Source organism: Salvelinus sp. IW2-2015, linkage group LG15, assembly GCF_002910315.2.
Source record: "Salvelinus sp. IW2-2015 linkage group LG15, ASM291031v2, whole genome shotgun sequence".
NCBI classification, from domain to species: domain Eukaryota; kingdom Metazoa; phylum Chordata; class Actinopteri; order Salmoniformes; family Salmonidae; genus Salvelinus; species Salvelinus sp. IW2-2015.
The window spans coordinates 13,349,274-13,492,061 of NC_036855.1; the positions used below are offsets into that span (position 1 = coordinate 13,349,274).

The 142,788-nt window shown below is 40.4% G+C and overlaps 11 protein-coding genes across 17 annotated transcripts in view; 6 read left to right on the forward strand and 5 right to left on the reverse strand.

Moving 5' to 3' along the window:
- The first annotated feature begins 5,437 nt into the window (after positions 1-5,437).
- On the forward strand, positions 5,438-21,152 carry scarb2a (scavenger receptor class B, member 2a). Its single transcript, XM_024002193.2, has 13 exons — positions 5,438-5,945; positions 12,069-12,226; positions 12,588-12,735; positions 13,247-13,441; positions 14,359-14,450; positions 14,802-14,921; positions 15,319-15,497; positions 18,217-18,335; positions 18,557-18,630; positions 18,726-18,777; positions 18,990-19,142; positions 20,258-20,305; positions 20,620-21,152. Exons 1-13 carry the CDS (start codon positions 5,823-5,825, stop codon positions 20,755-20,757), a joined length of 1,599 nt encoding a protein of 532 aa, XP_023857961.1. The 5' UTR covers positions 5,438-5,822; the 3' UTR covers positions 20,758-21,152.
- Positions 21,153-34,220: 13,068 nt separating this feature from the next.
- ppef2a (protein phosphatase with EF-hand domain 2a) lies at positions 34,221-56,186 on the reverse strand. The gene is made up of 17 exons (XM_024001463.2): positions 56,129-56,186; positions 52,736-52,744; positions 52,219-52,346; positions 51,568-51,622; positions 51,287-51,462; positions 51,064-51,178; positions 50,850-50,896; positions 50,538-50,704; positions 50,402-50,438; positions 45,004-45,153; positions 44,415-44,771; positions 43,196-43,381; positions 42,435-42,577; positions 42,226-42,332; positions 37,675-37,841; positions 37,327-37,414; positions 34,221-36,878 (listed from the first exon to the last, which is right to left on the reverse strand). Exons 1-17 carry the CDS (start codon positions 56,181-56,183, stop codon positions 36,625-36,627), a joined length of 2,241 nt encoding a protein of 746 aa, XP_023857231.2. The 5' UTR covers positions 56,184-56,186; the 3' UTR covers positions 34,221-36,624.
- A 4,095-nt stretch (positions 56,187-60,281) lies between these two features.
- On the forward strand, positions 60,282-63,003 carry LOC111974536 (uncharacterized). Its single transcript, XM_024002295.2, has 4 exons — positions 60,282-60,539; positions 61,302-61,468; positions 62,524-62,604; positions 62,690-63,003. Exons 1-4 carry the CDS (start codon positions 60,385-60,387, stop codon positions 62,941-62,943), a joined length of 657 nt encoding a protein of 218 aa, XP_023858063.1. The 5' UTR covers positions 60,282-60,384; the 3' UTR covers positions 62,944-63,003.
- A 7,648-nt stretch (positions 63,004-70,651) lies between these two features.
- Positions 70,652-79,880, reverse strand: LOC111974533 (N-acylethanolamine-hydrolyzing acid amidase). The gene is made up of 11 exons (XM_024002291.2): positions 79,120-79,880; positions 78,543-78,707; positions 78,233-78,356; positions 77,957-78,047; positions 77,789-77,874; positions 77,495-77,667; positions 74,070-74,132; positions 73,916-73,982; positions 72,726-72,754; positions 72,284-72,353; positions 70,652-71,027 (listed from the first exon to the last, which is right to left on the reverse strand). Exons 1-11 carry the CDS (start codon positions 79,284-79,286, stop codon positions 71,007-71,009), a joined length of 1,056 nt encoding a protein of 351 aa, XP_023858059.1. The 5' UTR covers positions 79,287-79,880; the 3' UTR covers positions 70,652-71,006.
- A 488-nt stretch (positions 79,881-80,368) lies between these two features.
- On the forward strand, positions 80,369-90,140 carry LOC111974534 (flavin reductase (NADPH)). Of its 3 annotated transcripts, none has more exons than XM_024002293.2 (5): positions 80,369-80,473; positions 82,417-82,572; positions 82,740-82,941; positions 83,213-83,377; positions 87,611-90,140. In XM_024002293.2, exons 1-5 carry the CDS (start codon positions 80,441-80,443, stop codon positions 87,772-87,774), a joined length of 720 nt encoding a protein of 239 aa, XP_023858061.1. In that variant the 5' UTR covers positions 80,369-80,440; the 3' UTR covers positions 87,775-90,140. The 3 variants fall into 3 exon arrangements, with proteins under 3 accessions (XP_023858061.1, XP_023858060.1, XP_023858062.1); XM_024002292.2 differs by lacking the exon at positions 80,369-80,473 and adding an exon at positions 80,533-80,634; XM_024002294.2 differs by lacking the exon at positions 80,369-80,473 and adding an exon at positions 82,260-82,288.
- Positions 90,141-90,522: 382 nt separating this feature from the next.
- LOC111974516 (long-chain-fatty-acid--CoA ligase ACSBG2) lies at positions 90,523-103,871 on the reverse strand. 4 transcript variants are annotated; one of them, XM_024002257.2, is made up of 16 exons: positions 103,721-103,871; positions 102,926-103,041; positions 101,647-101,721; positions 101,214-101,482; positions 100,321-100,625; positions 99,707-99,795; positions 99,385-99,505; positions 99,050-99,130; positions 98,537-98,686; positions 96,138-96,305; positions 95,775-95,956; positions 95,295-95,528; positions 94,873-95,090; positions 93,074-93,213; positions 92,618-92,861; positions 90,523-92,111 (listed from the first exon to the last, which is right to left on the reverse strand). In XM_024002257.2, the coding sequence occupies exons 3-16, from the start codon at positions 101,709-101,711 to the stop codon at positions 92,026-92,028; spliced, it is 2,352 nt and encodes a 783-aa protein (XP_023858025.1). In that variant the 5' UTR covers positions 101,712-101,721; positions 102,926-103,041; positions 103,721-103,871; the 3' UTR covers positions 90,523-92,025. The 4 variants fall into 4 exon arrangements, with proteins under 4 accessions (XP_023858025.1, XP_070303044.1, XP_023858024.1 ...); XM_070446943.1 differs by having other exon boundaries at positions 100,321-100,592; positions 103,721-103,869; XM_024002256.2 differs by lacking the exon at positions 102,926-103,041 and having other exon boundaries at positions 103,721-103,870.
- A 1,718-nt stretch (positions 103,872-105,589) lies between these two features.
- On the reverse strand, positions 105,590-107,187 carry hint2 (histidine triad nucleotide binding protein 2). Its single transcript, XM_024001813.2, has 5 exons — positions 107,036-107,187; positions 106,582-106,722; positions 106,320-106,424; positions 106,073-106,145; positions 105,590-105,958 (listed from the first exon to the last, which is right to left on the reverse strand). The coding sequence occupies exons 1-5, from the start codon at positions 107,120-107,122 to the stop codon at positions 105,867-105,869; spliced, it is 498 nt and encodes a 165-aa protein (XP_023857581.1). The 5' UTR covers positions 107,123-107,187; the 3' UTR covers positions 105,590-105,866.
- Positions 107,188-107,690: 503 nt separating this feature from the next.
- Positions 107,691-110,353, forward strand: mrps30 (mitochondrial ribosomal protein S30). The gene is made up of 5 exons (XM_024001812.2): positions 107,691-108,325; positions 108,504-108,649; positions 108,809-108,914; positions 109,529-109,705; positions 109,896-110,353. The coding sequence occupies exons 1-5, from the start codon at positions 107,728-107,730 to the stop codon at positions 110,156-110,158; spliced, it is 1,290 nt and encodes a 429-aa protein (XP_023857580.1). The 5' UTR covers positions 107,691-107,727; the 3' UTR covers positions 110,159-110,353.
- A 9,047-nt stretch (positions 110,354-119,400) lies between these two features.
- On the forward strand, positions 119,401-124,540 carry LOC111974686 (complexin-4-like). Its single transcript, XM_024002611.2, has 3 exons — positions 119,401-119,688; positions 121,821-121,908; positions 123,798-124,540. The coding sequence occupies exons 1-3, from the start codon at positions 119,624-119,626 to the stop codon at positions 124,023-124,025; spliced, it is 381 nt and encodes a 126-aa protein (XP_023858379.1). The 5' UTR covers positions 119,401-119,623; the 3' UTR covers positions 124,026-124,540.
- Positions 124,541-124,588: 48 nt separating this feature from the next.
- malt1 (MALT paracaspase 1) lies at positions 124,589-131,968 on the reverse strand. 2 transcript variants are annotated; one of them, XM_024002609.2, is made up of 17 exons: positions 131,579-131,968; positions 131,044-131,210; positions 130,719-130,840; positions 130,072-130,219; positions 129,601-129,785; positions 129,291-129,387; positions 129,085-129,132; positions 128,503-128,526; positions 128,278-128,322; positions 127,895-128,098; positions 127,500-127,677; positions 127,271-127,342; positions 127,034-127,161; positions 126,595-126,744; positions 126,326-126,483; positions 125,800-125,925; positions 124,589-125,520 (listed from the first exon to the last, which is right to left on the reverse strand). In XM_024002609.2, the coding sequence occupies exons 1-17, from the start codon at positions 131,725-131,727 to the stop codon at positions 125,071-125,073; spliced, it is 2,451 nt and encodes an 816-aa protein (XP_023858377.1). In that variant the 5' UTR covers positions 131,728-131,968; the 3' UTR covers positions 124,589-125,070. The 2 variants fall into 2 exon arrangements, with proteins under 2 accessions (XP_023858377.1, XP_023858378.1); XM_024002610.2 differs by lacking the exon at positions 129,085-129,132.
- A 2,085-nt stretch (positions 131,969-134,053) lies between these two features.
- Positions 134,054-142,788, forward strand: part of prlrb (prolactin receptor b) — a 22,811-nt gene continuing 14,076 nt past the window's right edge. The window contains 4 exon segments of the mRNA XM_070446945.1: positions 134,054-134,255; positions 136,131-136,226; positions 141,028-141,160; positions 141,609-141,778. Coding sequence (XP_070303046.1) covers positions 136,166-136,226; positions 141,028-141,160; positions 141,609-141,778 — 364 coding nt within the window. The 5' untranslated portion in view covers positions 134,054-134,255; positions 136,131-136,165.

Genomic DNA, 142,788 nt, shown 5'->3' on the forward strand with positions numbered 1-142,788 from the left:
ACAAACAGGCAGTACCAGGGTGCACTGCGATTAGCCTCCATGAACTCTTCCCTTATGTTAAGCTCTGTTTGCTGAAAGTATTAATATTATTCAAATTGTGTTGATTTAAGGAGGGCATTTTGGAGGGCATTCATAATGTGTTTGGTGAATTGGAGGTCCATCAAGGAATTCTCTCCTCTTGTCTAAGAGTTAGATGATGAGAAAGATCTAAGAGTTAGATGACGAGACATGTCAAATGTTTTGGAAGTTGGGCTTGACTGGGCCTGAAGTGCACACAGATTTGTGCATGATTCAGAATGTGCTGCAAGCCAGGGAGTGATGCAAAGTGACCATAGTAATGTTCATGTTGTTGTTTTCTTCTGCTTTACATTGACAGTTCATTTACTATTCAAATACATGGGGTTTTATTAAGTAGTTGCTCTTTAACGGCTTTAGGTCAGTGAATGATCTAGTAAAGAATGTTATCCCCGACCAATTGGATCAGTTTACATCTACTGTAAAGAACTGTAATAGATGAGCGATTCTAGGAACATAATCTAGGAAGTTATTTAGAGCTGGGTTGAATCCTCTCTGTAAACTCACTCAAAATGAAAGTTCTACTATCTTAGGTCAGACAAGCTGCAACTAGACTTACAACATGTCCACCACTCACCACTGGGCATAGGCAGCCAAGCACTGAATTCAGAGTGCTTGTTGACTGAACAATACACAAATCTGCTTGTCCTTTAAGTGTGCTTACATGTGAAAGGCAAATACACATTGGCTCTTTGACTGAATCCATTTAGCACTATTTCAGGGAATGCAAAACTGCTGCATTTACAGAAATTATGGGACATTGTCATTTAATTGCATTTGACAATTCATGTTTTGTCCGACAAATGCCTCAGGTCCTGCCTCCAAAGTGCAAACCAAGCGCTATGGTTACAGTTTCTTGCTTATAGGACAGGAACGTGTGAGAAAACAATGAATGATCTGTTGGGACATCAGATACTCAGATGGGTTAGAAGAAAAAGTATTTACCCTCTAAATAAAAGTATCCCTGTTCTGGGATGCATGAATGGTTGCCTTATTCGCACACTGGACCCTTTTAGAATGCACCAAGGATATATCCCTTGCACCCAAAAGTTTTTGTTCACATATTGTTCACAAATATCAATGTGTAGCTCTTCAAAGTAAACCATCTTAGGTGCAACTACCAAACAAACCAGTCTTCGCTTCACTGACCAAACTAAAAAAGAGTATTACAAATGTTGACCTGTTTTTTTCTCTCTTTTTGTCTTTTTCTTTTTGGCCAGAAACAATGTTGCTGCATTACTTGACTGTTAACCTTCCCCCCTGATGATTTGCTTCAGCATTTTTCACTTCTCTTGTTTGAACAGATGCCGCCCCCCTCCAGCATGACCCGTCCCCCGGGATTGTTATAGTACTTAGTACACTGAAGTAACACGCAATTATATTCATGTTAGAGCACACCCAAGTAAGTTCCCTTTCCAGATAGCGACATCAAACGATATGATGGTCTCATCTTTTAGGCTGGGTTTCTGTACAGCACTTTGAGATATCAGCTGATGTAAGAAGGGCTGTATAAATGAAGTTGATTTGATTTGATTTGATGTATAACATTTCCTATGGTTTATAAACCATGGGCCTCTTTTGTTTGATTCCAGTGAATGGCATGCAAAAGGTTGTCTGAGGTAAACGTGTTGTTGCATGAACGCACTGAACAGCTCACTCCGTAGCCTCCATTACTGTCCAAACAGCATTTTTTGCAGGATATCAAATCAAATTTTATTTGTCACATGCTTCATAAACAACAGGTGTAGACTAATAGTGAAATGCTTACTGACAGGCCCTTCCCAACAATGCAGAGAGAAAGAAATACAGAAATAATAGAAAATGAATCTATTGGCCAACCAAACTACAATTAAGCGATGGTGATAGTCAGTGGGAAACAGATTACATTTTAGATGCCGGTAAAGCATCCCCTTGGATTTGATTCAGCAGTCACGATCCTAGGCCTACTTGTGAAACGTATATTCATTTGGTGCTGGATTAAACCTCAAGTTAAAGTAGAGGCTAACTGTTTTGTAAACAAGCGATTTCAGGGCTGATCTATAGCAGATATGCACAGCATTATCTCTGCTCGCTGGTCACCATAGCTGCACCCACCCGTAGCACATGTTCCAGCAGGTATATCTCACTGGTCACCCCAAAAGCCAATTCCTCCTTTGGCCGCCTCTCCTTCCAGTTCTCTGCTGCCAATGACCGGAACGAACTACAAAAATCTCTGAAACTGGAAACACTTATCTCCCTCACAAGCTTTAAGCACCAGCTGTCAGAGCAGCTCACAGATCACTGCACCTGTACATAGCCCATCTATAAATAGCCCAAACAACTACCTCTTCCCCTACTGTATTTATTTATTTATAAATACAGCAAAACCCCAGTATTTCTACTTTGCACACTCATCTACTGTCAAATCTACCATTCCAGTGTTTTAATTGCTATATTGTATATACTTCACCACCATGGCCTATTTATTGCCTTTACCTCCCTTATCTCACCTCATTTGCTCACATTGTATATAGACTTATTTTTCTACTGTATTATTGACTGTATGTTTGTTTTACTCCATGTGTAACTCTGTGTTGTTATATGTGTTGAACTGCTTTGCTTTATCTTGGCCAGGTCGCAGTTGTAAATGAGAACTTGTTCTCAACTTGCCTACCTGGTTAAATAATGGTGAAATAAAAAATAAAATTAAAATAAATATTTGCCTAATTTTCCAAGTCAGAACACAACAGACATTTCCCTATGCCTTTTATCTGACCACTAATTCACCCCACAGAAGTTACGTGTAAATACATGTCATTGAGTCAAGCAGAAGGATGGTTGCTCTCAATGTGCTCTAAATGCAGCTTTAAAGTATCCCATTACACCCAACCGTTCATCTCAAGTTGTGAATGCCACAGCATCCAAAAGGCAAAAATGTCCTTTGAAAATAGGTCCTGAAAAGGTCCTGAAACCCCCTTAATGGTAGCAATGAGCTTGAGCATGAAACAGGAAGACGGCTCATCCGGACATCTAGTTGAAACATGGCGTGATCTGTCTCTGAAGGTTAACTTGTATGACTGTGAAACAAATTAAACTAAAAACTTTATAACTGTCCCCTGGCAATTGTATGTTTACAAAAGACTGGTTCTCAGCTGTGTCAAGGCCCCATGCAGCAAGCATGTAGTCTCATCCTCTATTTACCTGCCACTGATATCACAATTAGGCTATAAAATCTATTCATGAATTTTCCTATTCTAACAAACATCTTCTGTTTTGTGTGCAGAACTCTATAGCTTGCTGTAAATAGCCTCTGGTCTAGAATGGCCTATACTGAAACGGTCCAGTGTGCACATTGATAGAACTCTGTATCTTCCTGGTGCCATAAGAATGCTGCACACCCTTAATATACCCACACATATTTTACATCAGGGTTGGGCAACTTTGAGGGGGGTGGGGCCGCAGTGGATCTGTGTACCCACATCCATACCCACACATGAAGTCTTTTGGGGGTTCTAAGCCCCCAAAAATAGATTTTTTTGTCTTTGGAAATTGACCTGTGGGCGCGGGCCACCAGTTGCCCATCCCTGTTTTAGATCCTCTGTGTTCTTATAAAAACATGTTTTGACTTGCCTTATTTAATTTACTGAATTAATTTAAATAATAGACACTATACAGTATAGACATATTGTATATGTATCGTGGGGCAATTCATAAAGCTGCTTGAGGACCTTATTACTGATGAATGTGTTTGTTTTTTATGACCATGTTTTTCTTTCTGCTTGCTTTTTGCATTTATATTGATGTGTGTATTTTCTGTAATTTATGTAATTCAGAGCTCATCTGTAAAATAGACCTTGGTCTCAGTATGACTCCCTGATAAAATAAAGGTTAAATAAAAAATGTATAAAGTTTTGTCATTTTGTCATTAGTGTTTTTACTAAGCATTGCAATAGTAGCCTATTATTGTGCAAATGGAGGAAATGTAACAACATATAAAAAGAAGGGAAAAACAGAACTATTTGCTGAAATTATAAATTATTTCAAGTATTATGTCTGTACTTATTTGTTATTTTCTCTATTTCCCTCGACCTTGGCTGGACTGGGTAGTCGGGGGACCTTGGCAGGACTGGGTAGTAGGGGAGATTTCCAGTTAGCTCTGTGAGTACATTTGATGCAGTGCAAGCGAATCACCCTGACAGTCCCCCTTTAAACGAGCCCCGCCCCAAAATCAGTCGATCAAATTCTGCATCACGCTCAACCTCGTCCGTCCAATCATAACCCACCAGGGGTGGTCTTAGGATGGTGGTCCGGGAAGCTGTTAGCCAATCAAGTTTACTGCTCAGTGAACAAAAGCTTCACGTCAACTATCGTTGGTTCTCTGAATAACACATTATTCATGTTCATGCTGGTTATTTAAGGGAGACCTGATGGTGATGATGATGAGACAAGATAGCGGTATTTCATGTTGAGAAGTAACGGTCCATGACTCCCAAACATGTATGAAGGCAGAATCATGTGTACATTCATTTAGCTAACTCACCACATCAGATCCACTGTGCTTTTTAATGTTTTATAGTTATCCAATAGTATACGGCACCCTGCTAAGAATAAGTGGCAGTGGTATAGCAGGGCTAGGCTACACGCCCCACTCTCCTCAGTCTAGAAAGTTACTTACTAACTAGTAGCAATCATAGTGTGACATCACATGTGAACGAGCATGCGTTGCTAATTCATTCACAAGCTCTTTGTCAGACGTTGTTAGTTTCACGTTACTACACTGCTATCTCTTCACAAACAAAAATTCCAAAATTCTATACCAAAATTACACATATTTTTGATTGAATTTAACTATCTTATTAAAACAATAACACTAGTGAATAACAAACAACAAGAATATCATTTTCCTGAATCATTATAGTAAGATTTTTTCAGAGTGATTACAATTGCACTAAAATTGTTAATTTTTTTATTATTTCATTGATATTTTTTCTATGCTTGAGTTTTTTACTGTTAATACCTGCGTTCTGTTTTGTATGACGTAACAATGTAAATTGTTGATCTGTATATAAATAAAAACAAATAAATACACTGCTATCTCTTGAAAGAATATTACTTGCAAAGTTACACATGAAAGTGAATTTGTCTCAAATTACGTCAGAACCTCAAGTTTACTTTCAAATCTTTGCTTGGTTGAATGTATCCTAATATAAAACAGCGCTATGAAGGTAGATCAAATCAAGGGCAAATCGTAGTTATTTAGTTTGTGCTGTCTTATGTTTATGGTGCTAAAAAGTAAAACAGTGACCTCAGCCACAGAAAGCAAGCTACATTTTAACACACCCACCGCTCAGCAGACACCAAAACGAACCTCTTCGCATGACCGAGTTCATTTGAATTTGGTGAGGGAGGGAGTGGAGGTCTGGCGCCCGTCCTCAGCACTGTTATTTCTCCCGCTGCCTTCGAACAACACAGTCGATTCTCATTAGGAAAACGGCTGTATGGAGAGAAGAACATTGTTCTATGACAGCACTAAGGAAACTACCAGCATTTCTTATTTTCGAAGACAGTTTGCAAGTAGATGCATATCATCGAGCAATTTTGAAATTCGTATAGTGATGTTCGCTGTAGTGTAAGAGGCAAAGTGAGAAGTAGCGGCTACCTTTTGAGTAAAATAAACCCTAAATGATCAGAACCTACAGTATTATTGTTAGTGTCATTTGGTAAGTAATTTCACATTTGCCAAATTAGTTTGACAGTTGGCTGGAATCATGACTCGGAGATCCTGTGTAATTTACGCTACTGGAATTGTCTGCGCCCACCTACTGATAGTGGGGATTGCCTTGGTGGTGGCTCAAGTCTTTCAAACAATGATTCACAACCGGCTAAAAAAGGTGAGTTGCAACTTTTTCCCACTTCAAACATGCATTTGATAGTTTTATAGTCTGGTGGCTTTAATGTGTTAGTTGTATTTGCACTGAACAGCAGACGGYGAGTCACATTTCCCATCCCTTGTTATTAGGTGACGTTCGATAGATAACGTCAAAGCATTTGTTTACTCAATCCGCATCTCCGGTCATTCGCCCACCCAACATGGGTCAATGCAGCATGCGTTCCAAGGTCGACAATTTACAAATGCTGCATGCTTTACCACCAACCAGTGATGTTTTTTGTGGTACGAAAGCAACATTGTATAATTCATAAATCCGCAATATTGATTCAACCCTCTTGAACAGCTCTGCAAGGCGTTCAGCATTTAAACTCAATGTATAGCCTGATTGAATCTCACCGGCTGATTTACAATGCCAGGTATGTTCCTGTCACAGCGCGTGGCGGTAACAGCATCATCACCATGGATTGGTGCACTGTAGGCGAGCCGTCTGTTTTATTCCAACAATAAAATAAAGCCCACTCACTTCATTTGCTTTATTATACATAATGGTTGACAGGTGAGTTGAAATACAAGTGTACTGCTGCATCTTTATTTGCGGGGTATTCGTCTCCTTTACCTGTCTGTCACAATATCATTTATTTGGGAATGGGATTTAAAATTATAAGAGCTTTCCTCGTGGTTTATTGGGTTTATCAGTAAGGGGTTGGAATCTCGTCAGAGAAGGGTCTGGGGAGGTGCGTGCGCATGGATGGGGGAAGGGAGAGAGACCATGAAGGCTGAGTCCCGCTCCCTCATTTCACTCTTCATCCTTCTTGCTTAGCAGGTTGAACATCTCGCATCTGAACGGCTCTCTTAAAGTGCCATGCCCACCTCAGCAAGTCATAGGATATAGTTAATTAATAATTAATTTGGGTCTGGGTTTATTTGGGATATGGTGTCACCCTAGACCTAGAATACAGAACATCATGAAATGAAACAAATATTGTTGATGATGTTGTCAATCGGCCTACCTGTATTTTAAGTTCAATAAAGAGCAGGAGTCTTATGTGGACATATTGCCGGTGACTGAAAAGATAATAGATAAATTAAGAATGAATGTCCATCCACAACTGTACCACTTCTATATCTAAAACGGCTCTTAGAACGACTTTCCTGGATCTTAAAACAACAGTGAGCATTCATCTGTTTCATTGTTTCAGCCTTGGCCTGATCTAGGTCTAGAGGACTGCTGTGCCTGGAAAACAACCCTCTGTCCCCTGCCAAAAAAGTTGACAATAATTTAAACATATGACATATGTTAACTTTCATTCAAACAGTTTGTCATCCTCTAGACTGGAAAACAGCCCCAAAACATGACACTGAATAACATTTATTATGGTCTTGAGAAAGGTTATCAAACCACAACTCCCACAGATGTTTCAGGTCAGGTTTTCATTTATTTTTGAGTGAACCTGATGGTTATGTTTTAATGTCCTTACCACTCTTCATGTGACCCATCCCCAACCACCAGCTACAAAAATAGTGAGTTTTTTAGATTTTAGATAAGATTGATAAACCTTCAACCCTTTGTCCCTGCTTGCCTGTGCTTGTGAGATCAAGGTTTGAAGCATTTCAAAGAGCGAAATTATGTAAACATGACATCTATGGAAGCCTTTGAGAGACTTTTTTCAAGGGTGTTAAACACAGGAATTCTTCTAATCTAGGCCTTGACTTTACCAACAGTTAGTGTTGCACAGAAACGGTCACTCTTGGGAATTGTATCTGTTTGAGAGGGACACCATTTGATTTATAAAAACAAAACAGACATCACTGATTGTGAAACTTGGTACCATACTGCTGAAGATGAGTCTGAATCGCATGTTGGTGGTGGTTTTCTCACACTCACCTTTCGTGTATGTAGTCAGTGTTTGGCTTTAAAACTAGAATCCATAGTTGCTACATCCATTTGGACTAATATATAACCTACCAATTGATTCCTGAAGAATATACAGTGCATTCGGAAAGTATTCAGACTATCAGGTTTTCCACATTTTGTTACCTTACAGCCTTATTCTAAAATGTATTAAATAAAATGTCCTCATCAATCTACACACGTGTCGAGGCACAGATCTGGTGAAGGCTACCAAAAAATGTCTGCAGCATTGAAGGTCCCCAAAAACAGTGGCCTCCAACAGTTTGGAACCACCAAGACTCTTCCTAGAGCTGGCCGGGGGAGAAGGTCACCTTGGTCACCTCCATGACCGAGACGGGCCTTGGTCAGGGAGGTGACCAAGAACCCAATGGTCACTCTGACAGAGCTCCAGAGTTCCTCTGTGGAGATGGGAGAACCTTCCAGAAGGACAACCATCTCTGCAGCACTCAACCAATCAGGCCTTTATGGTAGAGTGGCCAGACGGAAGCCACTCCTCAGTAAAAGGCACATGACAGCCCGCTTGGAGTTTGCCAAAAGGCACCTTAAAGACTCTGACCGTGAGAAACAAAATTCTCTGGTCTAATGAAACAAAGATTTAACTCTTTGGCCTGAATGCCAAGCGTCACGTCTGGAGGAAACCTGGCCTCATTCCTACGGTGAAGCATGGTGGTGGTAGCATCATGCTGTGGGGATGTTTTTCAGTGGCATGGACTGGGAGACTAGTCAGGATTGAGGGAATATGAACTGAGCAAAGTGCAGTGAGATCCTTGATGAAAACCTGCTCCAGAGCGCTCAGCACCTCAGACTGGGGCAAAGGTTCAGATACCAACAGGACAACGACCCTAGGCACACAGCCAAGACAACACAGGAGTGGCTTCGGGACAAGTCTCTGAATGTCCTTGAGTGGCCCAGCCAGAACCTGGACTTGAACCCAATCGAACATCTCTGGACAGCTTAAAATAGCTGTGCAGTGATGCTCCCAATCTAACCTGACAGAGCTTGAGAGGATCTACAGAGAGAATGGGAGAAACTCCCAAATACAGGTGTGCCAAGCTTGTAGCGTCATACCCAAGAATACTCGTGGCTGTAATTGCTGCCAAAGGTTCTTCAACAAAATACTGAGTAAAGGGTCTGAATACTTATGTAAATGTGACTTTCAGTTTCTTATTTCTAATACGTTTGCATACAATTCTCAACCTGTTTTTGCGTTGTCATTATGGGGTATTGTGTGCAGAATGAGGGGGGGGGAAATTTAATCCATTTTAGAATAAGGCTGTGACGTACAAAAGAACGTACTGTAACTTATAAGTGCCTCGTGATTTTAGTTCAACTGTCATACCCTATCAACCCAAAATATAAGCTTATTTTAATCTGTTTTTTCTAAACAAACACTGTACACCCTCAACACATGGGTAAAAGTATCATTGTAATGCCATGGATGGTCAGTCCTTGCATCCATAGCTCTGTCCATGATTTTGAGTATGGTTACATTTCTACAGGCCCATCCCTCAGCTTTTTACAAAAACAGGCGGAGTGACTGCTTTAATTGTTTCAACTGTGGATTCTAACTTTAAATGCATCCTATACAACACGCATGATTGGAATAGCTGGCTTGGTATGGCTTGACTTTTCACAACTTTCAGGTGACTCAAATGATCCAGTAAAAATGAAGGGAAATGGCTTCTCGGCATCAAATATGCTATTTTGTTATATATTTCAGGAGTTCTCAGTGATATCTTTATTCCATGCGAAGAGATATTTGACTCCACAGCCTTCATACTTTACTGTACAGCATGAAATGGGCTATTAAATGAGTTGATTCATATGTCTTGTGCTGGAAACAGCCTATTTCACTGGCTCAATATGCCCATTCCAGTTATGTTGTTGAAAACTGACTAGAGTCTAAGTGAAGCAACAGGCTTCTGTTTTCCCCCAGAGGAGCATGCCCCCAGTTCAATGCTCTAGCTAGTGAGTGGTGACCTTCTGCCCAGTTGTGTTGTGTAGTGTGTTTGTCAGAATGTGTGTATGAGGCAAAATTATTGTCTGATCATTTAGGACTCCGTAGGGAGTATGTACCCGGTTTCCCCTATATTCATTTAGTAGCGGTGGCCCACCGCTGCTTAATTCTTGCCACCAAATATGATAAAATATATAATTCTTCCGAGATGCACTTTTAAATGGATAGTCCATTGGCCCAATGACTGGAAAACACTGAAAAATCAAGTCTGAACGGGAAACGAGTTTGTGCATCCGTGTTGAGCCACACCTTAAAAGCGACAACTGAGCTTCTCTGAGACCTCAAGATGAGAGAGTGAGCGGTGTGAATGGTAAAGGCCTTTCTCATGTACACCTCACTTTACTCAAGGGACAGAGAAAGCAATCAGTAACCCCTTATGTAAAGGACAGGGGGGGGGGGCATTTCTCACTTGAAGTTAGAAATACCCTCCTTGAATGGTAAAAAAAAAGTTTGTTACAGATTTCTCTATATAGTGGGCATACATTACTTACCAGTATCTTATGGATCAACCAACATTCTCTTTTTAGATTTGACAACCATGTTTCATCACGCTTCATTCTTTCAAAGTGTTGAATGTCACTGCGTCTGTTTTAATTACAGTTGAATTACTCAGGTCTCAGAGCATTTCGTGTTATTTTGTACCTAAATCCGAGACACTCCATTTAGTATGAAATGTTACATTTCGTATGGTATGTATTAACTTGTGGATGTCCATCATCCATTTCTTATGATATTTTAGAAATTACCATTTGTATGATATCTTCCGAATTTCAATACTTATAATATGTTATGAATTTGCAAAACGTGAGATATGTTACAAATTCCATTTTCTTGTGGCTGTTAGCTTGGTGGCTAACGTTAGCTAGGCTAGGGCTTAGGGTTAGAGGGAAGGGTTAGCTAACATGCTAAGTAGTTGCAAAGTAGATCAAAAAAGTAGTAAGTAGTTGAGAAGTTGTTAATTAGCTAAAATGCTAAAGTTGTCCGTGATGAGATTCGACATTTCAGTTATATGCCCACCCACCCATCCTCCTTTCGTTTTTGTCTTAAGTAACCTTACCAAACGTTTTATATATATATAACACCCATATATAAACACCCATATATATATAGGTGTTTACTATGTTGCGTCTAGTCGGAGACCAGACCGGGTTGAAACTGTAATGTGGGCTAATGTTAAACATGATTGAATGCATGATTGGGTAGGCTGTCATTGTAAATAAGAATTTGTTCTTAACTGACTTGCCTAGGTAAATAAAAAAGTTTACACTAATGGTGTTTAAAATGCTGTGTAATTGTGGTGGAATTTACTGGGGCCGGGATGAAACCACTATTGCAATATTTTTTTCCCATGGCAAAAATAAAAACAAGAAGCAGACAACTCTTTGGTCCTTCAAAAACCTTCTGTATGTAAAATATTGTGTTCTATAGTTGGATAATAAATGCATGTGACTGGATGATAACATAATTATGTTTGTTTGTAATATTAGGGTTGTTTTCCTAAGAAAGTTAAACCCATTTTGTTTCCTTGCCACGATACTAATGAGTATTGCGATACTGGTATCCTCCCAGCTCTAGAATTTACCTGTAAACTTTTTTTTATCTGATTATTGTCGCATTTCGAAAACAGGACAAATTTAGTCCCACATGGATTACTGTGGTCTGAGAGACTTATCTGAACACATTTAACCACTTTCCTCTATTCATATGATGACCAATAGGACAGTGTTACTACTCCGTATTGTTTATTCAAACTGTCATGCTGCCAATTTGGTGAGTGGTCATTTAAGGAAAAATGCAAACATCCCTTGATCAGCCTGCTGGGGTTCGCCCAAACCTCCTCCTTTGCTGTGTTCACTCAGGTTTTCTTCTTGTTCTGACAGTTATTCACCAATGAAGGCGTTTTCCCCCTTCCCCTGGGGTTTTGGTGTGCTGGCATTGCGTCTTCGCTACATTATTTGCTGTGTCTGCTCTCTCCTGGTATAACCTGAAAGGGTTGTTGATGGGTGGTGCAGCCGAAATCAAAAATTAAATAGCTTTTGAAAGCCAAAATATATTTAGTTTAGAGATTAATAGGGTTACTGTTTCAAATAGCTTTTTAGGCCAGCGCTCCTTCTATCCCTCAAATGTACACTTGGAGAGATCATTGTTGTTTTGGACTGTCTTTAAATAACTTTCTCTTACAATATTTTTTTTAGGAATTGACTTTAACAGAGGCAAGCCAAGTATTTGAGTCATGGAAGAACCCGCCGCCTCCAGTCTACATGGAGTATTACTTCTTCAACGTGACCAATCCAGAAGTGTTCTTAGCAGGGGGAAAGGCAGTGGTCACCCAGATTGGACCATACACTTACAGGTGGGTTGACAACACACTCACTGCTGTCCTTTGAAATTAGGAGGCCTCACTTCACACAGGGCTGAATCTTATCTTGAGATCCAGAATCATGACTTTGACTTAAGTGGAAATCATGTATCGATGCCAATGGAAGGTTTTTGCATGTGCTCAAGTTAAGATTCGGCTTACAATGTATTTGTTTTATTAGCTGTACGTTTGATCATGGGAAGCTGGTGATTCAGGTCTTGGGAAAGTCATATTGAATGAAAGCGGTTCCATGCTGCTGAACCTGCTGGTGGACTTGTTTGAACTTGTCTTTCATCCCCATGTGAACATCTGTGTGGACCGATTTAATCCTCATATCCACATCTTTCCATAACAGGGAATACAGACCCAGGGAAAATGTGACTTTCCTTGAAAATGGAACCAAGGTTTATGCCCTGAATCCCAAAAGCTTTGTCTTCGTCCCAGAGAAGTCCAGAGGTAATCCAGAGGTCGACATTCTGAGGACAGTCAACATCCCAGCTGTGGTGAGTTAGTATGTGTCTCTCTCGGCCTCTGCTTGTTACCTCTACATTTGGTATACTTGTACAGTCTTCGCTTATGCACTGTATCTTAGCTGCCATGGACACGTTGTATCTGCAATATAGTGTGTTATAAACTGTGGTGCAACATGAGGGTGTGAATTATTCCACAAGTGTATCCTCTTCTGTTTTGGTTAAGTTTAACCTTTCAAGAGTCCCAGTATAACCACTTCTAACCCTGTATTGACATTCCTTTACTGCATCATTCCAGTAGACTTTCCAAGCATTATGCTAAATACTGTATTATGACATCTTGGTGACTTGTGCATACCAACTTTTTACTTTATAGCAGACACTGTCATGGACATAATCCAATTTCCATTAATGAGAACCAGACCAGAGTCTAGACAGCAACAAAAGCTATAGACTTAGAAACGTTGTTTATAATTTTGTTACTAGTGGTATGATAGAATGTGAGCTCTAACCCCTTCTCTCTCTGTTTCTTCTCCCTCTACAGGCGGTGATGAGTGAGCTGAACTCCTACTCCTTCCTGCTGCGTACCTTGGTCTCCATGTATATGAAGTCCATCGGTGTGGAGATCTTCATGACCCGCACCGTCCACGAGGTGCTGTGGGGCTTCAAGGACCCTCTGCTCACCAAAATCCACAGCATTAAGCCAGAGGTGGATGAGATGTTTGGGCTGATGTGGAAGGTAGGCACTGTTTGTGTTTAGTAAAAACTTGAAATATGCTTAATCAGGTTACACTTCTGAATACAGTCATTCACTAAAGTTATAACCTTAGCTAATGGCCGGTCTTGAAATTTGTGATTTAACCGAAGGTTGTGAAATTGCACTAGAACTCCTTTAGTCATTGAACCAGTAGGTGGTTGGTAGGRCCTGGGAGGAGGTCTCTGTTGGTAGGGCCTGGGAGGAGGTCTCTGTTGGTAGGGCCTGGGAGGAGGTCTCTGTTGGTAGGGCCTGGGAGGAGGTCTCGGTTGATAGGGCCTGGGAAGAGGTCTCGTGGAGTCATCACGTGATGAGTGAAAATGACAAAATGCTGATGAAGCTGCTTACTTACCCTTTTTCTGGGAGACTCGTGTCTACTTTGGAGACACACATCTGCTATTCCACCTCACGCAATAACAATGCGAATAGTTTTCTCAGGTTCCACAAACCAGATAATGGTGCATTATTTGGAAATCCCCTGAAAGAACTAGACGTTGGGTAGAATTTTACCTAAATTGTAAAATCTCAACTGTCAAAGCATTTGTGTCAACCGTTTTGGTCAACTACAGTCTTTTACCGCTGCCTATAAAATTATAATATGAGAAGGAAAAACAGAACGGGATAGGCAGGCTACAGTAACGCAGTGGCATTTTTTTCCCTCTATAGCACAATATCCCCCGTCAGTACAGTTCCAACAACGACAACCAGACACTTTAAACACTGAAATTCCTTCCCAAATGACCGTTTTAACAGCATTGGAGGAAGGTGTTCTTATTTTTCCTCTGCTTATCAAGAGTCCATGTGGCTGTTTCTAATTCTGTACCTGTCCTCCTGGATGTTGGATATCTTCCTTTTGATATGACAGTCTAACTGAACTATTTTCTTTCTCTCTCTCCTCCTAGAAAAATGGAACTCATGAAGGAGAGTTTGTGTTCCTGACTGGAGAACGTGACTACATGGAATATGGCAGAATAGACACATGGAACGGGTTGACGTAAGGACCTTTATTTCCCTCTGTTTTCCACCTTCATGTTGTTGTAGTTAATGGTTATCAAAAAACATTTCTCATGTCAGCCCTGCGACATTGGGTTTACTCATTTAACGGGAATGAATTGGGATCTGTCCAAATCAAGTATTCAAAGTCCAAGGATCAACACATTTGCTCCCTGTCATGACAGAGCAGATTGCAAATTCGTATATTTAAATATCAGAAATAGAAAACCGCTTCCAGGCATTTGAAATGAAATCAGTATTTGGCCCCGCCATGTTGTTTTATAATAACCTTGTGTAAACGAAAGCTTCTTCTTGATGTCTAACATATCCCGTACCTTTCCCCTATAAACAGTGAAATGTCATGGTGGTCCTCTAACCAGAGCAACATGATCAACGGGACGGACGGCAGTGTTTTCCACCCTCTGTTGTCTAGGAAAGAGCTGCTGTACATCTTTGCAGCTGACCTCTGCAGGTACGTCAGTCATATCTCCAAATCTGTATTGTCTGTAGTTTTATTATTTGTTTACAGTCAAAGCAGCCAGTACAGAGAGGGATGGTGGTTTAGGTGACAGCCAAGAATTATCGAGAAACGACTGACTCGTATTCGTAACGGACTGGTAAACCACTGTAGAAGACGCCACACCCTGGCCATGGTAAACAGGTGTGAGTTGGGCATGTTCCTACCAAAATCTCATATTTACCCAATGTTCCACACAGTAGGTGACACATTTGTTAACACAGACCTCACAATCTCCTCTGCAAAATGACATGTGTAGAACTGAATTCCAAATTCTTGCCTTAAGTTTTGTGAGCTGAGAAACTCCTACACAGCTTATGTGTCCTTATTCTTACCTGCCTCTGGGGTTTAGGTCTATCCATCTGGGTTATGTTGAGGACGTGGACGTAAAGGGCATCCCAGCCTACCGTTTCGCCCCGCCCCACGATGTCCTGCAGAGTCCTGAGGAGAACCCCACTAACGCCGGCTTCTGTGTGCCAGCTGGGGACTGCCTCGGCACCGGGGTGCTAAAAGTTAGTGTTTGCAGAGAAGGTAAGAGATGGTTCATTACTGTCACAACCCTGGTTGGCATAACATTATATGTGCCCCACATACCCACTGTTTGTTTTGACTATCACTTGTATCACTAGCCACTTTAAACAATGCCACTTAATATAATGTATATGTATATACTGTACTCTATAATCTACTGCATCTTGCCATCTTTATATAATACATGTATCACTAGCCACTTTAAACTATGCCACTTTTATGTTTACATACCCTACATTACTCATATGTGTATATACTGTACTCAATACCATCTACTGCATCTTGCCTATGCTGTTCTGTACCATCACTCATTCATATATCTTTATGTACATATTCTTTATCCCTTTACACTTGTGTGTGTATAAGGTAGTAGTTGTGGAATTGTTAGGTTAGATTACTCGTTGGTTATTACTAGAGGTCGACCGATTATGATTTTTCAACGCCGATACCGATTATTGGAGGACAAAAAAAAGCCGATACCGATTAATCGGCCGATTAAAAAAAAWWAATAMTAATAATAATAATATGTATTTATATATATATATATCATACACACACACACATTTTTGTAATAATGACAATTGCAACAATACTGGATGAACAATGAACACTTATTTTAACTTAATATAATACATAAATAAAATCAATTTAGTCTCAAATAACATGAGAACATATGTTAAAACGAACCACCAGCTTTCATGGGTCTTCAATATTCCCAGTTAAGAAGTTTTGGGTTGTTGTGCAGAAAGCAGAGCTTGTCTGCATGGTCGCCTGTCAGTCTGCTCCTCCGCGAAACACAGACCTTATTTGAAGTAGATCAAGACATCTCTATGGAAGACATGAACGGTAAAATAACGAAGGAACCACTTTCAAGTTCAGCCGCAAGTTATTACAGGAATTCTAACGCATCGACTATTTCTCTCTAAACCATATACCTTTGACTAATCCGGAAACTATCACCTCGAAAACAAAACGTTTATTCCGTTCCGTATTTTATCTAACGGGTGGCATCCATGAGTCTAAATATTCCTGTTACATTGCACAACCTTCAATGTTATGTCATAATTACGTAAAATTCTGGCAAATTAGTTCACAAAGAGCCAGGCGGCCCAAACTGTTGCATATACCCTGACTCTGCGTGCAATGAACGCAAGAGAAATTACACAATTTCACCTGGTTAATATTGCCTGCTAACCTGGATTTCTTTTAGATAAATATGCAGGTTTAAAAATATATACTTGTGTATTGATTTTAAGAAAGGCATTGATGTTTATGGTTAAGTACACATTGGAGCAATGACAGTCATTGATTGATTGTTTTTTATAAGATAAGTTCAATGCTAGCTAGCAATTTACCTTAGCTTACTGCATTCGTGTAACAGGCAGGCTCCTCGTGGAGTGCAATGTAATCAGGTGTTAGAGCATTGGACTAGTTAACTGTAAGGGTGCAAGATTGGATCCCCCGAGCTGACAAGGTTAAAAATCTGTCTAGGCCGTCATTGAAAATAAGAATGTGTTCTTAACTGACTTGCCTAGTTAAATAAAGATTAAAAAAAATAAAATAAAAATCGGCAAATCGGCACCCAAAAATACCGATTTCCGATTGTTATGAATCGGCCCCGATTTAATCGGTCGACCTCTAGTTATTACTCCATTGTCGGAACTAGAAGCACAAGCATTTCGCTACACTCGCATTAACATCTGCTAACCATGTGTATGTGACAAATAAAATTTGATTTGACTAACCCCATAACCTAGTTTTTTGACCGATTAAAAAAAAATATATATATATAATCATAATAACCCAATCAATCTAGTTCTAGCTGCAATCCAAGCTCCAATAGATATCAGAAATGTCCATGTTTGAGTATCCAGATTTCATAGTAGTGTAGATGGTGAATGATTAACTCTGGATGAGGGCTATAAAACACTTGAATTTGAGGATACGGTTAATCTCCAAAGGCTTTCCCCTCATAAAACAATCACATGGCATATAAATGCACTACGTTAACCCTTAAGTCTCGCGAGGGAAGTAGATATGTTTTTAAGAGACATCCGCTTTCGTAGTGTGGTGCCGAGAAAGTTCAACAATCGGGGCAAAGTTATTCCTCAGTGTTCGCAATGCTGAAATGATGGTTCTATTGATTTGAGGCTGTTCTAGCCGCGTCCTCTCGGGGCTGCAAAGTGAATAGGACCCTTTATTAATTCCTTGTGGGGGTTTGAATTCCATTTGTCAGATATAGCAGTTTGAATAGTTTTCATATTCCTTAGTGAGGGTTATTGGCTCCCACACTGGAACACATTACATGGTGTCTCTATGAGTAGGACCTTGTGGAACTTCATAATTGTCATTCTGACCTCCAAAGGAATCGTTTTGTCTTGGGTTGTAAAAACCGTCCATAATTTCACTGTATCAGAACATGTCCAGTACAGGCCACCTTTCCAATGGCAAGGAAGGAACTTGACACATATTTTTGCTATTTGTTCTGTTATCTCCATGCCTGGGTAATAATACCAGATAGCACACGTTATCAATCTCTCAATTTTGTTCTTGATGTTTCCCTTTTAGAGCCCCAATATTAAAACATTGGACTTTGTTTTGCCTAATCCTCTCTTATGGCAGTCCAGGATAAGGACATGGGCTATTTGATCATATAGGTTGCTTGTGGTGTTTTCTCTTAAATCATGTTTCTTTCCTATCTCCTTCCTCTTGTCCATAGGTGCACCTATCGTGGTGTCGTTCCCCCACTTTTATCAGGCAGATGACAAGTACATTAATGCTGTTGATGGACTGCACCCCAACAAGGAGGAGCATGAGACTTACCTTGACCTTAACCCGGTATGAACAAACATTTGATATACCATATATAGTGATGAGGCCAATATGCAGGATCAGTTATGGGGCCTATACACTTACATACTCTCATTGTGAGTTTACTGTATTTAATAGCTCTATTACATGTTGTATGTGTTAATGCAGTACCAGTGGAATATAAACATTTGCTTCCTCCATGTTGGAAAGGGCAAGTTCTAACTGAATAAGTTTATTTTGTTTTTTAGACCACTGGGGTTCCCATCCGTGCTTGCAAGAGAGCCCAGCTCAATATAATTTTAAACAGAGTTCCAGGCTTCCCGTAAGTATAGCAATCTGAACAGTTTGCCACACTGACCCTTCTCATCCCTCATACGAATTGAGTGAAAAAGCCTCACTTCATTTTCTCTTCCACAGCAAAACCAAACATCTAAACGAGATCATTTTTCCCATCATGTTTGTCAATGAGGTAAGACTTATCTCCTCCCTTTCTCTCTCTCCAATTTATTTTGTGAAATTCAGTCAGCCTCACGTGCAGCCAAGACATATCAAATGAATTTGCATTAGACAAAAATCCAGATATTTAGCTAGAGAGAACCCTCTAGTCTATTATTAAGATCAGTTAATAACAACATAGTAAAGACAGGTTAATAACCTTAGTGACCCCCCCGGTTCCCCCAGACGGCCACTATTGACGATGACTCTGCTGCCCAGATGAGAACTCTGCTGCTCATCGTGACCCTGGTGTCCAACTTCCCTCTGCTCATCGTGGGCATGGGAGCCATCCTGCTCATTGTCCTAGTCGTCCTGGTCTGCAGGTCTCGCCAGAAGAAGGTAAGACCTGTCCTCTACTCCTGCACTTATTACCAGGAGATCCCAATCTATTTTTTTGGTAGCAATAATATTCATACGCTTCTCTAAAATAGTGTAAATTATGCAAGACACTCACAATATGTCAGTTGTTGTCCAGGAGGTTCTAAGTGATTAGAATTGAATGGTGCTTTGACACAACAAAGGTTTTATGTTAGCTTTGACTGTGCTCTTGCATGTTTGATCTGTTTTATATACAATTTATTCTTCTATATTATTATATATTAATCAGTGGTCTGGTGTCTGAGTTCTCCATCTCCTTGCATGTTAAGTTAACACCGTGCATGAGGAACCTCACATAGTCAACATGTGCTGCCTTCTGTAATCTCTGTATGAAATGATAGTGCTGCTGGCCTTTCTAACAATTTYAAATAACTGAGGTCAAAACAGGAAGTATAGATCTTAATTTAGCAGTCCCCGTTGGCAGATAGACAGTCACAATGATGACCGTGTATAGTCTACACTACCGTACAGGCCAAAGAGTGCTCTGAACTCTAGTAACAATAGTTCTGTAGGATAGCCAGGGTACTTTCAACACTTATCTGTGTTTGTCTAGGTTAGTCCCTCTGACCACATTTGCACGACCCCATTCCCCACCCATCAGTTGTGACTCGGATAGATAACCCCCATCTTAGTAGAAGTTCACATGTCATAGCTTGGAATATCAAAAAGCTATAATCGTTAATTCAAACAATAACAAAGCTGTGTTTTGGTAAAAAGCTGAGGAATGGGTCTGGAGAAATGTAACCACTGACAGAACCACCAGACATGGATGCATGGACTGATCATTGACAATATAAAATAGAGTTTTAACCATGTTTTGAGGCTTCAGTGTTTACATTTACATCGCTTACAAACATTGGAGTAAAACAAGCTTGTATTTTGGGTTCTGATGGGGTATGACAGTTGAAATAAGCATATGAGTCATAAGTTATATTTTCCAAAATCAATGAGTTTATATCATTAATTTATAAGACCAAAGATGAATGTATCAACTAAGGATTCCAGCTTTGAAGAACTGTATAGTTACCGTGCTATGATTAACATTTTCTGTAACCCTTTTTTCCTTTCTGTTTTAGAATGAAGTAAAACGTATTGATTTTACTGAAGCTTTTCATTCTTTTACTGTAAGTCTTCATTTGCCTCATTTGTCATTTTCGTTCAGTTATTAGCAATTCTTGTTAACTTTAATTTCTAATATCTTTAGGTATAATATATACATGTATTTTACATTCCTGCTTCATAGTGGTATTTCTTCATTAACTTGAAAGTATTTTGAGATTGTTGGTTTTGTACAGTGACAAACTAATTGCGGATAATCATTCATTAATTATATACCATTGCAATATATTTCCGATTTAGTTGTAAATATATAAAATGTTTGTTGTTTTCATGGTTGAAACCTGCTTTGTCGTTTACAAAATGTCCTCTCCCTCTTCAGACGGCAAAAGATGAAACGGCCTACACTCAAGTCAGCGACAAACCAGAGGTTGAACCATCAGAAAACAACTATACCAACCAGCCAATGAGGAACGGCTCCTACATCGCCATGTCTCCCGTGGAGGCTCAGAAGTGTTGATGCAGGCTGCATTGTGTGGCTGGGCAGGCGGAGCAGCCTGGGCGTGGTATTATAACCAAGGCAGGGTTTTGCAGTGCGGCCAGGGGTTTTCACTTTTGGGCAACAACCCCAATAAATGTCCATGTCAATCAAGCTGCTGCTCTTCTCAATGACGCTCTTGACTATCCTGCTGAGCATGGTCTTTCTGCCTGCCATAGTGCAAAACAACAACTCTTGTCGTCTACTACTACTACTACTACTACTACTACTACTGTCACTTCTGTCTCTGTTCTGTTGGGCTCAGTGCTGGGTTCATGAAGGAACACATGGACAGCCAAGACAAAGCTTTTTTGAGTATTTTCGGCAAGGGAATAAGTATCAAATTAGGCAGTATATTCTAACTAATTAATAACAACCACTGAGCAGTCACTATCATCCTTCCACTGACTGATGGGTAGTATTCACCTGATTTAATGAAGACTAGAGGGTTCTGAAACATTTCTTTGTATCAGTGTTTGTGAGGTCACCTCAAACAGCCACCAGATTAAAACATCTGGTATTCTTCCCTCCCTGTAACTGAGTATTCACTGACTCAGAATATAAGTGGTTTTGCTAGTAAAACTGTACTTAGCATATCCTTTTCGAAGAAAAAAGAAATGGACTATTTATAATATATTTTCTTTTCCTGGGATGAATCCGTCAGTGCTCACACCCAAGTTGTTATCAAATAGAATTTGTGACAGTTTGTGTGTGCATGTCTTAACATGCAGTGTCCTGTTTTGATTGGACTATGGGAGACTATTTTTCTTGACGCAGGCTCAGTGTAGTATGACAACTGAGAAACTAGACATTTAGATTTCTTTCCCTTCACCTTTTTCCCCAACACTAGTTTGAGACAGAATTTTTTTAAACCTTAGACATTTCCTCAGATAAGGCATTAGTAAATAGCTGCTTTCCCATTAAGGATGATTAATAGCCAAAGTAGAAAAGGCCTAAACTTTCATCTCATATTGAAATTGTAAGAAAAAAAACCTACCCATAAAACTTACAAGGGAAACTTGAACCTACTTTCTGCCTTACAATTTTCAGTGTTTCTTTGTTGATATGGTAAAAAGCTGGATATCTTAATAGTTGTACATATGCAATGGGGAAATGTCTGGCTACCTCTGACCTAATCCAGCAAGTAGTCACAGGTGTGCCGAAGACACAATTTTTTAAACTTCAGTGTCGACCCACTTTGTGTGTCTGCATCAATACTTGGAGAAAGCACAATTTGGATTGATAGTACAGTCCTCATAACAAGGTGACCAGGTTTTCACATAAAGACGAAACACTGTTAGAAACACCGACTAGTGCGCCGTAAAGAAAACACAGGTGAATTGTAGAATAAACAATCGGGCCCTGCACACCGCTTCTGCTGTGCATGTTATGTCAGAGTCAACTGGCTAGCCAAGGAGCTGTAGCTATTCAGACGAACATGGCACTTGAATCACTCTTTGTCTGATGTTTTGATATGTTTTTCTGGCCATCGTTGGTCACTAGTCTCTGTGTCGTGTCAAGCCTTTTGGCAGTTGCTTCTGGAAAAAACGAACTAAGGCCATAATACTGTCAACTTGAAAATTCCTGCACTTTCCCAAAAAAAGAGAACATGCCCTGTATTTTTTGGGGATGTTACATAAAATGCAAGGGTCCTTCTGTGTATTTCAGTAGTTTGCCCCAGGGTTGTTTTTCAATGTGGTTCCTGAGGTGTTATTCTAGATGGACACTTTGCCTTTGTTACTTGCTTTTCAGTACATTTAATATTATTTTTTATTTGTATCTATTATTGCTGCTATTAATTGCCATAACCTATGGACTTGTATTTTTTCTATGGATGAGCCATGCTCATATTCTGTTTTAAGGTTGTTCCAACAGAAACCAGTATCAACTTCTGAATTGCTATGTCTGGTCTCTGTGAAGCAACTCTTTAAATATTGAATATTTGAGCAGGATACAATGCCCAAAGCTTGCTGTCATTTACTGTGATTAGCACATAACTATAGATAGCAACACATTGTAACATGAGGAATTGTCCATATTGGGAAAGTTTTGATATTTGTAATACTTGTTTCTGTGGGTGATGATAGGGTTTGTTCAACTGGAAACTCTGGAGTTCTAGATGGGATGCCCTTGTAAACAAATGTAATAGTTTTTTTTTTACTATTTAAAAAAAAAAAATCAAGCATGAGTTTGGTTGTGCAATTAAGGACGTCTGTCAGACATGGCTTTGGGCATATACTCTGAAACTTTGGTCCTGGATATATTATATGTCAAGGACCAATAAACAGTAGGCCTTTTCAGCTCAATCTATATACAAGCAATCATGGCCTTGTGCATGTATTGCTTACTTGTTTAATCATCACAGTATATCTTACCATCCTTATTGACTTGAATCTATAAGACCTTAAACCTGAACTGTGTGTGCGCGCGTGCGCACACACACACATACATACACATACATACACCTGAGMCAATACTTACCACTGTCTGACTGACTAGTCCCATTCACCTTTTGTACCCAATCATTCAAGTCCATTCGCTCCCCTGTGCTTGACCAAAGATAACCTACATAGATCTGTTTCAGCTCGTGTTTACTCTCCTCAGAGATAACGGTTGTGCCGCCACCACCGTCTGCCTACCTTCTACACGATGGCTGCGTCTGGAATTGCACCCTATATCTTATACAGTGCATTACTTTTGACCAGGGCCCACAGGCTCTGGTCAAAGGTAGTGCGCCCTGGTCAAAAGTAGTGCACTGTATAGGGAATAAGTTGCTGTTTCAGATGCATTACAAGTGCAGTGTATTTACAACAGTGTTTGAGTCATGTGCTTCTCCCATCAAGGCCAAAACATGTGGTTTTTACAATTTGATAAGGATTATTAATATCAAGCGAACTTCAAAGGGTTAAAATGCATCTCTAATGTGAAGGGGAAAAAACTGAGTTATGTATTGACGCAGCAATACAATGTTATGTAAAATTTTTTATAAATGTTTTTTAATCTGACACAATATTTATGTATCCATATGTTCACTGTTATATTTGTCCCGAGTGTATGTTTTTTGTGGTCCTGTTTCATTTCTAAGTACAGTTTATTTTTTAATATTCAACGGGGGTTATCGCACACATGTTCAGTTTGTATCATGACATGTTTGTCTCACAGAAAAATACATATTGTAAAGATGGTTCATAATGTGAGATATTGATCCATCAGTGAGGGTTGCGAAGTCCCCAAATGTTCTGAGAGAATTCCTTGATGGTTGTGAATGTGTGTGTGTATAGGATAATAAGCTAATGTAGACCTATTTTTGTGGAGCTAATGCACAGTTTTGTCAAACTGGAGTGATTAATTGGAAGGCTGACTATCTGTGTACATGTGTAGGGAGATTGCCTTGGTGCCAGAACAGGAACAAGGGAAGTGTACTATCAATCTAACCCATAGATGAATGAAGCCCTCCTTCAGGGAAGAAGAACGCTGGTGCCATACATCCTTTTATTTCATACATTTACTTTCAAGTTACCGATTTTTGTTTTTAAGCAGTGTAGCAACTGTATAATGTTCACATGTCATTGCATGTAAGTTTCTCAGTCACCGACTAACAGACATTTCATGTTACTTCTGAGATTTATATTTTTTTGCTGCTGAAAATGACAATCGTCATGTTGGGTGCAAAACTATTTCAAAAGTAATCCATAACTTTTAGTTAATTTACACTGCACAAATGTTAATACAATGCTTTTGTAAACATTTTTAGTGTATTTGTACAAATAAATACATTTAAATACAATGAATACAGTTGATGACTTAATTTTTTCAGTCTTGCTTGCTTTTAATACACTACTGATATACTAAAGTTTTACTTTTTAATACATTGAGACCGTAGTAGTTAAACATATTTTTTCTGCTTGTGGTATTTGTTGGTGCCTTCACACACTACATGACCAAAAGTATGTGGACACCTGCCTGTCGAACCTCTCATTCCAAAATCATGACCATTAATATGGAGTTGGTCCCCCCCTTTGCTGTAATAACAGCCTCCACTCTTCTATGAAGGAGTTCCTCTAGATGTTGGATCAGTGCTGCGGTGACTTGCTTCCTTCCATTCAGCCACAAGCATTAGTGAGGTCGGGCACTGATGTTGGGCAAGTCAAGTTCTTCCACGCCGATCTCGACAAGCCATTTCTGTATGGACCTTGTTTTGTGCACAGGGTATTTGTCATGCTGAAACAGGAAAGGGCCTTCCCCAAACTGTTGCCACAAAGTAGGAAACACAGAATCATCTAGAATGTCATTGTATGCTGTAGCATTAAAATGTCCCTTAACTGGAACTAAGGTGCCTAAGCCGAACCATGAAAAACAGCCCTAGACCATTATTTCTCCTCCACCAAACTTTACAGATTATTATTGTAAAATAGATTGTGTCTGTAAAATGTACAAGTATGTAAAAGCTGAAAGTAGAAACCTAAGTGTTGTTCATTAGTTTACTCCAATTAGGGGAGGGGTGGTAGGGTTAGTGGAATGTGTGTGTGTATATATATATATATATTTGCTAAAAAATCTATGGGGGATTGGAAATGATGCAGACAATTACATTGATGGAAGCTATAATCTATTTGCAATATTAAAGCTGATCTACCCCATAAAAAAAAAAAAAAATTTACTGTTGACACTGCATTGGGGAAGGTAGCGTTCTCCTGGCATCCGCCAAATCTAGATTCGTCCGTCGGACTGCCAGATGGTGAAGCGTGATTCATCACTCCAGGGAAAGCGTTTCCACTGCTCCAGAGTCCAATGGCTTTACACCACTCCAGCTGACGCTTGGCATTGCACRTGGTGATCTTAGGGTTGTGTGTGGCTGCTCGGCCATGGAAACTAATTTCATGAAGCTCCAAACAAACAGTTATTGTGCTGACGTTGCTTCCAGAGACAGTTTGTTACTCGGTAGTGAGTGATGCAACCGAGGACAGATGATTTTTACGCTCTTCAGCACTCTGTGGTCCTGTTCTGTGAGCTTGTGTGGTCTACCACTTTGCGGCTGAGCCGTTGTTGCTCCTAGGCGTTTCCACTTCACAATAATAGCACTTACAGTTGACAGGAGCAGCTCTATTAGGGCCAAAGTTTGACGAACTGATTTGTTGGAAAGGTGGCATCCTACAGTGTGACGGTGCCAGGTTGACAGTCACAGCTCTTCAGTAAGGCCATTCTACTGACACTGTTTGTTTATGGAGATTGCATGGCTGTGTGCTTGATTTTATATACCTTTCAGCAACAGGTGTGGCTGAAATAGCCGAATCCACTGTTGTAGGGGTGTCCACATACTTTTGTAAATATACAGTGCCTCCAGAAAGTATTCAGACCCCTTGACTTTAAAAAAAAAAATTACAGCCTTATTCTAAAATGTATTGTTTCCCCCCCCCCTCAATCTACACACAATACCCCATAATGACAAAGCAAAAACTGTTTTTTAAAAACATTTTGCTAATTTATTAAACATGAAAAACAGAAATATGAAATGTACATACATATTCAGACCCTTTACTCAATAGTATGTTGAAGCACCTTTTGCAGCTATAACAGCATCGAGTCTTCTTGGGTATGACGCTACAAGCTTGGCACACCTGTATTTGGGGGGATTTCTCCCATTCTTCTCTGCAGATCCTCCCAAGCTCTGTCAGGTTGGATGGGGAGCGTTGCTGCACAGCTATTTTCGGGTCTCTCCAGAGATATTCGATCGGGTTCAAGTCCGGGCTCTGGCTGGGCCACTCAAGGACATTCAGAGACTTGTCCCGAAGCCACTCCTGCGTTGTCTTGGCTGTGTGCTTAGGGTCATTGTCCTGTTGGAAGGTGAACCTTCGCCACAGACTGAGGTCCTGAGCGCTCTGGAGCAGGTTTTCATCAAGGATCTCTCTGCACTTTGCTCTGTTCATCTTTGCCTCAATCCTGACTAGTCTCCCAGTCCCCGCTGAAAAACATCCCCACAGCATGATGCTGCCACCACCATACTTCACCGTAGGAGGTGGTGACGCTTGGCATTCAGGCCGAAGAGTTCAATCTTGGTTTCATCAGACCAGAGAATCTTGTTTCTCATGGTCTGAGGCATTCAGGCCGAAGAGTTCAATCTTGGTTTCATCAGACCAGAGAATCTTGTTTCTCATGGTCTGAGAGTCTTTAGGTGCCTTTTGGCAAACTCCAAGCGGGCTGTCATGTGCCTTTTACTGAGAAGGGGTTTCCGTCTGGCAACTCTATCATAAAGACCTGATTGGTRGAGTGCTGCAGAGATGGTTGTCCTTCTGGAAGGTTCTCCCATCTCCACAGAGGAACTGTGGAGCTCTGTCAGAGTGACCATCGGGTTCTTGGTCACCTCCCTGACCAAGACCCTTCTCCACCGATTGCTCAGTTTGGCCGGGCGGCCAGTTCTAGAATGAGTCTTAGTGGTTCCAAACTTCTTCCATTAAGAATGATGCAAGCCATTGTGTTCTTGGGGACCTTCAATGCCGCAGAAATGTTTTGGTACCCTTCCCCAGATCTGTGCCTCGACACAATCTTGTCTTGGAGCTCTATAGACAATTCCTTCGACCTCATGGCTGGGTTTTTGCTCTGACATGCACTGTCAACTGTGGGACCTTATATAGACAGGTGTATGCCTTTCCAAATCATGTCCAATCAATTGAATTCACCACAGGTGGACTCTAATCAAGTTGTAGAAACATCTCAAGGATGATCAATGGAAACAGGATGCACCTGAGCTCAATTTCGAGTCTCATAGCAAAGGGTCTGAATACTTAGGTAAATAGTGTATCTCTTGTTTTTTACACATTTGCAAACATTTCTTAAAAACCTGTTTTCGCTTTGAAAGGTATCTGAATACTTTCCAAATGCACTGTAAAGTGTAGTATGTTAGAATATATGCATTTCGTTTTTGAGAACTGAGGGAAATCACTTTGGGAGTTTGGTTTTGAGTTCTATGAGTTTTGTGAAAAAAAACATGACTCACATTTTAACAAGCTTGGTCAGAAAAGGCAACAGAACCATGACACAGCAGATCTGAATAGTCATGACTGCCCTAAGATCATTTAGACTACTATACAGATAATTTAGACTACAATATAGATCATTTAGACTACTATACAAAGGCGTATTTGTTTGTGTTGGCCAGATTCACTGATCAGGTTTCATAGTCTGTGGTTCCTCTTGTCATCAAATAGATGGCATGTTCCTCCAGATCGCATGTGAAATGCTGTAACGTACCATTCAGGATGAGAGCTTTGTGCAGCTTAACTATACAATAAATGGTCAGAAACTTCAACTTTAACTGAACAAAATACTCATGTTTTCCTCCTTAGCAATACCCCTAGAGATGATCTCATCTTAACCATCAAGCTTAGGCCTACTTATAACTTTTGGGCTAGCCTCGGAGTTCCAGCCCTAGCTTCTGTTCCAACAGCAGGTTTTTAACTTGGTTTAGAAGAGGCCAAAGTAAATAGTATCCCAGATCTCCTAGGGTGACCAGTAACAATGCATGTCCCCTGATACGCTCTCAGCCTGTCTTTGCAGTCATTAGTCACCAATGTGTGATGTGGGGGTTGTGACTGAGAGGAGGGCCGGAGGGCAGTCTGTGGCGGTCATTCACCTTATTGGCCAGCTAGCAACCACCCCACAGGCCCTATATGGCTCCTGGGAAACTAAGGAACACAGTAGTTTCAAAACATTGAAAACCTCGCCTTGCAGATAATAGCGGTGTTTGTCCCTCTTCTAACATGACCTCAGGCTCAGAATTCCTATAAGCCATTCTATTTGTCCAATATATGTTTGAAATGGACACTTGTGGCATGGTTCTCCATATCTTCTACCATAGTTGTTTTGAAATAAAAATAAAATAAAATGTATTGATCACATACACATCTTTAGCAGATGTTATTGCGAGTGTAGCGAAATGCTTGTGTTCCTAGCTCCAACAGTGCATGTTTGAGGCATGTTTGGGCACTGTCTGCAATGTGTGGGTGTAACCAGATCGGGTTCTCTCTCTGGTCCTTTTATTCTTTCTGTTGAGACATGACTTAATGGTCATTCATTTCAAAATCCTTTAGAAAATGTGTTCGCTGATGCTTATGATAATTGTTTGTGCAGTCTAGGTCACAGAAGGGTAAGCCAATAAAGTACTGCTTCAAGCCACTGGTTTGTTCAACTAATATTTCCATGTCATAAAAGGTGTGGTTCTTCCTTGTGGTTCACACTTTTATATTTATTGAGCTTCGTTTTTTTTTGTGGATCGGCAACAGAGCAATTACGTTCTCAATCAATTCTGAAAATCCAATAAAATGCTTTTTTACCTTCAGAAATAACATCACGAATGGATGGTCTTCCTCTCCATAAAACAATATTGATTCATCAAGAAAAGCTCATGCAGGAAGAGTTTAGGGTAAATGGAACACTTCTACCCATGGCTGTATCATAGTCTTGACAGGTGAAAGAGCTGTGGCTGAAATGAATAATTTTTCAACTATCAGTAAAAACCATTAGGGAAAGAGATAGCAATAGAATACTGAGACAGCCTTATATCAGATTGGATATATGCAAGTGAACAACAAATGGTGTTTGTGCGCCATCTGGTGGTTAATAATAAAGAGATCAGTGTTCACGTCCTAATTTTTTTAAACGGCATTGAGCTGCTTCCACAATGTATTTTATGATAAATCCAAGGCTAATACCAATGTTTTCCTTCGGATGTTTCATACATGTTTTATTTTACTGTATTGGTATATGATATCTAATATCTGCCACTAATGCACTCCAGTAATTGTATTCTGTTGTAACTCAAAAAAGAAACTTATGGTTGCTTCAAACTAACTTTTGTAATGACTTCCATTATTACGTTACCAAGTTAGCTATCATGTGATCAAGATTGTATTTGTGAAACACACCTACGCAGGAACGTACATCGCACACACACACGTTCTACCTGACATTCTTGGATTAATTACCCATAGGTAAACATGCTTAGTTTGCATGTTTGGTGAAAAATATTAATCAAAAGTAATATCCTTTATGTTTATCCAATGTATTCCAGATGTTACCTTTGTTGGGTCCTAAATTCTAGCTGCTGATAAATCAGCTATTAGCTTCTGGGTGACCCCTGTCTGAGGTTATGTGTCACCATTCGGGCTGCAAAGCTACCGGTAATTTATGAACGTTACCGGAATCTTCAGTAATTTAGGTAATTAACAGAAAATCAATGTCAATCTATCGTAAATGTGGTCATTTATATTTGAAGAACTTCATTTTTTTCATTGATATATAGTATTCATTTTGTGTTCTGGGTGCATATCGTACATAAATTGCTAGTAGATAGACCATATGGTTCAAGAAAAAATTACCTAATTAATAAATTAAAAAAGCATTTAAAAAACGCATCTAATAAACAATGGCATTATTTTCAACTATTGACTTTTTTCACTAGTTTGACACCAAAACATTGACAGCAAATACACATTGATAAATAAAAGTATCTAAAAAAGTATCTGAAAAATAATATAAAGGATATTTCATGCTGAAACCMCTCATATTAAACACCAATGATATTCAATTTTATGGTTTATATTTAGAATAATGATTTACAGCTTTGTCATTCCATTTATTTTTTAGCATCTTATTTTATAATTTTGTATATTTATATGTGATAAGGCCACACAGAGGGCCAGAGATAATTACAGACACCTGTGCTAATCTGAAGTACCCACAAGGGCCACTAGATGTCTTGTGATAGATTACATAAAATCCTTGAAAGATACCAAAAATCTGGTAGTTTAGTGGTAAACTTAGAAAGTTTCCAGTAATATACCCTCCCTTTGCAACACTAGTCACCACTCTAGGTGACCGTCCTGAGGCGAAGGTCGATAGCTGTAACCCAGCTATAGGCACGCTTAAGTATGTCTAATATACAGTATACTCTGACCCAGTGTAGATAACCTTGACTAATGTTTTGACCAGGAGCTGGTTAACACTTGGAGAACAAACAGATAAGAAACAGTATTTATGCCTGCCTGCCCTTGAGGAGGTTCGCAGATTGCTACGAATCTCTCAGAGGAACGTGTCTGACTCCCCATATGCATTTGTCTGTCTATTGTTTGTCTATTAAACCTTAAATATAGAAGTCGTTTGCCATATCTTTGGGATCAGCATTTTTCACACCTTGAGCAAACCAATTATTCCTGACTTCTTTAAATATGTTCAATAACATTACAGCATCAACAGCAACTTAATTAAAAGTAATACTCAAAAGTGAACAAAACATCTGGCAAGTCATAGCTTGCCCAAAAATTGCTAGTTTAAAAAAAAAAAAAATAGTGAGGGAATTATGGGGCTTAGTAAAGAATTGGTCCAAGACAGGCAAAAAAAGAGCTGGTGAGGTAATTGGTGCCATTTCCTCTTCTATAGTGGTGCTTATACAGTAAACCAGAATGTGCCACTGAGCTTGAGGTCTGCTCTTTTGAGAAAGGACCAGTGGCGATTTTAACATGTAAATCTTGGTGGGGAAAAAATTGGGATGCATGCCAGCAAAGCCACAACACAACACTAAACAATACATTGATTGCACTATAACAGTGACAAACAGTGCCCACAAACTGTTAGGGCCTACATAAAGCTGTCCCAACAGCAGAGCTTTCTTTTCAGCACCATGGAGTGAATCCTTACCACTGCTACACCTAGCCGTGTCTGGCAGCGAAACAGTTCATTCAGACTCATTTACTGCCTTTAAAAAAAACATAGATGTTAAGGCTGACTTGCAAATGTGGTTTCAACTGACAATTGAGATGTATAAAGTATTGCATAAGGGGACGACAAGCGGATAAGAGGCAATTCGTAATTTAGATTAAGACGTTAATGAGCGAGCTAGGACGGACGTAGTCAATATAAATATTTGTTCAGCACTTTTTAAATGTACAGTGACATAATTCAGAACTTGGGCCGTTCTTACAGTATCCTTCCTGTACACAAAGTCAGAACCAAAGGATAAATAAAGGGTGCATTTAAGCAGACAATGAAAGCTCTTTCAATATTTGATGATTACATTTCTCTAAAACAGGCTATAGGGTACATGTGCACCACCAAGTCAGAACAGTGGGCTAAGTTATGAGGGGAAAAGGGACCAAATTATTAGGGTGAGGCACATGGGCTACTAACAGTTTACTACACAACATTCACTTAGTATTACATTCTTAGCTACAGTATACATACAGTGGGGCAAAAAAAGTATTTAGTCAGCCACCAATTGTGCAAGTTCTCCCACTTAAAGAAAAAAGAAAAGAAAAAAGAATCCAGAAAATCACATTGTAGGATTTTTTATGAATTTATTTGCAAATTATGGTGGAAAATAAGTATTTGGTCAATAACAAAAGCTTTATCCTCAATACTTTTTATATTACCTTTGTTGGCATGACAGAGTCAAACGTTTCTGTAAGTCTTCACAAGGTTTTCACACACTGTTGCTGGTATTTTGGCCCATTCCTCCATGCAGATCTCCTCTAGAGCAGTGATGTTTGGGGCTGTGCTGGGCAACACGGACTTTCAACTCCCTCCAAAGATTTCTATGGGTTGAGATCTGGAGACTGGCTAGGCCACTCCAGGACCTTGAAATGCTTCTTACGAAGCCACTCCGTGCCCGGGCTTGTGTGTTTGGGATCATTGTCATGCTGAAAGACCCAGCCCCGTTTCATCTTCAATGCCTTGCTGATGGAAGGAGGTTTTCACTCAAAATCTCACGATACATGGCCCCATTCATTCTTTCCTTTACACGGATCAGTCGTCCTGGCCCTTTGCAGAAAAACAGCCCCAACGCATGATGTTTCCACCCCCATGCTTCACAGTAGGTATGGTGTTCTTTGGATGCAACTCAGCATCTTGTCCTCCAAACACGACGAGTTGAGTTTTTACCAAAAGGTTATATTTTGGTTTCATCTGACCATATGACATTCTCCCAATCGTCTTCTGGATCATCCAAATGCTCTCTAGCAAACTTCAGACGGGCCTGGACATGTACTGGCTTAAGCAGGGGGACACGTCTCGCACTGCAGGATTTGAGTCCCTGGCGGCGTAGTGTGTTACTGATGGTAGGCTTTGTTACTTTGGTCCCAGCTCTCTGCAGGTCATTCACTAGGTCCCCCGTGTGGTTCTGGGATTTTTGCTCACCGTTCTTGTGATCATTTTGACCCCACGGGGTGAGATCTTGCATGGATCCCCAGATCGAGGGAGATTATCAGTGGTCTTGTATGTCTTTCCTTTCCTAATAATTGCTCCCACAGTTGATTTCTTCAAACCAAGCTGCTTACCTATTGCAGATTCAGTCTTCCCAGCCTGGTGCAGGTCTACAATTTGTTTCTGGTGTCCTTTGACAGCTCTTTGGTCTTGGCCATGTGAGTTGGAGTGTGACTGTTTGAGGTTGTGGACAGGTGTCTTTTATACTGATAACAAGTTCAAACAGGTGCCATTAATACAGGTAACGGATGGAGGACAGAGGAGCCTCTTAAAGAAGAAGTACAGGTCTGTGAGAGCCAGAAATCTTGCTTGTTTGTAGGTGACCAAATACTTATTTTCCACCATAATTTGCAAATAAATTCATAAAAAATCCTACAATGTGATTTTCTGGAGAAAAAAAATCTGATTTTGTTCTGTCATAGTTGAAGTGTACCTATGATGAAAATTACAGGCCTCTCTCATCTTTTTAAGTGGGAGAACTTGCACAATTGGTGGCTGACTAAATACTTTTTTGCCCCACTGTATATTCCTGGCATATTGCATAATTTATGCAGCAGCATACAATACATTTTTGAACTCACCATGTTGTGCTGTGCTCACTTGAACAGGAAGGTGGCACGGCTGTCCTTTTTTGTCATCAAAGTCTGGCATTCTCAGGATGTATGGTGCTTTCAAGACAACTGGGAACAAGGTTGAATCATGATGTCAGTGATCTTCAGGTCGGAGCTCTAGAAAGAGGCCCGAGTTCCCTACTTGGAATTCCAAGTTGGATGACCGTTCAAAACTTAATTTCCCAGTCGGAGCTCGTTTTTTTCAGAGCTCCCAGTTGTCTTGAACTCACGGACATCTGACATTTCCCAGTTCTGAGTTTCCAGTTGTTTTGAATGCGGCAGAAGTCATGCTGGATTGACAGCATGGCCAATGTATTCAAACCTTTCTGGCCCATGGCATGTGAATGTCTATCCTTTTAAACTTGGAAAAGAGACCCTTAAACCCAGACTTGAACCACACACCCACTCCACTGAATAGCCGGCTAGGGATTGCTCTGCGACTCTTGCAGTTAGACACTGATTCCTTCCACACCACTCAATGTTGAATTAGCGATTTCCAACTTGTTGTGTAATGTTTATGTCCAATGTTTTTGTCCAATACTCAATAAAGCAAAAAAGAGACCATGTTTGTATGTGGCTTTATTAACTCAATTATATATTTTTGTTACATTGTTTGCGAACTGTGTCACATATTAATTCCAAAATAACATGCAAAACAGGCAACAACAAAATATAGACAGTACAGGTCAATGGTTTGGACACACCTACTCATTCAAGGGTTTTTCTTTATTTTTACTATTTTCTACATTGTAGAATAATAGTGAAGACATCAAAACTATGAAATAACACATATGGAATCATGTAGTAACCAAAATATATTTTATATTTGAGATTCTTCAAAGTAGCCACCCTTTGCCTTGACAACAGCTTTACAAACTCTTGGCATTCTCTCAAGCAGCTTCATGAGATAGTCACCTGGAATGCATGTCAATTAACAGGTGTGCCTTGTTAAAAGTTCATTTGTGGAATTTCTTTCCTTCTTAATGCGTTTCAGTCAATCAGTTGTGTTGTGACAAGGTAGGGGTGGTATACAGAAGATAGCCCTATTTGGTAAAAGGCCAAGTCCATATTATGGCAGGAACAGCTCAAATAAGAAAAGAGAAATGACTTGAAGTCATGAAAGTCAGCCAATGAGGAAAATTTCAAGAACTTTGAAAGTTTCTTCATTTGCAGTTGCAAAAACCATCAAGTGCTATGTTGAGCTGGCTCTCATGAGGACCGGCACTGGAAAGGAAGACCCAAAGTTACCTCTGCTGCAGAGGATAAGTTCATTAGAGTTAACTGCACCTCAGATTGCAGCTCAAATAAATGCTTCACAGAGTTCAAGTAACAGACACATTTCAACATCAACTGTTCAGAGGAGACTGCATGAATCAGGCCTTCATGGTCAAATTGCTGCAAAGTAACCACTACTAAAGGACACCAAGAAGAAGAAGAGACTTGCTTGGGCCAAGACACACGAGCAATAGACATTAGACCGGTGGAAATCTGTCCTTTGGTCTGATGAGTAGGTAAATGGACGATCTCCTTATGTGTGGTTCCCACCGTGAAGCATGGAGGAGGAGGTGTGATGGTGTGGGGGTGCTTTGCTGATGACACTGTCAGTGATTTATTTAGAATTTAAGGCACACTTAACCAGCATGGCTACCACAGAATTCTGCAGCAATACGCCATCCCATCTGGTTTGCGCTTAGTGGGACTTTAATTTGTTTTCAACAGGACAATGACCCAACACACCTCCAGGCTGTGTAAGGGCTATCTGACCAAGAAGGAGAGTGATGGAGTACTGCATCAGATGACCTGGCCTCCACAATCACCCGACCTCAACCCAACTGAGATGGTTTGGGATGAGTTGGACCACAGAGTGAAGGAAAATCAGCCAACAAGTGCTCAGCATATGTGGGAACTCCTTCAAGACTGCATTCCAGGTGAATCTGGATGAGAGAATACCAAGCGTGTGCAAAGCTGTCATCAAGGCAAAGGGTGGCTACTTTTTGAAGAATCTAAAATATATTTAATATTTTGATTTGTTTAACCCTTTATTGGTTACTACATGATTCTGTATGTGTTATTTCATAGTTTTGATGTCTTCACTATTATTTTACAATGTAGAAAATAGTCAAAAAATAAAGAAAAACCTTGGAATGAGTAGTTGTGTCCAATCTTTTGACTGGTACTGTATATATATATATATATAACACTCTGCCCCACCTGCCCTGAATGACGGGTCGCCACTGGAAAGGACCAATGTCCCCATGGAGATATATAACCTTACTGCCACATCCAGTGAACAGGTGGACAGGTTGGCAATGACACGATTCAATCAGTACATTAATAAAAGTTTCACTAAAATGATGGAATGCTTTCCCTATTCTATCACTAAGGCACCAATAACAGTCCGGATCTATTTACATGAATCTGGCAAAAATATCATGTTTTTCATATTTGAAAGTTTCAAATTATGTGCAAGTCACTCCGCTTGGAAGGACATAAACTGTGACAACGTTGTGTATATTTATTGTTGGCCTCTGCATCTGCATACATACTGAATTAATCCAAAACTACATCACTCTGTGGTGTCTTCTTGAATTTCAAACTATGACGAAAATAAATTCCAGCCATCCTCTCTAATCACCAAGGAGATTGTCTGCTATCCACCTTCTAGCCTAATCGACACTGCTGTAACACTCCATAGTCTCAGTGTCTCAATGTGCGTCAATGATCAAAGCAGCTTGTTGTCTTGTTTGTTTGTGCGCTACCTCCATAGCCCCTGAGGTAATAAACAAGCAGTCTCTTACATTCTCTCTCTCCATACAGACCTTCTCCCACTAGTAGTAGTTTGTTGGTCTTGGGTGGAGAGTGTCTTGAGTGGATAGTGTCTGCTTTTTTTTTTTACTTACTCAAACTACTACATACTTGTTGGGCGCACCCTCCAGTCCCACTAATCCCTCATATATTGGGTTCCCCCTCCAGTCCCACTAATCCCTCATATATTGGGGTCCCCCTCCAGTTTGGTCAGGTCAGTGGTGGTCCCCATAAACATGCTCTTTCCCCTCTCCAGACGGCTTTTCTTGTCTGTCAGCCGGAAGGCCTCCATGAACTCATCGATGTCAATGTTGCCGTCCTGGTTGGTGTCTATGGTGACGGACAGGTCCGAGATAGCCTCGTCAGTGATCTCCATCTTTAAGAAGGCACTCAGCAGCTTCCACGTCTGACGGAAGTCCTCCATTGTGATGAACCCTGGAGGGAGGCGGGAGGAGGGGGAGAGAGAGTGGAGGGAGAGGCAGGAGAGAATGGTAGAGAGGAGAGGGAGGAGAGAGGGGAAGGAAAGATGGAGGAGAGGGGAAGGGAGGAGAGATGGAGAGCCAGTGGGATGAGGGGAGAGATAAGTAGCAGGGCTGGTGTCAGTTGGCTGGATGTGATACCAGAAGACCAGTGGGTTAATCCTAAAATAAGCCACCACCTACTGCTGACGTTAGCTTTAACACCCCACAGACAGACTACAGGGAGGTTGGCCTCAATAAGTACGACATGTGTCTGAGTGTACTTACATATGTACGTATGCAAACTACGCACCCCAAACAAATAACACAGGTAACCGATAGTTGACGTCATGTCTTGTGCGATCAAAACATTCACCTGAAGAAACAACACATGGAATGAAGGCAGAGTAAAGGAGTATTGTTACCTGAGTTGTCTAAATCCACTATTCTGAAGATGGTCTCCAAGGTGGCGCGATGGCGGTACAGGGTCTCCAGCAAACCCTGATCGATGTGCTGCATAGGCAATCAAGGGGAGAGTTGTCTGTGAACACTCTATGGAACGACACCAATTATTTTCTATGGCATCAGGTTTTGAAATAAGAGGTGTGTCATGACATAACAACTGTGTTCCCACAGAATGCTATATAACCATGAATGCTTGGATAAGACAAACAAACACAATTAGCCTGTAGGGACAGAAGTATGTACATCCACAAGGATTTGATCAGTATTGTCAATATGGAAGTTAAATGACAGATGTAACATGCCATTACCTCCATTTGTGGCTCTTTTATGGAGAGTTCCTGGAACCACTCCTGGTAGTCTAACATGCCCCCCGGGGTCTTGCAGGTGGCCAGCTGAAAGCGCAGCATCCTCCAGGGTAGGCCTAGACGGAGCACACTCTCTACCGCCGTAGCCCAGTCATTCAGAGACACCTGCCCTGTGTTGGAGATAGGGAGGAGGGGACTACTTAACATATATATATCTATATTATACACACACATACATATATACATACATATATATATAAAATATATACATATATATATATATATATACATACATATATACAGTGGGGAGAACAAGTATTTGATACACTGCCGATTTTGCAGGTTTTCCTACTTACAAAGCATGTAGAGTCTGTAATTTTTATCATAGGTACACTTCAACTGTGAGAGACGGAATCTAAAACAAAAAATCCAGAAAATCACATTGTATGATTTTTAAGTAATTCATTTGCATTTTATTGCATGACATAAGTATTTGATCACCTACCAACCAGTAAGAATTCCGGCTCTCACAGACCTGTTCGTTTTTCTTTAAGAAGCCCTCCTGTTCTCCACTCATTACCTGTATTAACTGCACCTGTTTGAACTCGTTACCTGTATAAAAGACACCTGTCCACACACTCAATCAAACAGACTCCAACCTCTCCACAATGGCCAAGACCAGAGAGCTGTGTAAGGACATCAGGGATCAAATTGTAGACCTGCACAGCTGGGATGGGCTACAGGCAATAGGCAAGCAGCTTGGTGAGAAGGCAACAACTGTTGGCGCAATTATTAGAAAATGGAAGAAAGTTCAAGATGACGGTCATCACCCTCGGTCTGGGGTCCATGCAAGATCTCACCTCGTGGGGCATCAATGATCATGAGGAAGGTGAGGGATCAGCCAGAACTACACGGCAGGACCTGGTCAATTGACCTGAAGAGAGCTGGGACCACAGTCTCAAGAAAACCAATAGTAACACACTACGCCGTCATGGATTAAAATCCTGCAGTGCACGCAAGGTCCCTCTGCTCAAGCCAGCGCATGTCCAGGACCGTCTGAAGTTTGCCAATGACCATCGGGATTATCCAGAGGAGGAATGGGAGAAGGTCATGTGTCTGATGAGACAAAATAGAGTTTTTTTGGTCTAAACTCCACTCGCCGTGTTTGGAGGGAAGAAGAGATGAGTACAACCCCAAGAACACCATCCCAACCGTGAAGCATGGAGGTGGAAACATCATTCTTTGGGGATGCTTTTCTGCAAAGGGGACAGGACGACTGCACCGTATTGAGGGAGGATGGATGGGGCCATGTATCGCGAGATCTTGGCCAACAACTCCTCCCCTAAGTAAGAGCATTGAAGATGGGTCATGGCTGGGTCTTCCAGCATGACAACGACCCGAAACACACAGCCAGGGCAACTAAGGAGTGGCTCCGTAAGAAGCATCTCAAGGTTCTGGAGTGGCCTAGCCAGTCTCCAGACCTGAACCCAATAGAAATTCTTTGGAGGGACTGAAAGTCCGTATTGCCCAGCGACAGCCCCGAAACCTGAAGGATCTGGAGAAGGTCTGTATGGAGGAGGAGTGGGCCAAAATCCCTGCTGCAGTGTGTACAAACCTGGTCAAGAACTACAGGAAACGTATGATCTCTGTAATTGCAAACAAGGTTTCTGTACCAAATATTAAGTTTCTGCTTTTCTGATGTATCAAATATTATGTCATGCAATAAAATGCTAATTAATTACTTAAAAATCATACAATGTGATTTTCTGGATTTTTTGTTTAGATTCCGTCTCTCACAGTTGAAGTGTACCTATGATAAAAATTACAGACCTCTACATGCTTTTTAAGTAGAAAACCTGCAAAATCGGCAGTGTATCAAATACTTGTTCTCCCCACTGTATATATACACATACTATATATCATACACATATATACATATACATACACATAAATATATACACACATATATATACATACACACACACACACACACATATATATAGTTGAAGTCACAAGTTTACATACACCTGAGCAAATACATGTGAACTCAGTTTTCACAATTCCTGACATTTTAATCCAAGTAAAATTGTCTTAGGTCAGTTAGGATCACCACTTTATTTTAAGAATGTGAAATGTCAGAATAATAGTAGAGAGAATGATTTATTTCAGCTTTTATTTCTTTCATCACAATCCCAGTGAGCCAGAAGTTTACATACACCAATTAGTATTTGGTAGCATTGCCTTTAAATTGTTTAACTTGGGTCAACATGTTGGGTACGCCTTCCACAAGCTTCCCACAATAAATTGGGTGAATTTTGGCCCTTCTCCCTGACAGAGCTGGTGTAACAGAATCAAGTTTGTAGGCCTCCTTGCTCGCAGATGCTTTTTCAGTTCTCACACATTTTCTATGGGATTGAGGTCAGGGCTTTGTGATGGCCACTCCAATACCTTGACTTTGTTGTCCTTAAGCCATTTTGCCACCAACTTTGGAAGTATGGCTTGGGTCATTGTCCATTTGGGAGACCCATTTGCGACCAAGCTTTAACTTCCTGACTGATTGTCTTGAGATGTTGCTTCAATATAATCCACTTAATTGTCCTCCTCATGATGCAATCAATTTTGTGAAGTGAACCAGTCCCTCCTGCATTATAGCACCCCCACAACATGATGCTCCACCCTGTGCTTCACGGTTGGGATGTTGTTCTTCGGCTGCAAGCCCTCCCCTTTTTCCTCCAAACATAACGATGGTCATTTATGGCCAAACAGTTATATTTTTGTTTCATCAGACCCTCTGGACATTTCTCTAAAAAGTACGATCTTTGTCCCCATATGCAGTTTGCAAACCGTAGTCTGGCTTTTTTTATGGAGTTTTGGAGCAGTATCTTCTTCCTTGCTGAGCGGCCTTTCAGGTTATGTCGATAATAGACTACTGTGGATATAGATACTTTTGTACCGGTTTCCTCCAGCATCTTCACAAGGTCCTTTGCTGTTGTTTTGGGATTGATTTTCACTTTTCGCACCAAAGTACATCCATCTCTAGGAGACAGAACGCGTCTCCTTCCTGTGCAGTATGACGGCTGCGTGATCCATGTGTTTATACTTGCGTACTATTGTTTGTACAGATGAACATGGTGTTTGGAAATTTCTCCCAAGGATGAACCAGACTTGTCGAGGTCTACAATTTTCTTTCTGAGGTCTTGGCTGATTTCCCCATGATGTCAAGCAAAGAGGCACTGAGTTTGAAGGTAGGTCTTGAAATCATCCAAGGTACACCTCCAATTGACTCAAATGATGTCAATTAACCTATCAGAAGCTTCTAAAGCCATTACATAATTTTCTTGAATTTCCGAAGCTGTTTAAAGGCACAGTCAACTTAGTGTATGTAAACTTCTGAACTTCTGGAATTGTGATACAGTGAATTATAAGTGAAAATCTGTCTGTAAACAATTGTTGGAAAAATGACTTGTGTCATGCACAAAGTAGATGTCCTAACCGACTTGCCAAAAGTATAGTTTGTTAACAAGAAAATTTGTGGAGTGGTTGAAAAACAAGTTTTAATGAACTCCAACCTAAGTGTATGTAACTTACGACTTCAACTATATATATATATATATATATATATACAGTACCATTCAAAGTTTGGACACCCTCACACCTCATTCAAGGGTTTTTCTTTATTTTTACTATTTCTACACTGTAGAATAATAGTGAAGACATCAGGACTGGGAAAAAATACATATGGAATCATGTGGTAACCATTCTTCAAAGTAGCCACCCTTTCCTTGAATGACAGCTTTGCACACTCTTGGCATTCTCTCAACCAGCTTCATGAGGTAGTCACCTGGAATGCATTTCAATTAACAGGTGTGCCTTGTTAATTTGTGGAATTTCCTTCCAAAATTTTGATTTGTTTAAAAAATTTTGGGGTTACTACATGTGTTTTTCACAGTTCTGATGTCTTCACTATTATTCTATAATGTAGAAAATGGTACAAATAAAATAACTCAAATAAAATATATTTTGATTTGTTTAACACTTTATTGGTTACTAAATGATTCCGTATATGTTAAATAGAAAATGTAGAAAATAGTACAAATAAAGAAAAACCCTTGAATGAGTAGGTGTGTCCAAACTTTTGACTGGTACTGTATATATATAATTACATTGTTGCATCCTTTTGGATTCTTTTTTTTCTACCACCCCCCGCCCTGGTTGGAGAACTCGTTTTCGTTCTCTCTGTCTCTCCCTGTCTCTCTCTCTATATATATATATAGAGAGGGAGAGAGAGAGACAACGAGAACGAATTCTCCAACCAGGGCAGGGGGTGGTAGAAAAAAAAAATCCAAAAGGATGCAAGTAATATTATTTGATTTAAATTKTATCTGCTAATTTCATAGCTGATCTATTCCCCCCCAAAAAACAACCACAAAATAAGATATTATATCTCATGAAATATGAGTATAAACAATTAAAGGATGTAAATTGTATTAAATCACATAAATCTTAATCCTTTGGGGGAATATTTGATCATGGCTATGTCAATTGATACGACACCTGTTTTGTCTTTGTCAAACTCTTGGAAGGCACTGACAAGGTCAGACTTGTGTGCAAACAGCTGTTCCCGCAGGACCTTGAGGGCTGAATGTTCCACCTTCCCCACACTGTAGTCCAGACAGGGAGAGCAGATCAAACTCTGTCCACGTCAATTTAACAATCTTAATTTTATTAATCTAAATAATTTTCCATTGTCTGTTGTAGCTTACTTTTTCCTGAGGGTGAGTTCTCGAGTCATACTGCTAGCCTGGTACTGAATCAAATAAGGCACTAGGTCTGGTCCCAATTTCACGTAGGCCCCTCTGTTGCTGCCCACTTCATAGTAGTTGGAGGCAGAGAACAGGGTGAGGACCTGTTGTACAAATTGTAAACAATACAGAATTACCAAACAGTGAAAAGCAATGTTTAAGTTTCCAGAAACCTCTCGTACTGCACTTTCATAGCACACAAATGTAGGCTGACTAAAGCAAGTGAGCAGCTTTACAACCCTTGCTTGACTTGGGCAGGAGCTCACCGGAGCTGATTACCGGCACCTGTTACTCTTATAGAATATTAGCTCAAAAGTATGGTGGAGCAACTGCTCCCCTCTGCCAAGTGAGAAAATACTTTAGTGTAGGCCTATGTCACGACAGGGCAGTGGGCATAGTGGGCATAAATGGGACTTAGCATTCAAAATATGCCATTACCAAGGCCAGGAGTTGTTCCTGGCCACATGAGCTGACTAGGACAAACTTGTGGCCCTAGTTATAGCGTATAATGAGGGTCTAGAGTGTTTTATGATCAGGTCACGTCTCAGAGTATTGCTGATCTGACATCAGATTTGCCGTTTAGATCATAATGAATATGATTATATGGACAGGGGGAAGTGTAATATATCCACACTCCTACTCTGAGACACTGTTTGGATACAGGCCCTAGTCTTACCCATCCTACGTAATCCCTTAGACACCTTTAGCCTGACTGTTCTCACCCTGCGGTTGTGGCAAAACTCGTAGCCATCCTGCTTGCACTCGTGGGAGCGGATGATGAGCTGCATGTTGTGTCTGTCCAGGAAGTCCTGGGTGACGTCTGGCCCCCAGTAGCAGCCTCCTCCCCGCACCTCGTTGGGTATGCAGCCGTTCTGAGACATGGGGTCACTCCACAGTAGGTCCAGAATCTAGTCATATAAATAATACATTGTAAAATTATTAGCATTTTTGTCAGACCCAAGGACTTTACAATAGGCTATCATAAGGAAAACAAAAAGGACAGTAAACAAATGACTGGTGTAGGGCTATAAGTAGATATAGAGGTGAGAAGACCATGGCTGTATCTCAAATGACACTCTATTCCCTAAACAGTACACTACTTTAAGCTAGCGCTTATATTATATCAGAGTATATACTACATACTGCTGACAATCATTCACCATTTAGGAGACAGATTTTCCTTAAAATACTGTGATGGATTCAGTTGAATGACTATTGTACTGTAAGACACATTAACCTTCACCATTGAGTTAAAGGGAAGAGAACAAAACGTAGTTGGCTCCTCTTGTAAAATGAGGGTTTGCCCTGAAACGTGGCAAAGTGACAAATTGGAAAACAAGATTGTTATTCAGGTTGACGGATTAACGGTCCTCTGTTTTACAGTCTGTCTACCAGTGACTAAGTAAGTGACTGTAGGCAGGTTGGCATTTACTGTCATGAGTCTTGCCCTGTAGGCAGCTCTGCAGAGTGGTGACTAACTGGCACAGCCATAAAGTCATAAAACCTGATTTTAAACATAACCCTAACATTAACCCTAACCTTAACCACACTGTAAACCCTAATGCCTTAAACTAAGCTTTTTGTTTTAATTAATTTGTATGATATAGACAATTTTGCAGCTGGTCCATCTAGCGCCTGCGGCACTCCAGGACCAGGGTTGCCTACCTTTGATCTAGTGGAAACCTCTCAGTTCTGGCTCAAGGGAAAGAATCATGACAATAAATGTCAATCTGCGACATACACAAACAGAGCATAGAGCACTCCTAGTGCTGAGGTGGTGTTGAACAACCAATCATGAGTAACTGACCGAGTATCGAACCTGTACAGAGCTAAAGGCTAAAGTMGTCAGGTCTCAGACAAGGTTACTGTTACTCATCACACAGCACAGTTCACCAAACCACCTCTCTAGTCTACAACACATCCCCAGCCGGAATTCCTCACCTGTTTCCACTCCTCTACGGTAGTGTCTGCTGTGTCGGTGGATTCCTGCGACGCCGAGGAGACGGCCAGGTTGTTGAGGTCCCCCTGACTGTGGCTGAACCCGCCCTTGATGAAGCCGGATTGCCTCCGCCGCACCTCTATCTCCTCGTCAACGGTCCGGGGGACCCTGCCGGAAAAGTCCTGGAGTGAGCGGCGCTGGAAGCCATCCCGGGGTCCGAAGGAGTTGGCCTTGATCAGGGAGACCCGGCGCTGGTTGTTCTTGGTGCCTGACAGGTCGTCTTCCATATCCAAGTCCACAGAGGACTGACTCACTGGGTATTGTGTCCTCTTCTTAGGAGGCCTCAGGGCTGACACGTACTGGGAGACGTCAGAGAAATAGAGATAGAGAAACGTGGAGGGAGAGAGAACACAAAGGCATTATTTCAATTATATGAAATAATTTATTAACATTTACATCTGTCCTCTTTGTCAGTCCGTGGAAATCGACCGTTTTCCCTTTTCTTMATGTGTTTGTACAGTGTATGTTCCACATTATTTTTGATTGATTGATTGATAGAAACTACACTTGTCTAGAGAAAGTCTCACTTACTTTGTGTCTGTCCACTCTGGCTATGAGGCAGAGGTCCGTGGTGTTGGAGATGCCCCCATGCAGGATCAACACTTTCTGATCGATGACTGTTGCCAGGGGCAACCAGCTGAAGATCTTCTGAAGCAGCTTTAGGATCCTCTTGCCGTGCATCTGAGGACAAGGGAAATGAACTACAATTATAATTAATCACTGCATTGTTGAATAGATGAGAGGAGTGTGACATTTTGTCCCTATATGTGCCAGCAAAGTTGGGAATTGTGTTTTAAAAAATGTATGTCAAACTGATCTGGCTTTTAAACCAGTGTAAACAAATAATCACTTTAGCTGTACTGTTTTGATGCATGTTTAGAATCTGGGTAAAGATCCAAGAGTGCATTGCTGCGTGGGCATAAGTACAGTAAAGCCACTGATCATCCTGACTCACTGTAACCTGTAACCGGCACATTGAGAGAACACTGATGACCTTAAGTCATCTTGTTAAGCAACCTCTTAATCCTTTTACTGGACGTTACGCAGAGGAGTCAGTGAGTGACCCACATTGAATGTAGAAATACACCCCTTTTAAATTTCTGAGCAATGAGCAAGCCAAGTGCAGTTTATAGTTGTGATTCCAAGTTATCAAAGTATTAAATAAAGATACTAGCAAAGAGATTTTCCTCATGTTTTATAAGTAGGATAAAGAGGATTTAATGTCATATGGTCAACAAACTATTCAGAACATCCTGCACGTATTTCCAGTCCTACATGAGACTGACATCAGTTCTCTGTCACCTGGAGCTGCATGGCAAATGGTTCAGGAACACAAGGATAGGACAATGCCCAAAGACTGGTCAGCCCTTTCTCCTCTGGGGGGCCAAAATGAACAGTTTTTTTTTTCTACCACCCCCTGCCCTGGTTGGAGAATTCGTTCTCGTTGTCTCTCTCTCTCCCTCTCTCTCTCTCTCTCTCTCTCTTTCTCTATCTCTCTCTCTCTATATATATATAGAGAGAGAGAGACAGGGAGAGACAGAGAGAACGAAAACGAGTTCTCCAACCAGGGCGGGGGGTGGTAGAAAAAAAAGAATCCAAAAGGATGCAACTAATGTATATATATATATATACAGTACCAGTCAAAAGTTTGGACACACCTACTCATTCAAGGGTTTTTCTTTATTTGTACTATTTTCTACATTTTCTATTTAACATATACGGAATCATTTAGTAACCAATAAAGTGTTAAACAAATCAAAATATATTTTATATTTGAGATTATTTTATTTGTACCATTTTCTACATTATAGAATAATAGTGAAGACATCAGAACTGTGAAAAACACATGTAGTAACCCCAAAAWWTKTTAAACAAATCAAAATATTTGGAAGGAAATTCCACAAATTAACAAGGCACACCTGTTAATTGAAATGCATTCCAGGTGACTACCTCATGAAGCTGGTTGAGAGAATGCCAAGAGTGTGCAAAGCTGTCATCAAGGMAAAGGGTGGCTACTTTGAAGAATGGTTACCACATGATTCCATATGTATTTTTTCACAGTCCTGATGTCTTCACTATTATTCTACAGTGTAGAAAATAGTAAAAATAAAGAAAAACCCTTGAATGAGGTGTGAGGTGTGTCCAAACTTTTGACTGGTACTGTRTATATATATATATATAGTTGAAGYCGTAAGTTTACATACACTTAGGTTGGAGTCATTAAAACTTGTTTTTCAACCACTCCACAAATTTCTTGTTAACAAACTATACTTTTGGCAAGTCGGTTAGGACATCTACTTTGTGCATGACACAAGTCATTTTTCCAACAATTGTTTACAGACAGATTATTTCACTTATATATCACAATTCCAGAAGTTCAGAAGTTTACATACACTAAGTTGACTGTGCCTTTAAACAACTTGGAAAATTACAGAAAATGATATCATGGATTTTGAAGCTTCTGATAGGCTAATTGACATCATTTGAGTGAATTGTAGTTGGTGTACCTGTGGATGTATTTCAAGACCTACCTTCGAACTCAGTGCCTCTTTGCTTGACATCGTGGGAAAATCAAAAGAAATCAGCCAAGACTTCAGAAAAAAATTGTAGACCACAAGTCTGGTTCATCCTTGGGAGAAATTTTCAAACGCCTGAAGGTACCACGTTCATCTGTACAAACAATTGTACGCCAGTATAAACACCATGGGACCACGCAGCCGTCATACCGCTCAGGAAGGAGATGCGTTCTGTCTCCTAGAGATGAACGTACTTTGGTGCGAAAAGTGCAAATCAATCGCAGAACAACAGCAACGGACCTTGTGAAGATGCTGGAGGAAACAGGTACAAAAGTATCTATATCCACAGTAAAACGAGTCCTATATCGACATAACCTGAAAGGCCGCTCAGCAAGGAGAAGACACTGCTCCGAAACTGCCATAAAAAAGCCAGACTACAGTTTGCAACTGCACATGGGGACAAAGATCGTACTTTTTGGAGAAATGTCCTCTGGTCTGATGAAACAAAAATAGAGCTGTTTGGCCATAATGACCATCGTTATGTTTGGAGGAAAAAGGGGGAGGCTTGCAAGCCGAAGAACAACATCCCAACCGTGAAGCACAGGGGTGGCAGCATCATGTTGTGGGGGTGCTTTGCTGCAGGAGGGACTGGTGCACTTCACAAGATTGATGCCATCATGAGGAAGGACAGTTAAGTGGATATATTGAAGCAACATCTCAAGACATCAGTCAGGAAGTTAAAGCTAGGTCGCAAATGGTTCTTCCAAATGGACAATGACCCCAAGCATACTTCCAAAGTTGTGGCAAAATGGCTTAAGGACAACAAAGTCAAGGTATTGGAGTGGCCATCACAAAGCCCTGACCTCAATCCTACAGAAAATTTGTGGGCAGAACTGAAAAAGCGTCTGCRAGCAAGGAGGCCTACAAACCTTACTCAGTTACACCAGYTCTGTCAGGAGGAATGGGCCAAAATCCACCCAACTTATTGTGGGAAGCTTGTGTAAGGCTACCCGAAACGTTTGACCCAAGTTAAACAATTTAAAGGCAATGCTGCCAAATACTAATTGAGTGTATGTAAACTTCTGACCCACTGGAAATGTGATGAAAGAAATACTACTATTACTAATCTCTCTACTATTATTCTGACATTTCATATTCTTAAAATAAAGTAGTGATCCTAACTGGCCTAAGAGAGTTAATCATTTTTACTAGGATTAAATGTCAGGAATTGTGAAAAACTGAGTTTAAATGTATTTGGCTAAGGTGTAGGTAAACTTCCGTCTTCAACTGTGTCTCTCTGGTACAGTATCCAGAACATTGAATATTGAATGGTATCCATGTATAGTTTCTATCTGAAACTTGTTCACTGACGACACCTCTGATGCTATCTATATACAGTACCAGTCAAAAGTTGGACACAACTACTCATTCAAGGKYTKTTTTTTTTTTAAGCTATTTTTTACATTGTAGAATAATAGTGAAGACATCAACACTATGAAATTACACATATGGAATCATGTAGTAACCAAAAAAGTGTTAAACAAATCAAAATATATTTTAGACTTTAGATTCTTCTATGTAGCCACCCTTTGCCTTGATGACAGCTTTGCAAACTCTTGGCATTCTCTCAACCAGCTTCATGAGGAATGCTTTTCCAACAGTCTTGAAGGAGTTCYCACATATGCTGAGCACTTGTTGGCTGCTTTTCCTTCACTCTTTGATCCAACTTATCCCAAACCATCTCAATTGGGTTAAGGTCCTGGTGATTGTAGAGACCAGGTCATCTGATGCAGCACTCTATCACTCTCCTTCTTGGTCAAATAGACCTTACACAGCCTGGAAATGTGTTTTGGGTCATTGTCCTGCTGTTTAAGTGTGCCTTGAATTCTAAATAAATCACTGACAGTGTCACCAGCACAGCACCCCCACACCATCACAACTCCTCCTCCACGCTTCACGGTGGGAACCACACATGCAGAGATCATCTGTTCACTTACTCTGCGTCTATAAAGACATGGCGGTTGGAACCAAAAATCTAAAATCTGGACTCATCAGACCAAAGGACAAATGTCCACTGGTCTAATGTCCATTGCTCGTGTTTGTTGGCTCAAGCAAGTCTCTTTTTCTTATTGGTGTCCTCTAGTTGTGTTTTTTTGTTGTTGCAGAAATTCGACCATGAAGGCCTGATTCACACAGTCTCCTCTGAACAGTTGAGGTTGAGATGTGTCTGTTACTTGAAATCTGTGAAGCATTTATTTGGCCTGCAATCTGAGGTGCAGTTAACTCTAATGAACTTATCCTTTGCAGCAGAGGTAACTCTGGGTCTTCCTCTCCTGTGGCGGACCTCATGAGAGCCAGTTTCATCATAGCGCTTGATGGTTTTTGCGACTACACTTGAAGAAAGGTTCAAAGTTCTTGAAATGTTCCATATTGACTKACATTCATGTCTTCAAGTAATGATGGACTGTGGTTTCTCTATGCTGATTTGAGCTGTTCTGGACTATGTCTTTTAACAAATAGGGCTATCTTCTGTATACCACCCCTACCTTGTCACAACACAATTGATTGGCTGAAACTCATATTTTTATTTATTTAACCTTTATTTTACTAGACAAGTCAGTTAAGAACAAATTCTTATTTACAATATATGTTCCTTTATTATTTTCTCCTAACCCTACCACCCCTCCCCTAATTACTTCCAGCTTATACATACTATATACATTTTATAGACACAATGTATTTTACAATAGTTATCTTTTGTTTGTTTTTAATCCCATCCTTCAAATACCATCAACCCCTCCCATCTATTTCTGAAGCCCATCCAGTTCTATTTTGCCATATATTTTTAACTGTGCTGTTTCACAAAGTTCTGAACCTATATACAATTTACAGACACAGTATATTTCCCATTAGTTATCTTGTTTTTAATCCCACCCTTCAGCTCCACTCAACCTCTCCCATCTATCTCTTAACACCATTCATTTATTTTTATTTTTTATTAGCCATATATTTTTCAACTGTGTTATGTTTCACAAAAGTTCTGAACCTTTCTATTCTCATAGTTGCTACTGATTGCAAATTAAAGATAACAAGTATTATTATACTATTGAATCCATAATACTTGATTGTGCATGGTTCAACTGTAGTCTCTTGCATATTGCTAATTATACTTATGGAGTCAGATAAACATTTTAATAGGCTAATTGCTTAGTCTTATTACGAGTCGCATGTGAGGTATTTATAATATCGTATGCACTGTATTATATTATATATTATTATAATATATATAATATATTATATGTATTATATGCACATGTCAAATATTACTGCCCACTACAAGTTCATCTTGTGTTAGTCAACACTTCACCAGGTTGTGTTCTTTATTTATTTAACTTTTCTAAAATGAAACCTACCTTGTATTTCCCCAACACCTCCTTGGTGAAGCCATACCTAAACAAACGACAAAGAGATACCAGAGTTGAAAATATAGGATTTTTAAAATTATTAAATAGATTGAATTCGTACATGATCAGTGTTTTGACTGTATACCTCAAGTTGACAATATGGTCTTCATGGTTTCCCCTGTTGAGGTGAACATCGTTTGGATACACGAGCAGGAAGGCAAAAAGGATGAGGAGAATCTCAATGGAATCTTTGCCTCGATCAACAAAGTCTCCATTGAAAACATATGGCCGCTCCAATGATGGCATGCCATTCTACAGGGGAAACAATAAACACAACAGACTATGAATATCTTACATGTATATCTTCATATCTATTATGGGGGAAAGTTTCAACAAAAATAATGATTTAATTTCATATGTATTTAGCTGATAAATTGTAGCAGATGACACACAGTACCTTGTAAAATATCAACAGCAGGTCTTCAAGCTGCCCATGTAAATCACCTTGGATTAAACAATGCTGTATCAATACACTGATATAACTATTACAGTTTATCATTTGCTAATATTTGTATCATTTAAGGTATATAAAACAACATTTGAAAAGGGTTGCTCTCCTCAATGAGGTGAATCGAGACAACAACAAAAAACTGTGGTGATTTATTACTCACCACAAACTGTGATTTCTTTGCTGTGACAGGTGGAGATTCGACTGATGTTCGGCAGCTTTCGGAGTAACTTCCATGTTTCCAGGAGAAGTTGGAGAACGTACCGAGAGTGGAGCTGCTACTGGGAGAAACAGTTGTGTAGTGAAGGGGATTTGTGATAAAGCTAAAGCACTATAGTTAGGAACAGAGAATCAATTTAATTCTAACGGTACATAAATGCACCTACTCTTTTATTCCTGAAGGCCTCTACCATGGCAGCCACTTGTTCCACAGTAAGAGGGAAGATAAGACGGGGACCTGAGTAGATCTCTGGCACCTCAATATTCTTATAGCAGAAGTGCCTCTCCCACTCTGTATCGCGGCACACTTCATTTTCTCGGAATATGTGGGAGATTAAGTTGCCTGTAGTGGAGAAACCACAGGTATAATATGACAACGTTCGTGAACCAGAAATAAGGGTCCCAATYGTATACAAAAACCACAACAGAAGGGCAGAGAAAGTCTTACGTTCAGTGCTAGTTGGGTTGAAGTTGTCCATGAGGTAGCCAAGGAAATTGTAAAGCTGCATAGAGAAGAGAGAGATAGACATTTTCTTTAGCAAAGTTTCACAAAGTATTCTATAAGTAGCTATTCACCAGGGGAACTGTATGATTGTGTTGAATTACTATGTATTAAACCTTTCCTCAGACAAAGTAAATACTAATATTGCACTTTATGGATGATTTATTTGTAAATGAAAGTGTATTAGCCTGCAATATTGCATTTTCTCTTAAAAAACATCTTTATGTTAATCAATATTTTACTTTCTTATTTATTCTACTTTCATTTGCTATGTCCTTCGAAGCACAGGAGGATACTAATTGAAGGTTACACCTTAATTGGGGAGGACGGGCTCGTGGTAATGGCTGGAGCAGAATCAAATACATCAAACACATGGTTTGACRCCATTCCATTTGTTCCGTTCCAGCCATTATTATGAGCCATCCTCTCCTCAGCAGCCTCCACTGCTTCGAAGGTAGTGTACCAATTCATGGTGAACAGCTGGGGGGAGGGGCATGAACCAGCTACCATGTAGTTGCAGGGCAAGTGCACTACCAACTGTGCCATAAAGTCTCTGGCAGTTGTACACTAATATACAGGGTGACTACAGTGTCTCACTTTGATCTGGGCCTGCTCCCCAGAGTATTCTATAGACTGGAAGATGTTCCAGGTGTATCTGCGTCTCATCTCCATACGAGCCACATACTGACGGTACCAGCGCTGGATCAACACAGCTGCCTTCATCGCTGTTGGACAGAATAGAGAGAGACCGTTCAGTGCTAGACCTAGACCCACGAACATGCCTGTGTATGCTCATGCATTATGTGGTTGTATGTCTCTGGGTGGGTCACAACAGTAGAGTATTAGATATATAATCACAACAGTATTATAACAAGGACAGATCATTGACTGCCATGATTTATCAATGCCAGGTCTGGCCATTGTGTAACAAATACCTGGACCGATTCTGGTCCCAGTCCACCCTTGCTAATGGGACACAACAACATACTGTCCAACAAAAGCCAGACCACTACAGCCTTGACCTTTGACCCAGACTGATCCTGCAGTAAACATTCCACCTGTTTCCTGTTACAAGTAAACAACATCAACATAGAAGGGAAGCATGTGGGCTTACATGTGATGGCTTCATGTAGCGTTGCAGATACAGAAAAATAAGAGAAAATGCATTAAATTATTTCACACACATACAAACAGGTTAGGATTTGAGGTAAAGGAGGTAAAGTCACCATTATTCTGTGTATACTGCAAATTGGTCTACATTTTCTAGAGGGCAATGCTTTATCTTTGTAGAAATTGCTTGAACATTGCTAAAATAAAAAAAGAGCACACACATCCTCTAAAGGCTCCTACACATCTATCCAACTACAGCCAACCCAACCGGCTATAGATCATCATCAATATTTAGTTGGCTGTAATTGGATAATTGTGTTGGAGTCTTTATAAAGCATGGAGAAATGGATACATTATCAATGTTTCTCAACCTCCAGTCCGTGGACCGGCACTGTTCCCTGAAATGGTTACCAGACAGAAATTTAGTCAGCTCTCATTAAAGTGATGCTCCAAAGCATTTGTATAATATCAGCCAGTAGTTTTGAAAGTAATGCTCACGAGCCAAAATGGGTCCCCCCAAATTTTGCTAAATTGTGTAGTACATCATCCATTTCGTATGATATGTTACGAAATGTTTTTGCAATTCTTATGATATGTTAAGAATTGCAATTCCTACAATATGTTACTAATTTGTAAGGGGCCGCTTCAGACTTAGGAAATGTAGGCCTTTCCCATGCACTTCTCAGTATTTGGTTTTCAGACTTACCTTATTCAGTCAGGTAGAGCACTCTGCAGGTGTGGTTACCTTGCACGATCGAAATAAATGTAATTCAAATGCTGAAAACCCTCCCACTTGCTGGCCAACAGATTTTCTCGCAGAGTTTTTATTCAATAAGGTTTCCAGTACATTTATCTTGAGCCATCCTTTTAAATACGGTGTCCCTTTTAGTTTGAATTTTGTCAACAGAYTCACTAGAATATATGGAGAGAACGGGTTCAGAATATCAGGAATCAMTGAAAGAAAGTCATCTAAATATATGCACATTCGTCTCCATTTCACCACCAATTGGTAGATTAATAAATACTCTGATCTTGTAGATTATTTAAGGTTAGGAAAGTATTTTTGTATCAGAAAAAAATGGTTTGGAGAGCCTTTATGCACAAAATATATTGATTAATCAAAAATAAAGTTTGGTTTGATTTATCCTGAAAGTTGCCTTAGTCAGTTCTTCAACCCATGGTAATGTTGGAAGATAAGTCTACATAGAATTATAATAGGGAAAATAGTGTATAATAGTAGGCTATACCCTTGTCTATTGCCTGCACTAACCATCGGCTTCAAATGGTTACAGTTTGGTCTGCGTTCTGCTCCATAACAATTTAATTAGCCTACATGTTTTTTTTGTCCACCTCACTAATATGTCCGACCTCAAACCTTGTTATCAACTGTAGCTAATGATCCTCAGCAACAACCACATGGCCGTGACGACATTTACAGAGGAAGCAAATGAAAGTAAACAAAACAAAGTATGAAATRAAAATGTAAGCTATACCAACTAAAGGGAACTTACAGTAAATTGACAGTTGAATATGTGTGGTTATTAGGCCTACTGACGGTCGATACTGATAGTGGCTAATATTTATCACGATAGAAATATGAAATAGAGAAAGTCAAGATAGCCTATAAGTAAGACATTCGAGAGTATCCATCCCTGCAAGTTAAAAGGCTGTACAATTTTAATTCTGCATAATGGCACAGCATATTAACTTTAATGTGGGAAAGTTGATATGTTGCTTCAGTTTGCTGCTATATGAGTGGTTTCACATTTGTCTCCAGCGTCTATAAGATAAAAATATGTCTAAAACAATTGTCATTTATATTTACAATTCCCTTATCCAAACGGWTTACTCATTTACCTAGCTCATATCAATAGCTCTTATCAAGTTGTAACCGGTAGGTTCGTTAGACCTTATTCATGGAATCCTCACATGTAAAGGTGKTGGAATTATTAGGGAATTAAGTCAAGGTCAGAATACGGGGTATCTGTAAACACACATCCGCCACACCTTCATTTATTCAATCTCCACCCAAAACGAATAGCAGGTGAATAGCATAATATTCTCATGCTTAAATTCAATGTCAGAATACGCATACAGAGAAAAGTGTATAAAAGGGAATTGCGTTCTATTTATGCTGCTTAAAGCGGCAATCAGCAGTTGAAACAATAACAAAGCGAAGTCCCCGCCCCTATTTTGKTAAAAGCTGAGGGATGGGGCTGGAGAAATGTAACCACTCTCAAATACATAGACAGAGCTATGGATACAAGGACTAACAATCCATGATATCAAAATGATAGTTTTAACCATGTTTTGCGGTTACATAGTGTTTGTTTACATTTACTTTATTACAAACATTGGAGTAAAACAAGCTTATATTTTCTGATGGGGTACTACAGTTGAACTAAGCTCATGAGGCATTAAAATGTTATATTCTTCAAGAATCAATGGATACATACTGTATAACTAATTTATAAGTAAAAAAATAACTAATTATGTASCAACTGCCCCTTTAATTCGGGCAATCCCAGACTGCATCTTAATAAATTTGATGTAAACCGTCCTCAGATTAGGAGGAACCATATGGTTCCTGGGACAAAAAGACTGATAGATATGGCACTGGACTCTGAGTTTACCTGTGACGATTGCAACTTCCATTATTTTATGGAAGAGAAATAGAGGGGTGTATGGTTAGAATATCTATCTTACCGAAGTTGATAAACAGAATAGAACATTTTTGAATAATTTACAGGAAATCATTATCAGTGGATGCTTTTTTCTATCCTTCCTGATGTATTGTGGTTATGATACATTTCATATGTCAACACCAATGACATTTTAGCAGCTGATCTTATTCAGTCTGACTTACAGGAACAATTAGGGTTAAGTCTTGCTCAAGGGTATATCAACAGATTTTTCACCTACTCAGCTCAGGGATTCGAACTAGCAACCTTTCAGTTAGTGGCCAAACACTCTTAACCGCTAAGCTACCTGCTAGCCTATGACACAAGTAAGATGTAAACATGATTCATGCTTGTAGAACAGTGGTATTCAAACTTTTTCAGTGGGGACCCCACTTTTTCCGCCCGAATTTCTAGGGACCSCMTTTTTTCCCCAATAATTTCTCATGACCCCATCCCACTCAATTCTAATTAAACAAAATAAAACAAATAATTACATGAACTCAATCTCTTTTATTTTTTCAAATGATCTTTCTCAAAAACGTTTGTATATTGTCCCATACAATAATCTGTACTCCTTATTTCTTGTATTTTAATTAGATTTTTTTAAACATTTTTGCGACCCCACTGCAGTATCCCCGCGACCCCGACTTTGAATACCACTGTTGTAGAACATAAAGGCCAGTGATCAAGACTCTCAACTGTCAGGTTAGGCCTACCTTTTCCCCCCTTTTTTGTATGGAACTGGTTCGACTTTGCGACGCCACATCCCATGGTTATTCCTGTCAGGCAAACATGTTAAGAATCACAATTTATAGAAACTGGGCCATGTCACACTGCCAAACACTGAAAGACCAAAATAGATCCTACCCAGACAAACATGTCCACTACACAGAAACCAATGAGAGCACGGTGATGGGTGATAATGTTCCCTGAGACAACGTTTTAATCTTGTTATCTTCTGGCTCACCTCGGGCCTCATTGATTGACCTCAATCCTACAGTAGAGACTATGTATGTAATTCTATGACTTCTATGTAATTACATGACTTCTATGAAATTAGATGTTGAAACAGTTTTACATTACCCTTTGGCAAGTTTGGTAAGGCCTATAAAATGTATTGTGACTTTTAGTTTCTGAAATGTATGTATATACCAGTGGCTATCATGTAACAAACCATTATGGGAAATACTGTTGTTTCTATGACATTGTGAGTGTTGATTTCTGTGTTTCAAAAGCTGATTGTGTTTCTGAAATGGAAAGTCAGCGTTGTTTTTAAAGGACTAGCGGGTTTAATGTACATAAGATCAAAGAAAAACAGACAAATTAAAAGTCTATCACATAACATCTGACAATCACAATCTCTGATTGAGCTGACAAGAGGTACATTATGGAATTAATGTTGAATTAATTACATCTGTTATCAAACATCTTACTTCCCATAATAATTTGAGATATTCATTTTATTCTGCTTCTGCTTCTTCTTTTTCTTCTCTTCCACTTTTTTCATTCAGGAAACACTAAAATGGTAAGAGACCATCTTAAAGGACCAATCTGCGGTTAGAACAATAACGAAGCGGCCACACCGCCACTGTTTCGATAAAACAAGCATATATCTTGGGTTCTGATGGGGTATGACAGTTGAACTAAGCTCATTAAGCATTTATAACTTATATTCTTGAAGAATCAATGAGTATGTAGTATCGCAGATTGCCCCTTTAACATAGCCATATGAAAATGTAAATGCTTTTATCAAAGAAAAACAACTTACCTGGTCACCGGCGCTACTCTGTCAACAAGTTCCCAAGTATTTTGGCCATGAATGGTTGGTCTCAGTATGTATTCTTGGAGCATTTGCACCTTTGCATTTCTCTTCAATCCACACACATCAAGTCAAGGTTTGAGATCATACATACTAGTGAGGTGGACAATAATATTTTCCACTTAATTCTTATACTTCACTACTGACATCATGTGCTGCTATTCCATATGGCAGCWCTCTTGTTGCTCTCTTGTACTCTGGTGTGGCTTGTTTGGCATTATGGCTTAATCAAGGCAACAAGCCTCGAGTGGATTAGGCTGGCTAATGACTTGATGCGGCTAGAGTAGACTCTTCTTTATATAGAAGGACGGCATACTGTACCTGTTAAAGGGCAACGTGTGTTGTTTGGGGACGTACCATGACTTCATCGTTGATTACAGCTGTCTGTATCGACGTGATTGCTAGGTATGAGGTTTGTGTGTTTGTTTGAGGGGATCTCACTTGGTTTCTAAATACAGAGTGACAAAGACTTAATGTAAACTAAATATGGACTTATTAGCCAGCCCTATTGTTTATGATTTTGTTGTCATGGAGGACTGATTAGGCTCATTGATTCGTGTAGAAAAATGAATACTGCGCTCATGGAATGGCATGCTTTGAGCACTACTGAAAAGTGCTATTTACATGTGAAAAGTGAATGCCGTATGCTGCATTTGCTATAGGCCTATTGTTTACATTTTTGTGATTTATTTAGAATTYAAGGCACACTTAACCAGCATGGCTACCACAGCATTCTGCAGCAATATGCCATTCCATCTGGTTTGCGCTTAGTGGGACTATCACTTGTTTTTTAACAGGACAATGGCCCACCACACCTCCAGGCTGTGTAAGGGCTATTTGACCAAGAAGGTGGGTAATGGAGTCCTGCATCAGATGACCTGGCCTCCACAATCACTCGACCTCAACCCAATTGAGATGGTTTGGGATGAGTTGGACCACAGAGTGAAGGAAAAGCAGCCAACAAGTGCTCAGCATATGTGGGAACTCCTTCAAAACTGTTGGAAAAGGATTCCAGGTGAAGCTGGTTGAGAGAATGCCAAAAGTATGCAAAGCTGTCATCAAGGCAAAGGGTGGCTACTTTTTCAAGAATCTAGAATATAAAATATATTATATATATAAAATACACTTTTTTGGTTACTACATGATTCCGTATGTGTTATTCAAAGTTTTGATATATTCACTATTATTCTACAATGTAGAAAATAGTAAAAATAAACACAAACCCTTGAATGAGTAGGTGTGTCCAAACTTTAGACTGGTACTACTGTACGTAAATGTGTATTTCATTCATTTTTMWTWTTTTTWATAAATTTGATAAAAAAACGGTTTTTGTTTTGTCATTATGGGGTGTTGTATGTAGATTGAAGAGGAAAAAAACKATTTAATCCATTTCAGAATAAGGCTGTAACGTAACAAAATGTGGGGAAAAACTCAAAGGGTCTGAATACTTTACGAATGCACTGTACGTTGTAAATTTTCATTCATAGCCTAGGTTGTAATAACCTCATGATGGGTATAGTGAAAATTCTAGTATCATGTAGTAGCTTAAACTTATCGATATTACGTTGAACTGGGTGAAGGGAATATGAATGACAGTCATCCAATATGCTGTAATAGAAATAAGGCCATCCTCATAAAAAACATTACAGTCCTCCCTCATCTTAAACGATCCGACCGCCACTGATTCACAGACAGTGCTGACGTCATCTCGCGTGGACTTAGAGTTTGTTGTCATCTTACTGCAAGTCTTTTTCAGGACATCCACCCCTCCCTGGTAGAACTGAAAACTGTTGGTCAGGTATTGGACCTCTCTAGTCAGATCATCCATTATTTTGTTAGTTGAGACCACCAGTATTTGGAGAAAGCTGTTGAACCAATTTTTCTGTTGCTGTTACGATTGTTTGTAAACATATTATTGTTGATTTAAAAGATCACGCACCTGTGATAGTGAAACACTGTCCTCTCCATTACTCCAACCTTATTTAACTTTGGGCAGCGTGATGGTTTGAGCCAGGTTGAGCCAAAGTGTAGACATGGAGCTAGGGTTAGGGTTATGGCTATTGTTAGGGTTGAAGCCAGGATTGGACATGGAGCTAGTTAGGTTATGGCTATTGTTAGGGGTGAGCAGGATGTAGACATAGAGCTGAGGGTTAGTGTTAGGGTTATTGGTTAGGGTTGAGCCAGGATGTGGACATGGAGCTAGGGTTAGGGTTATGGCTATTGTTAGGGTTGAGCCAGGATGGACATGAGTAGGGTTATGTTAGGTTTGTTAGGTTGACAGGATGTGGACATGGAGCTAGGGTTAGTATTAGGTATGGTTATTGTTAGGGTTGACCAAGGTGTGGACATGATGTTAGTTAGTGTATGGCTATTGTTAGGGTTGAGCCAGGGTGTAGAAATGAATTGTGTGGAGAGACATGGCAGATGACAATGAGCATGGCTCAACTGTACAGTATTTGTGTTCGATATATTCCATATCATACTTTTTTTCTGTGGTTTTGTTATCTTGAAGCACCTCATTCCTACATCAAGAGTGTTATGAACAGTTCAATGTTTACTCCCAAAACACCTGCTGGCTTATCATCTTGGAGGAAACTGCTACATAGACTCGGTAGTACACCCCATGGCCAATAAAAACAAGTCAAAGAAAAACAAAGTGTTTTTCTCTCTCTCTCTCTTTATGTGTGTCTGTGAGTATGTTGTGTGTGTGTGTGTGTGTGTGTGTGTGTGTGTGTGTGTGTGTGTGTGTGTGTGTGTGTGTGTGTGTGTGTGGTGTGTGTGGGTGGGTGGTGTGGGTGGGTGGGTGGGTGCGTGCATGTGTGTGTATCTCTCTCTCCCCTCATGGCATCTCACACTAGAAGGACAGTGAAATCTCTCTCCAGAGGTGCAAGTAATTCTGGCAACTGTTGTGTGAAATACGATTCTATAGTAGTATGCTACAATGATGTCTTCCCCATGTATCTAAACAGGACGAAGAGCGAGAGAGGATGACCACATCACAGGCACCTCCACAATCCAACTACACAATTAATGATCATCAGACCATCGAGCATCACTTCACGCAAACACATCTCAAAGCAGTCAACAGACCCTTTTCCTCTCAGAATAGGACTACAAGAACCACACCAACGATTTKATTGGATTCTAACTTGGATGTCAATCTGTCTGCAGAGAAAGATGATTATCTTGCGATATCTGATGGTTGTGCTCTCTAGCTGGCCCCTGGGAGAAACTTTTATTCTGAAATCCTCAGGGCAGAAACCCAAAGCAACGCCAACAGACTTTGCTCCAGTCATCACTCTGAACAGGTGAGACACACCTGGAGTAGATACTCTCAAGGAAGTCATAATCAAAGATATGATTGAAGAATATTATGATAGATGTTCTTTCTTAGCAGGCTGTTGGGCAAATGTTGCATTCCATTTTTTGGGGGTCATTTGCTATTGAGAGTATGATAATTACAATTATGCAGGCAATACATTATGGAACATCACTATGCGTTATCAGTCAATGTGACCTTAAAATTCACAGTGAATGCATGTTATGCTTTTCATTGATGAAATGATCTACATCGTTGATGACATCAATCAGTTTTGGGAGTTATTAGGTTAAAGTATAACCTACTTTATAACCTATTCCGATTATGTTATAGTTAGACATAAGTTAATTTAAATAAATGTGTGTTTCCATTGCAATGTACTTTAAAACTGACATGCTAATGTAATCAGTAAAAGCGGGTGTTTTGATCAGAGAAAATAACAGTGTTATTGCAACTTTAGACACCATACATTTACCCATTCTAAAGACATATCAATGTCATCCTGTTCTCTGAACACACTGTGATGTCAATAAGCCTGTTGTATAATCATGTCTTTATTATGGTTTCAATGTCAGACTATGTCTTAGATAAATATATGCATATTGCATCATAATTGTGGAAGGCATGAGGGAAGATTGTTGCCTTTTTTTCTTGGCTGAAGGAAATGCATTTTATTGAGATGTTGATTGTCAAGTAGGCTACTGTATGAAAAAATCTGGGGAGTAATGGTCCCCTTATTGACTTGTTGCAGTTGCCAAGGGGAACCCCTGTCTGACATCAAACAGTTCCTTCTGAGGGGTCTGAACCTGCAGAGAGAGCCTCAGATGGAGGGGACTGGACTGGCCTCACTCAGGGAGCAGTGGATGGCTGCGTTCACAACCCAACGCAGTGACTCTCAGACAGCACTGGACAGCAATGGTAAAGCTGTGTAATGTAACTCAGAAGAGCATCACTGATAGTGAACACTTTTATTACATTAGATAATAGTCTGAGATTCCCACCATTTGTTTGAGTCACTTATTACACAGATTTGTTGAAGTCTGACATTATTCTTGTTCGTTCAATTAGTAATTGAATTACATTTTGCAGTAGCTTGGTGGTAGTTGAACTAAATTCAAATCTTGGTAGTGTTTTCACTAGTTCATTACTTGTTTGCCATGTAGTGGTGTAGCTCAGTTTATTTTTTAAGGAACTCAGTCCGGCTTTCAACTTACTCTTGAACGTTGTAATAGTAGTCAGTCATTATATACCTTAGAGAGCTATTCATAACTTGTCAGAAATGTACAGATCAACTAGCCCATTTCAGCTAATGTTTTTTAGCAAAGGTTTTTTTTGCCCATAGATTTTGTTGTAATGGGTGAGTCACTGAAATAATCCATGAATACACATTAGACATGGCAAAATATATAGAATTGCAAGAAAATTTGCTTTAAAACTGCAACATTTTCTCGGCCACCCCTCCCCATGGCAAAATGTATAGAATTGCAGGAAATGAACTTTAAACCTGCAAAATGTTCTCTCCGCCAACAAGAGGGGTGTGAACAGTGCTTGTGCCAATAGAAATAGACTACTGGAACTACACACAATTTTTTTTGCAAAAAGAACAAAAAATATGGGTAAAGTAGGCAAGATTTCCTTTCTTTTTCGGCATCAGACCTTCCTAATTTTCACTTGAAACATTGTTTTTGTGTTTAATAGGCTAAATCACACATTATGTTAACATCTGACTCCCGAGTAAACTGTTCTTGCAATTTGTTGTCTATGAAATTTTAGACTTAGATATAATAATTTTTCACRAAGTAGTTTGGATGTAGTGATCTACTTTTCGAAGTAACTTTAGTTAAGTAAACTATATGTTTCTTAGCGGTAGCTTTAGTTTAGCTTAACTAATTCCAGTGTGAAGTAATTGGTAGCTTGGTAAACTATATTTTCAGAGTAACTTTCCCAACAATGACTGTTATTCTCTATTTCAGCATGGAACTCCCAGCAAGAGTTCTCTGGAAATACAACAGGGTCACACTGCTGTCAACTGGTCTCTAAGATCTACATACAAGGTTTGACAAACACTCAAAAACCTTGCCAGTATGGTTTCCCATATGTGAAGTGACATGTGGTGTGTTGTCTGTCTGTCTCTGCTAGACCTGGGCTGGCAGAACTGGATCATCTACCCAGAGAGGTTTACCTTCACCCAGTGTGCAGCCTGCACCACACAGCTGAACCCTGCAGGCCAACAGTGTGGAGCGCACCTTCCCTCACAGGACTCCTCTCCAGAGGCAATGCATGTGCACCTTGCACCACAACTTAAAAGAACATTGAAGCTACAATATAAAACATTGAAACTACACAAAGATAGATTACAGGTGTCACACTGCAAATGCATCACTAAGAAGTAATGAGAAGAATTGGCATGTGATTTTCAAGTTTTTAGTCAAACACACATTTTGCAAACACAATGCACATGTGCTGTTATTCCATCTGACTTCCATTGAAGTGTCTATTAGTGCTTTGTCTGTACAAGGGATCAAATAGAATGTCTTGTGGATCTCAGTACAAGGTCACAGGTTTAAAGGTTAGTTCCTTGATGATCTGATTGGTTCTCAAACTAGTTCAACCAGGAAATGGTAGACTCAAACTGACAGAGCAGATATCTTATCAGCCAAATATGATTTAAGGGTAAAATTCAGACACTATGTGCCCTTACCTCTTTCTACCCTCTGAACAAATCTGCCACTGGACAGATCATACCTGATTACTTAATTGTCTTTCAGTTCAGATGATCAATCTCTCTAGGAAGCTAAGAAACATAACTATATTAAAATACTGTAGCTTTTTAAACTGTTATCCGATGGCTACTTACAGTACAGTGACCTTTCCTTTTTTAGCTTTCTTGCTGCAAACCTGCATCCCAACACCTGGTGCCAGTGCTCTACCTAGATGAATTCAACACAYTGATCATCTCCTCTGTGTATCTGACCCGGGACTGCAGCTGCACACCAGCCATCAACCCCAATCGCCGTACTTAATAGACCTGTCCATTCTCCAACTGTTTTATACTATAGTATAGAGCTCTCTAAATAAGATCCATACTCTACATTTTATATAATGTACATGGTCATGTTCCCATACTCACATGAACCCCATCGCCTTACTAACTAAACATACAGTTGAAGTCGGAAGTTTACATACACTTAGGTTGGAGTCATTAAAACTCGTTTTTCAACCACTCCACAAATTTCTTGTTAATAATCTATAGTTTTGGCAAGTCGGTTAGGACATCTACTTTGTGCATGACACAAGTAATTTTTYCAACAATTGTTTACAGATTATTTCACTTATAATTCACTGTATCACAATTCCAATGGGTCAGAAGTTTACATACACTAAATTGACTGTGCCTTTAAACAGCTTGGCAAATTCCAGAAAATGATGTCATGGCTTTAGAAGCTTCTGATAGGCTAATTTTCATCATTTGAGTCAATTGGAGGTGTACCTGTGGATGTATTTCAAGGCTTCCCTTCAAACTCAGTGCCTCTTTGCTTGATATCATGGGAAAATCAAAATGAAACAGCCAAGACCTCAGAAAAATTATTGTAGATCTCCACAAGTCTGGTTCATCCTTGGGAACAATTTCCAAACGCCTGAAGGTTTTTATTTTTTTAAGAATTTTTTATTTCACCTTTATTTAACCAGGTAGGCCAGTTGAGAACAAGTTCTCATTTACAACTGCGACCTGGCCAAGATAAAGCAAAGCAGTGTGACACAAACAACAACACAGAGTTACACATGGAATAAACAAACGTACAGTCAATAACACAAAAGAGAAATATATATACAGTGTGTGCAAATGAGGTAAGATTAGGGAGGTAAGGCAATAAATAGGCTGTAGTGGCGAAGTAATTACAATTTAGCAATAAACACTGGAGAGATAGATGTGCAGAAGATGAATGTGCAAGTAGAGATACTGAGGTGCAAAGGAGCAACACAAAAAAAACAATATGGGGATGAGGTAGTTGGATGGGCTATTTACATATGTGCATTGTACAGGTGCAATGATCTGTAAGCTGCTCTGACAGCTGATGCTTAAAGTTAGTGAGGGAGATATGAGTCTCCAGCTTCAGTGATTTTGGAATTCGTTCCAGTCATTGGCAGCAGAGAACTGGAAGGAAAGGCGGCCAAAGAGGAATTGGCTTTGGGGGTGACCAGTGAAATATACCTGCTGGAGTGCGTGCTACGGGTGGGTGCTGCTATGGTGACCAGTGAGCTGAGATAAGGCGGGGCTTTACCTAGCAAAGACTTATAGATGACCTGGAGCCAGTGGGTTTGGCAATGAATATGAAGCGAGGGCCAGCCAACAAGAGCATACAGGTCGCAGTGGTGGGTAGTATATGGGGCTTTGGTGACAAAACGTATGGCACTGTGATAGACTGCATCCAATTTGCTGAGTAGAGTGTTGGAGGCTATTTTGTAAATGACATCGCTGAAGTCAAGGATTGGTATGATAATCAGTTTTACCAGGGTATGTTTGGCAGCATGAGTGAAGGATGCTTTGTTGCGAAATAGGTACCACGTTCATCTGTACAAACAATAGTACGCAGGTATAAACACCATAGGACCACGCAGCCGTCATACCGCTCAGGAAGGAGACGCATTCTGTCTCCTAGAGATGGATGTACTTTGGTGCAAAAAGTGCAAATAAATCCCAGAACAACAGCAAAGGACCTTGTGAAGATGCTGGAGGAAACAGGTACAAAAGTATCTATATCCACAGTAAAACGAGTCCTATATCGACATAACCTGAAAGGCCGCTCAGCAAGGAAGAAGACACTGCTCCAAAACCGCCATAAAAAAAGCCAGACTACGCTTTGCAACTGCACATGGGGACAAAGATCGTACTTTTTGGAGAAATGTCCTCTGGTCTGATGAAACAAAAATATAACTGTTTGGCCATAATGACCATCGTTATGTTTGGAGGAAAAAGGGGGAGGCTTGCAAGCCGAAGAACAACATCCCAACCGTGAAGCACAGGGKTGGCAGCATCATGTTGTGGGGGTGCTATAATGCAGGAGGGACTGGTKCACTTCACAAAATTGATGGCATCATGAGGAAGGACAATTAAGTGGATATATTGAAGCAACATCTCAAGACATCAGTCAGGAAGTTAAAGCTTGGTCGCAAATGGGTCTCCCAAATGGACATAGACCCCAAACATATTTCCAAAGCTGTGGCAAAATGGCTTAAGGACAACAAAGTCAAGGTATTGGAGTGGCCATCACAAAGCCCTGACCTCAATCCCATAGAAAATTTGAGGGCAGAACTGAAAAAGCATCTGCGAGCAAGGAGGCCTACAAACATGACTCTGTTAAACCAGCTCTGTCAGGAAGAATGGGCCAAAATTCACCAAACTTATTGTGGGAAGCTTGTGGAAGGCTACCCGAAACGTTTGACCCAAGTTAAAGAATTTAAAGGCAATGCTAACAAATACTAATTGAGTGTATGTAAACTTCTGACCCACTGGGAATGTGATGAAAGAAATAAAAAATGAAATAAATCATTCTCTCTACTATTATTCTGACATTTCACATTCTTAAAATAAAGTGGTGATCCTAACTGACCTAAGACAGGGAAAGGATTAAATGTCAGGAATTGTGAAAAACTTAGTTTAAATGTATTTGGCTGTGTACGTAAACTTCCGTCTTCAACTGTATATCCATTCTAAATGTTCTATACTATGGTATACTATGGTGTATTGTTCTGTAAATAAGACCTATTTGTATGGTCACGCTCACATCCCTGATGTTGCAGATCAAAACATTGGGTTTTGGGACACAACTGAGACACACCTGAGAGTCAGTGATTAGACATGTTAGTAGTTCCATTACCTCTGGTCTGACCTGTGTTGTATTTCTCAGGGCATGCTGCACTCATTATTGTGGTGTAAACAGTACTTCTGGGAAACAAGGGACAATGTTTTAATATAAGACACACCCATCTACCCACAGAAAGTTATATGAAACATACAAATCACAGTTAGTGCATGTATGGGTAAGATGGAAACCTACTTAAATACCAGTGTGACATGAAAACATGAAAAGCTTCCAAACGGGGACAATTCTACTCAAATCTTCAGTGACAATATACTACAGCCATTTTTTCAGACAGTTTCATAACAGAGGCCTATTAACTTTATTGCTGTGGTAAGGCAAAGGGAAGTGAAAGCAATGTTTGTTGCACAAGAACCCTCCCTCCTGCTGCTCACACACTGAGTGATTCACATTGGGGAATGCCACAGAGAGAAATGAGGACATAATAAACAAACTTCTTCCTTACCTGTTACATACCTTCAAGTTTCAATGTCACATACACAAGTACAGTGAAATGCCTTGCAAACTCAAAACCCAACAATGCAATAATCAATAACAATGTAATACTAGAAAAAAAAACACACGACAAATAAGAAGAAATATGAAGAACACAATAAGTAAGTAAGTATACTATTACAGGGTCAGTTCCAATACCATATTTACAATTTGGATACTGGATTGATGGAGATAGATATGTATAGGGGTAAGGTGACTATGCATCAGGATATAAGATAAACAGAGTAGCAGCAGCTTGTATGTGAGTGGGTGTGCGTGTGTGTGGAGTCAGTATAAATGTATGTGCATATTATGTGTGTGAGTGAGTTTGTAGGGCCCAGCGAGTGTGTAGGGCACAGTGAGTATGTAGGGCACAGTGAGTGTGTAGGGCACAGTGAGTATGTAGGGCACAGTGAGTGTGTAGGGCCCAGTGAGTGTGTAGGGCCCAGTGAGTGTGTAGGGCCCAGTGAGTGTGTAGGGCCCAGTGAGTGTGTAGGGCCATGAAGTATGTAGGGTACAGTGAGTGTGTAGGGCCCAGTGAGTATGTAGGGTACAGTGAGTGTGCATATAGACAGGACCTGGGAGACAAAATTACTGATATAAGATGTATAAATGGTATAAACCATTTATGAAAAATAAAGTTATATTTCTGGATTTTCTATGAGAATAACTTGTAGTCAAATATAGTCAATGATACAGTATAACATTGTCAAATGTAATACTATCGAAACAAATATTCACCAAACACATACAGGCATCTACTTGCCTTATACATTGTATCCATATTGATATTATCTTGACCAGTAGCATTTAATTCCTTGTTGGCTGCATCTCTGGATGTCATCAAGCCATCCATTCACATGAAATCAATTAAAATGTAATTATGGAGTCATGTAAAGTGAGCATTATGCTTACCTGCGATGATCCTTTGCAGGAGGCAGCAGCCAGTGATCGAAGTTGGTCTCTACTCTGAACCACCTATAGTAGGAAAGGTCACTGTACTGTAAGTAGCCATCAGATATCAGTTTAAAAAGCTACAGTATTTTAATATAGTTATGTTCCTTAGCAAGGTTGCTTCCTAGCGAGATTGATCATCTGAACTGAAAGACTATAGGAAAACAATTAAGTAATCAAGTATTATCTGTCCAGTAGCAGATTTGTTCAGAGGGTAGAAAGAGGTAAGAAAACAAATAATAAAAGAAAGTGCAAAAGCTGTGTTGTAGTAAAAAAGAAGACATAGGGTAGTCACATAGTGTCTCCATTTTACCAAAAAAAGTCTGTTTGAGTCTACCATTTCCTGGGTGAACTAGTTTGAGATCCAATCAGATCATCAAGGAACTAACCTTTAAACCTGTTACCTTTTACTGAGATCAACAAGACATTATATTTAATCCCTTGTACAGACAAAGCACCAATAGATGTTTCCATGGAAGTCAGATGGAATAACAGCACATGTGTGTTTTGCAAAATGTGCGTTTGACTAAAAACTTGAAAATCACATGCCAACTCTTCTCATTACTGCTTAGTAATGCGTTTGCAGTGTGGCACCTGCAATTTGTCTTTGTGTAGTTTCAATGTTTTATAGTGTAGCTTAAACATTCTTTTAAGTTGTGGTTGCGGTGCAAGGGGCATTACCTCTAGAGGGGAGTCCTGTGAGGGAAGGTGCACTCCACACCGTTGGCCTGTGTGTTCCACCAGTCTGTCCACTTCACCCCCATCCTTGCTGACCTCCATTGGCTACCTGTCCCTCAAAGAATTGACTTTCAAATTCTCTTCCTTGTCTACAAAGCCCTAAATTACATTGGGCCTGCCTACCTGTCAGATCTACTCCCCACTTACAAACCTCCACGCACCCTACGGTCAAGCCAAGCAAAACTGCGTCATGCATGGGGACCGTGCCTTTTCCTGCCATGCATCACACCTTTGGAACTCCAAGACATCTCAGGGCTGTTTAGACTGTTGCGGTTTTTAAAGACTCCTCTTTATCGGCTGGTCTACCCTTCCTCCTAGACTTTGTTGCTTTTATGGTATGGTTATATATATTTGCTTTGTTTAAAAAAAAATGTTTCTTCTATTTTAACTTTTATTTTATGCACTTTTTGGTTATTCTTGTATATTGAAAAGGGCTTTACAAATGTAATTTATTATTATAATAATATTATCATCAGATATTGGGCTTTTAAAATAAGATACAAAAACATATTGGGGTGTTTACTCTTGGATGTGTAAATTAAGTGCAGTGTCCTTTCCTTTTTTAGGTTTCCTGCTGCAAACCTGCATCCCAACACCTGGTGCCAGTGCTCTACCTGGAGGAATTCAACACACTGATCATCTCCTCTGTGTATCTGACCCGGGACTGCAGCTGCACACCAGCCATCAACCCCCATCGCCGTCTTACTAGACCTGTCCATTCTCCAACTGTTTTCTACATTAGATTCTACATTCTGTACATGGTCATGTTCCCATGAACCCCATCACCCTACTAACTAAACATATGTCCATTCTCAATGTTTTATATTATGTATGGTCATGCTCACATCACTGATGTTTCAGATCAAAACATTGGGTTTTGAGGTGCTACTTTGAATGTCCCTTGTTGCTCATCTAGTTTTGGGATTTCTTTCAAGCTTTAATCACATTATTGTTCATGGAATAAACCTACTGTATTGTATAGTTGTTAGGGCTGACATGCAACGCATCATTGTGGTTTTTGTCAAAACAGCTTCTTTACGTTTAGTAAAAAGTGTTTGATCCTGTGAAAGGTTCTATCATTCATGTACCTTATCAGGTCTGAAAGATGTATTTAAAAATATTATACTTTGTACCTTACAAAAATATTTTCTGGCTTTGCTATGTTGTTACGTACGCCTCTTGAAGGAGGGAACGCAACCCCCTACTACACTCAACTCCCCGTGGAGTGAAAGAGGTATGGGATTGCAGGTAAGGATGACAGAGGCAGAGAATATGACCATTTACTGGGAATTTATTTCCTTAACACGGTAATGTGGGGAAAAGGGGCTGGACGGAACCAAAGCAAAGAAAGTTAAAGAGTTCTCTCTCCTACCTTACCTGCCTACCCACCTAACTTTAACGCCACCTGGCGCGCTAACCAAAATACAGAGGGTTGTCTGCCCAGGTCTTACATAGTGTGCATAGACAGAGTAACGTTACATACTACGGGTATATGTATGCCCGCAGGCCTCTTGCCTAAGCACTTCCAAGGTGCCTTCCCCTTCCCCCCTGGGAACAAATGAAATAACTAATAACTTTAAAGTGAACAATTTCAATAATCACAAAGTCCTTTTGGCCTACACATACCTCAGCAAGACCGGCTACAAAATCCTTCACAAAAACGTATACAGACCAACAACGAAACAGGACATACAAATAAGCTCTCTCCTAACAAAGGAACACTGGCTTTTATCCAGCTGCAGGAGGATAATTGCAGTATCTCCTGACGAGAGGGCGGGACCAGAGCTCCAATCCGCAATGGGGCCGACCAATCAGCTGCCTGGGGGAATCAAAGAAGCCATTTTCTGAAATACACACATACATACACACAAACCCACAACACAGAAACTGGGGGACGTAACACGTGTTTTAACATTCTTCTCTAAATAAGGAATATTTCACATGCAGGCACCAGAGACATTGTTTCTGTATTATTTCTAAAATTCAAAATGTTTGTATTACTGATGTATTAATTTTGTGGCAGTAACAGTAGCTCTCTGCTAGGTCAACAATGTAGAGACATTGAATTTTTATTACAAGTTTTATTATTCATTTTGACAGTGTATGTATCTGTATAAATTCACATAAGGGATTTTATGTTGCATGAATTCATCAAAATTAAATGAGCTTTATTTAAATATAATCATGTTCACCACTCTAAAATACTAGACTCAATGTGTGTGGACATAATCGTAATTAATATTTCCAAAACACATTTTGGGTAAAAAAGAGATTAATTTGAACACATAAAAAAATACATGACAAATAACTCATGGAATAAAAAAAGGAAGGCACTTTTAATGCAGAAAATCTCTCCTCTGCCCTTTCTGGACAACAACATAATCGTGGTTTTGGTCCACGACCCAGCTTTATTCATTGCTATGGCAGCCCTGGAAACACAGGAAACAGAAGGTTAAATCAACAACCACAATGATGCTTTGCATGTCAGACAAATGTTTTGATCTGCAACATCAGTGATGTGAGCATGACCATACATAATGCAGTAGGTCTAATTTACAGAACTTTACACCATAGTATAGAACATTGAGAATGGACATATGCTTAGTTAGTAGGGCAATGGGGTTAATATAATTACATTATATAAAGCATACTGTAAGTAATCAACTATTACTAAGTAACCAACTATATTGTAAGTAAACATTGTGTATTGTATTGGGACTAGGGCTGTCAAACAATTTAAAACAATTGAGTTAAAAATCGCAGAATTTGCTGTGATTAATCACAATTAATCGCAAATTGAGAATTTGCTCAAATTGGAGCTGTAAATTAAGATTTTTTTTTATACAGATAGAATATTAACGTCTTGATTTTATCCAGCGTAACGGTTAGCAAAATCAGGTTAATTTATAAAGCACACTTTCTTTAACCTCGATGAGTATGTTTACATGCACACTGATACAACTGATTATGCAATAGCCATGTAAACACCTTACTCTGCTCATCTTAATCAGTGTAAGGTCAGAATCGAAGTGAGCATAAGCTGATTAAATATTTTTTGGGAAAACTGTCTAATTACTAGGACATCTAAACACCTTAATCTGCATTCCAGCGGTGTATCTGATCTGCACATGTGCTAGCACTAGCCAAGCGAGCCTCCCTCTTTAGCTCAGAAGAGAGTTGGGAACAACTGAATGTATGCGTCTTAAAAGTAGTTTTCACATACAAACTTTATATGTCCATACTCAGAATCAAATATGCTTCTCAAAAATAACATGGTCGCTGTGGTAGAACGTTTACTTTGATTGCCGATTTTCTGCTTTTAAGAGCGTGCCATCAGGTAGCCTGATTTCAGATGTGTACATGCAAACAGGATAATTAGGGAAATCTTTCTTCTTGCAAAGCATGTAAATGTTTTAATTGAATTATTATATTAATCTGACTATCCACATGAATCACATTATTGAGTGCATGTAACCATACTTAACGTCAACTTGTTTTGACATGGCATTGTTTTAGCTGTGTAGAGTAATGTATTTTGGTTGTTTTCAGAGGATTTTCAATGCTTTCCGACAATGCGATTAATCACGATACACTGACATTACAAAAAGTTAACTGATGAACTATGACAGCCCTAATTGGAACACAACTGAGAGCCAATGATTAGACATGTTAGTAGTTTCATTACCTCTGGTCTGACCTCTGTGTTGTATTTCTCAGGGCTGGCTGCACTCATTGTTGTTGTGAAAACAGTAATTCTGAGAAACAAGGAACATATTTTTAATATAAGACACACCCATCTACCCACAGAAAGTTATATGAAACATACAAATCACAGTTAGTGCATGTATAGGTAAGATGGAAACCTACTTAAATACCAGTGTGACATGAAAAGATTCAAAACGGGGACAATTCTACCCAGATCTTCAGTGACAATATACTACAGACATTTTTTCAGACAGTTTCATAACAGAGGCCTATTAACTTTATTGCTGTGGTAAGGCAAAGGGAAGTGAAAGCAACGTTAGTTGCACAAGAACCCTCCCTCCTGCTGCTCACACACTGAGTGATTCACATTGGGGAATGCCACAGAGAGAAATGAGGACAAAATAAACAAACTTCTTCCTTACCTGTTACATACTGGGTTCATTGACAGGACCTGGGAGACAAAATTACTGATTTAAGATGCTTAAACCGTTTATTTAAAAAAAATACAGTTATACAGTGCATTCGGGCGCCTTTTTTTCTTAAAAAATCCCCTACAGAAATACCTTATTTACATAATTATTCAGACCCTTTGCTATGAGACTCAAAAGAGTCCACCTGTGGTAAATTCAATTGAATGGACATGATTTGGAAAGGCACACACCTGTCTATATAAAAAGGTCCCACAGTTGACAGTACGTCAGATGAAAAACAACAAGCTATGAGGTCGAAGGAATTGTCAGAAGGGTACCAAAAAAATGTCTGCAGCATTAAAGGTCCCCAAGAACACAGTGGCCTCCATCATTCTTAAATGGAAGAAGTTTGGAACCACCAAGACTTCCTAGAGCTGGCCGCCCGGCCAAACTGAGCAATCAGGGGAGAAGGGCCTTGGTCAGGGAAGTGACCAAAAACCCGAATGTCACTCTGACAAAGCTCCAGAGTTCCTCTGCGGAGATGGGAGAACCTTCCAGAAGGACAACCATCTCTGCAGCACTCCACCAATCAGAGATCCTTGATGAAAACCTGCTCCAGAGTCTTCAGGACCTCAGACTGGGGCCAAGGTTCACCTTCCAACAGGACAACAACCCTAAGCACACAGCCAACCAGTCTCTGAATGTCCTTGAGTGGCCCAGCCAGAGCCCGGACTTGAACCCGATCTAACATCTCTGGAGAGACCTGAAAATAGCTGTGCAGTGACACTCCCCATACAACCTGACAGGGCTTGAGAGGATCTGTAGAGAATGGGAGAAACTCCCCAAATACAGGTGTGCCAAGCTTGTAGCGTCATACCCAAGAAGACTCGAGGCTGTAATCGCTGCCAAAGGTGCTTCAACAAAGTACTGAGTAAAGGGTCTGAATACTTATGTAAACGTGATATTTCAGTTTTTATATATAATACATTTGCAAACATTTCAAAAAAACAGTTTTGGCTTTGTCATTATTATTCCACAAAATGTGGAAGTCAAGGGGTCTGAATACTTTTCGAATGCACTGTATTTCTGAATTTGCTATTAGGATAACTTGTAGTCAAATATAGTCAATGATACAGTATAACATTGTCAAATGTAATACTATCAAACCAAATATTCACCAATACATACAGCCATCTACTTGCCTTATACATTGTATCCATATTGATATTATTTTGACCAGTTGCATTTAATGCTTTGTTGGCTGCATCTCTGGAAGAAAGATACATAAGCCATCCATTCACATGAAATCAATTAAAATGTAATTATGGAGTCATGTAAAGTGAGCATTATGCTTACCTGCGATGATCCTTTGCAGGAGGCGGCAGCCAGTGATCGAAGTTGGTCTCTACTCTGAACCACCTATAGTAGGAAAGGATACTACACTTCATTTACACATTCAAGAGTAAACACCACGATATGTTTTGGCATCTTATTTTAAAAGCCCAATATCTGCTGATAGTATTATAATACATTACATTTGTTTATTCTTGTATAATGAAAAGCGAAGTATCTAAAAGTGCATAAAATAAAAGTTAATAGAAAGAAAAAAAGAAAATATACATATATACGTATATAACCATATCATAAAAGCAACAAAGTCTAGGAGGAAGGGTAGACCAGCCGATAAAGAGGAGTCTTAAGGCCTGCTTGAAAAGCCCCAACAGTCTGAACAGCCCTGAGATTGTCAGGATGGAGTTCCAAAGACATGGTGCGTGGGAGGAAAAGGCACGGTCCCCAATGGTTCTGCTCTGGGTTCTAGGTGCCCTTCCATTAAGGGCTTTGTAGACCAGGAGGAGAATTTTAAAGTAAATTCTTTGAAGAAGACAGGTAGTCAATGGAGGTCAGCAAGGATGGGGGTGATGTGAGCAGACTTTTTTGTTTGTGTCAGAAACCTTGCAGCACTGAATGAGCTGTAATTTATGAATTGAGTTTGCAGGCAGGCTCCCCAAGTACTGCATTCCCATAATCAATTCTGGAGAAAACGAATGCATGGATAAGCTTTTCTGTGTCAGAAGTGGTGAGAGAGGGTCTTAGGGAGATGTTTTTCAGGTGAAAGAATGACGTTTTACAGTCTAATGTGGGCATTAAAGAAGAGAGCATGGTCGAATATCAAATCCAGGTTGGTGATGACTGAGGAGCGAGGGGGAATGATGTGGCCTTCTATGGCAGGGCGGATGCTGCAGGATTTGGTGATCTGCTGGGGGTTGCTTATCAGCATTGCATCGGTCTTGGTGCTGATGAGTTGGATGAAGTTGTTCTGCAAGGTTGACAAAGCAGATGTGTCAGGCTTGGTTTTAATGTACACCTCTGTGTCATCTGCGTAGCAGTGGAATCGAACACTGTACTGTCTGAAGATCTGACCAAGTGGGAGCATGTAGAGCAGGAAGAAAATGAGTCCTAGCATCGACCCTTGTGGGACACCGCAAGTTATGGTGGACATTGAGGATGACGTACTGCTTGTGGTTAGAGGTGAACCAGTTTAGGGCAGTCCCACAGATGGCAGTGTTCCCTGTGAGGCACTGCAGTAGAATGATGTGATCTACTGTTTCAAAAGCAGCACTGAGGTCCAGAAGAATCAAGATGGTGGGGGATACTGCATCTGCTGCAATGAGCAGGTCATTAACAGCATTCACCAGGGCTGTCTCAGTACTGTGCATGGATCTGAAGCTGGTCTGGAGCACCTCATAAAGCTTGTTAGTGCTAAGGTGTGAGTGAAGTTGAGTTGCCAACATCTTCTCCASGACTTTCTTAAATTTTAAACTCAGACAAACCAGAGATGCTAGTTCTAAGTCCAAAGAAACAAAGAGATCTTCTGTTGGATCTGACAATTAATTTTGATGATTGTACAGTCGTCTCAAATTAAACTGTGAAGGACCTAGGCATTACTCTGGACCCTAATCTCTCTTTTGACGAACATATCAAGACTATTTCAAGGACAGCTTTTTCCATCTACATAACATTGCAAAAATCTGAAACTTTCTGTCCAAAAATGTTGCAGAAAAATGTATCCACGCTTTTGTCACTTCTAGATTAGACTACTACAATTCTCTACTTTCCGGCTACCTGGATAAAGCACTAAATAAAGTTCAGTTAGTGCTAAACATGGCTACTAGAATCTTGACTAGAACCCCAAAATTGTATCATATTACTCCAGTGCTAGCCTCTCTACACTGGCTTCCTGTTAAGGCTTGGGGTGATTTCAAGGTTTTACTCTGAACCTACAAAGCATTACATGGGCTTGCTCCTACCCATCTTTCCGATTTGGTCCTGCCGTACATACCTACACGTACTCTACGGTCACAAGATGCAGGCCTCTTTGTCCCTAGAATTTCAAAGCAAACAGCTGGAGGCAGGGCTTTCTCCTATAGAGCTCCATTTTTATGGAATGGTCTGCCTATCCATGTGAGAGATGCAGACTCTGTCTTGACCTTTAAGTCTTTATTGAAGACTCATCTCTTCAGTAGGTCCTATGATTGAGTGTAGTCTGGCCCAGGGGTGTGAAGGTGAACGGAAAGGCACTGGGCGACGAATCGCCCTTGCTGTCTGCCTGGCCCGTTCCCCTCTCTCCACTGGGATTCTCTGCTTCTAACCCTATTACGGGGGCTGAGTCACTGGCTTACTGGTGCGCTTCCATGCCGTCCCTAGGAGGGGTGCGTCACTTGAGTGGGTTGAGTCAATGACGTGATCTTCCTGTCCAGGTTGGCGCCCCCCTCGGCTTAGTGCTGTGGGGGAGATCTTCGTGGGCTATACTCGGCCTTGTCTCAGGGTAGTAAGTTGGTGGTTTGAAGATATCCCTCTAGTGGTGTGGGGGCTGTGCTTTGGCAAAGTGGTTGGGGTTATATCCTGCCTGGTTGGCCATGTCTGGGGGTATCGTCGGATGGGGCCACAGTGTCTCCCGACCCCTCCTGTCTCAGCCTCCAGTATTTATGCTGCAATACTTTGTGTGTCAGGGGTCTAGGGTCAGTCTGTATATCTGGAGTATTTCTCCTGTCTTATCCGGTGTCCTGTGTGAATTTAAGTATGCTCCCTCTAATTCTCTCACTCTCAGAGGACCTGAGCCCTAGGACCAATCCTCAGGACTACCTGACCTGATGACTCCTTGCTGTCCCCAGTCCACCTGGCCGTGCTGCTGCTCCAGTTTCAACTGTTCTGCCTGCGGCTATGGAACCCTGACCTGTTCACCGGACGTGCTACCTTGTCCCGGACCTGCTATCTCTAACTCTGAATGATCGGGTATGAAAAGCCAACTGACATTTACTCCTGAGGTGCTGACCTGTTGCACCCTCTACAACCACTGTGATTATTATTATTATTAGACCCTACTGGTCATCTATGAACGTTTGAACGTCTTGGCCATGTACTGTTATAATCTCCACCCGGCACAGCCAGAAGAGGACTGGCCACTCCTCAGAGCCTGGTTCCTCTCTAGGTTCCTGCCTTTCTAGGGAGTTTTTCCTATCTACCGTACTTCTACATCTGCATTGCTTGCTGTTTGGGGTTTTATGATGGATTTCTGTATAGCACTTTGTGACATCGGCTGATGTAAAAAGGGCTTTATAAATATATTTTATTGATTGATTGACTTAAGATAAAAATGTGAGGTTGGAAATATGGGTCAGACTCAATGATAACAGTTAGCATAACTCAGCTTTATAAATCTCAGCAGCTCTTAAAACAAACTAATACAATTTGTGTTATGGAAGAGACCCCTCATTTCCTACCCTCCATTTAAGGGTTCCAGAGGCCAGATATCAGCTGGGCCCTTCCTGTCCCTGGTGACCACCACTCCTTCCCCAGGCTTTACTCCGGCAACGATGTAGTACACGCTTGTGATGATTGGGATCTTGGACAGCCGCATCACAGCATCCTGAAAGTCTGCTGCTTCCTCCAACGTCTGAAGAAAAACAAGAAAGGACAAGCCACAATAGTAGGTTAATAGACAAGCCATAATAGTAATTTGTGGTTAGCAAAGTGTTCATTTTTGTGGATGTTGATGGTTAAACTTCCTGACTTACCTCTCTCACCAGCCAGCTGACTGGAGATCTTTTCAGCAGGAAAGCAGAGACCCAGTTCTTCCACCAATTCCACCAGTGGTCGTCACCTGATGATAACACACTGCCTTAAATGACTGACTCACACCTTTATGGATATGTCCTGGACAATAAGATAAAGTGAACCCTTACCACGCTGGTCACCAGAAACTGTGAATTTATTTGGACTCTGTCCGGTCCACAGCCCGACATAGCCAGCAAAAGTCGTACCACGATAAGCCACCTGGAAAGGTTGAGTAATTAGGAGGTGATTTTACTTGACCCTTTTTCAGCCAAACATCACACTCCAGATTTACTTCACAGTGCCCAAACTAAGCTCTCTGGCATTATCGGCTGATTGACACCGTGGCCTTGCAAAAGTGAAACTGCAGATGTAAAGGTTGAGCTGTGTAACCATGTGTAACATACCGTGCCATTTTTGAGAAAGAGAACATTGATGGTGAGATTCCGGAGTATATCATGTGGGTAATCAAGGTTCCTGCCATGATACAAACGTCCACTTGTGTCCTGAGCTACAATACTAGTGCAAAACCTACGGATCCAATAGGAGCGTGTTAAGTCATGAAAAGTGTGGGGGGGGGGTTCTTACAACACATACTTTCATTCTTCTTCTTTGTGCTTCTGACAACAAGAAGCTGTGACTACATTCTTGTTTCAACTGGTTGAATGGCATTTGTATCAGTAGGCCTACATGTAAAGCAGATCAAGTCATACATACGCTGATATTTCATAGGCAAAGTTGAGAAGGATGATATCGGAAAGGCTCCCTCGAAAATATGAGGCCATTCCTCTGATCTCCCCTGCGTATGGAGGAGGTACATACTTCTCCAAGGCCTCCACAATCGGAGTTACCGCATGATGCACCCATTTTGGAATAGTGGCACTGCAACAAAAAAAATATTAAAACGTTTTAGGTGTTAATATTAATCAACACCATGGGCAAGCTTAGGCTACTCACATTGTGTCGGTCAACATACTGTATGCCTGCAGATATTCATACATAATTAAACTGCAAGCACAGATTTTATGCAAACAACATATCATGGCATATTTTCTCATATTTGACATATTGAATGGTAAGTGAAAATAAATGGTTAAGTCTGATCAATGTCCATATACTGAAGTAGACGTAAAACTTCTGCAATTCAGGTTTAGGCTACATAATCAAAAGTCCTGTCCATCATGTGACTTTAAAGCAAAAATCTATATTTTACAGTTTGAGACAAACATTATTAAACCAACTTTTGGAGGCAACTAGAACTTCTGTAAATAGGCATTCCGCCTTATACACTTACTCAATCACTTCAGCAGCTGCTTTCACCAGGTAGTCGACATCAAAAACTTTAAATAGAGACGCCCATCGCACTTCTGGGGGATCATCCAAGCTGACGTTGACCACAGCTGGAGCGAAGTCTGACTCACATGAAACGACCAGACCGAGCAGGAGCAATGTTGACAACATCGTGCCCTTTTCGCGGATATGGCAGTAGCCTAGGAACTTGTGTGTTCCAATTCAAATGGTCGCAACTTTACAGGCAACATCGTTGCAACTTCTCCATAACTTCCTTTGTTTCTCTTTTGGGGTAGCGCCTGTGAGCATGGTTAAAGGGGCAATCTGCGATTGTAACATACATTTTTGGACATTTCAAATAATGATATATAGCAATTGATTCTTGTAGAATATATCTTACAAATGGTTCATGGACTTAGTTAAACTGTGTAACCCCATCAGAATCCAAAATATACACTTGTTTTACTCCTTTGTTTGTAAACAAACTCTGTATAGCTTCAAAACATGGTTACAACTTTTAATGATCTCATGGATGGTCAGTTATTTAATCAATAGCTCTGTCTTTGAATTCCGTGGTTACATTTCTCCAGCCTCAGCCGTTTGCCAAATCTGTGGCGGGTTAACCTTTGTTGTTGTTTAAACTGCAGATTGCCGCTTCAAGGTGAGAGTAGATCGTCTGACAACTGCAGCAGATATGCGGATCCCAAGCCTGGTCTGCTTACAGTACGTGTTTACGTTCTGGAACGTTCAATTCAWCGGAAACGATGCTATACTGCACAACCAGTTGGGGAACGCTGTTAGCATGGCCACTGCCTTTTAAACATTTACATTTAAGTCATTTAGCAGACGCTCTTATCCAGAGCGACTTACAAGTTAAATACGTCACTCATTGCTTAAAGCCACACCCACCAAACCGGAGAAAACGTAGTTCGAAGTCTGTTCAAGAACATACAATAACGTTTGGGGGTAACGTGTCGTTCATTACAAACCGTTCTTCAACGTAGCAAACGTTCAAGCGAACTGAACGCACATCCGGTCTCAGAGCAAAACAGTTTCATTATAAGTTTCTCATAAAAATGCCTTTTTCGTTAAGCCTACAGCAAAACAATGCTTCATAATAAATAAATAATTGTGACTGTGATTAGAAAAAGTAACATTGACTATATCGTGATGTGCTCAATCAAAAGACGAAACAATGTGAAACATTGCAGATCTTGAGCAAGAGTCTTTCTTTTTCCCAACGCAGTTGAGCCAAAACCACGCCCCGTTATTCAGAGAGGCGTTCTACTACGCTCCCATTGGCTAGCTAGCGTTGTCTCACTCACATGCGACCAGCGCAGAGACAGTGGCCTTCCAAGGTAAGGATGGAAACTGGAAAGTGTAAATTAACAATTAGTTGCCAACCGTAATGCAGGCCTATTATTATCATGTTTGGTAACATTTTCCCATGTATTTATTTTAAGAGTTTCAATGAGTTGTAAAAATGTCTCAGAACTCTGCTGAATTCCCTCAATTGAAGGTCAGTTAAGTTTAGCTAGGCTACTTAACGTTACTAGCTCGGTATTTTAATTAGGTATATTATCATGAGTAGTCTATTATCAGGTAAAAGCATATGCTTATTATTCATCATTTCTCAAATATTTATTAGCTAATAATTCAGTCGAATACGCTATGCTACAGCCATTGAATCTGTCTTTGAGCGTTAAGGGACGTTAATGGCTGGCTCTGTCCACAACATTATGTTATTTTATTTTTCAATCTTGAAATACAAGGGCAAACGTTATTAATAAGTGACTGAAATTTCGCGCTACGTGATATTCACTTCCGGACTTGGAGAGCGCTCAAAGCGTTGTAGATCGCTCCTCTGAATAATGGGGCGTGGTTTGGCTTAACTGAGTTGGGGAAAATAATTACACAACACAACTTGGTTGTATGATGCCCTTTAATACATAAGCTTTTACATTACTGTTGGAGCAAACTGATTTTTTGATCGCATTTGTGAGTCAATTACCCTACATGGTTAGCCATGTTGCTATGCATGAACCATTCGGAGTATTGTAGATTGTCCAGGTATAGCCTAACAGTTTACAAACCTTGTGTAATTTGGTCATCACCAAGGGATAGGACATGGGAAATTCAATCAAGTTTGATGCAAAACATGAGTTATGAAATGAAACATGTCATCTGTATATAAGATTATTCCTATGCAGTGTAGCCAGAGTCTGTAGGTTCTTTTCAGTGCATGTGATGCCTATCAGATAAAATAAAATACATCTTCTGGCATTTTCTAATTTCTTGGTTTGATTTTCATAATGCTRCCTTTTATATTCCTTGCGTTAGCTTACTGTCCATTATCATTTCACAGTTGCAGAAATAATCATTTTCAGATGGATACAACACAGACAGTGTGATCAGACCTCGTGCCACACAGTCAAATTTCCCCCTAGATTAATCCTGGTTTAATTCTGTCTACTGAAGGCCCTTACAGGCAAACGCAGGAGGCAGTCTATAAAAGTAATGAACAATCAATTAATGTTTTCTCAGTATTGCCCTTTGAATTTCAACAGTTCATAATCAAAATCCAAGTTCACTTTTCAGATAACTAATCGGGGGTTTTCCTCACTGAAAATGTATCATATTTCATTATAATCAGCTTTGTTATGGCTCTCTATAAGGCTGTTTGTTATGCCCATTATGAAAAGAGATGCAGTTGGCTGTGGTGACATTGGGGTGGGTTGGTTTGTTAGTGGAATAATGAAGGGGTACACACTGCCATCTACTGTGTAAATAGACCTCTTGTAAATGTCCATTCAATGCACACAGGTCATGTCCTTTTTTGGCCTTTCTAGTATGTGTCTGAAACATTTATAATTGAACCATCCAATTAACACGTTATGAATCAAAATCCTAAAGGCTATTATGGGTTAAACGTACCAAACTATGAAAATGTATGCACTCACTACTGTTAAGTCGCTCTGGATAAGAGCGTCTGCTAAATGACTTAAATGCAAATGGACATTTGTTGTAATAGAAGAATAAGAACTAATACATTTTAAGTTGATTATGTTTCAAGCAGTTATGAAAATGTGGGTGTTGCTACACAGTCTATTCACGTGATAAGTCGTGCTACGCCCACTGCACACCCTTGCTTGTAAACTTGTACTGTTGTAAATGTGAGTTCATGATTTTGTAACTTATCATCGTCGGGATTTCTGTTTACAGAAAAGTATCTGTCTATGGTTTGATTGACCCTCTGACTGTGAATGATTATATTTCATACATTATATTTATTTTATTTTAGAGTGTATTTCCGAGTGTCAAGATGAAGATAGCTGTGCTTGGAGCCACTGGACAGACGGGACAGTATCTGGTGAACCAAGCTCTTCAGCAGGGACACGCTGTCACTGCCATTGTCAGGAACCCAGGGAAATTGACAGTGCAACATGAGAAATTAAAGGTAAATAATGTAATATCTTGTCTGAGCACCAATTGTATGTCTTTTTACATTTCCTCTGTAAGGTACGCAGCAGCAATGTTTTTTATAGAGGCTTTATGAAGTGTGAACCTTACACCAGGCCTGAGATAGCCTATACCATAAAACTGCTATTTTCTCTGTTCTGTCAGGTGGTTGAGGGCAATATCTTCTCAGAAGACAGCCTTAAACTTCACTTCCAAGGACAAGATGCAGTTATATCCTGCCTGGGGTTCCCTGCATCCTTTCTCTCCGGAGTCACTGGATACACCTTGTCTATGAGGGCTGCAGTAAATGCCATGAGAGAGGCCAAAGTGAACCGCATTATCACCATGACTTCATGGTACACTGACCGTAAGTAAAGTAAAATATGACTGATTACATTTGAGAACAACTTGAGAATGTGTTCTCAGTCAACTTACCTGGTAACTTACTTACTTAGGCCTCAATCCACCAAGGGATGAATAGAGCCTCTCTAACCTGGTAAAATAAGGGTTAAATAAACAATGCCATGACTGTATTTTGTCAGTGATCATGTTGCCTTTTTAATGTACAAAGTCAGTTGCGTGTTTTTATCATTGTGAAACAGCATTCCCTTATCTTCTTCTCATTTTCATCCCCATAGCTAACTCTGGCACACAGTCATCTTACCTCATCCGCTTCCTGCTGCTGCCAATGATCCGAAGTGTCCTTAGCAATATGTTTGAGATGGAGCACTTTCTGAAGAAGACACAGGATGTTAACTGGACAGTTGTCAGGCCGCCGGGTCTCAAGAATTTACCTGCCACAGGTAAGACAGACGAATAGGGTCTAGTTTAGATACATTTGTATATATATATATATATATAGTGTATGTGGACAACCCTTCAAATTATTCGATTTGGCTATTTCAGCCACACCCGTTGCTGACAGGTGTATAAAATCGAGCACACAGCCATGCAATCTCCATAGACAAACATTGGCAGTAGAATAGCCTTACTGAAGAGCTCGGTGACTTTCAACGTGGCACCGTCATAGCATGCCACCTTTCCAACAAGTCAGTTTGTCAAATTTCTGCCTTGCTAAAGCTGCACCGGTCAACTGTAAGTGCTGTCATTGTGAAGTGGAAAATTCTAGGAGCAACAACAGCTCAGCCGCGAACTGGTTTGCCACACAAGCTCACAGAACGGGACCGCCGAGTGCTGAAGCACATAGCGTGTAAAAATCATCTGTCCTCGGTTGCAACACTCACTACCGAGTTCCAAATTGCCTTTGGAAGCGACGTCAGCACAAAAACTGTTCGTCGGGAGCTTCATGAAATGGGTTTCCATAGCCAAGCAGCCACACACAAGCCTAAGATCACCATGTGCAATGCCAAGCATTGGAAGGAGTGGTGTAAAGCTTCTCTGGAGTGATGAATCATGTTTCACCGTGTGGCAGTCCGATGGCGAATCTGGGTTTGGCGGATGCCAGGAGAACGTTACCTGCCCCAATGCATAGTGCCAACTGTAAAGTTTGGTGGAGGAGGAATAATGGTCTGGGGCTGTTTTCCATGGTTCGGGCTAGGGCCCTTAGTTCCAGTGAAGGGAAATCTTAACGCTACAGCATACAATGGAATTCTAGACGATTCTGTGCTTCCAACTTTGTGGCAACAGTTTGGGGAAGGCCCTTTCCTGTTTCAGCATGACATTGCCCCCATGCACAAAGCGAGGTCCATACAAAAATAGTTTGTCGAGGTCAGTGTGCAAAAACTTGACTGGCCTGCACAGAGCCCTGACCTCAACTCCATCGAACACCTTTAGGATGAATTGGAATGCAGACTGTGAGCCAGACCTAATTGCCCTACATCAGTGCCCGACCTCACTAATGTTCTTGTGGCTGAATGGAAGCAAGTCCCTACAGCAATGTTCCAACATCTAGTGGAAAGCCTTCCCAGAAGAGTGGAGGCTGTTATAGCAGCAACTCCATATTAATGCCCATGATTTTGGAATAAGATGTTCGATGAGCAGGTGTCCACATACACCTGCTCACAATGTAGTGTATACTGTATTCTGGAGCTGGGTTAAAGGCCAAGTGCAGTCAAAAACATGATTTTTCTGTGTTTTATATTTCCACACAATGAGGTTGGAATAATACTGTGAAATTGTGAAAATGATCATAATGCCCTTTCAGTATAAGAGCTGTTTGAAAAGACTGTTGTGGTGGGATGGAGTTTTGGCCTGCCATGTGATATCAGTAGGTAATAAATTAGTAAAATTAGTCAATTGAGTTTTGGCCTGCCTGGTGACTTCAGTAGGCAGTAAATTATTAAATAGACCAATAAGAAAGAGAGTTCCAAACCTCTTTGCCAATATCAGCTAGTTTTCTGTTTTCCCCTCCCCACTCAACACTCTGACAGTCCCAGCAAAATTCTTGCTTGAGAAATTGCTCTTTTTGACCATTTTAATTGAAAAGAATCACAGTAAGGTGCTTAATTGTTACCAAGAAATTATTTGATATTGAGATGAAAACTGTTGCATTGCACCTTTAAAAGATTGTTCTAAAAGACTCCAACATTTTCATTGTTACAGGATTAATTTTGTCATACAGTATGCATGTTTCTAATATATTGACTTACAGTAATCACGTAAGTCATCACGTAAGACTGAACCACTTTCAGGTTCAGCAGTAACCCTCCCTGGCTAGCTTTTTACACTCGTACCCATATACAGGTTGAAAATGGCATTTGTACACTGATAAGATGATAATCTTGTTTATCCTGTACGTGCTGCCCCTCGGGCGCTTCATCAGCTGGCATGGAATCTCATTCCACTGCTATCCTGATGACACTCAGCTGCATATAAAAACTGCTCCAAGTCCCTCTGATGCATGTGCCCATCTGAACACCTGCCTTGAGGAGATAAAGGCATGGGCGATGCAAAACATCCTTCAACTGAACAGCAGCAAAACTGAGGCCCTACCTGTTGGCACCCCCTACCAGGTCCAGCACTCACCAATAACAGACCTCACCATTGTAGGACAGAACATCACTCTCTCCCCCTCAGTTTACAATCTGGATGTAAAGCTTGATAGCTCCCTGAACTTTGACAGCCACATCAAACAACTGTGTAAATCGTCATTCTATCACCTCAAGAACTTTGCCAAACTCCGTCCCACCCTCACTCAGTCTGATGCAGAGAAGCTCGTCCATGCCTTTATTTCCTCAAGGCTGGACTACTGCAACACACTCTTCATCGGGATCCCAGGCAGGAGTCTCCAGAAGCTCCAATACATCCTGAACAGCGCTGCCAGGATCCTGATGAGAGTGCGGAAACACCATCACATCACCCCAATCCTAGCATCTCTGCACTAGCTCCCTGTCTCATTCTGGATTGTATTCAAAACACTCCTGCTGACTTTCCAGTGTATTCACGAAAACTGCTCTCCCTCCATAACCCCTATCAAGCGATAGCTGAGCTGTGCTCTTTAGGGGATCGGGCATTCAGCTCGACTGCCCCCAGCCTCTGGAATGCCCTCCCTGACCACCTGAAGGCACCAGACTCTGGGCTCATTTAAAACAGGACTAAAGACCTTTCTCTTTAGGAAGGCTTTCTGTTGATAGCTGTGCTCCTTGGACAGTTGCCCTGTCTAGTTATGTCCATTATTATTACATTTTTTTACAATTTGTTTTTTATCTTTTATTTTTTGCACTTTGAGACTATTCTATATAATGAAAAGCACTTTACAAAATACATGATTATTATTATTATAAGCACCTAAATTGGAATGCAGTTGCTATGCTGTACATGATGTCAGAGCTGACGGTCTCTGCTTCACAGCGCAGTATTGGTTTTGACTGACAGCGGTTCTGAACTTGAGCACTGTGCACCGCAGAAGTTGCCCCCATCCCTTTTGCAAATGTTTTGTTTTCTGAGTGAAGGAAAATAAATAAAGAGGACTCAATGTATTTTTGAAAAATGAGACATTGAAGATTATAATAAATACCGCTTTGATGTCATAAAAGCAAGCCAATGTGTCAACGTTTATGAGCACTACGCTTGATGTACAGTTACAAGATGACATGGCGTATTACCCTGAATTGTTCTGAACAGAAGGAGCCTATGTTTGTTGTATTGTGAAGAAATTTGGCAGGGAACACGCATCTGAATGCAGTTGTGACTCTATCCTATGCGGACCACCTCTGAATTGCCTCGTGAAAGCCTACTACTGTAAGATCGTATTTTGTAACTTAGCTAGCCGTGTTGGCAATAGAACACACTTTCAAATGATGCCCACCTGACTCAGATTGCGATTTATAATGGACCGTTTCTGGAATGCGTAAACAACAAGAGTAATTGTGTGATGGCGGGGATGCAGAGCTCTGTTCCAAACAAAACAATTACAAGTGTGCTTGCTCTAGTTCCTCAACAGCACAGCTATGGGAGTTCAAAATAGCACCTTATAGTTGAAGACTCTTCTTTGAGTCATAAAAGTACATTGAAATTACACAGGAACTGTGCACACTTTAGAGAGGTGTGTGGCCACTTGGAGACACCAGTTAGACCTCTCACTCAAACCCTTGTCATTGTTTAGTCTTATGTTGCACCTACCCCAAATTACCATGAATATTCTTATGTTACTGAATGTATCCAGAGTATTTTCAGATTTGGTTGATCAACAAATGCGGCACCAAGTACAGTAAATGTAAAATGCACATAAAATCAGCAACGTAATGTTTGGACTCGATGTCTGTCTTGTGTCAGATTAGCTGTTTTGTCCTCATTTTAGGACAATGATTTTCCCATAGTCTCCAAACGTTTCCCTTTTGATTGCTACCATGGTTATGTATAAGCTTTCCATATTTCTTCTGTAAGAAACATTTCAATTTAGATCTATCCATATAGGCCAATTCCCACGAGTGTAAGGGTTTAACTTAGGGTCATAGTTCTGCTACTACCACAAGTCCCTGCACTTTTCTCAGAAGACTTAGTGAAATGGACCTCTTATCCAATCATAATGATGATGCAAACAAATGGGTCTCTATTTACTTAGTTCTTTTCACCAGGTAAAGAGTTCCTTACCCACGAGGGCTACTTTGTTCCTGACTCCAATGGCCTGCCTGTAGGAAGTGCTGTAGGAAGGGGTGATGTGGCTCGTTTCATGCTCTTCCTCCTCAACACCGATGTCTGGTTCAACAAAGCGGTTGCCATCACAACCAAAAATGAATGAAATGCTATCAATGTTCTGTTTGTTTCAGCCTTTAATTGTAATATTGTTTACCATCTGGTGCTATTTTCATTATTGTGAATATTTTATGAAATGTATTTCTGCTGGGTTGAGCAAAATGTGTCAATGTTTTTATTCCATTTATGATATGGAGTTTGTTACCCAATAAAGACAAGCTATATTTTTGTGGCTTGGCATGAAGCAAACATTTAAAATGGTAGAAAAAGTAATTGAAGGTCTAGGGACTCTTTGAAAAAGAAATTACATAATTTTCAAGTATTTTGCACAATTACAGTGCATTCAGGAAGTATTGAGACCCCTTGACTATTTCCACATTTTGTTACGTTACAGCCTTATTCTAAAGTGGATTATATAGTTTTCCCCCTCTGCAATCTACACACAATACCCCATAATGACAAATCAAAAACAGGTTTTTAGACATTTTTGCAAATGTATAATTTTTTAAAACTTAAATATCACATTTACATAGGTATCCAGACCCTTTACTAAGTACTTTGTTAAGGCACCAATTACAGCCTCAAGTCTTCCGGGGTATGACTCTACAAGCTTGGCACACCTGTTTCTCCCATTCTTCTGTGCAGATCCTCTCAAGCTCTGTCAGGTTGGATGGGGAGTGTCACTGCACAGCTATTTTCAGGTCTCTCCAGAGATGTTCGATCGGGTTCAAGACCGGGCTCTGGCTGGGCCACTCAAGGACATTCCGAGACTTGTCCCGAAGCCAATCTTGTGTTGTCTTGGCTGTGTGCTTAGGGTCGTTGTCCTGTTGGAAGGTGAATTTTCACCCAGTCTGAGGTCCTGAGCACTCTGGAGCGGGTCTTCATCAAGAACCTGTCTGTACTTTGCTCCGTTCATCTTTCCCTCGATCCTGACTAGTCTCCCAGTCCCTGCCGCTGAAAAACATCCCCATAGTATGATGCTGCCACCACCATGCTTCACCATACGGGATGGTGCCAGGTTTCCTCCAGACGTGACACTAGGCATTCAGGCAAAATAATTCAATATTGGTTTCATCAGACCAGAGAATCTTGTTTCTCATGGTCTGAGAGTCTTTAGGTGTCTTTTGGCAAACTCCAAGTGGGCTGTCATGTGCCTTTTACTGAGGAGTGGCTTCCGTCTGGCCACTCTACCATAAAGTGCTGATTGGTGGAGTGCTGCAGAGATGGTTGTCCTTCTGGAAGTTCTCCCATCTCCATAGGGGAGCTCTGTCAGAGTGACCTTCGGGTTCTTGCTCACCTCCCTGACCAAGGCCCTTCTACCCCGATTGCTCAGTTTGGCCAGGCGGCCAGCTCTAGGAAGAGTCTTGGTGGTTCCAAACTTCTTCCATTTAAGAATGATTGAGGCCACTGTTCTTGGGAACCTTCAATGCTGCAGACATTTTTTGGTACCCATACCCAGATCTGTGCCTCGACACAATCCTGTCTCGGAGTTCTACAGACAATTCCTTCGACCTCATGTCTTGGTTTTTGCTCTGACATGCACTTTCAACTGTGGGACCTTATATAGATAGGTGTATGCCTTTACAAATCATGTCCAATTAATTGAATTTACCACAAGTGGACTCCAATCAACTGTAGAAACATCTCAAGGATGATCAATGGAAACAGGATGCACCTGAGCTCAATTTCAAGTCTCATAACAGAGGGTCTAAATACTTATATAAATAAGGTATGTTTTTTATATTTAATAATTTAGCTAGAATTTCAAAAAAACTGTTTTTGCTTTGTCAAGGGGATTCTGTGTAGATTGATGAGGGGAAAAATGTATTTTATAAATTTTAGAATAAAGCTGTCTGGGGTCGCAATACTTTCCCGAATGCGCTGTATGTTCATGGTAAATCTGCACTGTGAAGGTGTTGTCAAAAATTATTGTTACCACATGGGGGCATTACCGTATCATAAACTGTCATCATTACCGTGAGGATACAACTTTTTGGACTCACTTGATATGGTGTAAAATAGCATATTTTCCATTTTGTAGTTGTTCATCATTAATGCTAGTCAGATATTATTGATTAATTGAATACTGTAATACGTTAACACATTTTGAACATAATTAACAAATGTTTGCCCAGGTAGGTCAGCATTCTGCGTGTAGGTGTGTAATTGACCAAAGGTTCCTGGTGCAGGTGTGAATATCGGTCAGTAAGGAGCTCACTGTTCTGTCAAAGGATCATTTGATTGACCCATTACATAAAATCATAAATTGTTGGGGAGATTTGGCTTATATTCAACCTCAGAGAGAAGTCAGTTGCCTATCTTGCTGTAAGCCCCTATGGGATTTAACTTTGTGCAATCAGTATGCAGCCATCAGCAACCTTTCCCCACTAATAAATTGTGAAATGACTTTGACCTGTCTTTGATTGACCAATTTGTCTGTTGAAATTCTGTTTGACAATTGGCCARATTCTCTTTGTCCTGCAGTAGCCTTGAAGCCTTGTAAACTAGAAGGACACTGCGCTGAAACCAAACGTGAGAGCAGCAGTCAGTCTGGTTGACCAAGCTAATGGCCTGGAAGGCTTTGAGATGACATTCTTCCCAATCACAACTGACCACTACTGTCTGTCACCCACACTACTGACAGTCCTTGACACTTCTGTGAAGATCTGAAAGGCCTGGATATGTGTAAACAGTATGCCAGAAACCAGATGGAGCTAGTACTGTACCTACTGTATAGGACTCACCTAGTCAATCTTGTTAAATATTTGAGGGGAAATTATAAAGGGGCATGAGGTCAGTTGAACTTGTATTTTATTGAACCTTTATTTAACTAGGCAAGTCAGTTAAGAACAAATTYTTATTTACAATGGCGCCCTACCAAAAGGGAAAAGGCCTCCTGCTTGGGAAGGGGTCTGGGATGAAAAATTAAAAGGTAGGACAAAACACACATCACAACAAGAGAGACACCACAACACTACATAAAGAGAGACCTAAGACAAAAAAGAGAGACCTAAGACAACAACACAGCATGGTAGCAAAACTAGGGATAATTCAATGGTAATTCTAGTATTATAAGAATTTAAAGGACACCTATTTGTGTGGAACCTCCACGCTTATGGCTTCAGTTACCATAATTACAAACTTTACAGTGGGCTCCTGTAGTTTGGTGACATCAGTAGGTTTTGATACAGTACTTCAGGAGGACCAACCACACTGGTACTCAGTGTCACTGTAATACATCACTTTTCCACAACACCTCATGGTGAGGTATGTATCCCAGTTTGTAATACATAGCATTATAAGACCACTGTCCAGGGAGTTCCCCATCAACCGAATAGGCTCTTGCCTAATTTACTCAGGATGGAGGTTTCAATAATTAAGGGGTCACCTGTAAAAGACAAGTAGCAGACATTCGTAGGAAATCTATAAGAACATACAGTACGTATCTAGTTCAGCATGAGCTATCTCAGCAGAACCTCTTGTCAAATGGTTTCTATGACGTCATACAGTAGCTGTCACATCACAGGCACCGTCCTCTGATGAGGAAATTCATAATTGCTGTTCAAATGAAACAACAAAGACGGTGCGTGTGAGATACTACCAACGTGATGTTTTTTGGGGGGGTCCAGAACAGTTTGTTTGCTTTTTGCTTTTATTGATCATGTTCATTTAACACATAAAAATAAACATTTTAATATTGATTATAATGTACATGGGAAATAATTGGCTAAAATAAAATGAAAACATTACAGTATACCATCCAAATATTGATGGAATCACTTGACAAACATTACATTAATGATACAATGATTTTGTTTTGAGGCATTCTCCTTTACTTGAAGTGGGTACAGTATAGCATTGCTAAATTTAGATTCTCCTTGGTATCTCCTTAGATTCTCCTGACACATTTTGAGAGTGGTTTTTGCAAACATGTTCATATATTTAACAAATAATAAACTAAAAAGCCTATGATAGTGATATGATAAACTATTGCCATGGTTGCAATAATAGTTCATTTTTGCAGTGTAGCTTACAAGAAGCACAAAATGCTTTTACAGTTGTGGACACTAGATTTGGCAATGATGATTATAAGGTTTATTTACAAAAAAAGTGCAAATATCAATGCTGTGAAATCTTATGTACATTAAAACAGCTTAAATATTGATATGGAGCAGATACCAATGGAATAATTCTCTAGTTACTGGAAAACGAGACACATTCAAATGTCTACAGATGCATTTAATAGTCCATTAACTACAGTCCTCAAGTGTTCTCTAGTCCATGTTGAGTTCCTCTGTTATTCTTGTGCCATTCCATAAATCTTGTTGATTTTCTCCTGGAACATTTTGACAACAACCCCCCTCTTTAGCTTCATGGTAGGTCCTGGAGAAAAGATAGACAAAACAATGGATATTCAATCAGACTTACTGTGCTCTCAAAAAGACTGTACTCTCTTTCCCGTGCTTCTTCAATCACAACATTTGACCTACTTAACAGCTTGGAAGACAGATTATGCAATGGTATCTACAGGAATGTTGTTTGGTATAAACCAGTCACAAGACTGCCTCGTCAGATACAATACATGATAAACATTACTGGCAAAACACTTACTTCTTTCTCTCTAAGGGTTCTTTGTAAAAGTGTGTCAAATTATGAAAAAGCTCATTATCTACAACCTCACAGACTAGCTTTGGTTTAGTTATCTAGCTTTAGTTTAAACTATATTTATTTTAATCCCACAATGAACAAGAAGCACACAAAATCAACTCACTAAGATGAGGAAGAAAATGCAATCCAATACTATTCACTGCTCTCTTCTGTCACATGCTCAAACAGACAGAACCATCCAATAAAAAACAGCAACTGATTTCTCACACTGACTGACTCACCCAGTTCTCCCCCAGATATAGAGAAATCTCTGTCCAAAATGACCCACTTCTGGACCCTCTGGGCATTGGAGGATGCCTTAGCATTAACACGCTCTATGCCCTCCTGGATGGCCTTGTAAATAGCTGGTTCCTTACTGGCTATGATCTCAGAGGCCTTGGTTGCCGTTATGCCACGCTGATGGCAGAACGCCACAGCCTCTGGGGTCAGCTCGTCCGTCGGCTCGCCATTGTCGTCGACTATACACTATGGAGGGAGAGTGGAGTCAAAGGTTAGGAGTGATCCAGGAGTGGTAGTATTTGCTGAACAGAGCAAACATCAAATAGCCTGGTTCCAGATCTGTTCGTGCTGTATAATTATATTCTAATTGCTTAATAATTCAAAAGCGAGAATTCTAAAGCAAGCCAATGACCATAAGAGTTGGCAATACAAGACACATCTAACGTTGGAGGCCTTACTTTGAGCGTGAGCATCATGGAGAGGAATTTCAGCTTGTCTCCGAGCAACATGGCGTTGCTGATGATGGCGATCTCTGCTTTCACTGCATCCTCAATGGGTACAGGTGGGATGTTCTCTCCTCCTGCTGTTATGATCAGCTCTGCAGGACAAGAGATTTCTTTCTGAGGATATTTAGATCATAGGTCTACACCTATGTTCTACTATCAAGAATGGTCCACCACCCAAAGGACATCCAGCCAACATGGCACAACTGTGAGAAGCATTGGAGTCAACATGTGCCAGCCTTCCTATGGAACGACACCTTGTAGAGTCCATGCCCCAGACGAATTCAGGCTGTTTTGAGGGCAAAAGGGGGTGCTCAATATTGGGAAGGTGTTCCTAATGTTTTGTACACTCAGTGTATATTAAATACTATGGTATTCTCCACAAAAAAAACACTGTGGTAAAGTCCACAGTAAGATTTTTAACTATAGTAATACTACAGTATTTCATTTGCATATACCCAACCCATTCCAATCCCCCATATCCCTACTTGTGCCACCCATGAATGACACACCTACATGCAAAGTATAGACCATATATTGTGTTCCCTASAGGTTATAGAAAAGAGCAGAGGCTTTGAATTATCCATTCAGACTCCAGTAATATTTACCTACCTACCAACAGGTTATGGAAAAATTGCTCAAGGAGAAAGCCCCCACTTCTTTGTCAAAGATAATTAAACAAAAAACATTAAATACTAGTAAATACTACAGTAATATCTGCAAAAACACTACAGTAATTGCTATAGTATTGTAATGAAACAGCAGGGAGCAGGTCTCGAACCCTCGACATTCTAGCCCGAGGTCCGGCGCGCTATCGACTGTGCCGMAAAAGCATGCTCGTGCGGCGGAGTCGATTTCCGCGCTTATATACCCAGGGTCGTTACACTACTCCCTCCTTTCAAAGAGCGCGTCCTCGCGCTAGCTTGCGACTCTACGTCTTACAGGAACGCGCTCACCGGCCAAGCACACGCACTGTCGTGGATGCAAGGTCCGATCACTTCTGACACCAATGTAATGAAACAGGCAGGGAGCAGGTCTCGCCTTCTAGCCCGAGGTCCGGCGCGCTATCGACTGTGCCGCAAAAGCATGCTCGTGCGGAAGAGTCGATTTCCGCGCTTAAATACCCAGGGTCGTTACACTGTATAAAATAGTTTTTACTATATTATTCTATAGTAAATTCTATAGTAAACGTTACTACAGTATACTTCCGCAAAAACAGTACAGTGAATACTATAGTATACTACAGTCATGTCCGCACTTCTATGTCAAAGATAATGAAACAAAAAAACACTATAGTAAATACTACAGTATTATCTGCAAAAAACACTACTGTAATTACTATAGATATCATATACAATACAGTATTCATACTATAAACTTTACTACATTATACAACAGTATACAAAAACACTAGAGTTAATACTATAGTATAGTATAGTGAATATAGGTGTTCTACTATCAAGAATGGTCCACCACCCAAAGGACTTCCACAAAAACACTCAAGTGAATACTATAGTATATAAATATAGTAATACTACAGTATGTAGAGCATAGTATACTATAGTATTTTTTCTTATGGGGAAGTTAACCTAAGGCACAGACTTAGTATCAAGAGAAGGTACACAAAACTTTACTTTGATCAGTGTCTAGGAGCAACTGCATCCTACTCCCATTGACACCCAGCACTGGTAGCCATGTTGTATAATGGCTACTGTATATACATCTACAAAATAAACTATAAATAAGTACTATACCCTTTATCCTCCCTGTGATGAATAGGAAGTTGTCCTTGTCGTGCCTGCCCAGGTCTCCAGAGTGCAGCCAACCCTCCTGGTCCAGGGCCTCCTCAGTCTTCTCTGGCTCATTCAGGTAGCCCATGAACACATGACGCCCCCAGAAACAGATCTCACCATTCCCATCCTCGTCTGGCTTGTCCAACTTGGTCTGGCAGCCAACCACCACCTTTCCACAGCTGAGGACAACATCATGATATCAATTCTTCATATGGTGAGACCGAAAAGCAAGAAGGATTATTAGATGTCACTTCATATCTGATGGCTTATCAGTATCAATTCATTATTTGCTATTATACAATGATAGCTTTGTCAACTACAAATTAATTAATGTAACTGTCATTACAAATGGCAGTTCACACCCTAGTTTTCCAGTTGCTGACCTCATGATCTTGAAGTTATTCCCCCAGGAGATGGTGTGAGGGCCGGTGCTTTCACTCATCCCATACAGCTCATACAGCGGGAGGCTAAGGCTCATGAAGTACTCCAGAGTCTCCTTAGTGATGGGTGCGGCCCCTGTTAAGCAGTTCTTGCAGCGGTCCAGACCCAAGGCCCAGCGAACTTTCTTAAACACCAGGTTGTTTGACAGCATGAAGCCCCAGGGCACCAGGTTCTCACTGTAATCCACAGAAAACACGGAGGAATACCACACATTGTGGAAAATATTATGGCTGGAATTTAATCTAGTTTAAGATGTAAAAATATTAGTTGGGTGTRAGTGAGGATGCATGTTTTTTCTAATGTTATTGATAAGATCATATCGATGGGTGAAACAACAAGAAAATTATTTGATGCACTGAAAATACACATTCTTTCTGAAGTGTGGGTTTAATGAACAACAAGAACCTGACATAAATCCTTACCCATTCATGGCACTGTAGCTGGCTTGCAATCCGATGGATTTGGCCCAGTCAGCCACTCTTTTCTTCATACCAGAGGACTTGGCACCGATGGCTTTCATCTTCTCCTGCATCTTCTCCCACACACGGGGAACTCCCAGGAAACTTGTGGGGCGCACCTCTTTCAGAGTAGTCCCCAAAGAGCCCTAGGAAATCAGAAAGTTAGCAGTTATCAAGTCATATAAAGTTACCCCAGGCCTACCCTCCTCAACCCAGTCAAAACCAAACCACCAAACCTCAATCAATTCTTGCCTTCGTAAACAGCATTTTGAAAGGAAAGCAATGCACAGCATCATTATCTGTAGTACAACACTCAGGGATTCTGACCTTCAGGGCGTCTGGTTCTGCGAAATACGTTGCCCCTGCAAATCTCATGCAGATCCACATGTCGTTGACCTGGGCAGCTACATGGCTCAGGGGCAGGTAGCTCACCACGCACTCCACACCATGTTGCAGACTTGTCATGGCTCCGACCGCATTTGAAGTCCAGGTGATCTGAGGAGAGAGTCAGATGAGACATTCAACTAATATTATTCCAACCTCCTTTACCACAGAGGAAAACTATAAGCCAGATGTTTTGTTTGTCCTTTACTTGCCGTGAACAATACATGGACAAAACTGTGACACTTTCACATACTGAATCGAGTGGACCCAGAGCTCCACTATATAGTACATGTAATGTGTCTGAGGGCGTCACCACATTCTGTGAGGACGAAGGAAGAGCAACCTGGATACTGCCGGTACAGTAAATGTACATGTAAATATAGAGCTTTTTCCTCACTAGTCTATTTACAGTGCATTCGGAAAGTATTCAGACCCCTTTCCTTTTTTCAGATTTTGTTACAGCCTTATTCTAAAATTGATTGAATCGTTTTTTTCTCCCTCATCAATCTACACACAATACCCCATAATGACAAAGCAAAAACATTTTTTTTTTTTTATGTTTGAAAATGTATTAAAAATAAAAAACTGAAATATCACATTTACATAAGTATTCAGACCCTTTGTACTTTGTTGAAACACCTTTGGCAGCGATTACAGCCTCAAGTCTTCTTGGGTATGACGCTACAAGCTTGGCAAACCTGTATTTGGGGAGTTTCTCCCATTCTTCTCTGCAGATCCTTTCAAGTTCTGTTAGGAGGCTGGGGAGCGTTGCTGCACAGCTATTTTCAGGTCTCTCCAGAGATGTTCGATTGGGTTCAAGTCCAGGCTCTGGCTGGACCACCCAAGGACATTCAGATACTTTTTATTTAACCTTTATTTAACTAGGCAAGTCACTTAAGAACAAATTCTTATTTACAATGACGGCCTACCCCGGCCAAACCTTAACCCAGACGACGCCGCCCTATGGGAATCCCAATCACGTTCGGTTGTGATACAGCCTGGAATCGAACCAGGGTCTGTAGTGACACCTCTAGCACTGAGATGCAGTGCCTTAGAGCGCTGCGCCACTCGGGAGCCCCACTTGTCCCGAAGCCACTCCTGCGTTGTCTTGGCTGTGTGCTTAGTGTTTTTGTCCTGTTGGAAGATGAACCTTCATCCCAGTCTGAGGTCCTGCGCGCTCTGGAGCAGGTTTTCATCAAGGATCTCTCTGTAATTTGCTTCGTTCATCTTTCCCTCGATCCTGACTCGTCTCCAAGTCCCTGCCGCTGAAAAACATTCCCCTGCCACCACCATGCTTCCATCTGGCCACTCTACCATAAAGGCCTGATTGGTGGAGTGCTGCAGAGATGGTTGTCCTTCTGGAAGGTTCTCCCATCTCCACAGTGGAACTCTGGAGCTCTGTCAGCGCAACCATCGGGTTCTTGCTCACCTCCCTGACCAAGGCCCTTCTCCCCCGATGGCTCAGTTTGGCTGGGCGGCCAGCTCTAGGAAGAGTCTTGGTGGTTCCAAACTTCTTCCATTTAAGAATGATGGAGGCCACTGTGTTCTTGGGGACCTTCAATGCTGCAGAAAGTTTTTGGTACCCTTCCAAGATCTGTGCCTCAACACAATCCTGACTTGGAGCTCTATAGACAATTCCTTCAACCTCATGGCTTGGTTTTTGCTCTGACATGCACTGTCAACTGTGGGACCATATATAGACAGCTGTGTGCCTTTCCAAATCATGTCCAATCAATTGAATTTACCACAGGTGGACTCCAATGAAGTTGTAGAAACATCTCAAGGATGATCAATGGAAACAAGATGCACCGGAGCTCAATTTCGAGTCTCATAGTAAAGGGTCTGAATACTTATGTAAATGTGATATCAGTTTTTTATTTTTAATACATTTGCAAAAAATTCTAAAAACCTGTTTTCGCTTTGTCATTATGAGTATTATGTGTAGATTGATGAGGGAAAAAAATATTTTATCAATTTTAGAATAAGGCTGTTTTTTTTATTGTTTTATTTCACCTTTATTTAACCAGGTAGGCTAGTTGAGAACAAGTTCTCATTTGCAACTGCGACCTGGCCAAGATAAAGCATAGCAGTGTGAACAGACAACAACACAGAGTTACACATGGAGTAAACAATAAACAAGTCAATAACATAGTAGGAAAAAAAAAAWGGAAAAAAAAGAGAATCTATATACAACGTGTGCAAAAGGCATGAGGAGGTAGGCAATAAATAGGCCATAGGAGCGACTGTAACAAAAGCGACTGTAACAAAAATGTAGAAAATGTCAAGGGGTCTGAATATTTTCCGAATGCACTGTACATCATCATGTCATTGACACTACTCACATTGTCATGGCTTAGCATCACCCCTTTGGGGTTGCCTGTGGTTCCAGAGGTGTAGATGAGCGTACAACACTGGTTAGCCCTCTGACTGTCCACCACAGCATCTAGCCGTTCATCAGACACCTCCTCACCCAGCTTCATAAACTCAGCCCACTGTAGGAGGACAGAGGTTGAGTCAGTAACACCTGATTCACAATATAGGGCCAATCCCAACCGTATTGTGTTGGCTTGGATATTTTCTTTTCACATTGTCCTTTCCTGAAAGGTTCCATCAACTATGGTGGATGCGTAGCCAAGCCAGCCCGGTACAGCTCGATTTGGCTCAGTTTGCTTAGTAATGTGAAGGGATTAAGAGTCTCACAGTTACAGTGTGTGACAGGAAATATTGTGTTCTACAATATTATAGGAAATACTGTGTGCTACTAACATTGCTATATCTGTAATGCAAATCAGGAATGTTTTTTTCCCGGCTGGCTATACAAGATATAGATCTTCTTCATTTCAATAGAAACTTACAGTGTACAGGTTTGGCAACTTCTGTTGAAGTTCATCCTTGTACTGAACAATAGCTTTCAAGTGTGGAAGCTGGTCCTTAATCTGAAAGGTATGAACAAAGTAGGGAATTTATAATTAATCATTTTGGCACAAAAACAATAAATATATAAATAGGTTATGTTCACTCGATCTACTTACAAGTACAATTTAGAGTGCAGTATTGGATAAATGTAATTTGAAAATATATTTTTTTCTTCAGAATTATGGTTGTATATTTTCATAATTCTGTGCATAGGTTCTATGGCTTTTGGCAGACACAACCAGGACCACATTATAGTTCAGTTATGGGGTCTCACCTGGAGGATTTTGAGGAGCTGTTTGTGGTTCTCCACCACCAGGACGTTGGCCTCACAGTTGTCTGCCACATACTGACACGCCTCGGGGGAGTTGGTGGTGTATATGCCTGCAGCAAAGCCCCTGGCAGACCACACACGTCAGATCAGACAGCTTTCTTTTTGAGKTGGTTAAGACTGTGATTGCTGTCCTTGGAGTGTGTGGGATGAATTAGCCTTCTATGAGAAAGTTGTCTAAGTCTCACAGAATGCAGTATGAACAATAGTGCAGAGTAGTGCATGGTAAGACAGTGCATGCTATATGGAAAATTGTTTTTATTATTACCCAGCCAGGATACAGCCGATGTCTGAGATGAACCACTCGGGAGAGTTAAAGCCCAGAATACCGACGCCATGGTAACGCTCCAGACCCAACTACAGTAGAGGGGGGAAGAGACAGAGTCCGAAAAAAAAAAAGAAAATCAATGAGAATGTGGCACACTGCCTCATTTACTGTTGACCTATATGATGCTTTGTAAACTACTCCACTTTATCGCTCTCCGTGACAAGTAACTTTAGCATTGACACACCCAAGTGTTGGTTTTCACCAGCACCATTCTTACAAGGAGACAGAAATGACAATGGGAGAACATTCTTTCTGCTGTGTAAACATTCATAATCCTGTCTCTGGAGTTCAAATTCTAAATAGCCCATAGCCTATTTGAAGATTCAGTGATGTTAACCGATCTGCATTATAGTTCGTATTCTATTAGAATTCACTGACGCAGTTCAAAAACACCCCTAGGCCTCGAGCCACTGAAAATGCAGAGAACATCCAGGTACAAGTACATCATAACATTAAGCATAGAAAACGTTTTCTATTAAATCTCACGCAAGCATAGACCATAGAGCAACTAAAGAGCACAGACACTCACACAACAACTACATCAATATACAGACCTTGAGGAAGCTCTTGGCCGCCGCTCTGCACTGCTGGTAGTACTCCCTCCAGGTCAGGGTGACCCACTGCCCCTCTTTCTTGGATGCCACCGCGGGCAGGTCTCCATAGATCTTCACCGTCTTTAAGAACATCTGGTGGACAGTCATGGGGGCCTCGGATCCCGGCCCAGTCTCAGCCATCCTCAGCTTAACCGCCTGGTCCCTGGAGGTGCACCAGAGCTGCTCTGCTGTGGCCAGGGACACATCCGACAGCTTCAGGGGCACCGAGGCACCTGTAGTATGGGGACAGCAGGGGCAGCAGTTGCCTGCCATCATTGGTTGTTTATGGAGTAATCTCAGAGATTAGTATTCCCCTTCCCTGTTCCCACAAGAATGTAGTGGAACGCAGGTAGGACCAGAAATCAGGGAGGTATGGCTACGTCTGAGAATCAGACTGGTCCAGCTCTACTCCACCCTCCTTCGCTGTCACAGTGTGAAGCATAAATATTTGGATTTGAAGCTGCCTGTATCAGATTACTATAGAGAATAGAGGAAGTTATGGAATGTCCCTGCCTACGCACCAATCATATTTTAGTGTTGAACATGGCTCTGATTAAATAAAAAGATTAAAGTTGATTGATCGAAAACAAAAAGAATTACAGGCAAAAAATGTGTCATAGATCAAATAATAATTGACTGTTCATGAGTGTCTGTAAACCTTAAATTATTATGATTTCAGGCACAGTTCTGTCAACCTCTTTAACAAATGTCTTTATAGCTGCTGTATTATGAATTACAAAACATATATCATGTGCCTCTGACAGGTGATAAAACATCTGATCTGCTTCAGTTAGGTTGAGTTAATATCCTATATATAAAAAACTTGTATCCCTACCATGATACGCTGCTATTACCTGAGAGAGGATCCCCTTGAGGTCCCTCTTGTTCAGGGGATCTGGGTAGTTTGGCTGGTGCTTCAGGTATTCTTGATGGGGTTATCACTGCAGGTTCCTCAGCAGCTGTCTCCTGGTTGTCTTTGTCTTCTCCATCAGACTCTGAGTTTGGTTGTGGATGGTCTACTACTCCTCCGTTGATGAGGGGACTGGAGTAGATTTCCTTCTGTTGGAGTTTGGCAACTGGTACTAACTGTTCGGTTTCTCCAAGAGGAATGTCACTCGCACAACTAGAATAAAACACATGAAAATAAAATATACTTTAAATTAATAAACACTCAGTCATTAAATACGGTACCATTATTTGGTAAATATTCAGTAATAATAAAATGTTATTTCAACAGTCCCGACAGAATTAGTCTCCAGCATAGAAGGTTACGATAGGTCCACATACCTCTCAGAACTCTTTTCTACGTCAGGAACCCCATTGGTGACAACGGAATCCTGTTGGTCAGACATCTTGTAATTGCTTAAATAAAAGAGGTCAAATATTGACGTTAGATATGCAAAAACCGCTAGATCATCAAATTAATAAAATCTCTAACTAGGTCGTGCAAAGGCTCCTGATATTCTACTAATTTCAAGAAAATAAGTGTTTCCTCCTGGATCCTTATATGAGTGGGTATTGCAACATGACAGTGTCAGAGGCAGTGTGCCAATGACTGCTTGGTTAGATTGATAAAGAATGGCGAAATTAAGGGGTTTGTGCCAAAAACACATAACAATTTGCAGAGCTTTTTCCAACCTTTAACTTAAATACAGTAGGTTACATCAAGACAGTTGACCAAGAAAGTGATATTGAAAAAGGGTCTGAGACAGCTAAGGGGTGAGCATACATTTATGGTGAAAAAAACGTTTTTGTCTCATCTTGGATAGATCTGTCAAGATTCTGTACAGTAGTTATCTTCATCCACACACATGTGGAAGTTTTGGTTATTACATGTCTTCAAATACAGCATAGGCCCAAAGCATGTATTGAAGTGTATATGAAGTAACATGTTGGGTTACTTGACCATGATACCTCATCATTATCTCTGGCATGAAGTCAATCAGGCTATGATGGACAATTTCAGTGAAATTGTGCCATCTAGTGATTTTATCTTGAAATTGTGAAGACAATTTTCAAGCAGAGCCGCTATRGTTTAGCTATGACATTCAGATCATAATGAGACCATGTCTTGAGTACACAATATTGCCAATAAGTTTTTAAACATGTATGGAGAGAAAGACGCGGTTCAAATTCCAAACAAGCAGTTAAAATATTGAGACATAGAGCTTATAACAGTGATTGTAAATTTGAATCTGGTTCATGAGGACATTCCTATAACTATCACCACTTAAAATAGAAAGGGACAGAAGATCTGACCAGATAGATCGGATAACTACGGGCCAAGATTTCTCTAGGGCAAAGTTCATCATAATTGCAAAACGATTGCCTGTGTTATGTGGCAATATAGTAGCCACTAAACTTTTGCACACAATTATGCAAACATTTCTGCTCACTGACAATTAACTGTAATACATCAATTGGATAGAATCTCTTTGCTTACATCTTAAAAGATTATATATTAAAGATAGCAACTTGACACAAAAAATATACAGTGGTAGCTATGCTCCTACATGTCCATATAAAATATAGAAATATATTTTAGAAATATTTTATAGATGCTCACAGTCTGTGTGTATCTCTCCAACAGCAACAGCCTCAGAGTGACCCAGTTTAGCACGGTTTTGTTTTGGCTTTAACAAGAGGCCTTGTAGCAGGAGACATTAAAGAAGAAGCTTGAGCCTGTTGGCCAAACAATAAAACACGAGGAACCAGCTTGGTTCAGTTTAGTTCGAACATGGTTTTACATTTATGTCCTGAGATGTAGGCTAGGTCATGTTGGTTTGTTTGCTTTGAACAGATTTTTGAATATACTGTATATCTCAGGCAACCAATGCTTGAGGCTATTATAGGCTACTGGTCACATGTTTTCACTCTGAACATGCCTTCGCTACTGAGATTCAATGATGAAGGCTACTGTATTGTTACCAGAGGGCAATCTAAAGGTCAAAATCACAGTTACTCTTGGTTTTAATGGTTAGACAAATATATCCAATTATACGTAACTGAACACATCCCAGCATCAGTCAATGCTTTGCTTTAGATACTGACTACCACATTTGTCTTAATACTAAATATTCACAAAGGTTTATAATGCAAGAACTGTTTCAAATTGATTTCACAAACCAAGACAGACAGACAAATGACCCCTGTTCACCACTCTGACATGTGAGCAAGGACTGTAGGAACATGTTGCAAGAGCTGTCTGTGAGTTGTAGATTGAGGTAGTGCTCTGGCACATCAAAAAATAAGCATATTGTGAAAGAGTCCAAGGACACAATAAAAAAGAGATTAACTAATTCCAGAGTAGTAATATTCAGCAGAATACCATTCTATTGAAAAGACAGAGATGATATCCTACCTTGTTCTGAGACCTTGTTCAGACAGGGATAGACAGAGTCAGGTGCTATACGATATCAACTTGGCAGGAGAGTGCAGGGAAAACTTGGTGGGCCTCGATGTGATGTGCACAACATGGGACCCAGGACAGCAGCTGATAAGCCTGGGGAGGTCTTGTACGGGTGACAGTACCGTCCCACTCAGGTCCGTCTGCACTCTTACGTAATTTCCCCCACACCTACTATGGGTCAAATGCCTAGTTAACGTTCCACCAATAGACTTGAAATAAGGTTCCCATCTGCAGCCATATGTGCTCAAAACTGACAAGGAGGCTGTTTGGGGGTAGCAGACTACATTATAGCATAGGGAACTGAGTTAAGCCAGTGTTGACATTGCTGTGCCTGTTTAAGTGAATGTAAAACACAGTTAAGACAAATTTCATTCACTTTTTTTGTGCAGAGGACAAATATTTCTGATTCAAAGTATATTCTAAGAATATGACGTAAAACAACCACTTTCGGGTAAGACACTGGTCATTTAGACTGGACCAAAGCAAGTTATCGATTCAGCCCTTATCGGATTTATATCATCAGGATATAACATGAATTGATAAAGCAAGATAACTTCTGAAAGTTTATGAGGAAAGAGGATACTTTGACCCACAATACACAGATCCTTCATCTGTGGAACAAACATTGTGCAACAATACCTTTTGTGCTGTGAAAAACCTCTGCATTGAAATTTTTTAACAAATTAATGTGAACTAAGTTGTGTTCTAAGATTAATAGATATTGCTATTGACATGTATCTCTGGGGGTTCAATTCTGTATCTTAGGTCAAAGTATCATTCTTATTTCATGTATTGAGGGGTGTTTGTGCAATTTGAGAACTGCAATAGTCTGAACATGGACATGGGGTTTAAGTAAATGCAGGTGAAAGTTCAACCATGCACTCCAGATGATACAGAGTAACCTACAGTATATCCTGGGCACCAAGGTCATTTAGTCATACCAACAGTCACACAACACCTGCCCTCAGTTATATTGCTGCAAAATGTTTCTGGAGATCTGCCAGAAATATTAAGGGGGCTACAATATCAAAATAGCACATAGTAACAACAACATCTAACATATGTGAAATTTCCTATGGAATTGGGCCAGCTTGTGACATCTCCCAAACAGTTGCTTTCATTTTGACAAAATGTAGAAATCATTCACACAACTTTGTTTTATTCCATATTTGTACATACAGGCAAACTGTACACTTACATCAATCAACATATCACATTACACAATAGTTAAATAGGATGAAAATATTTAACTTTGGGAAAAAATCAAATAGTCAGACTGAAGAGCTTCATTATATTTGTATGTGACAGAGGTTAAAGGGTTACTGCACTTCCTGTTTTGGTCCTCAATTTAAATTTGGTTCATTATGAAATGCTAGTGGCCATGACTGAATTCAAACATGAGTTGGTTTCGGGTGTGGTTGTCTCGTGTGTGTTCGCAGGTGGGAAGAGTTAGCCAAATTATTTAGCCAATTAGCTTAAGCCAGCTGGTGTGCAACTGTGGCAAAGTTGGCTCGACTTTGGATAACATATCTCCGGGGATAGTTAGCGACCATCAATAAATTACACAATGTAAATGAAAATATTTTCATGTTGCACACCTTTAAGTTCTCATTAAATGCTTTCAATATTTGTATATGAATTTCTACAATTTATAGTTGGTTTGAGGTTAAGTCATTGACATTTGGAGCTATTGGAATTTTAACGTATTGTCCCATGTACATTGTGTAATTTACTGATTGTCCGTAACTAGCCCCATTTGGATATCCATAGTCAACCCAAATTGACCATGGGCATTAAGCTCCTAATTGATGATTACTTCATGGGTGCTGCCAGATGTGGGAATTTGGGCAGGATTGAAACAAACCCAATCTTAATATACATTGTGATGCAATCCTGACCACAAGTGTCACAAAAATATTTTTGGATGAGACGGACTTTATGAACACAATGATCTTATTTACACAATGTAGTCAATTTTGACAGTAGAATAATGTTTCCGACTCATATCGAGTTTTCTAAATGAGAAGTTGTTTTTTTGGGGCAGTTGCTCTTTAAGGTTAACATGAAACTAACCCCTCTAAGGCAGGAAGTCCATCTGTTAACCTGGAGGCCAGTTCAGCTGTCTGCCTCCCAGGACGTGGATGTGAAGGTGGTATACAGACTGGGCACCATGCTTCCCATCGTTGATCACTGTGGAAGATAGAAATGCAGTTACATATTTATAACAACTAAATATGTGTCTGTGAAATGCGTGAAGCTCATATGTAGTTTGACACTACTTATTATGGTCATCTTAATACTTACCCACTCTGTAACCTTCGTGCAATGCCTCTTTCTTCGCCACATTTTTTGCAACCACTAGGAGGTGACCTAACAGCTACATAAAATAGCAAAGAGTGTTTTCAAAGTTGAAAGACAATCTGGATTGAGACAAATTTTAGCAGAAGCCAGAGGGGGGAAAACCAACACAATTCAACGTAATAGGATTCTTTCGTGTGATCAAAATCAGAAAATGACATATAGAGAAAGTAGAGACAAATCAGTAGGATACCTCAGCATCATCATCTTTAACTTCACTGATTTTTGGGATAGGGTCCCTTGGAATAACCAGGAAATGCACAGGAGCTTGTGGACTGATATCTCTGAAAGCTAAACACTGAAGAAAAGGAAAACAACAAAAACATGATAACATTCCAAAATATTGAACATCAATATAATGCCCTTATACCCTGTGGCTGAATGTTGATCATATATTGTCTACGTGGAGTACAGTAAAATAAACATATGCATACATGTCTGTGTGCGGTGTATACCTTATCATCTTCATAAATGATATCTGCAGGAATACTTTTGTCAATCACTTTGGAAAAGATAGTTGGCGATCCATATTTCTTCCTTGCTTCTTCAGCAAGACGCACCTCGTCATTCTTTGTGTTTGATGTGCAGAAGTGTCTCTGTGACATGACAAACAATAACAGAGGTTGACAAATTAGCAGGTTGCAATTTTTTTTACATTAACTTAGCTTCTGTATTGATCTTTAGGAGGCGTGTTATTGCAAACACTACAGTGCAGATACTGCGGCACCGTCAATTGCAAAAACGTCCATGAACCATTCTAACAGCCCGAATCTCTTGGTGAGTGGGCACTGCTCCTGTGCCAGCTGGAGGACACACCTGCCCATGACAATGACGCTCTCCGAAAGTCAACAACACAAAAGTGTTAACTACTAAGATTAAAACAATTAGGTTTATTCTCAGAATAGCTACCTCTGCTCGGCATGCAAGGCGAAAAATGCGTGAATGGGAAACACTTTTCCTGAAGCATTGTGTCGGCAAAAGTTGGCGAAAATTCATAGCTATGAGTGCACTGTKCAAATTCCGTTTGGAGAGTTGCAATCTTACCGGATATGATGTCTGCGCTGCCCCGTGTTCGTCACTAGTTAACACATCCACAAAGTCATGAACCTCGCCTATTTCTACAATTTCTCTTTTTAAAATCAGATGTTAAATCTAAGCCTAACCGTAACTATAACATTAACTATACTGCTAAAATTATGCCTAATCTTAAATTAAAAAGCWAATTTTTGTTTTAATAAAWTTTTACGATATAACCAATTTTTACTTTATGGCTATGTTATCTAGTGTGAACCCTCTCCCGATGAAAAAGTTGTATTCATGAATCAAAACGTTCTCTTGTGTTTCAAAACGATTACAATTTCAAAAGTTTGCCTCTCATGATTGGTGTAAGATGCTGTAAACATAATATTTTCGATTAAAATAACCATGCCATTAACAGAATACACATTCCGAAAACAACACTAGAGAATGAGTGGCCCAGAAATGTTTTTCGCTCGAGCAGTATTTATTTTTACCCTCCACGTGGTGGCGATATTCTGCATTTAACCAGTTTGCACGAGACGCACGAGAAGAAGAACTCGCTCTCGTCATCAGCGACAAACATGGCGGCGCGCACTTGCTTGCCCTTGCAGTCATTACTTCATAAAAATGGACATGTGTTTAGAAGCGACCGGATCGTTCATACAAAGACAGCAATTCAGGAGCCTGTATACCCTCCCATTGTACCTTCGCTGACCGCTAAAAGTAAGTCTGCAAAAGGACGTCAGATTGCAGAACATCTTGACAAAGTACGTGCCGCCGATGTGCAGGAAAAACTAACATTCCTCACACGAGTTCAGCGAAAGAAATATGTGTTGTGTCCGCAAACCTTTGCTCTTAATGCTGATAAATGGTATCAGCACTTCACAAAGACTGCATACCTACCTGGCTTACCTGAGAAGTTCATTGTTGAAGAGACCAAGGAGGAATCAGTACCTGACACTCAGAATGCGTCATCCACCATTGACGAAACTACATTTGCTGACATCCGTTCCCATGTCTGCCATTCAATTTTACAAGAGAACTGGTACATGAAGAAACGTCAACCGTTCTTGCAAAGGGAACAAGAACATTATGTGGCACCTTTTCTGAGAAACCTGGTATCTGGACTCACACACACTATGGCCAAACACAACCCTGTACTCCAGCTGTCAAGTTTAGGTAAACCATTCATTTGTTCATTTATTCATAATCACTCCTTGATTCCACCCTCAGTCCAAGGCATGATGTGTAAGCATTAAAAAGTCATCAGTGGCACTAACTCATATGTAAGGGGAAGTTGTGATTATGTCAGTCTCTGCTATGCAAAATACTGTCTCTTACATCACTTTCTGTTTAGATCTTGACCCTCAGGTTAACTTCTACTGGATGAGAGGGCAGAGGACCATTCCAAGGGGACATCGGGGTGGCCGCGTCGAGCCAATCAGATTTCAGATTGATGATAAGCCACACAGTCAGATAAGGATACCTCAACAACTTCCACAGGTACTACATAGTCACCAGCAGATTGGAAAGGGCTAATGTGATGCTCCATTAGCTGTTACAAAACATTGATTTTTAGCCGGGATTTAGCCAAATGTTTTTTTTAGACCTACATTTGAGTGCAAGTAGTTTCCAAATAAATCTCCACTGACCCTCTTCCAGTTTGTCCCCCTTGAGGTGGTGATGTCTGCTGAAGTCCCAGAGATAAAGTTTGCCCCAGACCTGCTTCCTATGTTCAGGAGACAGTATGAGAACAATATCTTCACAGGTAATAATGGAKTAGACCAGGGTTCCCCAACTGGTGGCCCGGGGGATAAATTTGGCCCGCAAGTTATTTTTATTTGGCCAACAAAATTCAGTGCAATTTTGTTTTTGTGCTTTTTACTTTTTTATTGTTGGACATAAGACTGTAAAAACACCAGCAAATCAACTCCAAGTGATTTTAATTTTGGAAACCAAAAGTATTCCCACGCATAATGGAGAGATGTGATCAAATACAAATGTAAGCAAGGTTTGAAATTGTTCTAGTCCAATATTATCTGTCAATTTGCAGTCTACAAATTAATTTTAAATTATGCTCTGGCACCCTGACCATCCACTCAAGAAAAAAAATCGTCCCCCAGATGAATCTAGTTGATGATCCCTGGAGTAGGCTTTGGATGTAAAATTGTCACAAGGTGTTGGTTGTTAATTTAGTAATATTGATCAAAGTATTTGTGCCTGCCTGGCTGCCAGTCTGTTTCAGCCTCAGCCATTTACTTTGTCATAGTCATAGGTGGTGCATCAACCAACTGCAATTCGTCCACTAGTGGTGGTAGTGTCAAAGTATTCTGTGTGGGTGTATATTTCAACATAATTATTTTATCGTCTTTACTTTCCCAGGAGCCAAGCTTCATGATCCAGGCTGTTACGGCCACACCCAGTTCCACCTGGTCCCTGACAGGTACCGCAGGGACAAAATGGCCAAACGGAATCTGACTGACCAGATCGAGGTCTACCTGAGAGCCAATGGCATTGCCAGTCTATTTGCATGGACAGGAGCACAGGCCATGTATCAAGGTGTCTAGTCATAACTTGAATATCAGATGTTATTCTCCTTACCTACCTGAGAATAATCAGTAGTTTAAAAATATATAATTTTACCATTCAACTTTTCTCTTTGACTGCTCTTGAATTAATATATTCTTAATAGTTGTGAATAACACCATTTGTTAAAGCACATTTGTAATCTTGAACAAAACATCACCAGGTTTCTGGAGCCATGAGGACGTGACCAGGCCTTTTGTGTCCCAGGCTGTGATCACCGACGGCCAGTACTTCTCCTTCTTCTGCTACCAGCTCAACACCCTGGGCCTGTCCATGGAGACGGCCGCTGGGAACCACAGGAAGAACGTGTGCTGGGGGACAGACAGCATGCGTCTGTATGAGGGGGTGAAGGATGGGGCTGTGGTGGGGCTGGACGACAGGGTCCTCAAGCTCCTTGTCCAGTTCCTACTGAACAGGTCAGGTTGAAATGGAGAGTTTAGTGTTTGTGGGAGAAAGGAAGTGTTTTTGTTGAAGTGTTTCCATCTGTATTCAACATTGGCCAATATCAACTAAAGGACACAACTGAACATGCATGCATACATACATACAGTACATCGCTGGTATAATCTGGCAGAATGTATTCATGTAGAATGGAATAAAAATAAATATTTAAAAAATGGACACCGTTGCATACAGGTCAGTGGGTTGTTTTTCAGCTGTGTGTATGGAATTAAATGAATGCGCAGTCCAATGTTTTCAAACTGGTTGTTCTGCTGTTCGTCACTACGTGGTTTTTAGTCCGTGGGAAAACGGCACAACAATTCTTTAGGGACACTGACAAAGCTGATCTATCATTAGATTTGTATTTACCATCCACATACAACAGGAAAGTTATATCTGAGTTGGAACAAAAACATGAAATATAGGCACACTGCTTTAACATTTACAGATATTGTCAAATAATCAGGCATCATATGGGGACTTCAAGGGATTCATTGTCAGCAAAGCAGAGAATTTACCTGTTTATGAAAGTATAAGGAGCAGCACACACTAATTTGTGTAAATGTTAAGTGCAGTTGAAGATGGACAGGCTAGAAAAGTGCAAGAAGTCTTGTCAAACAGGAAGACGTTTGTATTTCTGTTTAACCACAGACACACATATCCTGTTAGGCAACAGAAAGCCTCTCAAGCTGTCACCAACCAAACCAAAAACACTGCTCAGATATCACTGCTATTTTCGCAACCTCATAGGTACCGGTAGTATGATGGTGAATGAAACATGGACAAATACAAATGGAAAATTTCTGTAAAAATGCAGAAAAAGTATTGTCCATGAACATAATTGTTGTTCCAAAAAGTAACATTTTACTAAGATGTCTCAGTATATCCAACAACTTATGACACAACACACTGTACCTGCCAAATTGAAATCTATTTCCGCCTCCTTGTCCACACCACTAAAGACGCATGAGTAATTCCCAAGGGTATCTCCATTAATACTGAACCTGTAAAAGAAGATATAATCATTGCTAATATAATCATAGCTTAATTTCCACATGTCTAAGGAAAATATGTCTAAAATATAAGGATGTTTTGTCAGTCTAAGAAACATTCACTGTCAAATTTCAATTAGCCACATCATTAGATGTTGGAAAAGCATGGGTTCTGGCCTCTGGCAATGGGATAGGATTGGTTACAGTCTGACAAACGGGTGATTGCTGGTAGTCATGTAACCCACCATTCTGGGAAACAATATAGCACAGGCAAAGTGCATCATTTTAACTCCTCCAGTAGTGAAATATTACCAAAGCATATTTGCATACGGTAATACATAATGCCTAATTTGGAAATGTCTCCTAAACTCTATGAATATCAATTATAATAGACCATGGTGTACATACATTTGCATAAAAAGTTGACAGTGACATTTCTGGTTTACAGTCTCTAAACCTGATGGAACAATAAATACATACTTACACTCTTTTTAGATGGTATTGTTCATTCTCCAAAAGTATAGTAAGCCGAGTGTTAACAATTTCACTTCCATCTTTTCTCCAATACCCAGTAATGTTTGGTAATTTATTTGGATTACCGGTCCATGTACAGTTGAAGTCGGACTCGGTTTTCAACCACTCCACAGATTTCTTGTTAACAAACTATAGTTTTGGCAAGTCGGTTAGGACATCTACTTTGTGCATGAGACAAGTAATTTTTCCAACAATTGTTTACAGACAGATTATTTCACTTCTAATTCACTGTATCACAATTCCAGTGGGTCAAAAGTTTACATACACTAAGTTGACTGTGCCTTTAAACAACTTGGAAAATTCCAGAAAATGATGTCATGGCTTTAGAAGCTTCTGATGGGCTAATTGACATAATTTGACTCAATTGGAGGTGTACCTGTGGATGTATTTCAAGGTCTACCTTCAAACTCAGTGCCTCTTTGCTTGACATGGGAAACTCAAAAGAAAAGTCTGGTTCATCCTTGGGAGCAATTTCCAAACGCCTGAAGGTACCACGTTCATATGTACAAACAATAGTACGCAAGTATAAACACCATGGGACCACGCAGCCGTCATACCGTTCAGGAAGGAGATGCGTTCTGTCTCCTAGAGATGAATGTACTTTGGTGTGAAAAGTGCAAATCAATCCCTGAACAACAGCAAAGGACCTTATGAAGATGCTGGAGGAAACAGGTACAAAAGTATCTATATCCACAGTAAAAGTCCTATATCGACATAACCTGAAAGGCTGCTCAGCAAGGAAGAAGCCACTGCTCCAAAACCGCCATAAAAAAAGCCAGACTACGGTTTGCAACTGCACGTGAGGACAAAGATCATACTATTTGGATAAATGTCCTCTAGTCTGATGAAACAAAAATAGAACTGTTTGGCCATAATGACCATCGTTATGTTTGGAGGAGTAAGGGGGATGCTTGCAACCCGAAGAACACCATCCCAACGTGAAGCACAGGGGTGGCAGAATCATGTTGTGAGGGTGCTTTGCTGCCGGAGGGACTAACGCACTTCACAAAATAGTTGGCATCATGAGGAAGGGAAATTATGTGGAATATATTGAGCAACATCTCAAGACATCAGTCAGGAAGTTAAAACCTCTACCACTTCTCTCTCCCGGATCCGGGATCCTCCTCATCAAAAAAGCTGACTAGCATAGCCTAGCCTAACGGGACAGGGATATCATATAATATAATTTTAATGAAATCACAAGTCCAATACAGCAAATGAAAGATAAACAGCTTGTGAATACAGCCATCATTTCCGATTTTTAAAATGTTTTACAGCGAAAACACAATATGTATTTCTATTAGCTAACCACAATAGCCAAAGACTCAACCRCATATTTTCACCATGTTTCTACCGCATAGGTAGCTATCACAAAACCGACCAAATAGAGATAWAATTAKTCACTAACCAAGAAACAACTTCATCAGATGACAGTCTTATAACATGTTATACAATATATTTATGTTTTGTTCGAAAATTTGCATATTTGAGGTATAAATCATAGTTTTACATTGCAGCTACCATCAAAAATATCACCAAAGCAGCCAGAATAATTACAGAGAGCAACGTGAAATACCTAAATACTCATCATAAAACATTTATGAAAAATACATGGTGTACAGCAAATGAAAGATAAACATCTTGTGAATCCAGCCAATATTTCCGATTTTTTAAGTGTTTTACAGCGAAAACACAATATAGAATTATATTAGCTTACCACAATAGCCAAACACACAAACGCATTTATTCACCGCAAAAGGTAGCTTTCGCAAAAACCAGCAAAATATATAAAATGAATCACTAACCTTGAACAAATTCATCAGATGACAGTCTTATAACATCATGTTATACAATACAATTGTTTTGTTCGAAAATGTGCATATTTAGAGATACAAATCCTGATTATAGATTGTGAATACGTAGCATCGATTCACCAGAATCTCCAGAGATATTTTGGACACTCACCTAATCTGACCAAAGAACTCATCATAAACTTTACATAAAAATACTTGTTGTATGGCAAATGAAAGATACACTGGTTCTTAATGCAACCGCTGTGTTAGATTTAAAAAAAAATAACTTTACCATAACATACAGCTTGCGTTATTGCGAGACAGCGCTCACCAAAACGGCGGAGAATAGGACTCAACATTTTACACAGAAATACGAAATAACATTATAAATGTTTTCTTACTTTTGTTGAGCTTCCATCAGAATGTTGTACAAGGAGTCCTTGGTCCAGAATAAATCGTTGTTTGGTTTTAGAATGTCCATTTCTTCTGTCGAATTAGCAACCTTAGCTAGCCATGTGGCGCGAACATGCCCATCAACTCTTGGCGCAAAGAACGGAAAATTCCAAAAGTCCCAATAAACGTTGAATAAACTGATAAAACTCGGTTGAAAAAACCTACTTTATGATGTTATTATTACATGTATCAAATAAAATCAGAGCCGGAGATATTCGCCGTGTATACGTAACGCTTTTCAGAAGCCAATGTCGAGCTCCGCGAGCTCCTTGGTAGACAAAGAAAATTCCTGACCTGCCACTCCAAAAGCTCTTGTTCGGCCTCAGATCAAGCTAGACACCCCATTCCACCTTCCACTGCCTGTTGACATCTAGTGGAAGGCGTATGAAGTGCATGCATATCGATAAATATAAGGCAATTGAATAGGCAGGCCCTGAAACAGAGCCTCGTTTTCAGATTTTTCACTTCCTGCATGGAAGTTTGCTGCAAAATGAGTTCTGTTTTACTCACAGACATAATTCAAACAGTTTTAGAAACTTCTGAGTGTTTTCTATCCAATAGTAATAATAATATGCATATTGTATGATCTAGAAAAGAGTACGAGGCCGTTTCATTTGGGCACGATTTTTTCCAAAGTGAAAACAGCGCCCCCCTATTGACAAGAATTAAAGCTTGGTCACAAATGGGTCTTCCAAATGGACAATGACCCCAAGCATACTTCCAAAGTTGTGGCAAAATGGTTTAAGGACAACAAAGTCAAGGTATTGGAGTGGCCATCACAAAGCCCTGAGCTCAAGAAAGGGCTTAGAAAATGTGTGGGCAGAACTGAAAAAGCGTGTGCGAGCAAGGAAGCCTACAAACCTGACTTAGTTACACCAGCTCTGTCAGGAGGAATGGGCCAAAATCCACCCAACTTATTGTGGGAAGCTGATGGAAGGCTACCCAAAATGTTTGACCCAAGTTAAAGAATTTAAAGGCAATGCTACCAAATACTAATTGAGTGTATGTAAACTTCTGACCCACTGGGAATGTGATGAAAGAAATAAAAGCTGAAATAAATCATCCTCTCTACTATTATTCTGACACTTCACATTCTTAAAATAAAGTGGTGATCCTGACTGACCTGAAACAGTTTTTTTTATTACTAGGATTAAATGTCAGGAATTGTGAAAAACTGAGTTTAAATGTATTTGGCTAAGGTGTATGTAAACTTCCGACTTCAACTGTACATGCTTGCTCTAAATCGATGGGTTTCAAGATTTCAACTTTTTCAACCAGACTGTCACCTGTATTATAAATAGATTTTTACTGCACATGTAGGCTAGACAATGTCATCTTTAATTAATGAACCAACCCTATAATACAGCTATACTAGATCTGTAAACTATACACAAAACATTCAGATGAGCATATACCAGAATTTCAGACAAAATTAAATACAAACATTTTCTAAAGTAGCACAAGATGACTGAGTGAAGAATGGAATACAAATGTGACACTACATTATCAAATTATGAACACAAACTAGTGGCTCAAATAAGAACTAATAGTTACCTTTCAGGACTGCACTCTTAAAGACTGTTGTGACTGGATCCTTCAAAACCAAGGAAGGATTTGTTTCAGCTATAAGAGAAATTGACATAAACATTGTTGCTTGCTTTTTACAAGCTACATAAAGTATGTTTATAATAATATACTAATGGTGATATTTAGGGTGAATTAACGTGCCAGTGTCAAATAATCTTTAAATTCCCACAGAGTAATATCATCAGATCACATGCAGTCCATATTCAGAGCATAAAGTATCTAGCTGTTGAATTTCTATTGATATAATGGAGACAACAGCATTTTAACTGAATCCACATTTGAATCAATCAGCACATCCACATAGTTCATAGTTTTTCAAAGCTCAGTAGTCTAACCACTACACCTGACATTGAAGCAGTTAACTGCTACAAATGGTAGGCCATGTACAGTAATAGTCATGTAAAGCACATGGTGCTTGCAGTACCCACTTCAAAGCCATTGCCAGCAGCACATCACTACAAGTGGCTCAGTAATGGAAAATTACCTCTCCTGTGATGCAGTATCAAAGCAAACAACAGACCCAGTCATTGGGTCCAACGTAATACATAACAGTGTAGGATTAAAGACATCTTGAATACACCACATCAATGCAGTTACTGTGCAAATCAAATGCACCTTTGCTGATGTACTGATACAGCCAAGACACACAGCCACAATGTTTCCACTGGCTAAGGTCACATCACAACCGTCCAAGCAGAAAGACCTAAAAAGCTGATACATATAAAATCCAGATTATTATTTATTTGTATAGATGCCTCTCCAGAAGAAAGGAAGCAGGATCAGGATGAGTTGAAGGGACCGAGTAAGAAAACATGGTTGTTTTAGTCAGTCAGCTAGTCCCTTAAAATCTGCTGCATAGAGCTCTTCTCTCTCTCATCAGTTTCCTGCTACTAACTCTCTCTCTTATCGGTTTCCTGCTACTCTCATCAGTTTCCTGCTACTCTCTCTCTCATCAGTTTCCTGCTACTCTCTCTCTCATCAGCTTCATGCTACACTCTCTCATCAGCTTCCTGTTACTCTCTCTCTCATCAGCTTCCTGCTACTCTCTCTCTCATCAACTTCCTGTTACTCTCTGTCTCTCATCAGCTTCCTGCTATTCTCTCACTCTATGGGCCCCCCTTCCCCCCCTCCTTGTTCTTCCCCTCGGCATCACCGTACTGCCTCCTCTGCCTACTGGTGCAGCCGTMTTCATCGACCTGGCCAAGGCTTTCGACTCTGTCAATCACCATATTCTTATCGGCAGACTCAGTAGCCTCAGTTTTTCTAATGACTGCCTTGCCTGGTTCACCAACTACTTTGCAGACAGAGTTCAGTGTGTCAAATCAGAGGGCATGTTGTCCGGTCCTCTGGCAGTCTCTATGGGGGTACCACAGGGTTCAATCTCGGGCCGACTCTTTCTCTGTATATATCAATGATGTTGCTCTTGCTGCGGGTGATTCCCTGATCCCACTCTACGCAGACGACACCATTCTGTATACTTCTGGCCCTTCCTTGGACACTGTGCTATCTAACCTCCAAACGAGCTTCAATGCCATACAACACTCCTTCCGTGGCCTCCAACTGCTCTTAAACGCTAGTAAAATCAAATGCATGCTTTTCAACCATTCGCTGACTAGCATCACCACCCTGGACGGTTCCGACCTAGAATATGTGGACATCTATAAGTACCTAGGTGTCTGGCTAGACTGCAAACTCTCCTTCCAGACTCATATCAAACATCTCCAATCCAAAATCAAATCTAGAGTCGGCGTTCTATTTCGCAACAAAGCCTCCTTCACTCACGCCGCCAAACTTACCCTAGTAAACTGACTATCCTACCGATCCTCGACTTCGGCGATGTCATCTACAAAATAGCTTCCAATACTCTACTCAGCAAACTGGATGCAGTTTATCACAGTGCCATCCGTTTTGTTTTACTAAAAGCACCTTATACGACCCACCACTGCGACCTGTATGCCCTAGTCGGCTGGCCCTCGCTACATGTTCGTCGTCAGACCCACTGGCTCCAGGTCATCTACAAGGCTATGCTAGGTAAAGTGCCGCCTTATCTCAGTTGACTGGTCACGATGGCTACACCCACCCGTAGCACGCGCTCCAGCAGGTGTATCTCACTGATCATCCCTAAAGCCAAACCTCATTTGGACGCCTTTCCTTCCAGTTCTCTGCTGCCTGCGACTGGAACGAATTGCAAAAATCTCTGAAGTTGGAGACTTTTATCTCCTCAACAACTTTAAACATCTGCTATCCGAGCAGCTAACCGATCGCTGCAGCGTACATAGTCCATCGGTATATAGCCCACCCAATTTACCTACCTCACCCCCCATACTGCTTTTATTTATTTACTTTTCTGCTCTTTTGCACACCAGTATCTCTACTTGCACATGATCATGTTGATGATTATCACTCCAGTGTAATCTGCTAAATTGTAATATTCGATTTATTTCCTAACCTCTCATGCCTTTTGCACACATTGTATATAGATTCTCTTTTTTTCTACCATGTTATTGACTTGTTTAATGTTTACTCCATGTGTAACTCTGTGTTGTTGTCTGTTCACACTGCTATGCTTTATCTTGGCCAGGTCGCAGTTGCAAATGAGAACTTGTTCTCAACTAGCCTACCTGGTTAAATAAAGGTGAAATAAAAATAAAATAAACTGGTGTTCCTTTATTATTCATACAGACACAGACCCAGGGAACAGACAGTCCTGTCCCATTGTGCAACAGCAACCCTGTAATGGAAGGTGCAAACAAAGTACAGTACAGTGAGTATCATATGACAACCCCTATACTACAGTACAAACATTTGGTTGAAAAATGACTTGGGGTGGGAGGGAAGGTAAATAGATACACAAGTCATGTGAGATGTGATGTAGGACAGCTATAGGTCACATGGTATTTTTATTTTTTTATTTTTTCACCATTATTTAACCAGGTAGGCTAGTTGAGAACAAGTTCTCATTTGCAACTGCGACCTGGCCAAGATAAAGCATAGCAGTGTGAACAGACAACACAGAGTTACACATGGAGTAAACAATAAACAAGTCAATAACATGGTAGAAAAAAAAGAGAATCTATATACAATGTGTGCAAAAGGCATGAGGTAGGCAATAAATCGAATAATTACAATTTAGCAGATTAACACTGGAGTGATAAATCATCAGATGATCATGKGCAAGAAGAGATACTGGTGTGCAAAAGAGCAGAAAAGTAAATAAATAAAAGCAGTATGGGGGGTGAGGTAGGTAAATTGGGTGGGTAGTTTACAGATGGATGCCAATGACAGTATGCCTGTCATCTTGGAGATCATTGTTCAAAGTCTGTGTCCATTATTTCCCAAAATGATACGTGCAATATCACATTTATACCGTGAACATCGCCTGTGTTAATATTGGCAACGTTTGAAATTACTTCTGTATTCACAATTTTGATGTCCTAATGAAATGTATATGTTTCAAGTTGTTTACTTTGGACAAGACAGTATAGTTTCATTAACTGAGTGCAGACTTAGCGATTTACTCAATGGTATAGTATACAGATTGCACTCTCAGTCTGGGACATCTAGTGGGACTCAGGATATGGTTGGTGATATAAGGGGATTAAGGTCAAACTCACACAAGCAGCATGACACGGATTAGGCCTAGTGAGTAGTGCTCTGCCCTGTCTTTAGTGGAATATACCACTATACCAGTCTACACCACAATGTTACCCATCTCAAAAGCAGTCCCTGTGAACTTTACTTTTATTACTTTTATTAAATGTTTTAATTTAAATAATCTGTCCCCAAAAGGATTAATCCAGATCATGGCGTTGGCAGGAATGACTCTGATTATGAGGGCTTATGTAGTCAGCCGGCCCATCAGGGATCAGTCGTGCCCTTCACATTGCCATCCCTCAGTCGAAGGCTGGGACTCAGTGACCAAAACTTGAGGACAGAAAAAACAAGTGTTGCCTGCAAATCCCCTTGTAGGATATTCACACAGTTGAAGCTGATGGTAAGTAGTGGAGCAGTTTGGTGAAGAGCTACAGTAGTAGAGCACTGTCCAGTCCAGCTCTCTCCTACAGTGGACTACCAGAGGAAACATTGTCTCCATGGCCACCGAGGGGATGTCTAGAGAGGAGGCAGAGGAGTACCAGAAACAGCTGGTGGAGGAAAAGTAAGTCACTACTAGAGTTGCCATCAATTTTCTGTTAATTACCTAAATTACTGAATATTCTGGTAACTTCGGTAAATTACCGGTAGCTTTGCAACCCTAGAAAGGAATGCTTTAGGGTTGGGGTCCATTCCATTTCAATTCAGCCAAATACAATTGAAATTAAATGGAAAATACGTTGACAAATTATGCTCTTGAATCTGACCCCAACCTCCTTGGAATTATTAAAATGGCCAGTTTTTTATTCAATAGCAAGCAAAAGCAGAGCTTTTAGTTTTAAACTTTCCCTTTTGTGAAAAATTAGAGCTACACTGCATGATCAAAAGTATGTGGGGAAATCATGGCATTAATATTGAGTTGGACCCTACTTTGCTGTTATAACAGCCTCCACTCTTCTGGGAAGGCTTACCACTAGATGTTGGAACATTGCTGCGGGAACTTGCTTACGTTCAGCCACAAGAGCATTAGTGAGGTCGGGCACTGATGTTGGGCGAATAGGCCTGGCTCGCAGTCGGCGTTCCAATTCATCCCAAAGGTTAGGGCTCTGTGCAGGAAGGAATGCTTTAGGGTTGGGGTCCATTCCATTTCAATTCAGCCAAATACAATTGAAATTAAATGGAAAATACGTTGACAAATTATGCTCCTGAATCTGACCCCAATCTCAAGTTCTTCCACATCGATTACAAACCATTTCTGTATTGACCTCGCTTTGTGCACAGGGGCATTGTCATTCTGAAACAGGAAAGGGCCTTCCCCCAAACTGTTGCCACAAAGTTGGAAGCACAGCATCGTCTAGAATGTCATTGCATGATGTAGCGGTAAGATTTCCCTTCACTGGAACTAAGGGGCCTAGCCCGAGCCATGAAAAACAGCCCCAGACCATTATTCCTCCTCCACCAAACTTTACAGTTGGCACTATGCATTGGGGCAGGTAGCGTTCTCCTGGCATCCGCCAAACCCAGATTCGTCTGTCGGACTGCCAGATGGTGAAGCATGATTCATCACTCCAGAGAACGCGTTTCCACTGCTCATCTTAGGCTTGTGTGGCTGCTCTGCCATGGAAACCCTTTTCATGAAGCTCCCGACAAACAGTTATTGTGCTGACATTGCTTCCAGAAGCAGTTTGGAACTCGGTAGTGAGTGTTGCTATAGAGGACAGACGATTTTTACGCTACATGCTTCAGCACTCGGCAGTCCCATTCTGTGAGCTTGTGTGGCCTACCACTTTGCGGCTGAGCCATTGTTGTTCCTACACATTTCCACTTCACAATAACAGCACTTACAGTTGACCGAAGCAGCTCTAGCAGGGCAGAAATTTGACAAACTGACTAGTTGGAAAGGTGGCATCCTATGACGGTGCCACATTGAAAGTCACTGAGCTCTTTAGAAAGGCCATTCTACTGCCAACGTTTGTCTATGGAGATTGCATGGCTATGTGCTCGATTTTATACACCTGTCAGCAACCGGTGTGGCTGAAATAGCTGAATCCACGAATTTGAAGGGGTGTTCACATACTTTTGTATATATAGCGAATGTTTGAATTAGACCATATGTGAAGTATAAAAGCCAAACAGATGTAAGGGAGATACAATGGCAATGAAAAAAACACTTGTAAATGTACCTTGAGTCAAGAGTAATAAAAATAAACATATTTTTAAAAAATTGTGAAGAATGTTTTACCACATATTAGGTTCATATCACAAGAGTAAAACTGAAAGCAGACTACCACCATGCAGTCCTAGATTACATCACATCCAGATTATTTCTGAATAACTTTCTGTCTCCAATTGCTAAAATTGGTGGATTGACAAATGCTGTCATAATCTAGAGATCAACACAAACAAAAGTATTACTCTGCGGCCCTAGAAACTGAGTCTTCATATTGTATTTGATTTAGAAGTGACACCAGTAACATGTGATTGACTGATATGAAAATGGCAACGCCATTAGGAATTATGATTACACAAATGCCTAGAAACACATTATCTCTGAAAATATAATGCTAACCTTTACACAACCAGTATCACACAGTGAAAATACAATGCCTTTTAACCATTTTGGATATTCTAATCAACAATATATTAAAACGTTTTTATAGTTTTGATAACATGGTTTCTGTTCTTGTCTGAAAACAGGATGGAGAGAGATTCAGAGTTCTTGGTAAAGAAAGCTGAGAGGGCCACATTGAGAACGTGCTTAAGAGACAAATACAGACTACCAAAGGTAAGACAGTCTCATCTCATTCTCATGTCATATGAAACAAGATGAGAAATTATTTAGATACAAATGCCCTCAATAATAAAAAACTATACTGAACTAAATTATAAAACGCAACATGCAACAATTTCAAAGATTTTACTGAGTTACAGTTCATATAAGGAAATCAGTCAATAAAAATAAATRAATTAGGCTCTAATCTATGGATTTCACATGACTGGAAATACAGATATACATCTGTTGGTCCTTGATACCTTTAAAAGGATCAGAAAACCAGTCCGTATCTGGTGTGACCACCATTTGCCTCGTGCGGCGCGACACGTCTCCTTCGCATAGAGTTGATCAGGCTGTTGATTGTGGCCTGTGGAATGTTGTCCCACTTCTCTTCAATGGCCTTGCGAAGTTGCTGGATATTGGTGGGAACTGGAACAAGCTGTCGCACACGTCAATCCAGAGCATCCCATACATGCTCAATGGGTGACATGTCTGGTGAGTATGCAGGCCGTGGAAGAACTGGGACCGTTTCAGCCTCCAAGAATTTTGTACAGATCCTTGCGACATGGGGGTGTGCATTATTATGCTGAAACATGAGATGATAGCGGCGGATGACTGGCACAACAATGGGCCCCAGGATCTCGTCACAGTATCTCTGTGCATTCAAATTGCCATCAATAAAATGCAATTGTGTTCGTTGTCTGTAGTTTATGCCTGCCCATACCATAACCCCGCCACCACCATGGGGTACTCAGTTCATTTGAAACCCGGGATTCAACCATGAAGAGCACACTTCTCCAGCATGCCAGTGGCCATCGAATGTGAGTATTTGCCCACTGAAGTCAGTTACCGGAGGCCGAACTGCAGTCAGGTCAAGACCCTGGTGAGGACACTGAGCATGCAGATGAGCATCCCTGAGACGGTTTCTGACAGTTTGTGCAGAATTTCTTCGGTTGGGCAAACCCACAGTTTCATCATCTGTCCGGGTGGCTGGTCTCAGACGATCCCGCAGGTGAAGAAGCCGGATGTGGAGGTCCTGGGCTGGCTTGGTAACACGTGATCTGTGGTTGTGAGGCAAGTTGGATGTACTGCCAATCTCTAAAATGACGTTGGAGGTGGCTTATGGTAAAGAAATTAAGATTCAATTCTCTGACAACAGCTCAGGTGGACATTCCTGCAGTCTGCATGCCAATTGCACGCTCCCTCAAAACTTCAGACATCTGTGGATTTGTGTTGTGGGATGTAAACAAATTTGTGAACAAAATTTGACAGAAATAAGCTTTTTGTGTGTATGGAACATTTCTGGGTTCATTTATTTCAGCTCATGAAACAAACACTTGCCTTTATATTTTTGTTCAGTATATAATTTTCCCTTTTCTATGAATAACATAAGGTGATAATCTTACGTATCAGTAAATGAGAACACTAACATAAATTAATAACATGATGCAGAGGCTGTGTTGGTGAGTGTCAGAGAGACTCAGTACATGCATGGGAGTCTAAGGCCTGCTAGTCAGATATGCCTAAATACAGTCACAAGATTAAGGCATAAAAAAAAGACTGATCGCAGATATCTCACGTTTGAGCCCAAGACCCAACATGCCCTGTGTTTGTGAGTGTGTGTGCGTGTGTCTGTATGTCATCTGTCTCACAGGATATGCAGGGAGTCTCCCTCTCTTGCAGGGTCATAGAGGGTCACATGTGATGCTAAATTAAGCTGTTGTTTGAAGTGTTAGCTGTTGGACATAAATCCCCTCAGTAAAAACAGGACCTACTGTATGGTAAAATATAGTCCAGGAAGAAAAACAATAGAATTTAGACATGATGATATTGAGACAGTACATGGGTATAATACACTCCTACTCAGCCAGTCTGACCTGTGTCTTTCTTGCTGTGTTTAGAGTGAACAGGATGCAAACCTGATGGAGTCGGCAGGAGACGACATCGACGTGCCAGAAGAACTACTCAAAATGGTGGACGAGGACGCCACAGAGGAGGAAGAGAAGGATTCTATCCTGGGCCAGATACAGAACCTACAGAACATGGACATGGACCAGATCAAGGAGAAAGCGTCGGCAACTATGGTTGAGATGAAATCTAAAGCAGAGGAGAAGTGCTGTCTCATGTGATGAGAGAAAACATTGGTTCAGTTGATTTGAGATTAGTTCCTAAGCACCAAGTTTGACCAAGGATATAACTTCCAAGGTTGGACTTCCCTGAAATATTCCAGCTTTCAAGTATTCTAATCTAGACTGTGGACTTGGATTGATCTGAAACACGTATAGTAGACCTTCTACACAAAGTCTAAATTGAACCAGTCTTAGGTTGGCTAATCTGTCAATAGAGGGTTGAAGAGATGACTCTTAATCGGTCTTCCTCACAAAGCTGTGGGGAAGAGGTCAGGAAAAACATCACAGGGCTGGGAGGGAGTAAGAGTATTTTCGTTGTTGTAATTAAAAAAAGGTTTTCTGTTCTTTTTATATACAGCAACCTCATGTTTTCTTTGCAAGAAGGTACAATTGGGAGGAGAAAAAAAACAATGGTATCATGGTTATAAATGCTCTGAATTGCTTCATGTTAAAAAAGACATCCCTCTGAATTTTCGGCCTTTGTAAAACAGTGTATATAACTGGATTTGGTATTTTCGTTTGTAATAAATAGAGACGAATCATAAGAACCCCATGAAAAACAATCCATGTCCAGAACTCTTGTTTATATAGTGAGACAACGCCTCCCTGTGGATGAAGTTATTACATTTTTATTACATTTAGTAACTGCTCTTAAAGATCATCTATAGAATATGAAAGAGGCTGGTTAAGATCGTTTTAGCAAAGCTTAATATTACACATTATATCATCATTATCTAACAAATGGAAAAATAATCGCAATAAACAACCTTTTCACAGCAGGCTGGATATGTAACCTTTTAAGTACAGCTATACAACTCTGACAGTTATTTCAATTTAAAAATCTAGTCTAAAGTACTAAATACATGTAATCTCCACTAAAGCCAGGCAACTGTATCAAAGAGTTGCCATGGAATAAACTAGGATTTACAGAGTAGACCTACAAAAATCCACCATGGCCATCAGATCTGGGATCAGGCTATAGGAGATAGCAAAACAGCAGAAACAGATCTGGCACCAGCCTACCAATGCCCTAGAGAGGGCCTCATCACTGGTGGTGAAACTGCAGGCTATTAATGAAGACTGTCTGCAGCTCGTTTATGTCATCCGTGGTCTCTATGGGAATGCTGGCTCTGCCAGGGGAGTCACTACTAGTACAGCCATAGCGAGAGAAGCTACAGTTGTCATACAGAGTGGAGCTCACACAACCTGAGCCTCCCACAGCTCCCTGTAAAGGCTCGCACACATCCAGGTAAGGGCTGGAGCAGTGTGGGGAGAGAAGGTCTTGGGGGTGGTGGTGGAGGTGCTCGGCTCTGGGGCTATGGCAGGGGCTGTGGGGCATGGGGCAGGTCTGCAGGCAGCTGTTCCTCCTCATGGTGCGGTACAGGTCTAGTCTGGCGATCAGGGGCTTGCCAATGTTGACGTCAGTGGTCCAGTCCACCAGCTCATCCATGGCCTTGAAAGAGCCCTGTAGACAAACTGTAAACCCCAGCTGATCCTACAGAGGAGAAGACAAGGAGTAGAAGAACATTTTATTAACCTAATATGTTTATACTAGAGCTCTAACGGAGATCAAAACAGTTTAGTCCAAGGTGAGCTCTGCTCTAACATGACACCAGCTACTCCTACAGAGGGGACACAGAGCACACATATGAACAGGAAGGTCGATTTTTTAAAACCTTTTTTCAAGATATCAAACTAAAGGGGCAAAGACAATATAATAATGTCGTAGTAATGTGAGAATGTAGAAAGTGGTGATTATCCTTTGTACACTTACCCTGAGCTTCTGTAGAGAGCTGAGGCGTGTGTACAGGCAGTGCTGGGGAAGACTGCTCGAGAGCAGGTAGATGCCAGTCTCCTCTGGTGTCTCCCTGTTCATCTCTTTGGGGTCAACGTCAAGGTCCTGGACAGAACAACGGAAATGTTTTTGGACAAGACGACCTGCATATGCAACGTTTTCAGGCAGGTGCTGGAGCCTCAGCATCTTCAGCAGACAGACGCTTTACTATGCTCCTAATGTTGTTTCAGTAAACCCAAAGAAAGACAATCGCTCTCATTGGTATTGAACAGAGCTGAGGAAAACCATAATGACATCAGTGGCATATTGATTTTAAATTCCTTTCCCTATCCTCCTATCCCTTTGGTGTTCACTGATCGGAAAAGCTTGGATGGATTAGCTACACCTTTTCAGATCTGTGGACACAAGGGTTAGGGGACAGGGAACAAATTGTGAGAAACTGGTGACAGGAGCTTGGGGAAAGAAACAAGTTTGCATAACAAGGCAAAAAACTGTAGCGTCTCACCGGGGAGAAGTTGGTGACGTGAGCCTGACAGAAGAACATGTCCTCTGGTTTCTTCACGATGTGGGTGTAAATGACCAGCACGTTGGAGAACTCTGCAGCGAAGCCCAGCTTGATCTGAGCCCCACAGTCAAAGTCCAGAGACATACTCTCAGGCAGTTCTAGAATGAAAACACAACATTATGTCCACAATAAGTACATTGAATGCTTCAGCTAAACAATTCAAATTGAAATGTACTGCATTTACTTTCATTGGTTGATCGTGTCCTTACCGTGAGCCTTGGCCCACTGACGGTTGTGAGCCAGGGCCATGTCAGAGCTGTCACCAGGCAGTACAGGGTCAGTCAGAGCCCTCCTCTCTGATAGGCTGCTGCGGATCTCCAGAGCCTGCTTCCCCTTAGTGGCATCGAACTGGCCCATGTCTGGATAACACAAACAACACCATAACAACATTACCTCAGGCTCTCACAGAATAAATTTGTTAGGCAAGGTATTATTGCCATGATAATAGATGCATGTAAGTATACAGGGTAGCATAGGATAGATTTGTTTCTGTACTCCTGTTACTTATTTTGCACGGGACTGCAATAGATCAATACTGTATATTTCATGCTACATTGATTTGTACTCCATGACCACAAATACTATAGATGGGGTGACATTTACTAAATGATTAGTTCACCAATACATAATTGGTCCATTGCTCCTTACCCTCAGCCACTCTGTCCAGCAACACAGTGATCTTCTCATCCTCCAGAAGACGTTTCTTCAGAAACTTGACGAAGACACCGTTAGTGAATCCACTAGAGCTCAGCTCAAACGCTTCTGCATCTTGGCAGCTGCACAATAGAAGAATGGAACAGAATTGGGGAATATATCATTTAATTTGTTCATACAAAGTTACGAATAGAAGTTTAGACATATTTGAGTGATCATCAGATTACTTACGTTGCATATCCAAAGACAATGTTAGCTGTGACCCTCAATAGTATGTTTGGGGTTGTATCATCATGAATATTTCTAAAAATCAAAATGTAATAGTTACAGTATTACAACAAACAAGAAATGGTGAGTGGTCTATATCCCATGTTACTAACAGGGAAGGGACATTGAATAGTAGTGAAAAACAAATACATAAAACAAACATGGTTAGCACACTATACTAGTCTTTACCCACCGCTTCCTGCACATATCCAGCAGGAACACATTGAGGCCTGTCTCCTTCTCCTGCATCAGTTTGAGGATGCTCTGCACACACAGGCAGTTGGCTGAGTGATAYGGGTTTGGAGCATCCACCGGTACCATGAAGCTGTTGCCATAGTTCTCATAACCATGTCCAGCATAGTACAGCAAACCTAGGAAAAGGTTATAGGAGTGAATTGAACGTGACAGTAAATAGAGCAGTCAATGAAATAAGACTGAAAATAGACTTCACTTTTTAAACTAGTATTTTATTTTTTATGATTCACTATATTTTTGGAAAACCAGATCAAATAAACTAATATTTGACTGATCAAATTCTTCTAGGTCGGTCTCTCATACTCTAATAGGCCATAATAATGAATGGCGTACCATAGACACCCTTGTGAAGTAAGAGCAGAAACTCGTCCACGGCGTTGCGCATCTCTGACTCGGTGAGATCCAGCAGCGATACTACCTTGAAGTTGAGCTGGCGCAGGAGGTTGGTGAGATCATACACATCCACCATTGGCGCCTTCAGCTGGGGGTGGTTCCGGTACGAGAGGTTCCCGATTAGCAGGGCCACTTTATCTGTCGCTGTGATGAGAGACAAATACCATCAATGACTACGAGTTGAAATCAGTTGTGGAAAAATGTAACATATTGACCAACATGGAGAAAAAATTGTACAGAATAAATGTTAAGAGGCATTTGGTATTCTAGCAGTAATAAAAGGTAACCAAGTACTGGGTGGATTCATTTTTTGTTCTGCTTACCATAAGGTGGTTCTTGATTGCTGTTCAGGATTAGTTCACTGGCACCTACAATCACAACACTATCATTATATTATACAGATATTACACATGGTGGAATGGTTGATAAACATTCTCAGGAGATAAACTGCTATATGTAATGTGCAGAAACATCTATAATTTCCGGAAACAATGTCCAATAAACAGTGATAGATCATCTCAGATATACGTTCAATGCGTGTCACTTACCAGCTCCAAAGGCAAAAACATCATCTGTGGGAAAACAATTTTAGAACAATTACTAGAATTTATATTTCCTGTGCTTTCATTTCAACTGAATTAAAGTAAAAAGTGTCACTGATTAGGTGGGGGTCAGTCAGAAGCCAAACGGATCAACATGCCTAATGTTAGCCATTAGTAAATGAGTACCCACTGAAAATATGTCCTGTCTTGAACATTTACAAATATTAATTGGAAATTAATACGCGACATCTAAGCTGAATCACTGAAAGCTGTGAATGATTATATAATTGAAATGTAGCGATTTTGAGCGTCGGTAAAGACAATTTTTCAAATTACAGACATTTTCATACTTTCTGTGGGATTGTTATGATTATGATGTGCTCTCAAAAATATAAATCAATCAAATGAACGGGCAAAAATCCAAAGGATGAAAAAAATGCATGCAACACATGGAACCAAACCCTCCTTCTCTATAAAAACCGATTAATTTTGCCATCCCACTGTTTCCAACATGGCCCTGTTGTATTCATGCACATACTGTACATCTCAGGTGGCCAAACTAAGAGAAACGAGGCACTTCAACTATACCTTCAGAACACTCCATTGCCCCTGAAAACTGGACAGATATCCTTGGTCCTTTCATTCAAGAACAAGAGTAAGTAATCATCAAGAACTGTCACCAAATTCAATGTGAGTCGTTTTTGCTCATATTGTATACTGATAAACAGACCTTTTGTTGAGGCTAGGATCAATATCATTATTATAGTACYGTAAAATAAAGGACAGTGACATACCCACTAAAACGTCTACTTCATTCGTCCACGTCCTTTCGTTGTTAATACAAATCTCACAGCGATACTTTCCATGATGTTCCAGCAGCAGATACGGAATCTGTTTGAATTAACAAACAAGATCAAGCTATTTGAAAAAAATTCCAACTAACTCTAACTGTTTTCATCTGATTTGTACAACATTCAACAGTATTGTAGAGTTACTGTACTGTAACTACAAAATATACTGTAACAGTGTAACTTTAATAGTATAAAAGTGGAACCTTCTACATAAGCGCTCAAGGATGTTAGCATCCTCCTCTGACCTCCTTACCGTGAGTCTCCTCTTGGAGGCCTCTGGAAAGTGAAGGGGCACCCCGTTCCTGTGCCACTGGTAGCGGGGGATAGGCCTCCCTACCGCCCCACACTCCAGCTGCAGAGAGTCCCCCACCAGCAGTCTCTGGCCCTGGGGCTGGATCACCACCTTCAGCCTGCCCTCCAACGAGTGGGATCCCAACCCTGCATGCAAAACATAAGTTTATTCAATGTGCAGTCGCTCTGGGGGCGAGTTTAGCRAAAGCTTTGGAGGGATAAAAGATGACGTTAGTGCTACAAAGCGTTCAGCAAACTCAAACCCTGTTTTGTCTGTCTTTCACAGAAAGGAGGAACCGACAACATGTAGAAAATGTTAGCCTTATTAAAATGGAAACTGATAGAAATAAAATTCAAAAAATCCCAGGCAGAAGAAAGATATAATAACAATGTTGTCCATGAACTGATTGGGAGGTAAAAGATAGTGTCTCACCATAAGCTGTTGCAACATTCAGGACATCCACCTGAGCCCACTGGCTGAACTCAAAGGAGTCTCCACAATTAACCCTGCAGATGTAGAAGCCTGCGTCTGTCAGTTGGACTGGGCTAATCACCAGGTCTGGAGAAGAACTGTTGTGTACCTGGAGAAGTCACAATGTATCAAATCAATTCAAAACACATGAAATATACATCTCTACTTGCACACTCATCTTCTGCACATCTATCACTCCAGTGTTTAATTGCTAAATTGTAATTATTTCGCCACCATGGCCTATTTATTGCCTTACCTCCCTTATCCTACCTCATTTGCACACATTGTATATAGACTTTTTCTATTGTATTATTGACTGTATGTTTGTTAATTCCATGTGTAACTCTCGTGTTGTTGTTTGTGTCGCACTGCTATGCTTTATCTTGGCCAGGTCGCAGTTGTAAATGAGAACTTGTTCTCAACTAGCCTACCTGGTTAAATAAAGGTGGAAAATATATATATCTCATTATGAAGCCACAGCTGTCACAATGTTATCTGGTCAAGATATCAGCAATATGATTATCTGAAAACATGTTTAATGACATGTTTACAACCAATGCATAAAYAGTACGGTCTACCTTCAAAACACACCCTAGTAGGCTACCCACCTCCTCCTTGGTTTTGAACCACTGGAATTGAACACCAGCCTTTCCCACAGCATAACAGCTGAGTCGCAGGTTGTGTCCCACTATTATAGCCACAGATTGGGGCTGAATGAGGATCTGGATACCTAAACACAACCATTATGGGAAGGATTTCTCAATAATGATTCAAATATATGTACAATAAATAATCAATACATTTACATACAGGGACCAAAATCAAGAGTCGAGATTAACTTGTCGCCAAAACCATTTATAATCCTGAGCCTTCCCTCCAAGTACCAACCAGATAATAGTCAGTGAATACATCTTCTAAAGATGCTCTGTATACCTGGTGGTTTGACACACTGTAGGGCCTCTGTATGGCCCATGGTTTGTAGTAAGTCTACCAGATGGCCCAGTGTGCACCCTCTGTCTCCCATGAGCCTGAGCAGCACGCGGCTGGGGCTGCCCTCCAGCTCCAACACCTTCAGAGAGCACATCTCCATCTCATCTGAACTGCACAGTGGAGGAAAAGGCAGAATTTATGCACACAGTAATGCACACACTGTCTATGAGACTATTTAATAAGAAAAAATGATAAGTTAGTTCACACTTAGGAAATGAAAAATGCACAGGAATACTGATAACATGTATTATTCTGTTATAACAGTATGTTGACGATAGGGATAACATTTCTACTGTAAAATCAAACAAGTAAACTAACATGTATAAAGAATAACCCTTCAGACTAGCCCAACCGGCCACACGATGGCGCTATTATTCCTTTTAGGTCGTTAGGTAAYACGGCATCAGGAAGAACTACGCCCTCTAAGGATCTCCGCGCGACGGTCAGACTGGCTGTCCGACTGCTTAATTAGGCTTACCTCACCCTAAAACGCCGGTCATTGCCGACCATCTCCCCGAGTTTACGCCATCCTTTACTGTTGGTTTTATCCAGAACCTCACACAGTTTCCTCATGACAGGTTCTTTCAGAAAATGTAAGTTTAAAGACCGGTCAGATGAATCCGACATCTCAACGAGTTACTGTAGTTCAGTTCAGTCAATTTGAAAAAGTTACTTGCAAAAAGATCTGAACATTTGTGAAATGAAAAATATGTCGTAGTTTCAAATCAGGTGTTCTACACAGAAGAGGTAGATACATGGGCATGGTCGCTGCAGAAGTTTGGGGGATTTCCGAAGATCATTCTGGGGAGGGCCAAAAAGACACACATCTTCAGACGAGTTGGTGTTACTTCCTGAAACAGCTTACAAATAGTGATATACACTCCTACCACTGGGTGGGACTTTCGGTTTAGTTATGGGTCTTCCGTTTTTGCCCCAATACTCTAAACTCGCATCCTTCCTTACCTCCTTGATAACGATATTCTCTGAAGGAGAGAGAGAAATGGAAAGGGGAATACCTAGTCAGTTGTACAACTGAATGGATTCAACTGAAATGTATCTTCCGCATTTAAACCCTAATTGGGTTGAATAATTCCGAATTAAAACTATTATTATTACTTATAAACTGCCTAAAGGATTCCCACATCTGAAATAAATTATTTGTATTCATCTGTTTGGTTCAACTTTAATTATTTCTAGTCATAGATCATCTCACATTTTTCAATGGTTAGTAATACCAAATATGTTCAATTATACTGACAAGATAGTCGAGTGACCACTCTAACAATGAAAATACATGTCCTCAAAGATGTAGAGCAGGAGGGTGGGGGCGAGATCAGGTGTGACCATTCTAGCCAATGAGAGGGCAGATACGCCTGTGAACAACAGGCACAACTCCGATATATAGTCATATTTTTCAGAGTTGCCAAAAAGCCACGTGGTCCACTTATATTAGTGCATTCATAAAAACCGAACCATTTTCTACTCATAAAAACCTAACCATTACAAAACTTCTATTCCATCAAATAAGCCTCAGGTAGCAAATTAGCAATTACATTTTTTGTTGACCAAATTCAACATGCTCATTGTCGAATAACATCTACGGGCTGTAGTGGAGCGGCCGAGAGTTTCAGGTTCCTTGGTGTCCACATCACCAAAAAACTATCATGGTCCAAACACACCAAGACAGTCGTGAAGAGGGCATGACAACACATTTTCCCCCTTAGGAGACTGAAAAGATTTGGTATGGGTCCCGGAATCCTCAAAAGCGCCACCGAGAGCATCCTGACTGGTTGCATCACTGCCTGGTATGGAAACTGCTCGGCATCGACCGTAAGGCGCTACAGATGGTAGTGTGTACAGCCCAGTACATCACTGGGGCCAAGCTTCCTGCCATCCAGGCCCCCAAAAATTGTCAGACGCCATTCACCCAAGTCATMGACTGTTCTCTCTGCTACCGCACGTCAAGCGGTACCGGAGCACCAAGTCTAGGTCCAAAAGGCTCCTTAACAGCTTCTACCCCCAAGCCATAAGACTGCTGAACAATTAATCAAATGGCCACCTGGACTACTTACATTGATCCCCCCTCCCCCCTTGTTTTTACACTGCTTTATTATCTATGCATAGTCACGTTACCCCTACCTACATGTACAAATTACCTCGACTAACCTGTACCCCCTGTATATAGCCTCGTTATTGTTATTTTATTGTGTTACTTTTTATTTAATTTATTTAGTAAATATTTTCCTAATTATTTGTCTTGAACTGCATTGTTGGTTAAGGGTTGTAAGTAAGCGTTTCACTGTAAGGTCTACATCTGTTGTATTCGGCCCATTTGACAAATAATATTTTATTTTATTTGACCTCCATTAAATATTCTCTATTATATTGACAAGATAATAGAGTGACCGCTCTAATAGAAATATATGTTCTCAAAGATGCAAACCAGGCGGGAAGAGGCGAGATCAGTTGCGACCATTCTAGCTAATGAGGGTAGATACGCGTGTGATAAACGAGCCATAGAGATAGATAGAGGATTCATATTTTAATCTGTGCCATTATAGCGTCTGCTAGAGCATGGTTAGCGCCATTGAGGCTATCTCCATTTTAAAGTAGTTTATTTTTCTTCTTCTTCTTCATTGGCTGATTGCTCCCAACTAATATGAATTCCAAACTAGTTGACTACTTCAAAATGTTGGAAGCCCTCAATGGCAATGTCCGTGCTAAAATATATAAGTAGATATCCAGATTGAAAGTATTTTTTTTCAAAGTTGGCAAAATGCCACGTGCGTCCACTTATATCCGTGCATTCATAACAACCTCACCATTACGAAACTTCTATTCAATCAAGTAAGCTCCATGTAGCAAATTTGCAATAACATTTTTTGTTGACCAAATTCGACACTCTCCTCATTGACCTCCATATTTATTTCGTGGGTTGATTTCCTTGGGCAGATTTGGGGTGGAGCAAAACCTCTTCCTCTCTGACTATACAGGTAGCGATGTGAATTGTTCCAACGCAGCAGAGGCTTCGACAACTGTAGGCTACAAAATAAGATGTGATATTTGTTGAGATAAGAAATATTCATGCAATTCAAGAACCCACCTCTTGTGTCAGCACTTTAACCACGAGTCCAGTGGATTCGTGCTTTACCTAGGTGAGTACTATACGTTTTTCATTGCAACTCATTTGACGTTTTTACTCAAATGTACATGTTTTTTCAAATACAACATTATGTAAGTTAAAACATATTGCGTGTATTACATACTTCATGTAAATTACATTTTATTGACTTACCTTTATAGACTAAAGTAATGTGATATGACGATTTGGGTTATGTTGGCTACAGTAGATAGTCCAGGAACAGTCTTTGGGCTGGTGAACAATGGCAATGTGAACTTGGCCTGAAATAGCCCTGTAAATAACTAGTATGCCAAACTCACGATATTACTAATAAACATTTACACTTGGATACGTCATTTTATTTATGTTAAGATAACATGCATTTAAAAAACAATGTCTAAATGTTTATTAATATCAAATGTTTTCTCACAACCATATTTTATATTGAACAACACCAAAAGCAAATTCAGTAACTTTCTAATGTGTTCATACACCAGCTCTCCACAACCCACCTAAGCGTTGCCCTGAGAAACTACCATCACATAACCTTGTAAATTATCTGGGTTAGTCATACCTGTATTACCTGTATTTATTTTTATTTTGAATGACCCACAGTGTCATAGCCAATGTTTGTGGTCACGGGTGCAGCAATAACATTCTTAGGCACATCTCTTTTCTATCAACTGTTTTGGGTTGTTAGTCTTTCGTCTTTCAGTTGTTTATATCAGGGCAGAGACTCAGAAATATTAACTTACCAACAGGGTAACACAGGGTAAAAGTACTAAACACTAAATATGTTTCAGTAAGTAAATTAAGCTGTTATTAATCATAAGTGTCAGAAGTGTGTTTTGAAATTAGGCCAAATGATCCCAAATTGTACAATAATAGCCTCCCCCCTCATTCTAAATGCTCATCTTATCCCTTCTTGATCGTGATTAGTGATCTCTTTAAACTCCTCTTTCATTTGACTTTGCACTCTCTTGCACTAGTAGCGAAATTCCTTAGATCACATAAAGGAGAAATATAGCCCTGAAGAATATGGTTGCAAAGTTTGTGTCCAACTTATCATTTCACATACTACCACAAATTTTACTCCAGTGCATCGCTAATATTTCATGCAGAGAAACATAGTATGTGTGTATGCATTGTGAGAGGGTTTACTAAATAAATGTGTAGGATTTAGAAAGCTATACCAGCTATACTACTTTCAACACCCCTTTCCGGGTCAGTGCAGTGTGTCGGACATGACCCTGTATCTTCCTTCTGAGAACAATCACTTAGTCAAGGGCCCTAGTGACAGGACCCTACCTCTCACAGTGCTTTAAACTGAACACCGTCTCAAAGTCCATTACCAGATGTCTCATCTTTGATCCCACTCTCTTGTGTTTACTTGTAAAATGTCAAGACTGGGGGATTTCTTAACTTTGTGGTTAATGGCATTTCATTGATGTTGCTGTTAATGAGTTAGATGTATAATTAATTTGATGTCTAATCATTATGTATTTTCTCATCTGTTACATTTAATTTGGGGGCCAATGGTGTATTTAAAAGGAGATATTTATTATTTATTTATGGATTTGCTAAGTTCGCCGTATTGTACATTGCTCTCCGTTACTCTGTTTTTTTGTATGGTCATTGGCATGATACATGATCCCAATTTTAGCTTCAAGATGCTGGTAATATGAAAAACCGAAAAAATAGACTGTGCTGATTTATCGGCACATTGAACCATATCGTGGGGCATAGTTTAAAAACTCTTTGGATAGTGCTAAAACAATGACGTCATATCTGAATTCTGCCATCTTTATGCACGTTTGCCATTGTTTACCCTTTATATGTTTTTTTATCAAGTAAAAACAAGACTTTTGTAGCTTTAACTTAAGCCATGTGATGTCACATCCCTTTCCAGGGCCCACCATCACTGTCTGTGAGGTTAGGGGCAAGATGTGGGGAGAAGTTGGAGGGGTGTTGTTGTTGCTACTTTCTGAAGTCTTGGACTGCATTGGTAAGTTATAATAAAGGCATGGATGTAACTGTTGCTGCATCGCAAACAAACAACATATTAGTCTTGGGAATTCCATTTTTTTTTATTGGGATCATATTGTATTAATCTAAGTTGGCATTGTATACTGAGTGTACAAAACATTAGGAACATCTTCCTACTGTTTAGTTGCACCCCCTTTTGAACTCAGACCAGCCTCAATTTGTTGGGACATGGACTCTACAAGGTGTCAAAAGCGTTCCACAGGGATGCTGGCCCATGTTGACTCCATTGCTTCCCCACGGTTGTGTCAAGTTGGCTGGTAGTGGATCTCTACTCCGAATAGCTTGCTCCATCTCATCCCACAGATGCTCAATTGGATTGAGATCTGGTGACTGGGCAGGTCACTGCAGGAAGCTGAATTCACTGTCATGTTCGTGGAACCATTACTAGACAATCATAGCCTTGTGGCATGGGCCATTATCGTGCTGAAATGAATTTACAGATGGATACACTGCTGCCATGAGGATGCATGTACTCCTGTGGTTTTCTCCATACTCTAGTCCTCCCATCAGAGTGAAATTGCAGAAACCAGGCAATGTGTTTCCAATTCTCCAGTGACCCATGTTTTCGTTCCTTTGCCTACTGCAACCACAGTTTCTTGTTTTTTGCTGAAAGATGTGGTACTCTGTAAGGTTATTGGCAGCCATACCCCATTTGTGTCAAGCTACGATGAGTTGTGCATTCTTTTATGGGTCTTTGGGCACCAATGTTATACTGGACTGTCAATTGACCAACCGTAGCCTGTCTGTTGCTCTTCACAATTTGTGTCAGCCTCCTTTGTCCTCTTTCATCAATGACCCGTTTTCGACTACTGGCCTGCCGTTAGCTGGATGTTAGCTGGATGTTCTTCTTTTTTTGATACACTAGGGAAACTGTTGAGCTTGGAAAAACCCAGCAGCATTGCAGTTCTTGACACACTCAAACCGGTGCGCCTGGCTCCTAATACCATAACCCATTCAAAGGCATTTAAATCTTTTGTCTTGCCCATTCACCCTCTGAATGGCACATATACACAATCCATGTCTCAATTGTCAAAACATTGTCTTAAAAATCATTATTTAACCTGTCTCCTCCCCTTCATCAACACTGATTGAAGTGGATTTTTTACATCAATAAGGGATCATAGCTTTCACCTGGATTTACCTGGTCAGTCTATATCATGGAAAGAGCAGGTGTTCCTAATGTTTTGTACACTCACTGTATATGGTGTGTCTATATACTACCGTTCAAATGTTTGGGGTCACTTAGAAATGTCCTTGTTTTTGTAAGAAAAGCTAAAAAAAAAAGTCCATTTAAAATAAAAATTGATCAAATTGATCAGAAATACAGTGTAGACATTGTTAATGTTGTAAATGACTTTTATAGCTGGAAACGGCTGTTTTTTTTAATGGAATATCTACATAGGCGTACAGAGGCCAATTATCAGCAACCATCACTCCTGTGTTCCAATGGCACGTTGTGTTAGCTAATCCAAGTTTATAATTTTAAAAGGCTAATTGATCATTAGAAAACCCTTTTGCAATTATGTTAGCACAGCTGAAAACTGTTGTCCTGATTTTAAAGAAGCAATAAAACTGGCCTTTTTAGAACATTGCAAACTGGCTCTAACCAGAATAGAAAGGAGTGGGAGGTCCCGGTGCACAACTGAGCAAGAGGACAAGTACATTAGTGTCTAGTTTGAGAGACAGACGCCTCAAGTCAACTGGCAGCTTCATTAAATAGTACCCGCAAAACACCAATCTCAACGTCAACATTGAAGAGGCGACTCCATGATGCTGGGCTTCTAGGCATCGTTCCTCTGTCCAGTGTGTGTTCCTTTGCCCATCTTAATCTTTTATTTTTATTGGCCAGTCTGAGATATGGCTTTTTCTTTGCAACTCTGACTAGAAGGCCAGCATCCCGGATTCGCCTCTCAACTGTTGACGTTGAGACTGGTGTTTGCCCATCCTTGCTCTACTGCATCTCCCATTCCTCTCAAGCTTCAGGCGACTCTTCAATTTACTGTATGTTTGGTGTCCAGCTGTATCATTCGAACAAACCAATTAGCCAGCTAGCTAGCTAGAGCGCAGAGCATTGGAATTCCATAACTACTTGAATGGCCATGAGTCATTCTGACGTTGATATTTCAATTGTGTAAATATTCCATCATAAATAATGCATGCATTATGTTAACAATGGTCATAAGAAACCTCAGGACACCAAATGTAAATTGGAATCAGACAGAAAAAAGACTGGAAATACTAAAATAAGATGAGTGTATTTTCTGACTGTAAGATAGTTGCCTGCCCAGCTGGCCCGTCCAAAATACACCTAAACTATATTGGAACTTATTTCACACAAATAATAATAGATGTGGCCTAAAGACAAGATTAAATTGACAATAGTCTGATGGGTGACAATATTATTAATTGTCAAATGGAGAATGAAGAGACTGATGCCCAGCGTGCGTTGACAAAGAAGGGAATGGAGCATCCCAAATAGCACTTGTTCCATATCATCCTACAGAGGTCCATGCAGGCCAGATGTTTTGATTGCTATACCCTATCAGAAAGAGCAGATTCCAAGGTTTCTAATGAACCTATTTTTGCCAAACAAATTGCTTACATGGTCTCTGTTTCAAAATATTACTTTTTCCTGGAATAACTGTGTCTCCATGCATGTTCCTCATGTAAGTAGGCTACTGTCGACAATCAGCAATAGTCATTTTGGAAAAATATCCTTTAATATTCTTCTGTTATTCCATTATACACTTACTGTAAAAGATGTGTGTTGACTGTGGTAGGGCAGGGCCTGTGATGTCTGCTAAACTAACAAGTTGATTTCATTATTGATATGGCCTTGGCTACTAAGCACAGGTAAATAAAACTCAAAACATGCTATTCTGTTATTTTGAAATAAATTGTCTTGTAGGCCTATGCTTTTTATTACCTTCCTAAATTAAAATTGATGTCTTTCTTTGATTGTGTATATTAACACTAGAAAGACAGAGGGCATCCTAATGACTCAAGACAAATGTAAATGTTTAATTACTCTACCAATTTTAAAGAGTAATACAGTAAATAAGTCTATATAAACAGTGTCATTGTTAGAATCTTAATATCACAAACAGAACCAGATTTAGGAGGGCATGTCATTTTTTGAATGATTTCCCCGTTACCCCTCTCGACAGTTGAGCCTGCTCTGTAGTGATGGGCATTCCGAGTCTTTGAGCCGGCTCATTTGGCTCCCAAATCGCTCTTTGTTCAAAATGTGTAAAGCCCAAAAGGCTACCATTATGTCAGATGGTGAAATGCGTGTTCAAATACATTTTTACCTGGCCAAATTATTAGATGGCCTTTTTTTTACCCACTGAAAAAAATCAGTGTGGAGCAGATTGAGGCTTTCTCCCCACTGCTCTAAAGATGATTCCCCATCTTTAGATCAGGGCTCTCCAACCCTATTCCTGGAGAGCTACCCTCCTGTAGGTTTTCACTCCCACTCTATTCCTGGAGAGCTACCCTCCTGTAGGTTTTCACTCCAAGTAATAATAAACAATGTAAACAATATTGTGCCCGAGTGGTGCAGTGGGCTAAGAGCACTGCATCTCAGTGCGTCACTGCAGTCCCTGGTTCGAATCCAGGTTCCAGCACATCCGGCCGTGGTTGGGAGTCCCATAGGGTGGCGCACAATTGGTCCGGCATCGTCTGGGTTTGGCCGGGGTAGGCTGTCATTGTAAATAAGAATTTGTTCTTAACTGACTTGCCTAGTTGTTAAATAAAAAAAACATTACAATTAGTGGGTTGGTGTGTGTGTGTGTGTAGGCATGATAGGCAGATATACTCTGAGTATACCAAACATTAGGAACACCTTCCTAATATTGAGTTTCACCCCGTTTGCCCTCAGAACAGCCTCAGTTTGTCAGGGCATGGACTCTACAAGGTGTCAAAAGCATTCCACAGGAATGCTGGTCCATGTTTCCAATGCTTTCCACAGTTGTCTGGATGTCCTTTGGGTGGTGGACCATTCTTGATACACACGGGAAACTGTTGAGCGTGAAACTCAGCAGTGTTGCAGTTCTTGCACCTACTACCATACCTTGTTCAAAGGCACAAATCTTTTGTTTTGCCCATTCACCCTCTGAATGGCTCACATACACAATCCATGTCTCAATTGTCTCAAGGCTTAAAAATCCTTCTTTAACCTATCTCCTCCCCTTCATCTACACTGATTGAAGTGGTTTTAACCAGTGACATCAATAAGGACTCATTGCTTTCAACTGGTCAGTCTGTGTCATGGAAAGAGCCGGTGTTCTTAATGTTTTGTACACTCAGTGTATATGTAAACAGGGCTAAAAAGTGACTCGTAGCAGGAATATATAAATACTTATGGTAATATATTAATGGCAACATTAAATGTGAACAGGAGTAATAATCACTAGTAACAGGATAAATAGATTGAAGCTAATGGTAATTGCAATCAATAATCAATTAACAGTATTGTAGTGGTAGTTATACATCTAATAATTTTTTTTTTTAGCAGTAGTTTTTAACCATTTACCAGTCTTATGGCTAGGGGGATAGAAGCTGTTTATAAGTCTGTTGGTCTGAGCCTTGATACACCGGTACCGCCTGCCGGACAGGAGCACGGGAGAATGGTCCATGTCTCGGGTGGCTGGAGTCTTTGTACATTTTTCGGGAATATAAATATAGATGTTCCACAACATGTTATGTGCAGGTAGATTGTCATGCGCTAATGTCCAGCTGTGGCATGTGTGTGCACCCAGGTATCTCTCACCCAGGGAAACCTGTGCTCATCAACTGTAGATCCCCTGAGAAGGAGACCTTTACATGCCGGTGGGACCCTGGTTTTGATGGAGGACTACCCACAACCCACCACCTCTATTACCAGAAAGAAGAGTTCGTAGCACTCATTTTAATAATTTATATTTTTGTGTCCACTGTTGATTTGTAGGTCTAGAGTCACGACCACTCTTATTATGATTATATGGTGGTAGTTCTAGTTACCCAGCTTCAACATTATTGATATGTGTACTGAAGCTGTCCTGTGTCAGCACTGAACACCGTTGAAATCCACTGACTGTAGAAAAGTACTAGCTCAGTCTCCATACTTATCACGTGCAAGATCAGTCAACTGAGTACACAACTTTGTTGGTGAGTTACCTCTGACTTATCAATTTCACCAGAGCAGCCAATCAGCCCTGCATTGCAAAACAGCCTTGAGTGTTCACGTGTTGTATTGATCTACATTGATGTAATGCAAGTTTACTGTGATGCCCGCACCAGCACACATCACCAGCATTCACCCCTATGAATGTCAGAAAAGGTCTTGTTTGTCTTTGTGCAGCTCCGATGGAATGTATGAGTGTCCAGATTACCAAGCTGCAGGGAGCAACTCGTGCTTCTTCAACAAGAGCCACACCTCTATATGGGTCAACTACAACATCACAGTGGTGGCCATCAACTCTCTGGGCAGCACTGTCTCTGACCCGCTGGAGGTGGATGTTATGTATATTGGTAAACTGCTCTACTGGTGTTAGAAATAATCAACCGTTCATTCATGTATTAATATTCGTTTTTTAATTAGTTGACACTTTAGGTAGCAGAGCTTGCAGCGCACAAACCTACAGTAGAATATTCATCATTCACCATATGTCAATTTACTGTAAAGAAGTATCCCTGAGATCAACTTGGGAGAATAGAAAAATACTCACTGACTGGTTTGGACACAGGAACCACCTGAACTTACTGGACTAGAATGAGGATGAACTGGTTTGGGTCCTGTGCACAACTTAGATCATGTTTCATATCTTGTAGTATGTGATTACATGCTCTCGACCCGACTGTGTAGACTCTGGCTTACTTGTTGTTTGTTTTGGCATTGGATAAATGCAAAGAAAACAAATTTCGTTATTGATGTGATACTTTATTGACATGTGGCTGGATCTACTCCATTATGACCAAAAAACAAACAAATCATTGAAAAACAGGAAAACAAAATATTACTATGTTTAGATTTTACATTTATAAAACCTGATTTGATTTGCATATGTTTGAGCGAACATCCATTCTTATGTCTATATAGAGCAGGGATGGGCAAAACATCTGAACTCATCACGAGGGGCTGCAGGGACTTGCGGGTTTGTGTACACACATCCATACCCACATACTGTATGCAGTCAGAGCCGGCCCTAGCCTTTTGGAAATTGACAGCGGAGGGAACGTTTTAGAGTTCATTTCCTGTAATGCTACACATTTTGCCATGGGGCGTAGAGAACATTTTTCAGTTTTGAAGGAAGTTCGCGGCAATTCTACATATTTTGCCATGGGGCAGAGAGACGATTTCGTAATTTGATAACTCATACAATTCTACTCATATTGCCATGGGGCAGAGAGGAAAATGTGCGGTTTTACAACTAATTTCCTGCAATTCTACATATTTTGCCATAGGGTGACGAGAAATGTTTGCAGTTTTTTATATGATATCTGAGTGATAGTGATAAACAAAATCAATGGGGGGCCCCCCG

What these genes read in the sequence shown, in the direction of transcription:
- hint2 (XM_024001813.2), bottom strand. Translation starts at nt 107,122, where the DNA reads ATGAATTTTCGCCAACTTTTGCCGACACAATGCTTCAGGAAAAGTGTT. An exon ending in GCCTTGCATGCCGAGCAGAG is followed by an intron (nt 106,723 to 107,035) that starts GTAGCTATTCTG and finishes GTCATGTCACAG; the next exon opens with AGACACTTCTGCACATCAAA. An exon ending in TTAAAGATGATGATGCTGAG is followed by an intron (nt 106,146 to 106,319) that starts GTATCCTACTGA and finishes TATTTTATGTAG; the next exon opens with CTGTTAGGTCACCTCCTAGT.
- LOC111974536 (XM_024002295.2), top strand. Translation starts at nt 60,385, where the DNA reads ATGTCAATCTGTCTGCAGAGAAAGATGATTATCTTGCGATATCTGATG. An exon ending in GACAGCACTGGACAGCAATG is followed by an intron (nt 61,469 to 62,523) that starts GTAAAGCTGTGT and finishes TCTCTATTTCAG; the next exon opens with CATGGAACTCCCAGCAAGAG. An exon ending in CTCTAAGATCTACATACAAG is followed by an intron (nt 62,605 to 62,689) that starts GTTTGACAAACA and finishes TGTCTCTGCTAG; the next exon opens with ACCTGGGCTGGCAGAACTGG.
- LOC111974534 (XM_024002292.2), top strand. Translation starts at nt 80,599, where the DNA reads ATGTCTCAGAACTCTGCTGAATTCCCTCAATTGAAG. An exon ending in CTGAATTCCCTCAATTGAAG is followed by an intron (nt 80,635 to 82,416) that starts GTCAGTTAAGTT and finishes ATTTTATTTTAG; the next exon opens with AGTGTATTTCCGAGTGTCAA. An exon ending in TGCAACATGAGAAATTAAAG is followed by an intron (nt 82,573 to 82,739) that starts GTAAATAATGTA and finishes CTGTTCTGTCAG; the next exon opens with GTGGTTGAGGGCAATATCTT.
- LOC111974686 (XM_024002611.2), top strand. Translation starts at nt 119,624, where the DNA reads ATGGCCACCGAGGGGATGTCTAGAGAGGAGGCAGAGGAGTACCAGAAA. An exon ending in AAACAGCTGGTGGAGGAAAA is followed by an intron (nt 119,689 to 121,820) that starts GTAAGTCACTAC and finishes GTCTGAAAACAG; the next exon opens with GATGGAGAGAGATTCAGAGT. An exon ending in ACAAATACAGACTACCAAAG is followed by an intron (nt 121,909 to 123,797) that starts GTAAGACAGTCT and finishes TGCTGTGTTTAG; the next exon opens with AGTGAACAGGATGCAAACCT.
- LOC111974516 (XM_024002257.2), bottom strand. Translation starts at nt 101,711, where the DNA reads ATGTCTGACCAACAGGATTCCGTTGTCACCAATGGGGTTCCTGACGTA. An exon ending in TCAAGGGGATCCTCTCTCAG is followed by an intron (nt 100,626 to 101,213) that starts GTAATAGCAGCG and finishes CAATGATGGCAG; the next exon opens with GCAACTGCTGCCCCTGCTGT. An exon ending in CAGAACCAGACGCCCTGAAG is followed by an intron (nt 95,957 to 96,137) that starts GTCAGAATCCCT and finishes CTGATTTCCTAG; the next exon opens with GGCTCTTTGGGGACTACTCT.
- LOC111974533 (XM_024002291.2), bottom strand. Translation starts at nt 79,286, where the DNA reads ATGTTGTCAACATTGCTCCTGCTCGGTCTGGTCGTTTCATGTGAGTCA. An exon ending in TCTTTCTCAAAAATGGCACG is followed by an intron (nt 78,048 to 78,232) that starts GTATGTTACACA and finishes CAACCTTTCCAG; the next exon opens with GTGGCTTATCGTGGTACGAC. An exon ending in ACACAGAGGTCAGACCAGAG is followed by an intron (nt 71,028 to 72,283) that starts GTAATGAAACTA and finishes CTGTGTTTCCAG; the next exon opens with GGCTGCCATAGCAATGAATA.
- scarb2a (XM_024002193.2), top strand. Translation starts at nt 5,823, where the DNA reads ATGACTCGGAGATCCTGTGTAATTTACGCTACTGGAATTGTCTGCGCC. An exon ending in ATTGGACCATACACTTACAG is followed by an intron (nt 12,227 to 12,587) that starts GTGGGTTGACAA and finishes TTTCCATAACAG; the next exon opens with GGAATACAGACCCAGGGAAA. An exon ending in AAGCTTTTCATTCTTTTACT is followed by an intron (nt 20,306 to 20,619) that starts GTAAGTCTTCAT and finishes CTCCCTCTTCAG; the next exon opens with ACGGCAAAAGATGAAACGGC.
- ppef2a (XM_024001463.2), bottom strand. Translation starts at nt 56,183, where the DNA reads ATGGGATGTGGCGTCGCAAAGTCGAACCAGTTCCATACAAAAAAGGGG. An exon ending in CAACCCAACTAGCACTGAAC is followed by an intron (nt 51,463 to 51,567) that starts GTAAGACTTTCT and finishes TCTCCACTACAG; the next exon opens with GCAACTTAATCTCCCACATA. An exon ending in AGTGGATTTAGACAACTCAG is followed by an intron (nt 36,879 to 37,326) that starts GTAACAATACTC and finishes GCCTCCCTCCAG; the next exon opens with GGTTCATCACAATGGAGGAC.
- mrps30 (XM_024001812.2), top strand. Translation starts at nt 107,728, where the DNA reads ATGGCGGCGCGCACTTGCTTGCCCTTGCAGTCATTACTTCATAAAAAT. An exon ending in TACCTCAACAACTTCCACAG is followed by an intron (nt 108,650 to 108,808) that starts GTACTACATAGT and finishes ACCCTCTTCCAG; the next exon opens with TTTGTCCCCCTTGAGGTGGT. An exon ending in AGCACAGGCCATGTATCAAG is followed by an intron (nt 109,706 to 109,895) that starts GTGTCTAGTCAT and finishes AAACATCACCAG; the next exon opens with GTTTCTGGAGCCATGAGGAC.